This window comes from Saccoglossus kowalevskii, chromosome 13, assembly GCF_978046115.1.
Source record: "Saccoglossus kowalevskii chromosome 13, keSacKowa6.1, whole genome shotgun sequence".
NCBI lineage: Eukaryota > Metazoa > Hemichordata > Enteropneusta > Harrimaniidae > Saccoglossus > Saccoglossus kowalevskii.
In genome coordinates, this window is record NC_140653.1 from 1,464,007 (window position 1) to 1,608,185 (window position 144,179).

Genomic DNA, 144,179 nt, shown 5'->3' on the forward strand with positions numbered 1-144,179 from the left:
TTAATATATCGTGTAAACAATATGGATTGCACAGTGGTCCTCTATTATTAATATTTCATGTAAACAATATGGATTGAAAAGGGGTTCTCTATTATTAATATTTCGTGTGAACAATATGGATTGCAAAAGGGTACTTTATTATTAATATTTCGTGTAAACAATATGGATTGCGAAGGGTCATCTATTATTGATATTTTGTGTAAACAATATGGGTTGCACAGGGAATCTCTATTATTAATATTTCGTGTAAACAATATGGATTGCAAAGGGGTTCTCTATTATTAATATTTCGTGTGAACAATATGGATTGCAAAGGGGTCATCTATTATAAATATTTCATGTAAACAATATGGATACAAAGGGGTGCGCTTTATTATTAATATTTCGTGTAAACAATATGGATTGCACAGGGGTCATCTATTATTAATATTTCTTGTAAACAATATGGATTGCAAAGGGGTACTTTATTATTAATATTTCGTGTAAACAATATGGGTGGCACAGGGGTTCTCTATTATTAATATTTGGTGTAAACAATATGGATTGAAAAAGGGTCATCTATTATTAATATTTCGTGTAAACAATGTGGATTGCAAAGGGGTACTTTATTATTAATATTTCGTGTAAACAATATGGGTTCCACAGGGGTTCTCTATTATTGATATTTCGTGTAAACAATATGAATTGCAAAGGGGTACTTTATTATTAATATTTCGTGCAAACAATATGGGTTCCACAGGGGTTCTCTATTATTGATATTTCGTGTAAACAATATGGATTTCACAGGGGTTCTCTATTATTAATATTTCGTGTAAACAATATGGATTACACAGGGGTTCTCTTCTATTAATATTTCGTCTAAACAATATGGATTGCAAAGGGTCATCTATTATTGATATTTTGTGTAAACAATATGGATTGCAAAGGCGTTCTCTATTATTAATATTTCATGTAAACAATATGGATACAAAGGGGTGCGCTTTATTATTAATATTTCGTGTAAACAATATGGATTGCAAAGGGGTACTTTATTATTAATATTTCGTGTGAACAATATGGATTGCAAAGGGGTACTTTATTATTAATATTTCGTGTAAACAATATGGATTGCAAAGGGGTACTTTATTATTACTATTTTGTGTGAACAATATGGATTGCAAAGGGGTACTTTATTATTAATATTTCGCGTAAACAATATGGACTGCAAAAGGGTACTTTATTATTAATATTTCGTGTAAACAATATGGATTGCAAAGGGGTACTTTATTATTAATATTTCATGTAAACAATATGGATTGCAAAGGGGTCCTCTATTATTAATATTTTGTGTAAACAATATGGATTGCACACGGATCCTCTATTATTAATATTTAGTATAAACAATATGGTTTCCAAAGGGGTCCTCTAATATTAATATTTCGTGTAAATAATATGGATTGCAAAGGGGTACTTTATTATTAATATTTCATGTAAACAATATGGATTGCACACGGATCCTCTATTATTAATATTTCGCGTAAACAATATGGATTGCAAAGGCGTCCCATATTATTACTATCTCGTGTAAACAATGTGGATTGGAAAGGGTCATCTATTATTAATATTCCGAGTAAACAATGTGGATTGCAAAGGGGTCCTTTAATATTAATATTTCGTGTAAATAATATGGATTGCACAGGGGTCTTCTATTATTAATATTTTGCGTAAAGAATATAGATTCCAAAGGGTCATCTATTATTAATATTTCGTGTAAACAATATGGATTGCAAAGGGGTCCTCTATTATTAATATGTCGTGTAAACAATATGGATTGCAAAGTGGTCCTCTATTATTAATATTTCGTGTAAACAATACGGGTTGAACAGGGGTTCTCTATTATTAATATTTCGTGTAAACAATATGGATTCCAAAGTGGTCCTCTAATATTTCGTGTAAACAATATGGATTCCAAAGGGTCATCTATTATTAATATTTCGTGTAAATAATATGGATTGCAAAGGGGTCCTCTATTATTAATATTTCGTGTAAACAATATGGATTGCAAAGTGGTCCTCTATTATTAATATTTCGTGTAAACAATATGGATTGCTAAGGAGTTCTTTATTATTAATATTTCGTGTAAACAATATGGATTCCAAAAGGGCAATCTACTTATTGATATTTCGTGTAAACAATATGGATTGCACAGGGGTTCTCTATAATTAGTAATTCGAGTAAACAATATGGATTGCATAGGGGTCCTCTATTATTAATATTTCGCGTAAACAATATGGATTGCAATGGGGTCCTCTAATATTAATATTTCATGTAAACAGTATGGGTTGCACATGGGTTCTCTATTATCGATATTTCGTGTGAACAATATGGATTGCAAAGTGGTACTCTATTATTAATATTTCGGGTAAACAATATGGATTGAACATGGGTTCTCTATTATTAATATTTCGTGTGAACAATATGGATTGCAAAGGTGTCATCTATTATTAATATTTTATGTAATCAATATGGATTGCAAAGTGGTCCTCTATTATTAATATTTCATTTAAACAATATGAATTGCAAAGGGGTCCTCTATTATTAATATTTCGCATAAACAATATGGATTGCAAAGGGGTCCTCTAATATTAATATTTCATGTAAACAATATGGATTGCAAAGGGGTCCCATATTATTACTATTTCGTGTAAACAATGTGGATTGGAAAGAGTCATCTATTATTAATATTCCGAGTAAACAATATGGATTGCAAAGGGGTACTTTATTATTAATATTTCATGTAAATAATATGGATTGCAAAGGGGTACTTTATAATTAATATTTCATGTAAACAATATGGATTGCAAAGGGGTACTTTATTATTAATATTTCGTGTAAACAATATGGATTGCAAAGGGGTACGTTATTATTAATATTTCGTGTGAACAATATGGGTTGCACAGGGGTCATCTATTTTTAATATTTCATGTAAACAATGTCGTTTAAACAGGGGTCATATATTATTGATATTTTGTGAAAACAATATGGATTGCAAAGGGGTACTTTATAATTAATATTTCATGTAAACAATATGGATTGCAAAGGGGTACTTTATTATTAATATTTCGTGTAAACAATATGGATTGCAAAGGGGTTCTTTATTATTAATATTTGATGTAAACAATATAGATTGCAAAGGTGTACTTTATTATTAAAATTTCATGTAAACAATATGGATTGCAAAGGGGTACGTTATTATTAATATTTCGTGTGAACAATATGGGTTGCACTGGGGTCATCTATTTTTAATATTTCATGTAAACAATGTCGTTTAAACAGGGGTCATCTATTATTGATATTTTGTGAAAACAATATGGATTGCAAAGGAGTTCTTTATTATTAATATTTCGTGTAAACAATATGGATTCCAAAGGGGCAATCTATTTATTGATATTTCGTGTAAACAATATGGATTGCACAGGGGTTCTCTATAATTAATAATTCGAGTAAACAATATGGATTGCAAAGGGGCAATCTATTATTAATATTTCGTGGTAACAATGTGGATTGCAAAAAAGTCCTTTGCTATTAATATTTCGTGTAAACAATATGGATTCCAAAGGGGCAATCTATTATTGATATTTCGTGTAAACAATATGAATTGCAAAGGGGTCCTCTATTATTAATATTTCGCGTAAACAATATGGATTGCAAAGGGGTCCTCTAATATTAATATTTCATGTAAACAATATTGGTTGCACTTGGGTTCTCTATTATTGATATTTCGTGTAAACAATATGGATTGCACAAGGATTCTCTATTATTAATATTTCGTGTAAACAATATGGATTGCAAAGGAGTCCTTTATTATTAATATTTCGTGTGAACAATATGGATTGCACAGGGGTTCTCTATTATTAATATTTCGTGTGAACAATATGAATTGCAGAGAAGTCCTCTATTATTAATATTTCGTGTAAACAATTTGGATTCCAAAGGGGTCATCTATTATTAATATTTAGAGTAAACAATATGGATTGCAAAGGGGTCATCTATTACTAATATTACGTGTAAACAATATGGATTGCAAAGAGGTCCCATATTATTTCTATTTCGTGTATACAATGTGCATTACACAGGGCTCCCATATTATTTATATTTCGTGTAAACAATATGGATTACAATTTAGTACTCTATTATTAATATTTCGAGTAAACAATATGGATTGAACAGGGTTTCTCTATTATTAATATTTCGTGTGAACAATATGGATTGCAAAGGGGTAATCCATTATTAATATTTCATGTAAACAATATGGATTGCAAAGGGGTATTCTATTATTAATACTTCGTGGAAACAATATGGATTGCAAAGTGGTTCTCTATTATTAATATTTCATTTAAACAATATGAATTGCAAAGGGGTCTTTTATTATTAATATTTCGTGTAAACAATATGGATTGCAAAGTGGTCCTCTATTATTAATATTTCGTGTAAACAATATGGGTTGCACAGGGGTTCTCTATTATTGATATTTCGTGTAAACAATATGGATTGCACAGGGGTTATCTATTATTAATATTTCGTGTAAACATTATGGATTGCAAAGGGGTACTTTATTATTAATATTTCGTGTAAAGAATATGGATTGAACACTGGTTCTCTATTATTAGTATTTCGGTGAACAATATGGATTGCAAAGGGGTCATCTATTATTAACATTTCATGTAAACAATATGCATTGCAAAGGGATACTTTATTATTTATATTTCGTGTAAACATTATGGATTGCAAAGAGTACTCTATTATTAATATTTCAAGTAAACAATATGGATTGCACAGGGGTTCTCTATTATTGATATTTCGTGTAAACAATATGGATTGAACAGGGGTTCTCTATTATTAATATTTCGTGTGAACAATATGGATTGCAAAGGGGTACTTTATAATTAATATTTCATGTAAACAATATGGATTGCAAAGGGGTACTTTATTATTAATATTTCGTGTAAACAATATGGATTACACAGGGGTCATCTATTATTGATATTTTGTGTAAACAATATGGATTGCAAATGGGTACTTTATTATTAATATTTCGTGTTAACAATATGGATTGCAAAGGCGTCCTCTATTATTAATATTTCATGTAAACAATATGGATTGCAAAGGGGTCTTCAATTATTAATATTTCGTGTAAACAATATGGATTGCAAAGTGGACCTCTATTATTAATATTTCGTGTAAACAATATGGGTTGCACAAGGGTTCTCTATTATTGATATTTCGTGTAAACAATATGGATTGAACAGGGGTTCTCTGTTATTAATATTTCATGTAAACAATATGGATTGCGAAGGGGTCATCTATTATTAATATTTCGTGTTAACAATATGGATTGCAAAGTGGTCCTCTGTTATTAATATTTCATTTAAACAATATGGATTGCAAAGTGGTCCTCTATTATTAATATTTCGTGTAAACAATATGGGTTGCACAGGGGATCTCTATTATTGATATTTCGTGTAAACAATATGGATTGCACAGGGGTTCTCTATATTAATATTTCGTGTGAACAATATGGATTGCAAAGGGGTCATCTATTATAAATATTTCATGTAAACAATATGGATACAAAGGGGTACTTAATTATTAATATTTCGTGTAAACAATGTGGATTGCACAGGGGTCATCTATTATTAATATTTCGTGTAAACAATATGGATTGCAAAGGGGTACTTTATTATTAATATTTCGTGTAAACAATATGGGTTGCACAGGGGTTCTCTATTATTAATATTTGGTGTAAACAATATGGATTGAAAAAGGGTCATCTATTATTAATATTTCGTGTAAACAATGTGGATTGCAAAGGGGTACTTTATTATTAATATTTCGTGTAAACAATATGGGTTCCACAGGGGTTCTCTAGTATTGATATTTCGTGTAAACAATATGGATTGCACAGGGGTTCTCTATTATTGATATTACGTGTAAACAATATGGATTGCACAGGGGTTCTCTATTATTAATATTTCGTGTAAACAATATGGATTACACAGGGGTTCTCTTCTATTAATATTTCGTCTAAACAATATGGATTGCAAAGGGTCATCTATTATTGATATTTCGTGTAAACAATATGGATTCCAAAGGGGCAATCTATTATTGATATTTCGTGTAAACAATATGAATTGCAAAGGGGTCCTCTATTATTAATATTTCGCGTAAACAATATGGATTGCAAAGGGGTCCTCTAATATTAATATTTCATGTAAACAATATTGGTTGCACTTGGGTTCTCTATTATTGATATTTCGTGTAAACAATATGGATTGCACAAGGATTCTCTATTATTAATATTTCGTGTAAACAATATGGATTGCAAAGGAGTCCTTTATTATTAATATTTCGTGTGAACAATATGGATTGCACAGGGGTTCTCTATTATTAATATTTCGTGTGAACAATATGAATTGCAGTGAAGTCCTCTATTATTAATATTTCGTGTAAACAATTTGGATTCCAAAGGGGTCATCTATTATTAATATTTCGTGTAAACAATATGGATTGCAAAGAAGTCCTCTATTATTAATATTTAGAGTAAACAATATGGATTGCAAAGGGGTCATCTATTACTAATATTACGTGTAAACAATATGGATTGCAAAGAGGTCCCATATTATTTCTATTTCGTGTATACAATGTGCATTACACAGGGCTCCCATATTATTTATATTTCGTGTAAACAATATGGATTACAATTTAGTACTCTATTATTAATATTTCGAGTAAACAATATGGATTGAACAGGGTTTCTCTATTATTAATATTTCGTGTGAACAATATGGATTGCAAAGGGGTAATCCATTATTAATATTTCATGTAAACAATATGGATTGCAAAGGGGTATTCTATTATTAATACTTCGTGGAAACAATATGGATTGCAAAGTGGTTCTCTATTATTAATATTTCATTTAAACAATATGAATTGCAAAGGGGTCTTTTATTATTAATATTTCGTGTAAACAATATGGATTGCAAAGTGGTCCTCTATTATTAATATTTCGTGTAAACAATATGGGTTGCACAGGGGTTCTCTATTATTGATATTTCGTGTAAACAATATGGATTGCACAGGGGTTATCTATTATTAATATTTCGTGTAAACATTATGGATTGCAAAGGGGTACTTTATTATTAATATTTCGTGTAAAGAATATGGATTGAACACTGGTTCTCTATTATTAGTATTTCGGTGAACAATATGGATTGCAAAGGGGTCATCTATTATTAACATTTCATGTAAACAATATGCATTGCAAAGGGATACTTTATTATTTATATTTCGTGTAAACATTATGGATTGCAAAGAGTACTCTATTATTAATATTTCAAGTAAACAATATGGATTGCACAGGGGTTCTCTATTATTGATATTTCGTGTAAACAATATGGATTGAACAGGGGTTCTCTATTATTAATATTTCGTGTGAACAATATGGATTGCAAAGGGGTACTTTATAATTAATATTTCATGTAAACAATATGGATTGCAAAGGGGTACTTTATTATTAATATTTCGTGTAAACAATATGGATTACACAGGGGTCATCTATTATTGATATTTTGTGTAAACAATATGGATTGCAAAGGGGTACTTTATTATTAATATTTCGTGTTAACAATATGGATTGCAAAGGCGTCCTCTATTATTAATATTTCATGTAAACAATATGGATTGCAAAGGGGTCTTCAATTATTAATATTTCGTGTAAACAATATGGATTGCAAAGTGGACCTCTATTATTAATATTTCGTGTAAACAATATGGGTTGCACAAGGGTTCTCTATTATTGATATTTCGTGTAAACAATATGGATTGAACAGGGGTTCTCTGTTATTAATATTTCATGTAAACAATATGGATTGCGAAGGGGTCATCTATTATTAATATTTCGTGTTAACAATATGGATTGCAAAGTGGTCCTCTGTTATTAATATTTCATTTAAACAATATGGATTGCAAAGTGGTCCTCTATTATTAATATTTCGTGTAAACAATATGGGTTGCACAGGGGATCTCTATTATTGATATTTCGTGTAAACAATATGGATTGCACAGGGGTTCTCTATATTAATATTTCGTGTGAACAATATGGATTGCAAAGGGGTCATCTATTATAAATATTTCATGTAAACAATATGGATACAAAGGGGTACTTAATTATTAATATTTCGTGTAAACAATGTGGATTGCACAGGGGTCATCTATTATTAATATTTCGTGTAAACAATATGGATTGCAAAGGGGTACTTTATTATTAATATTTCGTGTAAACAATATGGGTTGCACAGGGGTTCTCTATTATTAATATTTGGTGTAAACAATATGGATTGAAAAAGGGTCATCTATTATTAATATTTCGTGTAAACAATGTGGATTGCAAAGGGGTACTTTATTATTAATATTTCGTGTAAACAATATGGGTTCCACAGGGGTTCTCTAGTATTGATATTTCGTGTAAACAATATGGATTGCACAGGGGTTCTCTATTATTGATATTACGTGTAAACAATATGGATTGCACAGGGGTTCTCTATTATTAATATTTCGTGTAAACAATATGGATTACACAGGGGTTCTCTTCTATTAATATTTCGTCTAAACAATATGGATTGCAAAGGGTCATCTATTATTGATATTTTGTGTAAACAATATGGATTGCAAAGGCGTTCTCTATTATTAATATTTCATGTAAACAATATGGACACAAAGGGGTGCGCTTTATTATTAATATTTCGCGTAAACAATATGGATTGCACAGGGGTCCTCTATTATTAATATTTCATGTAAACAATATGGATACAAAGGGGTGCGCTTTATTATTAATATTTCGTGTAAACAATATGAATTGCAAAGGGGTCCTCTATTATTAGTATTTCGATGAACAATATGGATTGCAAAGGGTTCATCTATTATTAATATTTCATGTAAAAATATGGATTGCAAAGGGTTACTTTATTATTAATATTTCGTTTAAACAATATGGATTGCAAAGAGTACTCTATTATTAATATTTCGAGTAAACAATATGGATTGCACAGGGGTTCTCTATTTTTGATATTTCGTGTAAACAATATGGATTGCACAGGGGTTCCCTATTATTAATATTTCCTGTAAAGAATATGGATTGAACAGTGGTTCTCTATTATTAGTATTTCGTGTAAACGATATGGGTTGCACATGATTTCTCTATTATTAATATTTCGTGTAAAGAATATGGATTGAACAGGGGTTCTCTATTATTAGAATTTCGGTGAACAATATGGATTGCAAAGGGGTCATCTATTATTAACATTTCATGTAAACAATATGCATTGCAAAGGGGTACTTTATTATTAATATTTCGTGTAAACATTATGGATTGCAAAGAGTACACTATTATTAATATTTCGAGTAAACAATATGGATTGCACAGGGGTTCTCTATTATTGATATTTCGAGTAAACATTATGGGTTGAAAAGGGGTTCTCTATTATTAATATTTCGTGTTAACAATATGGATTGCAAAGGGGTACTTTATTATTAATATTTCCTGTAAACAATATGTGTTGCACAGGGGTTCTCTTTTATTGATATTTCGTGTAAACAATATGGATTGCAAAATGTTCCTCTATTATTAATATTTCGTGTAAACAATATGGGTTGCACAGGGGTTCTCCATTATTGATATTTCGTGTAAACAATATGGATTACACAGGGGTCATCTATTATTAATATTTCGTGTAAACAATATGGATTGCAAATGGGTACTTAATTATTAATATTTCGTGTAAACAATATGTATAGCAAAGTGTTCATCTACTATTAATATTTCGTGTAAACAATATGGCTTGAACAGGGGTTCTCTATTATTAATATTTCGTGTGAACAATATGGATTGCAAAGGGGTAATCCATTATTAATATTTCATGTAAACAATATGGATTGCAAAGGGGTATTCTATTATTAATACTTCGTGTAAACAATATGGATTGCAAAGTGGTTCTCTATTATTAATATTTCATTTAAACAATATGAATTGCAAAGGGGGCCTTTTATTATTAATATTTCGTGTAAACAATATGGATTGCAAAATGGTCCTCTATTATTAATATTTCGTGTAATCAATATAGGTTGCACAGGGGTTCTCCATTATTGATATTTCGTGTAAACAATATGGATTACACAGAAGTTCTCTATTATTAATATTTCGTGTAAACAATATGGATTGCAAAGGGGTATTCTATTATTAATATTTCGTGTAAACAATATGGATTGCAAAGTGGTTCTCTATTATTAATATTTCATTTAAACAATATGAATTGCAAAGGGGGTCTTTTATTATTAATATTTCGTGTAAACAATATGGATTGCAAAATGGTCCTCTATTATTAATATTTCGTGTAAACAATATGGGTTGCACAGGGGTTCTCCATTATTGATATTTCGTGTAAACAATATGGATTACACAGGGGTCATCTATTATTAATATTTCGTGTAAACAATATGGATTGCAAAGGGGTACTTAATTATTAATATTTCGTGTAAACAATATGTATAGCAAAGTGTTCATCTACTATTAATATTTCGTGTAAACAATATGGATTGCACAGGGGTCATCTATTATTAATATTTCATGTAAACAATATGGATTGCAAATGGGTACTTAATTATTTATATTTCGTGTAAACAATATGTATAGCAAAGTGTTCATCTGTTATTAATATTTCGTGTAAACAATATGGATTCCAAAGGGGCAATCTATTTATTGATATTTCGTGTAAACAATATGGATTGCACAGGGGTTCTCTATAATTAATAATTCGAGTAAACAATATTGATTGCAAAGGGGCAATCTATTATTAATATTTCGTGGTAACAATGTGGATTGCAAAAAAGTCCTTTGCTATTAATATTTCGTGTAAACAATATGGATTCCAAAGGGGCAATCTATTATTGATATTTCGTGTAAACAATATGAATTGCAAAGGGGTCCTCTATTATTAATATTTCGCGTAAACAATATGGATTGCAAAGGGGTCCTCTAATATTAATATTTCATGTAAACAATATTGGTTGCACTTGGCTTCTCTATTATTGATATTTCGTGTAAACAATATGGATTGCACAAGGGTTCTCTATTATTAATATTTCGTGTAAACAATATGGATTGCAAAGGAGTCCTTTATTATTAATATTTCGTGTGAACAATATGGATTGCACAGGGGTTCTCTATTATTAATATTTCGTGTGAACAATATGAATTGCAGAGAAGTCCTCTATTATTAATATTTCGTGTAAACAATTTGGATTCCAAAGGGGTCATCTATTATTAATATTTCGTGTAAACAATATGGATTGCAAAGAAGTCCTCTATTATTAATATTTAGAGAAAACAATATGGATTGCGAAGGGGTCATCTATTACTAATATTACGTGTAAACAATATGGATTGCAAAGAGGTCCCATATTATTTCTATTTCGTGTATACAATGTGCATTACACAGGGCTCCCATATTATTTATATTTCGTGTAAACAATATGGATTACAATTTAGTACTCTATTATTAATATTTCGTGTAAACAATATGGATTGCAAAGGGGTACTTTATTATTAATATTTCGTGTAAACAATATGGGTTGCACAGGGGTTCTCTATTATTAATATTTGGTGTAAACAATATGGATTGAAAAAGGGTCATCTATTATTAATATTTCGTGTAAACAATGTGGATTGCATAGGGGTACTTTATTATTAATATTTCGTGTAAACAATATGGGTTCCACAGGGGTTCTCTAGTATTGATATTTCGTGTAAACAATATGGATTGCACAGGGGTTCTCTATTATTGATATTACGTGTAAACAATATGGATTGCACAGGGGTTCTCTATTATTAATATTTCGTGTAAACAATATGGATTACACAGGGGTTCTCTTCTATTAATATTTCGTCTAAACAATATGGATTGCAAAGGGTCATCTATTATTGATATTTTGTGTAAACAATATGGATTGCAAAGGCGTTCTCTATTATTAATATTTCATGTAAACAATATGGACACAAAGGGGTGCGCTTTATTATTAATATTTCGCGTAAACAATATGGATTGCACAGGGGTCCTCTATTATTAATATTTCATGTAAACAATTTGGATACAAAGGGGTGCGCTTTATTATTAATATTTCGTGTAAACAATATGAATTGCAAAGGGGTCCTCTATTATTAGTATTTCGATGAACAATATGGATTGCAAAGGGTTCATCTATTATTAATATTTCATGTAAAAATATGGATTGCAAAGGGTTACTTTATTATTAATATTTCGTTTAAACAATATGGATTGCAAAGAGTACTCTATTATTAATATTTCGAGTAAACAATATGGATTGCACAGGGGTTCTCTATTTTTGATATTTCGTGTAAACAATATGGATTGCACAGGGGTTCCCTATTATTAATATTTCCTGTAAAGAATATGGATTGAACAGTGGTTCTCTATTATTAGTATTTCGTGTAAACGATATGGGTTGCACATGATTTCTCTATTATTAATATTTCGTGTAAAGAATATGGATTGAACAGGGGTTCTCTATTATTAGAATTTCGGTGAACAATATGGATTGCAAAGGGGTCATCTATTATTAACATTTCATGTAAACAATATGCATTGCAAAGGGGTACTTTATTATTAATATTTCGTGTAAACATTATGGATTGCAAAGAGTACACTATTATTAATATTTCGAGTAAACAATATGGATTGCACAGGGGTTCTCTATTATTGATATTTCGAGTAAACATTATGGGTTGAAAAGGGGTTCTCTATTATTAATATTTCGTGTTAACAATATGGATTGCAAAGGGGTACTTTATTATTAATATTTCCTGTAAACAATATGTGTTGCACAGGGGTTCTCTTTTATTGATATTTCGTGTAAACAATATGGATTGCAAAATGTTCCTCTATTATTAATATTTCGTGTAAACAATATGGGTTGCACAGGGGTTCTCCATTATTGATATTTCGTGTAAACAATATGGATTACACAGGGGTCATCTATTATTAATATTTCGTGTAAACAATATGGATTGCAAATGGGTACTTAATTATTAATATTTCGTGTAAACAATATGTATAGCAAAGTGTTCATCTACTATTAATATTTCGTGTAAACAATATGGCTTGAACAGGGGTTCTCTATTATTAATATTTCGTGTGAACAATATGGATTGCAAAGGGGTAATCCATTATTAATATTTCATGTAAACAATATGGATTGCAAAGGGGTATTCTATTATTAATACTTCGTGTAAACAATATGGATTGCAAAGTGGTTCTCTATTATTAATATTTCATTTAAACAATATGAATTGCAAAGGGGGTCTTTTATTATTAATATTTCGTGTAAACAATATGGATTGCAAAATGGTCCTCTATTATTAATATTTCGTGTAAACAATATGGCTTGAACAGGGGTTCTCTATTATTAATATTTCGTGTAAACAATATGGATTACACAGAAGTTCTCTATTATTAATATTTCGTGTAAACAATATGGATTGCAAAGGGGTATTCTATTATTAATATTTCGTGTAAACAATATGGATTGCAAAGTGGTTCTCTATTATTAATATTTCATTTAAACAATATGAATTGCAAAGGGGGTCTTTTATTATTAATATTTCGTGTAAACAATATGGATTGCAAAATGGTCCTCTATTATTAATATTTCGTGTAAACAATATGGGTTGCACAGGGGTTCTCCATTATTGATATTTCGTGTAAACAATATGGATTACACAGGGGTCATCTATTATTAATATTTCGTGTAAACAATATGGATTGCAAAGGGGTACTTAATTATTAATATTTCGTGTAAACAATATGTATAGCAAAGTGTTCATCTACTATTAATATTTCGTGTAAACAATATGGATTGCACAGGGGTCATCTATTATTAATATTTCATGTAAACAATATGGATTGCAAATGGGTACTTAATTATTTATATTTCGTGTAAACAATATGTATAGCAAAGTGTTCATCTGTTATTAATATTTCGTGTAAACAATATGGATTCCAAAGGGGCAATCTATTTATTGATATTTCGTGTAAACAATATGGATTGCACAGGGGTTCTCTATAATTAATAATTCGAGTAAACAATATTGATTGCAAAGGGGCAATCTATTATTAATATTTCGTGGTAACAATGTGGATTGCAAAAAAGTCCTTTGCTATTAATATTTCGTGTAAACAATATGGATTCCAAAGGGGCAATCTATTATTGATATTTCGTGTAAACAATATGAATTGCAAAGGGGTCCTCTATTATTAATATTTCGCGTAAACAATATGGATTGCAAAGGGGTCCTCTAATATTAATATTTCATGTAAACAATATTGGTTGCACTTGGCTTCTCTATTATTGATATTTCGTGTAAACAATATGGATTGCACAAGGGTTCTCTATTATTAATATTTCGTGTAAACAATATGGATTGCAAAGGAGTCCTTTATTATTAATATTTCGTGTGAACAATATGGATTGCACAGGGGTTCTCTATTATTAATATTTCGTGTGAACAATATGAATTGCAGAGAAGTCCTCTATTATTAATATTTCGTGTAAACAATTTGGATTCCAAAGGGGTCATCTATTATTAATATTTCGTGTAAACAATATGGATTGCAAAGAAGTCCTCTATTATTAATATTTAGAGAAAACAATATGGATTGCGAAGGGGTCATCTATTACTAATATTACGTGTAAACAATATGGATTGCAAAGAGGTCCCATATTATTTCTATTTCGTGTATACAATGTGCATTACACAGGGCTCCCATATTATTTATATTTCGTGTAAACAATATGGATTACAATTTAGTACTCTATTATTAATATTTCGAGTAAACAATATGGATTGCAAAGGGGTATTCTATTATTAATACTTCGTGGAAACAATATGGATTGCAAAGGGGTCATCTATTATTAACATTTCATGTAAACAATATGCATTGCAAAGGGATACTTTATTATTTATATTTCGTGTAAACATTATGGATTGCAAAGAGTACTCTATTATTAATATTTCGAGTAAACAATATGGATTGCACAGGGGTTCTCTATTATTGATATTTCGTGTAAACAATATGGATTGAACAGGGGTTCTCTATTATTAATATTTCGTGTGAACAATATGGATTGCAAAGGGGTACTTTATAATTAATATTTCATGTAAACAATATGGATTGCAAAGGGGTACTTTATTATTAATATTTCGTGTAAACAATATGGATTACACAGGGGTCATCTATTATTGATATTTTGTGTAAACAATATGGATTGCAAAGGGGTACTTTATTATTAATATTTCGTGTTAACAATATGGATTGCAAAGGCGTCCTCTATTATTAATATTTCATGTAAACAATATGGATTGCAAAGGGGTCTTCAATTATTAATATTTCGTGTAAACAATATGGATTGCAAAGTGGACCTCTATTATTAATATTTCGTGTAAACAATATGGGTTGCACAAGGGTTCTCTATTATTGATATTTCGTGTAAACAATATGGATTGAACAGGGGTTCTCTGTTATTAATATTTCATGTAAACAATATGGATTGCGAAGGGGTCCTCTGTTATTAATATTTCATTTAAACAATATGGATTGCAAAGTGGTCCTCTATTTTTAATATTTCGTGTAAACAATATGGGTTGCACATGTAAAAATATGGATTGCAAAGGGTTACTTTATTATTAATATTTCGTTTAAACAATATGGATTGCAAAGGGGTACTTTATTATTAATATTTCGTGTAAACAATATGGGTTGCACAGGGGTTCTCTATTTTTGATATTTCGTGTAAACAATATGGATTGCACAGGGGTTCCCTATTATTAATATTTCCTGTAAAGAATATGGATTGAACAGTGGTTCTCTATTATTAGTATTTCGTGTAAACGATATGGGTTGCACATGATTTCTCTATTATTAATATTTCGTGTAAAGAATATGGATTGAACAGGGGTTCTCTATTATTAGAATTTCGGTGAACAATATGGATTGCAAAGGGGTCATCTATTATTAACATTTCATGTAAACAATATGCATTGCAAAGGGGTACTTTATTATTAATATTTCGTGTGAACATTATGGATTGCAAAGAGTACACTATTATTAATATTTCGAGTAAACAATATGGATTGCCCAGGGGTTCTCTATTATTGATATTTCGAGTAAACTTTATGGGTTGAAAAGGGGTTCTCTATTATTAATATTTCCTGTTAACAATATGGATTGCAAAGGGGTACTTTATTATTAATATTTCCTGTAAACAATATGTGTTGCACAGGGGTTCTCTTTATTGATATTTCATGTAAACAATATGGATTACACAGGGGTTCTCTACTATTAATATTTCGTGTAAACAATATGGATTGCGAAGGGTCATCTATTATTGATATTTTGTGTAAACAATATGGCTTGAACAGGGGTTCTCTATTATTAATATTTCGTGTGAACAATATGGATTGCAAAGGGGTAATCCATTATTAATATTTCATGTAAACAATATGGATTGCAAAGGGGTATTCTATTATTAATATTTCGTGTAAACAATATGGATTGCAAAGTGGTTCTCTATTATTAATATTTCATTTAAACAATATGAATTGCAAAGGGGTCTTTTATTATTAATATTTCGTGTAAACAATATGGATTGCAAAATGGTCCTCTATTATTAATATTTCGTGTAATCAATATAGGTTGCACAGGGGTTCTCCATTATTGATATTTCGTGTAAACAATATGGATTACACAGAAGTTCTCTATTATTAATATTTCGTGTAAACAATATGGATTGCGAAGGGGTATTCTATTATTAATATTTCGTGTAAACAATATGGATTGCAAAGTGGTTCTCTATTATTAATATTCCATTTAAACAATATGAATTGCAAAGGGGGTCTTTTATTATTAATATTTCGTGTAAACAATATGGATTGCAAAATGTTCCTCTATTATTAATATTTCGTGTAAACAATATGGGTTGCACAGGGGTTCTCCATTATTTATATTTCGTGTAAACAATATGGATTACACAGGGGTCATCTATTATTAATATTTCGTGTAAACAATATGGATTGCAAAGTGTTCATCTACTATTAATATTTCGTGTAAACAATATGGCTTGAACAGGGGTTCTCTATTATTAATATTTCGTGTGAACAATATGTATAGCAAAGTGTTCATCTACTATTAATATTTCGTGTAAACAATATGTATAGCAAAGTGTTCATCTACTATTAATATTTCGTGTAAACAATATGGCTTGAACAGGGGTTCTCTATTATTAATATTTCGTGTGAACAATATGGATTGCAAAGGGGTAATCCATTATTAATATTTCATGTAAACAATATGGATTGCAAAGGGGTATTCTATTATTAATATTTCGTGTAAACAATATGGATTGCAAAGTGGTTCTCTATTATTAATATTTCATTTAAACAATATGAATTGCAAAGGGGGTCTTTTATTATTAATATTTCGTGTAAACAATATGGATTGCAAAATGGTCCTCTATTATTAATATTTCGTGTAATCAATATAGGTTGCACAGGGGTTCTCCATTATTGATATTTCGTGTAAACAATATGGATTACACAGAAGTTCTCTATTATTAATATTTCGTGTAAACAATATGGATTGCAAAGGGGTATTCTATTATTAATATTTCGTGTAAACAATATGGATTGCAAAGTGGTTCTCTATTATTAATATTTCATTTAAACAATATGAATTGCAAAGGGGGTCTTTTATTATTAATATTTCGTGTAAACAATATGGATTGCAAAATGGTCCTCTATTATTAATATTTCGTGTAAACAATATGGGTTGCACAGGGGTTCTCCATTATTGATATTTCGTGTAAACAATATGGATTACACAGGGGTCATCTATTATTAATATTTCGTGTAAACAATATGGATTGCAAAGGGGTACTTAATTATTAATATTTCGTGTAAACAATATGTATAGCAAAGTGTTCATCTACTATTAATATTTCGTGTAAACAATATGGATTGCACAGGGGTCATCTATTATTAATATTTCATGTAAACAATATGGATTGCAAATGGGTACTTAATTATTTATATTTCGTGTAAACAATATGTATAGCAAAGTGTTCATCTGTTATTAATATTTCGTGTAAACAATATGGATTACACAGAAGTTCTCTATTATTAATATTTCGTGTAAACAATATGGATTGCAAAGGGGTATTCTATTATTAATATTTCGTGTAAACAATATGGATTGCAAAGTGGTTCTCTATTATTAATATTTCATTTAAACAATATGAATTGCAAAGGGGGTCTTTTATTATTAGTATTTCGTGTAAACAATATGGATTGCAAAATGGTCCTCTATTATTAATATTTCGTGTAAACAATATGGGTTGCACAGGGGTTCTCCATTATTGATATTTCGTGTAAACAATATGGATTACACAGGGGTCATCTATTATTAATATTTTGTGTAAACAATATGGATTGCAAAGGGGTACTTAATTATTACTATTTCGTGTAAACAATATGTATAGCAAAGTGTTCATCTACTATTAATATTTCGTGTAAACAATGTGGGTTGCACAGGGGTTCTCTATTATTAATATTTGGCGCAAACAATATGGATTGCAAAGTGGTCCTCTATTATTAATATTTCGTGTAAACAATATGAATTCCAAAGGGGTCATCTATTATTAATATTTCGTGTAAACAATATGGATTGCACAGGGGTCATCTATTATTAATATTTCATGTAAACAATATGGATACAAAGGGGTGCGCTTTATTATTAATATTTCGTGTAAACAATATGGATTGCACAGGGGTCCTCTATTATTAATATTTCATGTAAACAATATGGATACAAAGGGGTGAGCTTTATTATTAATATTTCGTGTGAACAATATGGATTGCAAAGGGGTACTTTATTATTAATATTTCGTGTAAACAATATGGATTGCACAGGGGTTCTCTATTATTAATATTTCGTGTGAACAATATGGATTGCAAAGGGGTCATATATTATAAATATTTCATGTAAACAATATGGATACAAAGGGGTGCGCTTTATTATTAATATTTCGTGTAAACAATATGGATTGCTCAGGGGTCATCTATTATTAATATTTCGTGTTAACAATATGGATTGCAAAGGGGTACTTTATTATTAATATTTCGTGTAAACAATATGGGTTGCACAGGGGTTCACTATTATTAATATTTGGTGTAAACAATATGGATTGAAAAAGGGTCATCTATTATTAATATTTCGTGTAAACAATGTGGATTGCAAAGGGGTACTTTATTATTAATGTTTCGTGTAAACAATATGGGTTCCACAGGGGTTCTCTATTATTGATATTTCGTGTAAACAATATGGATTGCACAGGGGTTCTCTATTATTAATATTTCGTGTAAACAATATGGATTACACAGGGGTTCTCTTCTATTAATATTTCGTCTTAACAATATGGATTGCAAAGGGTCATCTATTATTGATATTTTGTGTAAACAATACGGATGGCAAAGGCGTTCTCTATTATTAATATTTCATGTAAACAATATGGATTGCAAATGGGTCTTCAATTATTAATATTTCGTGTAAACAATATGGATTGCAAAGTGGTCCTCTATTATTAATATTTCGTGTAAACAATATGGATTGCAAAGGGGTCATCTATTATTAATATTTCGTGTAAACAATATGGATTGCACAGGGGTCATCTATTATTAATATTTCATGTTAACAATATGGATACAAAGGGGTGCGCTTTATTATTAATATTTCGTGTAAACAATATGGATTACACAGGGGTCCTCTATTATTAATATTTCATGTAAACAATATGGATACAAAGGGGTGCGCTTTATTATTAGTATTTCGATGAACAATATGGATTGCAAAGGGGTCATCTATTATTAATTTTTCATGTAAAAAAATGGATTGCAAAGGGTTACTTTATTATTAATATTTCGTTTAAACAATATGGATTGCAAAGGGGTACTTTATTATTAATATTTCGTGTAAACAATATGGGTTGCACAGGGGTTCTCTATTTTTGATATTTCGTGTAAACAATATGGATTGCACAGGGGTTCTCTATTATTAATATTTCGTGTAAAGAATATGGATTGAACAGTGCTTCTCTATTATTAGTATTTCGTGTAAACGATATGGGTTGCACATGATTTCTCTATTATTAATATTTCGCGTAAAGAATATGGATTGAACAGGGGTTCTCTATTATTAGAATTTCGCGTAAAGAATATGGATTGAACAGGGGTTCTCTATTATTAGAATTTCGGTGAACAATATGGATTGCAAAGGGGTCATCTATTATTAACATTTCATGTAAACAATATGCATTGCAAAGGGGTACTTTATTATTAATATTTCGTGTAAACATTATGGATTGCAAAGAGTACACTATTATTAATATTTCGAGTAAACAATATGGATTGCACAGGGGTTCTCTATTATTGATATTTCGAGTAAACATTATGGATTGAAAAGGTTTTCTCTATTATTAATATTTTGTGTGAACAATATGGATTGCAAAGGGGTACCTTATTATTAATATTTCGTGTAAACAATATATGTTGCACAGGGGTTCTCTTTTATTGATATTTCGTGTAAACAATATGGATTACACAGGGGTTCTCTACTATTAATATTTCGTGTAAACAATATGGATTGCGAAGGGTCATCTATTATTGATAATTTGTGTAAACAATATGGCTTGAACAGGGGTTCTCTATTATTAATATTTCGTGTGAACAATATGGATTGCAAAGGGGTAATCCATTATTAATATTTCATGTAAACAATATGGATTGCAAAGGGGTATTCTATTATTAATATTTTGTGTAAACAATATGGATTGCAAAGTGGTTCTCTATTATTAATATTTCATTTAAACAATATGAATTGCAAAGGGGGTCTTGTATTATTAATATTTCGTGTAAACAATATGGATTGCAAAATGGTCCTCTATTATTAATATTTCGTGTAAACAATATGGGTTGCACAGGGGTTCTCTATTATTGATATTTCGTGTAAACAATATGGATTACACAGAAGTTCTCTATTATTAATATTTCGTGTAAACAATATGGATTGCAAAGGGGTATTCTATTATTAATATTTCGTGTAAACAATATGGATTGCAAAGTGGTTCTCTATTATTAATATTTCGTGTAAACAATATGGATTGCTCAGGGGTCATCTATTATTAATATTTCGTGTAAACAATATGCAAAGGGGTACTTTATTATTAATATTTCGTGTAAAAAATATGGGTTGCACAGGGGTTCTCCATTATTGATATTTTGTGTAAACAATATGGATTGCACAGGGGTCATCTATTATTAATATTTCGTGTAAACAATATGGATTACAAAGGGGTACTTAATTATTAATATTTCGTGTAAACAATATGTATAGCAAAGTGTTCATCTATTATTAATATTTCGTGTAAACAATATGGATTGCACAGGGGTCATCTATTATTAATATTTGGTGTAAACAATATGGATTGAAAAAGGGTCATCTATTATTAATATTTCGTGTAAACAATGTGGATTGCAAAGGGGTACTTTATTATTAATATTTCGTGTAAACAATATGGATACAAAGGGGTGCGCTTTATTATTAATATTTCGTGTAAACACTATGGATTGCACAGGGGTCCTCTATTATTAATATTTCATGTAAACAATATGGATACAAAGGGGTGCGCTTTATTATTAATATTTCGTGTGAACAATATGGATTGCAAAGGGGTACTTTATTATTAATATATCGTGTAAACAATATGGATTGCACAGGGGTTCTCTATTATTAATATTTCGTGTGAACAATATGGATACAAAGGGGTGCGCTTTATTATTAATATTTCGTGTAAACAATATGGATTGCACAGGGGTCATCTATTATAAATATTTCATGTAAACAATATGGATACAAAGGGGTGCGCTTTATTATTAATATTTCGTGTATACAATATGGATTGCTCAGTGGTCATCTATTATTAATATTTCGTGTAAACAATATGGATTGCAAAGGGGTACTTTATTATTAATATTTCGTGTAAACAATATGGGTTGCACAGGGGTTCACTATTATTAATATTTGGTGTAAACAATATGGATTGAAAAAGGGTCATCTATTATTAATATTTCGTGTAAACAATGTGGATTGCAAAGGGGTACTTTATTTTTAATGTTTCGTGTAAACAATATGGGTTGCACAGGGGTTCTCTATTATTGATATTTCGTGTAAACAATATGGATTGCACAGGGGTTCTCTATTATTAATATTTCGTGTAAACAATATGGATTACACAGGGGTTCTCTTCTATTAATATTTCGTCTTAACAATATGGATTGCAAAGGGTCATCTATTATTGATATTTTGTGTAAACAATACGGATGGCAAAGGCGTTCTCTATTATTAATATTTCATGTAAACAATATGGATTGCAAATGGGTCTTCAATTATTAATATTTCGTGTAAACAATATGGATTGCAAAGTGGTCATAGATTATTAATATTTCGTGTAAACAATATGGATTGCACAAGGGTCATATATTATTAATATTTCATGTTAACAATATGGATACAAAGGGGTGCGCTTTATTATTAATATTCCGTGTAAACAATATGGATTGCACAGGGGTCCTCTATTATTAATATTTCATGTAAACAATATGGATACAAAGGGGTGCGCTTTATTATTAATATTTCGTGTAAACAATATGAATTGCAAAGGGGTCCTCTATTATTAGTATTTCGATGAACAATATGGATTGCAAAGGGGTCATCTATTATTAATTTTTCATGTAAAAATATGGATTGCAAAGGGTTACTTTATTATTAATATTTCGTTTAAACAATATGGATTGCAAAGGGGTACTTTATTATTAATATTTCGTGTAAACAATATGGGTTGCACAGGGGTTCTCTATTTTTGATATTTCGTGTAAACAATATGGATTGCACAGGGGTTCTCTATTATTAATATTTCGTGTAAAGAATATTGATTGAACAGTGGTTCTCTATTATTAGTATTTCGTGTAAACGATATGGGTTGCACATGATTTCTCTATTATTAATATTTCGCGTAAAGAATATGGATTGAACAGGGGTCCTCTATTATTAGAATTTCGGTGAACAATATGGATTGCAAAGGGGTCATCTATTATTAACATTTCATGTAAACAATATGCATTGCAAAGGGGTACTTTATTATTAATATTTCGTGTAAACATTATGGATTGCAAAGAGTACACTATTATTAATATTTCGAGTAAACAATATGGATTGCACAGGGGTTCTCTATTATTGATATTTCGAGTAAACATTATGGATTGAAAAGGGGTTCTCTATTATTAATATTTCGTGTGAACAATATGGATTGCAAAAGGGTACCTTATTATTAATATTTCGTGTAAACAATATATGTTGCACAGGGGTTCTCTTTTATTGATATTTCGTGTAAACAATATGGATTACACAGGGGTTCTCTACTATTAATATTTCGTGTAAACAATATGGATTGCGAAGGGTCATCTATTATTGATATTTTGTGTAAACAATATGGCTTGCAAAGGGGTATTCTATTATTAATATTTCATGTAAACAATATGGATTGCAAAGTGGTTCTCTATTATTAATATTTCATTTAAACAATATGAATTGCAAAGGGGGTCTTTTATTATTAATATTTCGTGTAAACAATATGTATTGCAAAATGGTCCTCTATTATTAATATTTCGTGTAAACAATATGGGTTGCACAGGGGTTCTCTATTATTGATATTTCGTGTAAACAATATGGATTACACAGAAGTTCTCTATTATTAATATTTCGTGTAAACAATATGGATTGCAAAGGGGTATTCTATTATTAATATTTTGTGTAAACAATATGGATTGCAAAGTGGTTCTCTATTATTAATATTTCATTTAAACAATATGAATTGCAAAGGGGGTCTTTTATTATTAATATTTCGTGTAAACAATATGGATTGCAAAATGGTCCTCTATTATTAATATTTCGTGTAAACAATATGGGTTGCACAGGGGTTCTCCATTATTGATATTTCGTGTAAACAATATGGATTGCACAGCGGTTCTCTATTATTAATATTTCGTGTGAACAATATGGATTGCAAAGGGGTAATCCATTATTAATATTTCATGTAAACAATATGGATTGCAAAGGGGTACTTTATTATTAATATTTCGTGTAAACAATATGGATACAAAGGGGTGCGCTTTATTATTAATATTTCGTGTAAACAATATGGATTGCACAGGGGTCCTCTATTATTAATATTTCATGTAAACAATATGGATACAAAGGGGTGCGCTTTATTATTAATATTTCGTGTGAACAATATGGATTGCAAAGGGGTACTTTATTATTAATATATCGTGTAAACAATATGGATTGCACAGGGGTTCTCTATTATTAATATTTCGTGTGAACAATATGGATACAAAGGGGTGCGCTTTATTATTAATATTTCGTGTAAACAATATGGATTGCACAGGGGTCATCTATTATAAATATTTCATGTAAACAATATGGATACAAAGGGGTGCGCTTTATTATTAATATTTCGTGTATACAATATGGATTGCTCAGGGGTCATCTATTATTAATATTTCGTGTAAACAATATGGATTGCAAAGGGGTACTTTATTATTAATATTTCGTGTAAACAATATGGGTTGCACAGGGGTTCACTATTATTAATATTTGGTGTAAAGAATATGGATTGAAAAAGGGTCATCTATTATTAATATTTCGTGTAAACAATGTGGTTTGCAAAGGGGTACTTTATTTTTAATGTTTCGTGTAAACAATATGGGTTGCACAGGGGTTCTCTATTATTGATATTTCGTGTAAACAATATGGATTGCACAGGGGTTCTCTATTATTAATATTTCATGTAAACAATATGGATACAAAGGGGTGCGCTTTATTATTAATATTTCGTGTGAACAATATGGATTGCAAAGGGGTACTTTATTATTAATATATCGTGTAAACAATATGGATTGCACAGGGGTTCTCTATTATTAATATTTCGTGTGAACAATATGGATACAAAGGGGTGCGCTTTATTATTAATATTTCGTGTAAACAATATGGATTGCACAGGGGTCATCTATTATAAATATTTCATGTAAACAATATGGATACAAAGGGGTGCGCTTTATTATTAATATTTCGTGTATACAATATGGATTGCTCAGGGGTCATCTATTATTAATATTTCGTGTAAACAATATGGATTGCAAAGGGGTACTTTATTATTAATATTTCGTGTAAACAATATGGGTTGCACAGGGGTTCACTATTATTAATATTTGGTGTAAACAATATGGATTGAAAAAGGGTCATCTATTATTAATATTTCGTGTAAACAATGTGGATTGCAAAGGGGTACTTTATTTTTAATGTTTCGTGTAAACAATATGGGTTGCACAGGGGTTCTCTATTATTGATATTTCGTGTAAACAATATGGATTGCACAGGGGTTCTCTATTATTAATATTTCGTGTAAACAATATGGATTACACAGGGGTTCTCTTCTATTAATATTTCGTCTTAACAATATGGATTGCAAAGGGTCATCTATTATTGATATTTTGTGTAAACAATACGGATGGCAAAGGCGTTCTCTATTATTAATATTTCATGTAAACAATATGGATTGCAAATGGGTCTTCAATTATTAATATTTCGTGTAAACAATATGGATTGCAAAGTGGTCATAGATTATTAATATTTCGTGTAAACAATATGGATTGCACAAGGGTCATCTATTATTAATATTTCATGTTAACAATATGGATACAAAGGGGTGCGCTTTATTATTAATATTCCGTGTAAACAATATGGATTGCACAGGGGTCCTCTATTATTAATATTTCATGTAAACAATATGGATACAAAGGGGTGCGCTTTATTATTAATATTTCGTGTAAACAATATGAATTGCAAAGGGGTCCTCTATTATTAGTATTTCGATGAACAATATGGATTGCAAAGGGGTCATCTATTATTAATTTTTCATGTAAAAATATGGATTGCAAAGGGTTACTTTATTATTAATATTTCGTTTAAACAATATGGATTGCAAAGGGGTACTTTATTATTAATATTTCGTGTAAACAATATGGGTTGCACAGGGGTTCTCTATTTTTGATATTTCGTGTAAACAATATGGATTGCACAGGGGTTCTCTATTATTAATATTTCGTGTAAAGAATATTGATTGAACAGTGGTTCTCTATTATTAGTATTTCGTGTAAACGATATGGGTTGCACATGATTTCTCTATTATTAATATTTCGCGTAAAGAATATGGATTGAACAGGGGTCCTCTATTATTAGAATTTCGGTGAACAATATGGATTGCAAAGGGGTCATCTATTATTAACATTTCATGTAAACAATATGCATTGCAAAGGGGTACTTTATTATTAATATTTCGTGTAAACATTATGGATTGCAAAGAGTACACTATTATTAATATTTCGAGTAAACAATATGGATTGCACAGGGGTTCTCTATTATTGATATTTCGAGTAAACATTATGGATTGAAAAGGGGTTCTCTATTATTAATATTTCGTGTGAACAATATGGATTGCAAAAGGGTACCTTATTATTAAAATTTCGTGTAAACAATATATGTTGCACAGGGGTTCTCTTTTATTGATATTTCGTGTAAACAATATGGATTACACAGGGGTTCTCTACTATTAATATTTCGTGTAAACAATATGGATTGCGAAGGGTCATCTATTATTGATATTTTGTGTAAACAATATGGCTTGCAAAGGGGTATTCTATTATTAATATTTCGTGTAAACAATATGGATTGCAAAGTGGTTCTCTATTATTAATATTTCATTTAAACAATATGAATTGCAAAGGGGGTCTTTTATTATTAATATTTCGTGTAAACAATATGGATTGCAAAATGGTCCTCTATTATTAATATTTCGTGTAAACAATATGGGTTGCACAGGGGTTCTCTATTATTGATATTTCGTGTAAACAATATGGATTACACAGAAGTTCTCTATTATTAATATTTCGTGTAAACAATATGGATTGCAAAGGGGTATTCTATTATTAATATTTTGTGTAAACAATATGGATTGCAAAGTGGTTCTCTATTATTAATATTTCATTTAAACAATATGAATTGCAAAGGGGGTCTTTTATTATTAATATTTCGTGTAAACAATATGGATTGCAAAATGGTCCTCTATTATTAATATTTCGTGTAAACAATATGGGTTGCACAGGGGTTCTCCATTATTGATATTTCGTGTAAACAATATGGATTGCACAGGGGTTCTCTATTATTAATATTTCGTGTGAACAATATGGATTGCAAAGGGGTATTCTATTATTAATATTTCGTGTAAACAATATGGATTGCAAAGTGGTTCTCTATTATTAATATTTCATTTAAACAATATGAATTGCAAAGGGGGTATTTTATTATTAATATTTCGTGTAAACAATATGGATTGCAAAATGGTCCTCTATTATTAATATTTCGTGTAAACAATATGGGTTGCACAGGGGTTCTCCATTATTGATATTTCGTGTAAACAATATGGATTACACAGAAGTTCTCTATTATTAATATTTCGTGTAAACAATATGGATTGCAAAGGGGTATTCTATTATTAATATTTCGTGTAAACAATATGGATTGCAAAGTGGTTCTCTATTTTTAATATTTCATTTAAACAATATGAATTGCAAAGGGGGTCTTTTATTATTAATATTTCGTGTAAACAATATGGATTGCAAAATGGTCCTCTATTATTAATATTTCGTGTAAACAATATGGGTTGCACAGGGGTTCTCTATTATTGATATTTCGTGTAAACAATATGGATTACACAGAAGTTCTCTATTATTAATATTTCGTGTAAACAATATGGATTGCAAAGGGGTATTCTATTATTAATATTTCGTGTAAACAATATGGATTGCAAAGTGGTTCTCTATTATTAATATTTCATTTAAACAATATGAATTGCAAAGGGGGTCTTTTATTATTAATATTTCGTGTAAACAATATGGATTGCAAAATGGTCCTCTATTATTAATATTTCGTGTAAACAATATGGGTTGCACAGGGGTTCTCCATTATTGATATTTCGTGTAAACAATATGGATTGCACAGGGGTTCTCTATTATTAATATTTCGTGTGAACAATATGGATTGCAAACGGGTAATCCATTATTAATATTTCATGTAAACAATATGGATTGCAAAGGGGTAATCTATTATTAATATTTCGTGTAAACAATATGGATTGCAAAGTGGTTCTCTATTATTAATATTTCATTTAAACAATATGAATTGCAAAGGGGGTATTTTATTATTAATATTTCGTGTAAACAATATGGATTGCAAAATGGTCCTCTATTATTAATATTTCGTGTAAACAATATGGGTTGCACAGGGGTTCTCAATTATTGATATTTCGTGTAAACAATATGGATTACACAGACGCTCTCTATTATTAATATTTCGTGTAAACAATATGGATTGCAAAGGGGTATTCTATTATTAATATTTCGTGTAAACAATATGGATTGCAAAGTGGTTCTCTATTATTAATATTTCATTTAAACAATATGAATTGCAAAGGGGGTCTTTTATTATTAATATTTCGTGTAAACAATATGGATTGCAAAATGGTCCTCTATTATTAATATTTCGTGTAAACAATATGGGTTGCACAGGGGTTCTCCATTATTGATATTTCGTGTAAACAATATGGATTGCACAGGGGTCATCTATTATTAATATTTCGTGTAAACAATATGGATTACAAAGGGGTACTTAATTATTAATATTTCGTGTAAACAATATGTATAGCAAAGTGTTCATCTATTATTAATATTTCGTGTAAAAATTATGGATTGCACAGGGGTCATCTATTATTAATATTTCGTGTAAACAATATGGATTGCAAAGGGGTACTTAATTATTAATATTTCGTGTAAACAATATGTATAGCAAAGTGTTCATCTATTATTAATATTTCGTGTAAAAAATGTGGGTTGCACAGGGGTTCTCTATTATTAATATTTGGTGTAAACAATATGGATTGAAAAAGGGTCATCTATTATTAATATTTCGTGTAAACAATGTGGATTGCAAAGGGGTACTTTATTATTAATATTTCGTGTAAACAATATGGATACAAAGGGGTGCGGTTTATTATTAATATTTCGTGTAAACAATATGGATTGCACAGGGGTCCTCTATTATTAATATTTCATGTAAACAATATGGATACAAAGGGGTGCGCTTTATTATTAATATTTCGTGTGAACAATATGGATTGCAAAGGGGTACATTATTATTAATATTTCGTGTAAACAATATGGATTGCACAGGGGTTCTCTATTATTAATATTTCGTGTGAACAATATGGATTGCAAAGGGGTCATCTATTATAAATATTTCATGTAAACAATATGGATACAAAGGGGTGCGCTTTATTATTAATATTTCGTGTAAACAATATGGATTGCTCAGGGGTCATCTATTATTAATATTTCGTGTCAACAATATGGATTGCAAAGGGGTACTTTATTATTAATATTTCGTGTAAACAATATGGGTTGCACAGGGGTTCTCCATTATTGATATTTCGTGTAAACAATATGGATTGCACAGGGGTCAGCTATTATTAATATTTCATGTAAACAATATGGATACAAAGGGGTGCGCTTTATTATTAATATTTCGTGTGAACAATATGGATTGCAAAGGGGTACTTTATTATTAATATTTCGTGTAAACAATATGGATTGCACAGAGGTTCTCTATTATTAATATTTCGTGTGAACAATATGGATTGCAAAGGGGTCATCTATTATAAATATTTCATGTAAACAATATGGATACAAAGGGGTGCGCTTTATTATTAATATTTCGTGTAAACAATATGGATTGCTGAGGGGTCATCTATTATTAATATTTCGTGTAAACAATATGGATTGCAAAGGGGTAATTTATTATTAATATTTCGTGTAAACAATATGGGTTGCACAGGGGTTCACAATTATTAATATTTGGTGTAAACAATATGGATTGAAAAAGGGTCATCTATTATTAATATTTCGTGTAAACAATGTGGATTGCAAAGGGGTACTTTATTATTAATATTTCGTGTAAACAATATGGATTACACAGGGGTTCTCTTCTATTAATATTTCGTCTTAACAATATGGATTGCAAAGGGTCATCTATTATTGATATTTTGTGTAAACAATACGGATGGCAAAGGCGTTCTCTATTATTAATATTTCATGTAAACAATATGGATTGCAAATGGGTCTTCAATTATTAATATTTCGTGTAAACAATATGGATTGCAAAGTGGTCCTCTATTATTAATATTTCGTGTAAACAATATGGATTGCAAAGGGGTCATCTATTATTAATATTTCGTGTAAACAATATGGATTGCACAGGGGTCATCTATTATTAATATTTCATGTTAACAATATGGATACAAAGGGGTGCGCTTTATTATTAATATTTCATGTAAACAATATGGATTGCACAGGGGTCCTCTATTATTAATATTTCATGTAAACAATATGGATACAGAGGGGTGCGCTTTATTATTAATATTTCGTGTAAACAATATGAATTGCAAAGGGGTCCTCTATTATTAGTATTTCGATGAACAATATGGATTGCAAAGGGGTCATCTATTATTAATTTTTCATGTAAAAATATGGATTGCAAAGGGTTACTTTATTATTAATATTTCGTTTAAACAATATGGATTGCAAAGGGGTACTTTATTATTAATATTTCGTGTAAACAATATGGGTTGCACAGGGGTTCTCTATTTTTGATATTTCGTGTAAACAATATGGATTGCACAGGGGTTCTCTATTATTAATATTTCGTGTAAAGAACATGGATTGAACAGTGGTTCTCTATTATTAGTATTTCGTGTAAAGAATATGGATTGAACAGGGGTTCTCTATTATTAGAATTTCGGTGAACAATATGGATTGCAAAGGGGTCATCTATTATAAATATTTCATGTAAACAATATGGATACAAAGGGGTACTTAATTATTAATATTTCGTGTAAACAATGTGGATTGCACAGGGGTCATCTATTATTAATATTTCGTGTAAACAATATGGATTGCAAAGGGGTACTTTATTATTAATATTTCGTGTAAACAATATGGGTTGCACATGGGTTCTCTATTATTAATATTTGGTGTAAACAATATGGATTGAAAAAGGGTCATCTATTATTAATATTTCGTGTAAACAATGTGGATTGCAAAGGGGTACTTTATTATTAATATTTCGTGTAAACAATATGGGTTCCACAGGGGTTCTCTAGTATTGATATTTCGTGTAAACAATATGGATTGCACAGGGGTTCTCTATTATTGATATTACGTGTAAACAATATGGATTGCACAGGGGTTCTCTATTATTAATATTTCGTGTAAACAATATGGATTACACAGGGGTTCTCTTCTATTAATATTTCGTCTAAACAATATGGATTGCAAAGGGTCATCTATTATTGATATTTTGTGTAAACAATATGGATTGCAAAGGCGTTCTCTATTATTAATATTTCATGTAAACAATATGGATACAAAGGGGTGCGCTTTATTATTAATATTTCGCGTAAACAATATGGATTGCACAGGGGTCCTCTATTATTAATATTTCATGTAAACAATATGGATACAAAGGGGTGCGCTTTATTATTAATATTTCGTGTAAACAATATGAATTGCAAAGGGGTCCTCTATTATTAGTATTTCGATGAACAATATGGATTGCAAAGGGTTCATCTATTATTAATATTTCATGTAAAAATATGGATTGCAAAGGGTTACTTTATTATTAATATTTCGTTTAAACAATATGGATTGCAAAGGGGTACTTTATTATTAATATTTCGTGTAAACAATATGGGTTGCACAGGGGTTCTCTATTTTTGATATTTCGTGTAAACAATATGGATTGCACAGGGGTTCCCTATTATTAATATTTCCTGTAAAGAATATGGATTGAACAGTGGTTCTCTATTATTAGTATTTCGTGTAAACGATATGGGTTGCACATGATTTCTCTATTATTAATATTTCGTGTAAAGAATATGGATTGAACAGGGGTTCTCTATTATTAGAATTTCGGTGAACAATATGGATTGCAAAGGGGTCATCTATTATTAACATTTCATGTAAACAATATGCATTGCAAAGGGATACTTTATTATTAATATTTCGTGTAAACATTATGGATTGCAAAGAGTACACTATTATTAATATTTCGAGTAAACAATATGGATTGCACAGGGGTTCTCTATTATTGATATTTCGAGTAAACATTATGGGTTGAAAAGGGGTTCTCTATTATTAATATTTCGTGTTAACAATATGGATTGCAAAGGGGTACTTTATTATTAATATTTCCTGTAAACAATATGTGTTGCACAGGGGTTCTCTTTTATTGATATTTCATGTAAACAATATGGATTACACAGGGGTTCTCTACTATTAATATTTCGTCTAAACAATATGGATTGCGAAGGGTCATCTATTATTGATATTTTGTGTAAACAATAAGGCTTGAACAGGGGTTCTCTATTATTAATATTTCGTGTGAACAATATGGATTGCAAAGGGGTAATCCATTATTAATATTTCATGTAAACAATATGGATTGCAAAGGGGTATTCTATTATTAATATTTCGTGTAAACAATATGGATTGCAAAGTGGTTCTCTATTATTAATATTTCATTTAAACAATATGAATTGCAAAGGGGGTCTTTTATTATTAATATTTCGTGTAAACAATATGGATTGCAAAATGGTCCTCTATTATTAATATTTCGTGTAATCAATATAGGTTGCACAGGGGTTCTCCATTATTGATATTTCGTGTAAACAATATGGATTACACAGAAGTTCTCTATTATTAATATTTCGTGTAAACAATATGGATTGCAAAGGGGTATTCTATTATTAATATTTCGTGTAAACAATATGGATTGCAAAGTGGTTCTCTATTATTAATATTTCATTTAAACAATATGAATTGCAAAGGGGGTCTTTTATTATTAATATTTCGTGTAAACAATATGGATTGCAAAATGTTCCTCTATTATTAATATTTCGTGTAAACAATATCGGTTGCACAGGGGTTCTCCATTATTGATATTTCGTGTAAACAATATGGATTACACAGGGGTCATCTATTATTAATATTTCGTGTAAACAATATGGATTGCAAATGGGTACTTAATTATTAATATTTCGTGTAAACAATATGTATAGCAAAGTATTCATCTACTATTAATATTTCGTGTAAACAATATGGCTTGAACAGGGGTTCTCTATTATTAATATTTCGTGTGAACAATATGGATTGCAAAGGGGTAATCCATTATTAATATTTCATGTAAACAATATGGATTGCAAAGGGGTATTCTATTATTAATATTTCGTGTAAACAATATGGATTGCAAAGTGGTTCTCTATTATTAATATTTCATTTAAACAATATGAATTGCAAAGGGGGTCTTTTATTATTAATATTTCGTGTAAACAATATGGATTGCAAAATGGTCCTCTATTATTAATATTTCGTGTAATCAATATAGGTTGCACAGGGGTTCTCCATTATTGATATTTCGTGTAAACAATATGGATTACACAGAAGTTCTCTATTATTAATATTTCGTGTAAACAATATGGATTGCAAAGGGGTATTCTATTATTAATATTTCGTGTAAACAATATGGATTGCAAAGTGGTTCTCTATTATTAATATTTCATTTAAACAATATGAATTGCAAAGGGGGTCTTTTATTATTAATATTTCGTGTAAACAATATGGATTGCAAAATGGTCCTCTATTATTAATATTTCGTGTAAACAATATGGGTTGCACAGGGGTTCTCCATTATTGATATTTCGTGTAAACAATATGGATTACACAGGGGTCATCTATTATTAATATTTCGTGTAAACAATATGGATTGCAAAGGGGTACTTAATTATTAATATTTCGTGTAAACAATATGTATAGCAAAGTGTTCATCTACTATTAATATTTCGTGTAAACAATATGGATTGCACAGGGGTCATCTATTATTAATATTTCATGTAAACAATATGGATTGCAAATGGGTACTTAATTATTTATATTTCGTGTAAACAATATGTATAGCAAAGTGTTCATCTGTTATTAATATTTCGTGTAAACAATATGGATTACACAGAAGTTCTCTATTATTAATATTTCGTGTAAACAATATGTATTGCAAAGGGGTATTCTATTGTTAATATTTCGTGTAAACAATATGGATTGCAAAGTGGTTCTCTATTATTAATATTTCATTTAAACAATATGAATTGCAAAGGGGGTCTTTTATTATTAGTATTTCGTGTAAACAATATGGATTGCAAAATGGTCCTCTATTATTAATATTTCGTGTAAACAATATGGGTTGCACAGGGGTTCTCCATTATTGATATTTCGTGTAAACAATATGGATTACACAGGGGTCATCTATTATTAATATTTCGTGTAAACAATATGGATTGCAAAGGGGTACTTAATTATTAATATTTCGTGTAAACAATATGTATAGCAAAGTGTTCATCTACTATTAATATTTCGTGTAAACAATGTGGGTTGCACAGGGGTTCTCTATTATTAATATTTGGCGCAAACAATATGGATTGCAAAGTGGTCCTCTATTATTAATATTTCGTGTAAACAATATGAATTCCAAAGGGGTCATCTATTATTAATATTTCGTGTAAACAATATGGATTGCACAGGGGTCATCTATTATTAATATTTCATGTAAACAATATGGATACAAAGGGGTGCGCTTTATTATTAATATTTCGTGTAAACAATATGGATTGCACAGGGGTCCTCTATTATTAATATTTCATGTAAACAATATGGATACAAAGGGGTGAGCTTTATTATTAATATTTCGTGTGAACAATATGGATTGCAAAGGGGTACTTTATTATTAATATTTCGTGTAAACAATATGGATTGCACAGGGGTTCTCTATTATTAATATTTCGTGTGAACAATATGGATTGCAAAGGGGTCATCTATTATAAATATTTCATGTAAACAATATGGATACAAAGGGGTGCGCTATATTATTAATATTTCGTGTAAACAATATGGATTGCTCAGGGGTCATCTATTATTAATATTTCGTGTAAACAATATGGATTGCAAAGGGGTACTTTATTATTAATATTTCGTGTAAACAATATGGGTTGCACAGGGGTTCACTATTATTAATATTTGGTGTAAACAATATGGATTGAAAAAGGGTCATCTATTATTAATATTTCGTGTAAACAATGTGGATTGCAAAGGGGTACTTTATTATTAATGTTTCGTGTAAACAATATGGGTTCCACAGGGGTTCTCTATTATTGATATTTCGTGTAAACAATATGGATTGCACAGGGGTTCTCTATTATTAATATTTCGTGTAAACAATATGGATTACACAGGGGTTCTCTTCTATTAATATTTCGTCTTAACAATATGGATTGCAAAGGGTCATCTATTATTGATATTTTGTGTAAACAATACGGATGGCAAAGGCGTTCTCTATTATTAATATTTCATGTAAACAATATGGATTGCAAATGGGTCTTCAATTATTAATATTTCGTGTAAACAATATGGATTGCAAAGTGGTCCTCTATTATTAATATTTCGTGTAAACAATATGGATTGCAAAGGGGTCATCTATTATTAATATTTCGTGTAAACAATATGGATTGCACAGGGGTCATCTATTATTAATATTTCATGTTAACAATATGGATACAAAGGGGTGCGCTTTATTATTAATATTTCGTGTAAACAATATGGATTACACAGGGGTCCTCTATTATTAATATTTCATGTAAACAATATGGATACAAAGGGGTGCGCTTTATTATTAATATTTCGTGTAAACAATATGAATTGCAAAGGGGTCCTCTATTATTAGTATTTCGATGAACAATATGGATTGCAAAGGGGTCATCTATTATTAATTTTTCATGTAAAAAAATGGATTGCAAAGGGTTACTTTATTATTAATATTTCGTTTAAACAATATGGATTGCAAAGGGGGTCTTTTATTATTAATATTTCGTGTAAACAATATGGATTGCAAAATGGTCCTCTATTATTAATATTTCGTGTAATCAATATAGGTTGCACAGGGGTTCTCCATTATTGATATTTCGTGTAAACAATATGGATTACACAGAAGTTCTCTATTATTAATATTTCGTGTAAACAATGTGGATTGCAAAGGGGTATTCTATTATTAATATTTCGTGTAAACAATATGGATTGCAAAGTGGTTCTCTATTATTAATATTTCATTTAAACAATATGAATTGCAAAGGGGGTCTTTTATTATTAATATTTCGTGTAAACAATATGGATTGCAAAATGGTCCTCTATTATTAATATTTCGTGTAAACAATATGGGTTGCACAGGGGTTCTCCATTATTGATATTTCGTGTAAACAATATGGATTACACAGGGGTCATCTATTATTAATATTTCGTGTAAACAATATGGATTGCAAAGGGGTACTTAATTATTAATATTTCGTGTAAACAATATGTATAGCAAAGTGTTCATCTACTATTAATATTTCGTGTAAACAATATGGATTGCACAGGGGTCATCTATTATTAATATTTCATGTAAACAATATGGATTGCAAATGGGTACTTAATTATTTATATTTCGTGTAAACAATATGTATAGCAAAGTGTTCATCTGTTATTAATATTTCGTGTAAACAATATGGATTACACAGAAGTTCTCTATTATTAATATTTCGTGTAAACAATATGGATTGCAAAGGGGTATTCTATTATTAATATTTCGTGTAAACAATATGGATTGCAAAGTGGTTCTCTATTATTAATATTTCATTTAAACAATATGAATTGCAAAGGGGGTCTTTTATTATTAGTATTTCGTGTAAACAATATGGATTGCAAAATGGTCCTCTATTATTAATATTTCGTGTAAACAATATGGGTTGCACAGAGGTTCTCCATTATTGATATTTCGTGTAAACAATATGGATTACACAGGGGTCATCTATTATTAATATTTCGTGTAAACAATATGGATTGCAAAGGGGTACTTAATTATTAATATTTCGTGTAAACAATATGTATAGCAAAGTGTTCATCTACTATTAATATTTCGTGTAAACAATGTGGGTTGCACAGGGGTTCTCTATTATTAATATTTGGCGCAAACAATATGGATTGCAAAGTGGTCCTCTATTATTAATATTTCGTGTAAACAATATGAATTCCAAAGGGGTCATCTATTATTAATATTTCGTGTAAACAATATGGATTGCACAGGGGTCATCTATTATTAATATTTCATGTAAACAATATGGATACAAAGGGGTGCGCTTTATTATTAATATTTCGTGTAAACAATATGGATTGCACAGGGGTCCTCTATTATTAATATATCATGTAAACAATATGGATACAAAGGGGTGAGCTTTATTATTAATATTTCGTGTGAACAATATGGATTGCAAAGGGTTACTTTATTATTAATATTTCGTGTAAACAATATGGATTGCACAGGGGTTCTCTATTATTAATATTTCGTGTGAACAATATGGATTGCAAAGGGGTCATCTATTATAAATATTTCATGTAAACAATATGGATACAAAGGGGTGCGCTTTATTATTAATATTTCGTGTAAACAATATGGATTGCTCAGGGGTCATCTATTATTAATATTTCGTGTAAACAATATGGATTGCAAAGGGGTACTTTATTATTAATATTTCGTGTAAACAATATGGGTTGCACAGGGGTTCACTATTATTAATATTTGGTGTAAACAATATGGATTGAAAAAGGGTCATCTATTATTAATATTTCGTGTAAACAATGTGGATTGCAAAGGGGTACTTTATTATTAATGTTTCGTGTAAACAATATGGGTTCCACAGGGGTTCTCTATTATTGATATTTCGTGTAAACAATATGGATTGCACAGGGGTTCTCTATTATTAATATTTCGTGTAAACAATATGGATTACACAGGGGTTCTCTTCTATTAATATTTCGTCTTAACAATATGGATTGCAAAGGGTCATCTATTATTGATATTTTGTGTAAACAATACGGATGGCAAAGGCGTTCTCTATTATTAATATTTCATGTAAACAATATGGATTGCAAATGGGTCTTCAATTATTAATATTTCGTGTAAACAATATGGATTGCAAAGTGGTCCTCTATTATTAATATTTCGTGTAAACAATATGGATTGCAAAGGGGTCATCTATTATTAATATTTCGTGTAAACAATATGGATTGCACAGGGGTCATCTATTATTAATATTTCATGTTAACAATATGGATACAAAGGGGTGCGCTTTATTATTAATATTTCGTGTAAACAATATGGATTACACAGGGGTCCTCTATTATTAATATTTCATGTAAACAATATGGATACAAAGGGGTGCGCTTTATTATTAATATTTCGTGTAAACAATATGAATTGCAAAGGGGTCCTCTATTATTAGTATTTCGATGAACAATATGGATTGCAAAGGGGTCATCTATTATTAATTTTTCATGTAAAAAAATGGATTGCAAAGGGTTACTTTATTATTAATATTTCGTTTAAACAATATGGATTGCAAAGGGGTACTTTATTATTAATATTTCGTGTAAACAATATGGGTTGCACAGGGGTTCTCTATTTTTGATATTTCGTGTAAACAATATGGATTGCACAGGGGTTCTCTATTATTAATATTTCGTGTAAAGAATATGGATTGAACAGTGGTTCTCTATTATTAGTATTTCGTGTAAACGATATGGGTTGCACATGATTTCTCTATTATTAATATTTCGCGTAAAGAATATGGATTGAACAGGGGTTCTCTATTATTAGAATTTCGCGTAAAGAATATGGATTGAACAGGGGTTCTCTATTATTAGAATTTCGGTGAACAATATGGATTGCAAAGGGGTCATCTATTATTAACATTTCATGTAAACAATATGCATTGCAAAGGGGTACTTTATTATTAATATTTCGTGTAAACATTATGGATTGCAAAGAGTACACTATTATTAATATTTCGAGTAAACAATATGGATTGCACAGGGGTTCTCTATTATTGATATTTCGAGTAAACATTATGGATTGAAAAGGTTTTCTCTATTATTAATATTTTGTGTGAACAATATGGATTGCAAAGGGGTACCTTATTATTAATATTTCGTGTAAACAATATATGTTGCACAGGGGTTCTCTTTTATTGATATTTCGTGTAAACAATATGGATTACACAGGGGTTCTCTACTATTAATATTTCGTGTAAACAATATGGATTGCGAAGGGTCATCTATTATTGATATTTTGTGTAAACAATATGGCTTGAACAGGGGTTCTCTATTATTAATATTTTGTGTGAACAATATGGATTGCAAAGGGGTAATCCATTATTAATATTTCATGTAAACAATATGGATTGCAAAGGGGGTCTTGTATTATTAATATTTCGTGTAAACAATATGGATTGCAAAATGGTCCTCTATTATTAATATTTCGTGTAAACAATATGGGTTGCACAGGGGTTCTCCATTATTGATATTTCGTGTAAACAATATGGATTACACAGAAGTTCTCTATTATTAATATTTCGTGTAAGCAATATGGATTGCAAAGGGGTATTCTATTATTAATATTTCGTGTAAACAATATGGATTGCAAAGTGGTTCTCTATTATTAATATTTCGTGTAAACAATATGGATTGCTCAGGGGTCATCTATTATTAATATTTCGTGTAAACAATATGCAAAGGGGTACTTTATTATTAATATTTCGTGTAAAAAATATGGGTTGCACAGGGGTTCTCCATTATTGATATTTTGTGTAAACAATATGGATTGCACATGGGTCATCTATTATTAATATTTCGTGTAAACAATATGGATTACAAAGGGGTACTTAATTATTAATATTTCGTGTAAACAATATGTATAGCAAAGTGTTCATCTATTATTAATATTTCGTGTAAACAATATGGATTGCACAGGGGTCATCTATTATTAATATTTCGTGTAAACAATATGGATTGCAAAGGGGTACTTAATTATTAATATTTCGTGTAAACAATATGTATAGCAAAGTGTTCATCTATTATTAATATTTCGTGTAAACAATGTGGGTTGCACAGGGGTTCTCTATTATTAATATTTGGTGTAAACAATATGGATTGAAAAAGGGTCATCTATTATTAATATTTCGTGTAAACAATGTGGATTGCAAAGGGGTACTTTATTATTAATATTTCGTGTAAACAATATGCATACAAAGGGGTGCGCTTTATTATTAATATTTCGTGTAAACAATATGGATTGCACAGGGGTCCTCTATTATTAATATTTCATGTAAACAATATGGATACAAAGGGGTGCGCTTTATTATTAATATTTCGTGTGAACAATATGGATTGCAAAGGGGTACTTTATTATTAATATATCGTGTAAACAATATGGATTGCACAGGGGTTCTCTATTATTAATATTTCGTGTGAACAATATGGATACAAAGGGGTGCGCTTTATTATTAATATTTCGTGTAAACAATATGGATTGCACAGGGGTCATCTATTATAAATATTTCATGTAAACAATATGGATACAAAGGGGTGCGCTTTATTATTAATATTTCGTGTATACAATATGGATTGCTCAGGGGTCATCTATTATTAATATTTCGTGTAAACAATATGGATTGCAAAGGGGTACTTTATTATTAATATTTCGTGTAAACAATATGGGTTGCACAGGGGTTCACTATTATTAATATTTGGTGTAAACAATATGGATTGAAAAAGGGTCATCTATTATTAATATTTCGTGTAAACAATGTGGATTGCAAAGGGGTACTTTATTTTTAATGTTTCGTGTAAACAATATGGGTTGCACAGGGGTTCTCTATTATTGATATTTCGTGTAAACAATATGGATTGCACAGGGGTTCTCTATTATTAATATTTCGTGTAAACAATATGGATTACACAGGGGTTCTCTTCTATTAATATTTCGTCTTAACAATATGGATTGCAAAGGGTCATCTATTATTGATATTTTGTGTAAACAATACGGATGGCAAAGGCGTTCTCTATTATTAATATTTCATGTAAACAATATGGATTGCAAATGGGTCTTCAATTATTAATATTTCGTGTAAACAATATGGATTGCAAAGTGGTCATAGATTATTAATATTTCGTGTAAACAATATGGATTGCACAAGGGTCATCTATTATTAATATGTCATGTTAACAATATGGATACAAAGGGGTGCGCTTTATTATAAATATTCCGTGTAAACAATATGGATTGCACAGGGGTCCTCTATTATTAATATTTCATGTAAACAATATGGATACAAAGGGGTGCGCTTTATTATTAATATTTCGTGTAAACAATATGAATTGCAAAGGGGTCCTCTATTATTAGTATTTCGATGAACAATATGGATTGCAAAGGGGTCATCTATTATTAATTTTTCATGTAAAAATATGGATTGCAAAGGGTTACTTTATTATTAATATTTCGTTTAAACAATATGGATTGCAAAGGGGTACTTTATTATTAATATTTCGTGTAAACAATATGGGTTGCACAGGGGTTCTCTATTTTTGATATTTCGTGTAAACAATATGGATTGCACAGGGGTTCTCTATTATTAATATTTCGTGTAAAGAATATTGATTGAACAGTGGTTCTCTATTATTAGTATTTCGTGTAAACGATATGGGTTGCACATGATTTCTCTATTATTAATATTTCGCGTAAAGAATATGGATTGAACAGGGGTCCTCTATTATTAGAATTTCGGTGAACAATATGGATTGCAAAGGGGTCATCTATTATTAACATTTCATGTAAACAATATGCATTGCAAAGGGGTACTTTATTATTAATATTTCGTGTAAACATTATGGATCGCAAAGAGTACACTATTATTAATATTTCGAGTAAACAATATGGATTGCACAGGGGTTCTCTATTATTGATATTTCGAGTAAACATTATTGATTGAAAAGGGGTTCTCTATTATTAATATTTCGTGTGAACAATATGGATTGCAAAAGGGTACCTTATTATTAATATTTCGTGTAAACAATATATGTTGCACAGGGGTTCTCTTTTATTGATATTTCGTGTAAACAATATGGATTACACAGGGGTTCTCTACCATTAATATTTCGTGTAAACAATATGGATTGCGAAGGGTCATCTATTATTGATATTTTGTGTAAACAATATGGCTTGAACAGGAGTTCTCTATTATTAATATTTCGTGTGAACAATATGGATTGCAAAGGGGTAATCCAATATTAATATTTCATGTAAACAATATGGATTGCAAAGGGGTATTATATTATTAATATTTCGTGTAAACAATATGGATTGCAAAGTGGTTCTCTATTATTAATATTTCATTTAAACAATATGAATTGCAAAGGGGGTCTTTTATTATTAATATTTCGTGTAAACAATATGGATTGCAAAATGGTCCTCTATTATTAATATTTCGTGTAAACAATATGGGTTGCACAGGGGTTCTCTATTATTGATATTTCGTGTAAACAATATGGATTACACAGAAGTTCTCTATTATTAATATTTCGTGAAAACAATATGGATTGCAAAGGGGTATTCTATTATTAATATTTTGTGTAAACAATATGGATTGCAAAGTGGTTCTCTATTATTAATATTTCATTTAAACAATATGAATTGCAAAGGGGGTCTTTTATTATTAATATTTCGTGTAAACAATATGGATTGCAAAATGGTCCTCTATTATTAATATTTCGTGTAAACAATATGGGTTGCACAGGGGTTCTCCATTATTGATATTTCGTGTAAACAATATGGATTGCACAGGGGTTCTCTATTATTAATATTTCGTGTGAACAATATGGATTGCAAAGGGGTAATCCATTATTAATATTTCATGTAAACAATATGGATTGCAAAGGGGTATTTTATTATTAATATTTCGTGTAAACAATATGGATTGCAAAGTGGTTCTCTATTATTAATATTTCATTTAAACAATATGAATTGCAAAGGGGGTATTTTATTATTAATATTTCGTGTAAACAATATGGATTGCAAAATGGTCCTCTATTATTAATATTTCGTGTAAACAATATGGGTTGCACAGGGGTTCTCCATTATTGATATTTCGTGTAAACAATATGGATTACACAGAAGTTCTCTATTATTAATATTTCGTGTAAACAATATGGATTGCAAAGGGGTATTCTATTATTAATATTTCGTGTAAACAATATGGATTGCAAAGTGGTTCTCTATTATTAATATTTCATTTAAACAATATGAATTGCAAAGGGGGTCTTTTATTATTAATATTTCGTGTAAACAATATGGATTGCAAAATGGTCCTCTATTATTAATATTTCGTGTAAACAATATGGGTTGCACAGGGGTTCTCTATTATTGATATTTCGTGTAAACAATATGGATTACACAGAAGTTCTCTATTATTAATATTTCGTGTAAACAATATGGATTGCAAAGGGGTATTCTATTATTAATATTTCGTGTAAACAATATGGATTGCAAAGTGGTTCTTTATTATTAATATTTCATTTAAACAATATGAATTGCAAAGGGGGTCTTTTATTATTAATATTTCGTGTAAACAATATGGATTGCAAAATGGTCCTCTATTATTAATATTTCGTGTAAACAATATGGGTTGCACAGGGGTTCTCCATTATTGATATTTCGTGTAAACAATATGGATTGCACAGGGGTTCTCTATTATTAATATTTCGTGTGAACAATATGGATTGCAAAGGGGTAATCCATTATTAATATTTCATGTAAACAATATGGATTGCAAAGGGGTATTCTATTATTAATATTTCGTGTAAACAATATGGATTGCAAAGTGGTTCTCTATTATTAATATTTCATTTAAACAATATGAATTGCAAAGGGGGTATTTTATTATTAATATTTCGTGTAAACAATATGGATTGCAAAATGGTCCTCTATTATTAATATTTCGTGTAAACAATATGGGTTGCACAGGGGTTCTCAATTATTGATATTTCGTGTAAACAATATGGATTACACAGACGTTCTCTATTATTAATATTTCGTGTAAACAATATGGATTGCAAAGGGGTATTCTATTATTAATATTTCGTGTAAACAATATGGATTGCAAAGTGGTTCTCTATTATTAATATTTCATTTAAACAATATGAATTGCAAAGGGTGTCTTTTATTATTAATATTTCGTGTAAACAATATGGATTGCAAAATGGTCCTCTATTATTAATATTTCGTGTAAACAATATGGGTTGCACAGGGGTTCTCCATTATTGATATTTCGTGTAAACAATATGGATTGCACAAGGGTCATCTATTATTAATATTTCGTGTAAACAATATGGATTACAAAGGGGTACTTAATTATTAATATTTCGTGTAAACAATATGTATAGCAAAGTGTTCATCTATTATTAATATTTCGTGTAAAAATTATGGATTGCACAGGGGTCATCTATTATTAATATTTCGTGTAAACAATATGGATTGCAAAGGGGTACTTAATTATTAATATTTCGTGTAAACAATATGTATAGCAAAGTGTTCATCTATTATTAATATTTCGTGTAAAAAATATGGGTTGCACAGGGGTTCTCTATTATTAATATTTGGTGTAAACAATATGGATTGAAAAAGGGTCATCTATTATTAATATTTCGTGTAAACAATGTGGATTGCAAAGGGGTACTTTATTATTAATATTTCGTGTAAACAATATGGATACAAAGGGGTGCGGTTTATTATTAATATTTCGTGTAAACAATATGGATTGCACAGGGGTCCTCTATTATTAATATTTCATGTAAACAATATGGATACAAAGGGGTGCGCTTTATTATTAATATTTCGTGTGAACAATATGGATTGCAAAGGGGTACATTATTATTAATATTTCGTGTAAACAATATGGATTGCACAGGGGTTCTCTATTATTAATATTTCGTGTGAACAATATGGATTGCAAAGGGGTCATCTATTATAAATATTTCATGTAAACAATATGGATACAAAGGGGTGCGCTTTATTATTAATATTTCGTGTAAACAATATGGATTGCTCAGGGGTCATCTATTATTAATATTTCGTGTCAACAATATGGATTGCAAAGGGGTACTTTATTATTAATATTTCGTGTAAACAATATGGGTTGCACAGGGGTTCTCCATTATTGATATTTCGTGTAAACAATATGGATTGCACAGGGGTCATCTATTATTAATATTTCGTGTAAACAATATGGATTACAAAGGGGTACTTAATTATTAATATTTCGTGTAAACAATATGTATAGCAAAGTGTTCATCTATTATTAATATTTCGTGTAAAAATTATGGATTGCACAGGGGTCATCTATTATTAATATTTCGTGTAAACAATATGGATTGCAAAGGGGTACTTAATTATTAATATTTCGTGTAAACAATATGTATAGCAAAGTGTTCATCTATTATTAATATTTCGTGTAAAAAATATGGGTTGCACAGGGGTTCTCTATTATTAATATTTGGTGTAAACAATATGGATTGAAAAAGGGTCATCTATTATTAATATTTCGTGTAAACAATGTGGATTGCAAAGGGGTACTTTATTATTAATATTTCGTGTAAACAATATGGATACAAAGGGGTGCGGTTTATTATTAATATTTCGTGTAAACAATATGGATTGCACAGGGGTCCTCTATTATTAATATTTCATGTAAACAATATGGATACAAAGGGGTGCGCTTTATTATTAATATTTCGTGTGAACAATATGGATTGCAAAGGGGTACATTATTATTAATATTTCGTGTAAACAATATGGATTGCACAGGGGTTCTCTATTATTAATATTTCGTGTGAACAATATGGATTGCAAAGGGGTCATCTATTATAAATATTTCATGTAAACAATATGGATACAAAGGGGTGCGCTTTATTATTAATATTTCGTGTAAACAATATGGATTGCTCAGGGGTCATCTATTATTAATATTTCGTGTCAACAATATGGATTGCAAAGGGGTACTTTATTATTAATATTTCGTGTAAACAATATGGGTTGCACAGGGGTTCTCCATTATTGATATTTCGTGTAAACAATATGGATTGCACAGGGGTCATCTATTATTAATATTTCATGTAAACAATATGGATACAAAGGGGTGCGCTTTATTATTAATATTTCGTGCGAACAATATGGATTGCAAAGGGGTACTTTATTATTAATATTTCGTGTAAACAATATGGATTGCACAGGGGTTCTCTATTATTAATATTTCGTGTGAACAATATGGATTGCAAAGGGGTCATCTATTATAAATATTTCATGTAAACAATATGGATACAAAGGGGTGCGCTTTATTATTAATATTTCGTGTAAACAATATGGATTGCTCAGGGGTCATCTATTATTAATATTTCGTGTAAACAATATGGATTGCAAAGTGGTACTTTATTATTAATATTTCGTGTAAACAATATGGGTTGCACAGGGGTTCACTATTATTAATATTTGGTGTAAACAATATGGATTGAAAAAGGGTCATCTATTATTGATATTTTGTGTAAACAATATGGATACAAAGGGGTGCGCTTTATTATTAATATTTCGTGCGAACAATATGGATTGCAAAGGGGTACTTTATTATTAATATTTCGTGTAAACAATATGGATTGCACAGGGGTTCTCTATTATTAATATTTCGTGTGAACAATATGGATTGCAAAGGGGTCATCTATTATAAATATTTCATGTAAACAATATGGATACAAAGGGGTGCGCTTTATTATTAATATTTCGTGTAAACAATATGGATTGCTCAGGGGTCATCTATTATTAATATTTCGTGTAAACAATGTGGATTGCAAAGGGGTACTTTATTATTAATATTTCGTGTAAACAATATGGATTACACAGGGGTTCTCTTCTATTAATATTTCGTCTTAACAATATGGATTGCAAAGGGTCATCTATTATTGATATTTTGTGTAAACAATACGGATGGCAAAGGCGTTCTCTATTATTAATATTTCATGTAAACAATATGGATTGCAAATGGGTCTTCAATTATTAATATTTCGTGTAAACAATATGGATTGCAAAGTGGTCCTCTATTATTAATATTTCGTGTAAACAATATGGATTGCAAAGGGCTCATCTATTATTAATATTTCGTGTAAAAAATATGGGTTGCACAGGGGTTCTCTATTATTAATATTTCGTGTAAACAATATGGATTGCAAAGGGGGTCATCTATTATTAATATTTCGTGTGAACAATATGGATTGCAAAGGGGTCATCTATTATAAATATTTCATGTAAACAATATGGATACAAAGGGGTGCGCTTTATTATTAATATTTCGTGTAAACAATATGGATTGCTCAGGGGTCATCTATTATTAATATTTCGTGTCAACAATATGGATTGCAAAGGGGTACTTTATTATTAATATTTCGTGTAAACAATATGGGTTGCACAGGGGTTCTCCATTATTGATATTTCGTGTAAACAATATGGATTGCACAGGGGTCATCTATTATTAATATTTCATGTAAACAATATGGATACAAAGGGGTGCGCTTTATTATTAATATTTCGTGCGAACAATATGGATTGCAAAGGGGTACTTTATTATTAATATTTCGTGTAAACAATATGGATTGCACAGGGGTTCTCTATTATTAATATTTCGTGTGAACAATATGGATTGCAAAGGGGTCATCTATTATAAATATTTCATGTAAACAATATGGATACAAAGGGGTGCGCTTTATTATTAATATTTCGTGTAAACAATATGGATATCTCAGGGGTCATCTATTATTAATATTTCGTGTAAACAATATGGATTGCAAAGTGGTACTTTATTATTAATATTTCGTGTAAACAATATGGGTTGCACAGGGGTTCACTATTATTAATATTTGGTGTAAACAATATGGATTGAAAAAGGGTCATCTATTATTGATATTTTGTGTAAACAATATGGATACAAAGGGGTGCGCTTTATTATTAATATTTCGTGCGAACAATATGGATTGCAAAGGGGTACTTTATTATTAATATTTCGTGTAAACAATATGGATTGCACAGGGGTTCTCTATTATTAATATTTCGTGTGAACAATATGGATTGCAAAGGGGTCATCTATTATAAATATTTCATGTAAACAATATGGATACAAAGGGGTGCGCTTTATTATTAATATTTCGTGTAAACAATATGGATTGCTCAGGGGTCATCTATTATTAATATTTCGTGTAAACAATGTGGATTGCAAAGGGGTACTTTATTATTAATATTTCGTGTAAACAATATGGATTACACAGGGGTTCTCTTCTATTAATATTTCGTCTTAACAATATGGATTGCAAAGGGTCATCTATTATTGATATTTTGTGTAAACAATACGGATGGCAAAGGCGTTCTCTATTATTAATATTTCATGTAAACAATATGGATTGCAAATGGGTCTTCAATTATTAATATTTCGTGTAAACAATATGGATTGCAAAGTGGTCCTCTATTATTAATATTTCGTGTAAACAATATGGATTGCAAAGGGCTCATCTATTATTAATATTTCGTGTAAACAATATGGATTGCACAGGGGTCATCTATTATTAATATTTCATGTAAACAATATGGATACAAAGGGGTGCGCTTTATTATTAATATTTCGTGTAAACAATATGGATTGCACAGGGGTCCTCTATTATTAATATTTCGTGTAAACAATATGGATTGCAAAGGGGGTCATCTATTATTAATATTTCGTGTAAACAATATGGATTGCACAGGGGTCATCTATTATTAATATTTCATGTAAACAATATGGATACAAAGGGGTGCGCTTTATTATTAATATTTCGTGTAAACAATATGGATTGCACAGGGGTCCTCTATTATTAATATTTCATGTAAACAATATGGATACAAAGGGGTGCGCTTTATTATTAATATTTAGTGTGAACAATATGGATTGCAAAGGGGTACTTTATTATTAATATTTCGTGTAAACAATATGGATTGAAAAGGGTTCTCTATTATTAATATTTCGTGTGAACAATATGGATTACAAAGGGGTACTTTATTATTAATATTTCGTGTAAACAATATGTGTTGCACAGGGGTTCTCTTTTATTGATATTTCGTGTAAACAATATGGATTACACAGGGGTTCTCTACTATTAATATTTCGTGTAAACAATATGGATTGCGAAGGGTCATCTATTATTGATATTTTGTGTAAACAATATGGGTTGCACAGGGGATCTCTATTATTGATATTTCGTGTAAACAATATGGATTGCAAAGTGGTCCTCTATTATTAATATTTCGTGTAAACAATATGGATTGCAAAGGGGTCATATATTATTAATATTTCGTGTAAACAATATGGATTGCACAGGGGTCATCTATTATTAATATTTCATGTTAACAATATGGATACAAAGGGGTGCGCTTTATTATTAATATTTCGTGTAAACAATATGGATTGCACAGGGGTCCTCTATTATTAATATTTCATGTAAACAATATGGATACAGAGGGGTGCGCTTTATTATTAATATTTCGTGTAAACAATATGAATTGCAAAGGGGTCCTCTATTATTAGTATTTCGATGAACAATATGGATTGCAAAGGGGTCATCTATTATTAATTTTTCATGTAAAAATATGGATTGCAAAGGGTTACTTTATTATTAATATTTCGTTTAAACAATATGGATTGCAAAGGGGTACTTTATTATTAATATTTCGTGTAAACAATATGGGTTGCACAGGGGTTCTCTATTTTTGATATTTCGTGTAAACAATATGGATTGCACAGGGGTTCTCTATTATAAATATTTCGTGTAAAGAACATGGATTGAACAGTGGTTCTCTATTATTAGTATTTCGTGTAAAGAATATGGATTGAACAGGGGTTCTCTATTATTAGAATTTCGGTGAACAATATGGATTGCAAAGGGGTCATCTATTATTAACATTTCATGTAAACAATATGCATTGCAAAGGGGTACTTTATTATTAATATTTCGTGTGAACATTATGGATTGCAAAGAGTACACTATTATTAATATTTCGAGTAAACAATATGGATTGCACAGGGGTTCTCTATTATTGATATTTCGAGTAAACATTATGGATTGAAAAGGGGTTCTCTATTATTAATATTTCGTGTGAACAATATGGATTGCAAAGGGGTACCTTATTATTAATATTTCGTGTAAACAATATATGTTGCACAGGGGTTCTCTTTTATTGATATTTCGTGTAAACAATATGGATTACACAGGGGTTCTCTACTATTAATATTTCGTGTAAACAATATGGATTGCGAAGGGTCATCTATTATTGATATTTTGTGTAAACAATATGGCTTGAACAGGGGTTCTCCATTATTGATATTTTGTGTAAACAATATGGATTGCACAGGGGTCATCTATTATTAATATTTCGTGTAAACAATATGGATTACAAAGGGGTACTTAATTATTAATATTTCGTGTAAACAATATGTATAGCAAAGTGTTCATCTATTATTAATATTTCGTGTAAACAATATGGATTGCACAGGGGTCATCAATTATTAATATTTCGTGTAAACAATATGGATTGCAAAGGGGTACTTAATTATTAATATTTCGTGTAAACAATATGTATAGCAAAGTGTTCATCTATTATTAATATTTCGTGTAAACAATATGGATACAAAGGGGTGCGCTTTATTATTAATATTTCGTGTAAACAATGTGGATTGCACAGGGGTCATCTATTATTAATATTTCGTGTAAACAATGTGGATTGCAAAGGGGTACTTTATTATTAATATTTCGTGTAAACAATATGGGTTCCACAGGGGTTCTCTATTATTGATATTTCGTGTAAACAATATGGATTGCACAGGGGTTCTCTATTATTAATATTTCGTGTAAACAATATGGATTACACAGGGGTTCTCTTCTATTAATATTTCGTCTAAACAATATGGATTGCAAAGGGTCATCTATTATTGATATTTTGTGTAAACAATATGGATTGCAAAGGCGTTCTCTATTATTAATATTTCATGTAAACATTATGGATTGCAAATGGGTCTTCAATTATTAATATTTCGTGTAAACAATATGGATTGCAAAGTGGTCCTCTATTATTAATATTTCGTGTAAACAATATGGATTGCAAAGGGGGTCATCTATTATTAATATTTCGTGTAAACAATATGGATTGCACAGGGGTCATCTATTATTAATATTTCATGTAAACAATATGGATACAAAGGGGTGCGCTTTATTATTAATATTTCGTGTAAACAATATGGATTGCACAGGGGTCCTCTATTATTAATATTTCATGTAAACAATATGGATACAAAGGGGTGCGCTTTATTATTAATATTTAGTGTGAACAATATGGATTGCAAAGGGGTACTTTATTATTAATATTTCGTGTAAACAATATGGATTGAAAAGGGTTCTCTATTATTAATATTTCGTGTGAACAATATGGATTACAAAGGGGTACTTTATTATTAATATTTCGTGTAAACAATATATGTTGCACAGGGGTTCTCTTTTATTGATATTTCGTGTAAACAATATGGATTACACAGGGGTTCTCTACTATTAATATTTCGTGTAAACAATATGGATTGCGAAGGGTCATCTATTATTGATATTTTGTGTAAACAATATGGGTTGCACAGGGGATCTCTATTATTGATATTTCGTGTAAACAATACGGATTGCATAGGGGTACTCTATTATTAATATTTCGTGTGAACAATATGGATTGCAAAGGGGTCATCTATTATAAATATTTCATGTAAACAATATGGATACAGAGGGGTGCGCTTTATTATTAATATTTCGAGTAAACAATATGAATTGCAAAGGGGTCCTCTATTATTAGTATTTCGATGAACAATATGGATTGCAAAGGGGTCATCTATTATTAATTTTTCATGTAAAAATATGGATTGCAAAGGGTTACTTTATTATTAATATTTCGTTTAAACAATATGGATTGCAAAGGGGTACTTTATTATTAATATTTCGTGTAAACAATATGGGTTGCACAGGGGTTCTCTATTTTTGATATTTCGTGTAAACAATATGGATTGCACAGGGGTTCTCTATTATAAATATTTCGTGTAAAGAACATGGATTGAACAGTGGTTCTCTATTATTAGTATTTCGTGTAAAGAATATGGATTGAACAGGGGTTCTCTATTATTAGAATTTCGGTGAACAATATGGATTGCAAAGGGGTCATCTATTATTAACATTTCATGTAAACAATATGCATTGCAAAGGGGTACTTTATTATTAATATTTCGTGTGAACATTATGGATTGCAAAGAGTACACTATTATTAATATTTCGAGTAAACAATATGGATTGCACAGGGGTTCTCTATTATTGATATTTCGAGTAAACATTATGGATTGAAAAGGGGTTCTCTATTATTAATATTTCGTGTGAACAATATGGATTGCAAAGGGGTACCTTATTATTAATATTTCGTGTAAACAATATATGTTGCACAGGGGTTCTCTTTTATTGATATTTCGTGTAAACAATATGGATTGCACAGGGGTCATCAATTATTAATATTTCGTGTAAACAATATGGATTGCAAAGGGGTACTTAATTATTAATATTTCGTGTAAACAATATGTATAGCAAAGTGTTCATCTATTATTAATATTTCGTGTAAACAATATGGATACAAAGGGGTGCGCTTTATTATTAATATTTCGTGTAAACAATGTGGATTGCACAGGGGTCATCTATTATTAATATTTCGTGTAAACAATGTGGATTGCAAAGGGGTACTTTATTATTAATATTTCGTGTAAACAATATGGGTTCCACAGGGGTTCTCTATTATTGATATTTAGTGTAAACAATATGGATTGCACAGGGGTTCTCTATTATTAATATTTCGTGTAAACAATATGGATTACACAGGGGTTCTCTTCTATTAATATTTCGTCTAAACAATATGGATTGCAAAGGGTCATCTATTATTGATATTTTGTGTAAACAATATGGATTGCAAAGGCGTTCTCTATTATTAATATTTCATGTAAACATTATGGATTGCAAATGGGTCTTCAATTATTAATATTTCGTGTAAACAATATGGATTGCAAAGTGGTCCTCTATTATTAATATTTCGTGTAAACAATATGGATTGCAAAGGGGGTCATCTATTATTAATATTTCGTGTAAACAATATGGATTGCACAGGGGTCATCTATTATTAATATTTCATGTAAACAATATGGATACAAAGGGGTGCGCTTTATTATTAATATTTCGTGTAAACAATATGGATTGCACAGGGGTCCTCTATTATTAATATTTCATGTAAACAATATGGATACAAAGGGGTGCGCTTTATTATTAATATTTAGTGTGAACAATATGGATTGCAAAGGGGTACTTTATTATTAATATTTCGTGTAAACAATATGGATTGAAAAGGGTTCTCTATTATTAATATTTCGTGTGAACAATATGGATTACAAAGGGGTACTTTATTATTAATATTTCGTGTAAACAATATATGTTGCACAGGGGTTCTCTTTTATTGATATTTCGTGTAAACAATATGGATTACACAGGGGTTCTCTACTATTAATATTTCGTGTAAACAATATGGATTGCGAAGGGTCATCTATTATTGATATTTTGTGTAAACAATATGGGTTGCACAGGGGATCTCTATTATTGATATTTCGTGTAAACAATATGGATTGCATAGGGGTACTCTATTATTAATATTTCGTGTGAACAATATGGATTGCAAAGGGGTCATCTATTATAAATATTTCATGTAAACAATATGGATACAAAGGGGTGCGCTTTATTATTAATATTTCGTGTAAACAATATGGATTGCACAGGGGTCATCTATTATTAATATTTCGTGTAAACAATATGGATTGTAAAGGGGTACTTTATTATTAATATTTCGTGTAAACAATATGGGTTGCACAGGGGTTCTCTATTATTAATATTTGGTGTAAACAATATGGATTGAAAAAGGGTCATCTATTATTAATATTTCGTGTAAACAATGTGGATTGCAAAGGGGTACTTTATTATTAATATTTCGTGTAAACAATATGGGTTCCACAGGGGTTCTCTATTATTTATATTTCGTGTAAACAATATGGATTGCACAGGGGTTCTCTATTATTAATATTTCGTGTAAACAATATGGATTACACAGGGGTTCTCTTCTATTAATATTTCGTCTAAACAATATGGATTGCAAAGGGTCATCTATTATTGATATTTTGTGTAAACAATATGGATTGCAAAGGCGTTCTCTATTATTAATATTTCATGTAAACAATATGGATTGCAAATGGGTCTTCAATTATTAATATTTCGTGTAAACAATATGGATTGCAAAGTGATCCTCTATTATTAATAATTCGTGTAAACAATATGGATTGCAAAGGGGTCATCTATTATTAATATTTCGTGTAAACAATATGGATTGCACAGGGGTCATCTATTATTAATATTTCATGTAAACAATATGGATACAAAGGGGTGCGCTTTATTATTAATATTTCGTGTAAACAATATGGATTGCACAGGGGTCCTCTATTATTAATATTTCATGTAAACAATATGGATACAAAGGGGTGCGCTTTATTATTAATATTTAGTGTGAACAATATGGATTGCAAAGGGGTACTTTATTATTAATATTTCGTGTAAACAATATGGATTGAAAAGGGTTCTCTATTATTAATATTTCGTGTGAACAATATGGATTGCAAAGGGGTACTTTATTATTAATATTTCGTGTAAACAATATGGATTGAAAAGGGTTCTCTATTATTAATATTTCGTGTGAACAATATGGATTACAAAGGGGTACTTTATTATTAATATTTCGTGTAAACAATATGGATTGAAAAGGGTTCTCTATTATTAATATTTCGTGTGAACAATATGGATTACAAAGGGGTACTTTATTATTAATATTTCGTGTAAACAATATGGGTTGCACAGGGGTTCTCTTTTATTGATATTTCGTGTAAACAATATGGATTACACAGGGGTTCTCTACTATTAATATTTCGTGTAAACAATATGGATTGCGAAGGGTCATCTATTATTGATATTTTGTGTAAACAATATGGGTTGCACAGGGGATCTCTATTATTGATATTTCGTGTAAACAATATGGATTGCATAGGGGTACTCTATTATTAATATTTCGTGTGAACAATATGGATTGCAAAGGGGTCATCTATTATAAATATTTCATGTAAACAATATGGATACAAAGGGGTGCGCTTTATTATTAATAATTCGTGTAAACAATATGGATTGCACAGGGGTCATCTATTATTAATATTTCGTGTAAACAATATGGATTGCCATGGGGTACTTTATTATTAATATTTCGTGTAAACAATATGGGTTGCACAGGGGTTCTCTATTATTAATATTTGGTGTAAACAATATGGATTGAAAAAGGGTCATCTATTATTAATATTTCGTGTAAACAATGTGGATTGCAAAGGGGTACTTTATTATTAATATTTCGTGTAAACAATATGGGTTCCACAGGGGTTCTCTATTATTTATATTTCGTGTAAACAATATGGATTGCACAGGGGTTCTCTATTATTAATATTTCGTGTAAACAATATGGATTACACAGGGGTTCTCTTCTATTAATATTTCGTCTAAACAATATGGATTGCAAAGGGTCATCTATTATTAATATTTTGTGTAAACAATATGGATTGCAAAGGCGTTCTCTATTATTAATATTTCATGTAAACAATATGGATTGCAAATGGGTCTTCAATTATTAATATTTCGTGTAAACAATATGGATTGCAAAGTGATCCTCTATTATTAATAATTCGTGTAAACAATATGGATACAAAGGGGTGCGCTTTATTATTAATATTTCGTGTAAACAATATGGATTGCACAGGGGTCCTCTATTATTAATATTTCATGTAAACAATATGGATACAAATGGGTGCGCTTTATTATTAATATTTCGTGTAAACAATATGAATTGCAAAGGGGTCCTATATTATTAGTATTTCGATGAACAATATGGATTGCAAAGGGGTCATCTATTATTAATATTTCATGTAAAAATATGGATTGCAAAGGGTTACTTTATTATTAATATTTCGTTTAAACAATATGGATTGCAAAGGGGTACTTTATTATTAATATTTCGTGTAAACAATATGGGTTGCACAGGGGTTCTCTATTTTTGATATTTCGTGTAAACAATATGGATTGCACAGGGGTTCTCTATTTTTAATATTTCGTGTAAAGAATATGGATTGAACAGTGGTTCTCTATTATTAGTATTTCGTGTAAACGATATGGGTTGCACATGATTTCTCTATTATTAATATTTCGTGTAAACAATATGGATTGCACAGGGGTCCTCTATTATTAATATTTCATGTAAACAATATGGATACAAATGGGTGCGCTTTATTATTAATATTTCGCGTAAACAATATGAATTGCAAAGGGGTCCTATATTATTAGTATTTCGATGAACAATATGGATTGCAAAGGGGTCATCTATTATAAATATTTCATGTAAAAATATGGATTGCAAAGGGTTACTTTATTATTAATATTTCGTTTAAACAATATGGATTGCAAAGGGGTACTTTATTATTAATATTTCGTGTAAACAATATGGGTTGCACAGGGGTTCTCTATTTTTGATATTTCGTGTAAACAATATGGATTGCACAGGGGTTCTCTAATATTAATATTTCGTGTAAAGAATATGGATTGAACAGTGGTTCTCTATTATTAGTATTTCGTGTAAACGATATGGGTTGCACATGATTTCTCTATTATTAATATTTCGTGTAAAGAATATGGATTGAACAGGGGTTCTCTATTATTAGAATTTCGGTGAACAATATGGAATGCAAAGGGGTCATCTATTATTAACATTTCATGTAAACAATATGCATTGCAAAGGGGTACTTTATTATTAATATTTCGTGTAAACATTATGGATTGCAAAGAGTACACTATTATTAATATTTCGAGTAAACAATATGGATTGCACAGGGGTTTTCTATTATTGATATTTCGAGTAAACAATATGGATTGAAAAGGGGTTCTCTATTATTAATATTTCGTGTAAAAAATATGTGTTGCACAGGGGTTCTCTTTTATTGATATTTCGTGTGAACAATATGGATTACACAGGGGTTCTCTACTATTAATATTTCGTGTAAACAATATGGATTGCGAAGGGTCATCTATTATTGATATTTTGTGTAAACAATATGGCTTGAACAGGGGTTCTCTATTATTAATATTTCGTGTGAACAATATGGATTGCAAAGGGGTAATCCATTATTAATATTTCATGTAAACAATATGGATTGCAAAGGGGTATTCTATTATTAATATTTCGTGTAAACAATATGGATTGCAAAGTGGTTCTCTAGTATTAATATTTCATTTAAACAATATGAATTGCAAAGGGGGTCCTCTATTATTAATATTTCGTGTAAACAATATGGATTGCAAAGGGGTACTTAATTATTAATATTTCGTGTAAACAATATGTATAGCAAAGTGTTCATTTATTATTAATATTTCGTGTAAACAATATGGATTGCACAGGGGTCAACTATTATTAATATTTCGTGTAAACAATATGGATTGCAAAGGGCTACTTTATTATTAATATTTCGTGTAAACAATATGTGTTGCACAGGGGTTCTCTTTTATTGATATTTCGTGTAAACAATATGGATTACACAGGGGTTGTCTACTATTAATATTTCGTGTAAACAATATGGATTGCGAAGGGTCATCTATTATTGATATTTTGTGTAAACAATATGGATTGCAAAGAGGTACTTTACTATTAATATTTCATGTAAACAATATGGATTGCAAAGGGGTACTTTATTATTAATATTTCGTGTGAACAATATGGATTGCAAAGGGGTACTTTATTATTAATATTTCGTGTAAACAATATGGATTGCAAAGGGGTACTTTATTATTAATATTTCGTGTGAACAATATGGATTGCAAAGGGTACTTTATTATTAATATTTTGTGTGAACAATATGGATTGCAAAGGGGTACTTTATTATTAATATTTCATGTAAACAATATGGATTGCAAAGGGGTACTTTATTATTAATATTTCGTGTGAACAATATGGATTGCAAAGGGGTACTTTATTATTAATATTTCATGTAAACAATATGGATTGCAAAGGGGTACTTTATTATTAATATTTCGTGTAAACAATATGGATTGCAAAGGGGTACTTTATTATTAATATTTCGTGTGAACAATATGGATTGCAAAGGGTACTTTATTATTAATATTTCGTGTAAACAATATGGATTGCAAAGGGTACTTTATTATTAATATTTCGTGTGAACAATATGGATTGCAAAGGGTTCTCTATTATTAATATTTCATGTAAACAATATGGATTGCAAAAGGGTACTTTATTATTAATATTTCGTGTAAACAATATGGATTGCAAATGGGTACTTTATTATTAATATTTCATGTCAACAATATGGATTGCAAATGGGTACTTTATTATTAATATTTCGTGTAAACAATATGGATTGCAAAGGGGTCATCTATTATTAATATTTCGTGTAAACAATATGGATTGCAAAGTCGTCCTCTATTATTAATATTTCATTTAAACAATATGGACTGCAAAGTGGTCCTCGATTATTAATATTTCGTGTAAACAATATGGGTTGCACAGGGGTTCTCTATTGTTGATATTACGTGTAAACAATATGGATTGCACAGGGTTTCTCTATTATTAATATTTCGTGTAAACAATATGGATTACACAGGGGTTCTCTACCATTAATATTTCGTGTAAACAATATGGATTGCAAAGGGTCATCTATTATTGATATTTTGTGTAAACAACATGGATTGCAAAGAGGTACTTTACTATTAATATTTCATGTAAACAATATGGATTACAAAGGGGTACTTTATTATTAATATTTCGTGTGAACATTATGGATTGCAAAGAGGTTCTCTATTATTAATATTTCGTGTAAACAATATGGCTTACACAGGGGTCACCTATTATTGATATTTTGTGTAAACAATATGGATTGCGAAGGGTCATCTATTATTGATATTTTGTGTAAACAATATGGATTGCAAAGAGGTACTTTACTATTAATATTTCATGTAAACAATATGGATTGCAAAGGTGTACTTTATTATTAATATTTCGTGTGAACAATATGGATTGCAAAGGGGTACTTTATTATTAATATTTCGTGTAAACAATATGGATTGCAAAGGGGTACTGTATTATTAATATTTCGTGTGAACAATATGGATTGCAAAGGGTACTTTATTATTAATATTTCGTGTGAACAATATGGATTGCAAAGGGGTACTTTATTATTAATATTTCATGTAAACAATATGGATTGCAAAGGGGTACTTTATTATTAATATTTCGTGTGAACAATATGGATTGCAAAGGGGTACTTTATTATTAATATTTCATGTAAACAATATGGATTGCAAAGGGGTACTTTATTATTAATATTTCGTGTAAACAATATGGATTGCAAAGGGGTACTTTATTATTAATATTTCGTGTGAACAATATGGATTGCAAAGGGTACTTTATTATTAATATTTCGTGTAAACAATTTGGATTGCAAAGGGTACTTTATTGTTAATATTTCGTGTGAACAATATGGATTGCAAAGGGGTTCTCTATTATTAATATTTCATGTAAACAATATGGATTGCAAAAGGGTACTTTATTATTAATATTTCGTGTAAACAATATGGATTGCAAATGGGTACTTTATTATTAATATTTCATGTAAACAATATGGATTACAAATGGGTACTTTATTATTAATATTTCGTGTAAACAATATTGATTGCAAAGGGGTCATCTATTATTAATATTTCGTGTAAACAATATGGATTGCACAGGGGTCAACTATTATTAATATTTCGTGTAAACAATATGGGTTGCACAGGGGTTCTCTATTATTGATATTACGTGTAAACAATATGGATTGCACAGGGTTTCTCTATTATTAATATTTCGTGTAAACAATATGGATTACACAGGGGTTCTCTACCATTAATATTTCGTGTAAACAATATGGATTGCAAAGGGTCATCTATTATTGATATTTTGTGTAAACAATATGGATTGCAAAGAGGTACTTTACTATTAATATTTCATGTAAACAATATGGATTGCAAAGGGGTACTTTATTATTAATATTTCGTGTGAACAATATGGATTGCAAAGGGGTTCTCTATTATTAATATTTCGTGTAAACAATATGGCTTACACAGGGGTCTCCTATTATTGATATTTTGTGTAAACAATATGGATTGCAAAGGGGTACTTTATTATTAATATTTCGTGTAAACAATATGGATTGCAAAGGGGTACTTTATTATTAATATTTCGTGTAAACAATATGGGTTGCACAGGGGTTCTCTATTATTGATATTTCGTGTAAACAATATGGATTGCACAGGTGTACTTTATTATTGATATTTCGTGTAAACAATATGGATTACACAGGGGTTCTCTTCCATTAATATTTCGTGTAAACAATATGGATTGCAAAGGGTCATCTATTATTGATATTTTGTGTAAACAATATGGATTGCAAAGAGGTACTTTACTATTAATATTTCATGTAAACAATATGGATTGCAAAGGGGTACTTTATTATTAATATTTCGTGTGAACAATATGGATTGCAAAGGGGTTCTCTATTATTAATATTTCGTGTAAACAATATGGCTTACACAGGGGTCACCTATTATTGATATTTTGTGTAAACAATATGGATTGCAAAGGGGTAATTTATTATTAATATTTCATGTAAACAATATGGATTGCAAATGGGTACTTTATTATTAATATTTCGTGTAAACAATATTGATTGTAAAGGGGTCATCTATTATTAATATTTCGTGTAAACAATATGGATTGCAAAGTGGTCCTCGATTATTAATATTTCATTTAAACAATATGGATTGCAAAGTGGTCCTCGATTATTAATATTTCGTGTAAACAATATGGGTTGCACAGGGGTTCTCTATTATTGATATTACGTGTAAACAATATGGATTTCACAGGGTTTCTCTATTATTAATATTTCGTGTAAACAATATGGATTACACAGGGGTTCTCTACCATTAATATTTCGTGTAAACAATATGGATTGCAAAGGGTCATCTATTATTGATATTTTGTGTAAACAATATGGATTGCAAAGAGGTACTTTACTATTAATATTTCATGTAAACAATATGGATTGCAAAGGGGTACTTTATTATTAATATTTCGTGTGAACAATATGGATTGCAAAGGGGTTCTCTATTATTAAGATTTCGTGTAAACAATATGGCTTACACAGGGGTCACCTATTATTGATATTTTGTGTAAACAATATGGATTGCAAAGGGGTACTTTATTATTAATATTTCATGTAAACAATATGGATTGCAAATGGGTACTTTATTATTAATATTTCGTGTAAACAATATTGATTGCAAAGGGGTCATCTATTATTAATATTTCGTGTAAACAATATGGATTGCAAAGTCGTCCTCTATTATTAATATTTCATTTAAACAATATGGATTGCAAAGTGGTCCTCGATTATTAATATTTCGTGTAAACAATATGGGTTGCACAGGGGTTCTCTATTATTGATATTACGTGTAAACAATATGGATTGCACAGGGTTTCTCTATTATTAATATTTCGTGTAAACAATATGGATTACACAGGGGTTCTCTACCATTAATATTTCGTGTAAACAATATGGATTGCAAAGGGTCATCTATTATTGATATTTTGTGTAAACAATATGGATTGCAAAGAGGTACTTTACTATTAATATTTCATGTAAACAATATGGATTGCGAAGGGGTACTTTATTATTAATATTTCGTGTGAACAATATGGATTGCAAAGGGGTACTTTATTATTAATATTTCGTGTAAACAATATGGATTGCAAAGGGGTACTTTATTATTAATATTTTGTGTGAACAATATGGAATGCAAAGGGGTTCTCTATTATTAATATTTCGTGTAAACAATATGGATTGCAAAAGGGTACTTTATTATTAATATTTCGTGTAAACAATATGGATTGCAAAGGGGTACTTTATTATTAATATTTCATGTAAACAATATGGATTGCAAAAGGGTACTTTATTATTAATATTTCGTGTAAACAATATGGATTGCAAAGGGGTACTTTATTATTAATATTGTGTGTGAACAATATGGATTGCAAAGGGGTTCTCTATTATTAATATTTCGTGTAAACAATATGGATTGCAAAAGGGTACTTTATTATTAATATTTCGTGTGAACAATATGGATTGCAAAGGGGTTCTCTATTATTAATATTTCGTGTAAACAATATGGCTTACACAGGGGTCACCTATTATTGATATTTTGTGTAAACAATATGCATTGCTAAAGGGTACTTCATTATTAATATTTCATGTAAAGAATATGGATTGCAAAGTCGTCCTCTATTATTAATATTTCATTTAAACAATATGGATTGCAAAGTGGTCCTCTATTATTAATATTTCGTGTAAACAATATGGATTACACAAGGGTTCTCTACCATTAATATTTCGTGTAAACAATATGGATTGCAAAGGGTCATCTATTATTGAATTTTGTGTAAACAATATGGATTGCAAAGAGGTACTATTAATATTTCATGTAAACAATATGGATTGCAAAGGGGTACTTTGTTATTAATATTCCGTGTGAACAATATGGATTGCACAGGGGTACTTTATTATTAATATTTCGTGTAAACAATATGGATTGCAAAGGGTACTTTATTATTAATATTTTGCGTAAACAATATGGATTGCAAAGGGGTACTTTATTATTAATATTTCATGTAAACTATATGGATTGCAAAGGGGTACTTTATTATTAATATTTCGTGTAAACAATATGGATTGCAAAGGGGTCATCTATTATTAATATTTCGTGTAAACAATATGGATTGCAAAGTGGTCCTCTATTATTAATATTTCATTTAAACAATATGGATTGCAAAGTGGTCCTCTATTATTAATATTTCGTGTAAACAATATGGGTTGCACAGGGGTTCTCTATTATTAATATTTCGTGTAAACAATATTGATTGCAAAGTGGTCCTCTATTATTAATATTTCATTTAAACAATATGGATTGCAAAGTGGTTCTCTATTATTAATATTTCGTGTAAACAATATGGATTGCACAGGGGTTTCCTATTATTAATATTTCGTGTGAACAATATGGATTGCAAAGTGGTCCTCTATTATTAATATTTCGTGTAAACAATATGGATTGCACAGGGTTTTCCTATTATTATTATTTCGTGTAAACAATATGGATTGCAAAGGGGTCATCTATTATAAATATTTCGTGTAAACAATATGGGTTGCACAGGGGTTCTCTATGATTGATATTTCGTGTAAACAATATGGATTGCACAGGGGTTCTCTATTATTAATATTTCGTGTGAACAATATGGATTGTAAAGGGGTCATCTATTATTAATATTTCATGTAAACAATATGGATACAAAGGGGTGCGCTTTATTATTAATATTTCGTGTAAACAATATGGATTGCAAAGGGGTACTTTATTATTAATATTTCGTGTAAACAATATGGGTTGCACAGGGGTTCTCTATTATTGATATTTCGTGTAAACAATATGGATTGCACAGGGGTACTTTATTATTGATATTTCGTGTAAACAATATGGATTGCACAGGGGTTCTCTATTATTAATATTTCGTGTAAACAATATGGATTACACAGGGGTTCTCTACTATTAATTTTTCGTGTAAACAATATGGATTGCAAAGGGTCATCTATTATTGATATTTTGTGTAAACAATATGGATTGCAAAGTGGTACTTTACTATTAATATTTCATGTAAACAATGTGGATTGCAAAGGGGTACTTTATTATTAATATTTCGTGTGAACAATATATATTGCACAGGGGTCATCTAATATTAATATTTCATGTAAACAATATGGATTGCAAAGGGGTTCTCTATTATTAATATTTCATGTAAACAATATGGATTGCAAAGGGGTACTTTATTATTAAAATTTCGTGTAAACAATATGGATTGCAAAGGTGTTCTCTATTATTAATATTTCGTGTAAACAATATGGTTTGCAAAGGTGTTCTCTATTATTAATATTTCGTGTGAACAATATGGATTGCAACGGTGTTCTCTATTATTAATATTTCGTGTAAACAATATGGCTTACACTGGGGTCATGTATTATTGATATTTTGTGTAAACTATATGGATTGCAAAGGGGTACTTTATTATTAATTAACTATTATTAATATTTCGTGAAAACATTATGGATTGCAAAGGTGTCCTTTAATATCAATATTTAGTGTAAACAATACGCCGAATGCTGTTTGTGTACGCTGTTGATAATACAGCGACTTTGATGATGACGTGTAGCATAACGTTATGACACAGACTATCCGATGTACGTGATTCTAACATGCATAGAAAGTTCCATGACAGAAGTTGAAAATTTCAATTGTTTTGGGGTGACTATAGATATGTTAACGGATTGAATATAAAAGTAAAATAGGCATTATAAAAAGAATTCGTCACTTTGTTCTCGCTCATCTATTTTAACTATTTTTCTGCAGTTTGTGAAATACAATTTTTAATTGTGTGTAATTTTCAATTTACAATAACTACTATAGTTGTGTATGGTTTGCTGTCGTGTTGTATGTATGGATTTAGTTCTCCTGGTACAAGCTACTCAAGGGGTTGCCGAAATAAAATAAAGTTAATTGAACTGAACTCAAGATATGCAATACAATAATAGGAAACTAGTCGACGATGGTGTTAATGAACGTAACTGTGATAAAAAGAACTGTGATAAAGAGAGAGAGAAGTGCGAATGCGATATGCTCAGTTATTTGCAAACAAACATGCTTGTAATGATTTTTTTGTTTTTCATCTTATTTGTTTCAGACCAGTTTTGAACAAAATCGTTTTTATTATATATTTAGCATATGCTCAAAATATTGGATACTATTCACTGACATTGTACCAGCAACATATCGACAAGTTGTTCTGCATCAATACGTTTATACGAGAATTGCGAGACCACTTTGAGCATCGATATTTTCTAGAGAAATCGTCGATATAAAGTATAACTGCAGTCTAATATAATCAATGATTTTTACCGGTGTGGTGTTCTTCCAATAGACAACGCTGTATTCATCTCAATATTGTGATTTTACCACTTGAAACACATATGTATACTAGAATATAAAGTCCTACCCGAGATAAAATGCCCAAGCCCAAGCTGCACCGGAGATATTTTGTCGTGGTTAACTTCATTCAAAAATGTCAAAGTGCAAGAGCTTTATCTGACTTAACCATTCCATGCCAAATCATATAATATATATTATTTTGGAAAATTTTCATATTTTCGAAGGTATTGTGAGTTCTGCCAACAATAGTACAAGAAATTCATAATGGAACAAACCGATTTTCCAGTCGACGAACTAGAGAACCAATATATTCTCTACAGATACGAACAGTGTGTACGTAATTCTTTACAGATACGAACAGTGTGTACGTAATTCTCTACTGATACAAACAGTGTGTACCCTTTTTTCTACTGATACGGACAGTGTGTACGTGATTCTCTACTGATACAAACAGCGTGTACGTTATTCGCTACTGATACGAACAGTGTGTACGCAATTATCTACTGATACGAACAGTGTGTACGTAATACTCTACAGATACGAACAGTGTGTACGTAATTATCTACAGATACGAACAGTGTGTACGTAATTCTCTACTGATACGAACAGTGTGTACGTAATTCTCTACAGATACGAACAGTGTGTACGTAACTATCTACTGATACGAACAGTGTGTACGTAATTCTCAACAGATACGAACAGTGTGTACGTAATTCTCTACTGTTACGAACAGTGTGTACGTAATTCTCTAGAGATACGAACAGTGTGTACGTAATTCTCTACTGATACAAACAGTGTGTACGTATTTTTCTACTGATACGAACAGCTTGTACGTAATTCTCTACTGATACAAACAGTGTGTACGTAATGTTCTACTGATACAAACAGTGTATACGTAATTCTCTACTGATACGAACAGTGTGTACGTAATTCTCTACTGATACAAACAGTGTGTACGTAATTCTCTACTGATACAAACAGTGTGTACGTAATTCTCTGCTGATACGAACAGTGTGTGCGTAATTATCTACTGATACGAACAGTGTGTACGTAATACTCTACAGATACGAACAGTGTGTACGTAATTCTCAACAGATACGAACAGTGTGTACGTAATTCTCTACTGATACGAACAGTGTGTACGTAATTCTCTACAGATACGAACAGTGTGTACGTAACTATCTACTGATACGAACAGTGTGTACGTAATTCTCAACAGATACGAACAGTGTGTACGTAATTCTCTACTGATACGAACAGTGTGTACGTAATTCTCTACAGATACGAACAGTGTGTACGTAATTCTCTACTGATACGAACAGTATGTACGTAATTCTCTACAGATACGAACAGTGTGTACGTAACTATCTACTGATACGAACAGTGTGTACGTAATTCTCAACAGATATGAACAGTGTGTACGTAATTCTCTACTGATACGAACAGTGTGTACGTAATTCTCTAGAGATACGAACAGTGTGTACGTAATTCTCTACTGATACAAACAGTGTGTACGTAGTTCTCTACTGATACAAACAGTGTGTACGTATTTTTCTACTGATACGAACAGCTTGTACGTAATTCTCTACTGATACAAACAGTGTGTACGTAATGTTCTACTGATACAAACAGTGTATACGTAATTCTCTACTGATACGAACAGTGTGTACGTAATTCTCTACTGATACAAACAGTGTGTACGTAATTCTCTACTGATACAAACAGTGTGTACGTAATTCTCTGCTGATACGAACAGTGTGTGCGTAATTATCTACTGATACGAACAGTGTGTACGTAATACTCTACAGATACGAACAGTGTGTACGTAATTCTCAACAGATACGAACAGTGTGTACGTAATTCTCTACTGATACGAACAGTGTGTACGTAATTCTCTACAGATACGAACAGTGTGTACGTAACTATCTACTGATACGAACAGTGTGTACGTAATTCTCAACAGATACGAACAGTGTGTACGTAATTCTCTACTGATACGAACAGTGTGTACGTAATTCTCTACAGATACGAACAGTGTGTACGTAATTCTCTACTGATACGAACAGTATGTACGTAATTCTCTACAGATACGAACAGTGTGTACGTAACTATCTACTGATACGAACAGTGTGTACGTAATTCTCAACAGATACGAACAGTGTGTACGTAATTCTCTACTGATACGAACAGTGTGTACGTAATTCTCTAGAGATACGAACAGTGTGTACGTAATTCTCTACTGATACAAACAGTGTGTACGTAGTTCTCTACTGATACAAACAGTGTGTACGTATTTTTCTACTGATACGAACAGCTTGTACGTAATTCTCTACTGATACAAACAGTGTGTACGTAATGTTCTACTGATACAAACAGTGTATACGTAATTCTCTACTGATACGAACAGTGTGTACGTAATTCTCTACTGATACAAACAGTGTGTACGTAATTCTCTACTGATACAAACAGTGTGTACGTAATTCTCTGCTGATACGAACAGTGTGTGCGTAATTATCTACTGATACGAACAGTGTGTACGTAATACTCTACAGATACGAACAGTGTGTACGTAATTCTCAACAGATACGAACAGTGTGTACGTAATTCTCTACTGATACGAACAGTGTGTACGTAATTCTCTACAGATACGAACAGTGTGTACGTAACTATCTACTGATACGAACAGTGTGTACGTAATTCTCAACAGATACGAACAGTGTGTACGTAATTCTCTACTGATACGAACAGTGTGTACGTAATTCTCTACAGATACGAACAGTGTGTACGTAATTCTCTACTGATACGAACAGTATGTACGTAATTCTCTACAGATACGAACAGTGTGTACGTAACTATCTACTGATACGAACAGTGTGTACGTAATTCTCAACAGATATGAACAGTGTGTACGTAATTCTCTACTGATACGAACAGTGTGTACGTAATTCTCTACTGATACAAACAGTGTGTACGTAGGTCTCTACTGATACAAACAGTGTGTACGTAATTTTCTACTGATACGAACAGCTTGTACGTAATTCTCTACTGATACAAACAGTGTGTACGTAATGTTCTACTGATACAAACAGTGTATACGTAATTCTCTACTGATACGAACAGTGTGTACGTAATTGTCTACTGATACAGTGTGTACGTAATTCACTACTGATACGAACAGTGTGTGCGTAATTATCTACTGACACGAACAGTGTGTACGTAATTCTCTACTGATACGAACAGTGTGTACGTAAATCTCTACTGGTACAAACAGTGTGTACGTAATTCTCTACTGACACGAACACTGTGTACGTAATTCTCTACTGACACGAACAGTGTGTACGTAATTCTCTACTGATACGAACGGTGTATACGTAATTCTCTACTGATACAAACAGTGTGTACGTAATTCTCTACTGATACAAACAGTGTGTACGTAATACTCTACTGATACAAACAGTGTGTACGTAATTTTCCACTGATACGAATAGTGTGTACGTAATTCTCTACTGATACAGTGTGTACGTAATTCTCCACTGATACAAACAGTGTGTACGTAATTCTCTACTGATACAAACAGTGTGTACGTAATTCTCTACTGATACAAACAGTGTGTACATAATTCTCTACTGATACAAACAGTGTGTACGTAATTCTCTACTGATACAAACAGTGTGTACATAATTCTCCACTGATACGAACAGTGTGTACGTAATTCTCTACTGATACAAACAGTGTGTACATAATTCTCTACTGATACAAACAGTGTGTACGTAATTCTCCACTGATACGAACAGTGTGTACGTAATTCTCTACTGATACAAACAGTGTGTACGTAGTAAGTGAGTAATCTGACCTAGTAATCTGACCTAGAATTGGTGTATTGAATTTCTATTATTAGCAAATGTAGAATGATCCATTTGTCACGTAGTAGAATACCTACAGGCAATATTTGTTACATGGCATAACATTGCAATCATCAAACTGTGAAACCTCTTTAAGTGTAGACTTTAATTGTGGAATGAAGTGGAACGATAATTGTAATATTCTAGGAACTGAAATGTAACAAATTGCTTGGTTTCATACGCCGTATACTGAAACACGTTGAGACAGCTACTACGACATAGTACACTATGGGATCCCTAAAGAATTATTAAATAAGAAAACAATAGAAATTACTGTATTTACAGCTATAAAAAATGGTTAATGTTTCACGATTGTAGGAAAGTAACCCGATTAAACATATTTCACAGAAACATTTTGGTTGTCGAATATATATAATAAAACTAGATCTAGTTACCCATACAAACTGAAACTGTTACCATGTATGACAGATGTAGGACAGTGGTGTGATCTCACCAATCAACTAACAGGTGCTCGTGATAACACTTGGAGCAAATTAAATCTACGTTTTATAGAAGATACCGTTATTTGTCTTGTTTCCTCTATGTTGTTGTAAGTTATTTGTGGGGATTGATATTATACGATGCTCAACCCAGACTTTGATCGAAATTTCAAATAAATAAATAAATAAATAAATAAATAAATAAATAAATAAATAAATAAATAAATAAATAAATAAATAAATAAATAAATAAATAAATAAATAAATAAATAAATAAATAAATAAATAAATAAATAAATAAATAAATAAATAAATAAATAAATAAATAAATAAATAAATAAATAAATAAATAAATAAATAGTGTTTGCTGCTCTGCACCAATACGAATAGTATACCTCTAATTATTTTGCCTAAATAATTCTGTTTTTTAAACCGGCAACATTGAGCAGGGGAGAGACAGAAGGAGAAAATAAATAATTAAATATGAATTTTCCTCCTGCAAGCATACCAAGTTTCTAAGCTAATTTGTCTGGGTTTGAATGTTCATTAACCAAGAATTACGGAAATGAACAGAAAATTGTAGATATTTTTCCTGAAATGAATGTGGTCAATATATGTAAGGTACATGCGGCACATCGCGGCACAAATTTGAAAATGAAATGACATTTATGACCCAACATCATAAAAATGTTTAAAATAGCAAAACTTGGTCAATCCAATACATATAGACACACATGATGTCCAACAAATCTGAATATGGGACAAGAAAAACTAGAAATGTTTACCAAAAACGGTTCCTATTGTCATGATAACGTTTCAGATTATGGTAAGACAGCTAATAATATGTATACAAAAATATTAATATCCGAACAACTAGTAAAACTGATCATCACGGAGTACCAAACACACATACGAGTTCTATAAATACAACTACTTGACTAAAAGCCGATTTCAAATCCGCTGTGAGATGGTTGCTTCAATCTCTAGAATCATCTAGGTGATTGGGAAGTTTTCTACTCTTGTTCAACTCGATGCAGTCATTGAATAATTCTATCTATTGAAAGCAAACAGTTGGATTCTTAATTGTTATTCACGTGCTACCATAACACACTGTAGAAAGCTTTCACAAAAAATATATTTTTAACGTACCATATCCATGCAACTTTACTATTTTCTAACATTGTTCGTTACACGGCGTGATGCTAACTGTAATATTTTAGTATAATGGAAGCTACTCATGGTTTGTAGCACAGCACTCTGTTTTATTATATTTCGGAAAGCGAATAAGTTGTCGATACAATGAAAACACTGTTAAAGGTATCTTTAATAGTCCCATTTACCATGGAAACGCATCAGAGAACGCGCCATTGTATTTGATTTCGTCGGCAGTGAATACGGGTTTATAGTGAGAATTCTGACAAAGTAGAAAGATGAGATGACGGCTGAATAAATGAACCTCAGCTGGGGTACAAGGCATAGAACAAGCTATTGTGAATGTGTGAACCTGGGTATTAACACGTGATCGGTGACACACAGGTATTCACACGTTGAACTGTAGTTTATTTTTTTTTATTTTTTTATTTATTTTTTTTATTATCGTCATATCAGTTTAATACATTATTACATATGTACTGCAGTTTATTTTGATTCGTCCCTGAAATCAAAATCGGTATTTCCACAACCCATATGCAAATGAGGTCTGCGAGCAAACAAAGTAGTCCCTTCAGGAGTACAGTTTTTCGAAATAAACAATATTTAGAAGTATGATATTTTCCCCTTGGCGTACACGAATATACTTGCCGAGTGAAATGAAATTTGAACAACAGTAATGGTACTTTCAGGCAATCACTTATTTTGGCCCAAACTAATTTGCATATCACCCATGCAATAATGTTTTCGGTATTTTCACGGTCGATATGCAAATGAACATGGTATTTTCATTGGCTACCGAACTATTTTTATTTTGTAAACACATTTTCGTCTGCTATTTTTATCCAGTTCAAATCGTTCAACAACATTTTTGGCATGTCAGGTGTACATCACATGGAATACTACGATTGGGAGAACTTAATGTATGTTGACCACCTGGAAACTGAGTTTTATAAACCTTGAAGGGCTTTCAGAAGATCCACCAGCAGTAAAATCATCGATTACTATCCAGCCGCAACCATCAGCATCGATGTAACGTGCAGATAGACACACATAGAGACACGCATGTATGTCATTCACTGCGTTCTTTTATTCCAAGTTCATACTATGGTTAAGATAACATAAAACAAAAACAAAACAAAACAAAAAAAGAAACCTGTGTAGACAAAATATGTAAACACATTAATAAGTACATTTGACTCAATGAAGTATCAATATTATACAATTAGTTATTGCAATAAATTTCGATAGGCTGTCTAGCTCAGGGACTACATGTACATTTTGATATCAGGGAGATATAAATACATATTTGTCAGAAAAACAGAAAGTTTATGCTGCTGGCAAACATGATAAATAAAAATATATTCATCTAAGAAATATAACGGCAATAAATCTCAGAAATACATTATATAGAAATATACAAAATAGCTCACCCTGACTAGAACAACTTTAAATTGAGTGAGATACAGTGCTCTCCTCAGCTTCAGGTTGCCATTCACACAGCTCGAGCTCTATATGTCAAATACATGCAATTGTACACATTTTAGAAGATTATAAAGAAAAATGTGCTTGACTGACAATAAACTCATAAAAATTGGGCACAGAATATATATCAAGAACTTTAGCAATGATATCCGAAGAGGATGTGACATTTTATATAAAGCAGAAGTACAATTCAAAAATGTCATAGACGATATGCATTAAGTTCAACACAAAATATAAAAGTTTCGAAAATATTTTAAATAACAACTTCAGTAACCTCAATTACAAAGATTAAACTTACCAGAAAATCATGAAATGGTTTTCAAACTTCTAGAGACTGATAAAGATTGAAACTGGGTGAAATTGCAGACAGCAAACGAAAAGTGTTTGCAAACAGAAGTTTACAAGATGGAGTCTGTCATGTCACATGACCTCGACAAAAGAAGTGTTTTCTCAAAATTACAAAATACATTGAAATAATACATTACATATCCTCTACAGAAATTAATAATAAAAATAAAGAATTTACAATCCATCTCAAAGGTAGAAATATGAATATTTAAAGAAAATATAAATAACACTCAAGGATGAACAGCGCCCTCACACACTCAAGAAGGGTAAACAGCACTCTCACACACTTCCCTGCTTGAAGGTTGGTGCCCTCAACAACCAAACAATGAATAGAAATTACAGAACAGAAGTTTTGTAATAATCAAAAAGATTCATGATGACATCATGACCAGTTAACAACTAAACCAACATGAACTGGATCCACAAAGACGCGCTAAGAATACGACGCGCATCAAATAGAACAAATACAGTGGCTCCAAATGCAGGTTGCGTTACGCTGTTGTGAAAGGGTCATTATCATATTAACACTTAAACATGTTCATTGAACACAAAGAAGAAATTACAAAGTACAAAGTTCAAATAGCAAATAACCCAATACAAATTACATTTGCGTTACATTACTGTGAAAGTTAAACATGGTTTATCCCAGATAACATCTGCATCATCAGCATATTGGACTGGGCCAAATTAGCATGGCTTTGAACCATATTTGCTAACATTTTAGGATCATATTTTACACACACAGAAGTTTCTTCGATGACTGATTTTGGTAAATTATGTGGGTTGGAATGTTGTCCAGCTGTAACACGAGTTGATCTTCGAGGTTCACTTATTACGTTTTCTGAACTAGTCAACTTTTCCGCTGATCTATCATGAGGAGTTTTATTAGCAATGGTTTCTGTTTTAAGGCAAATACTTGGTTGCTCAACCACTTTATCAGGAGGTATCAGAGGCTTTGTAGGTATGCTTGGATTAGACCTTTCATTGTTATCCACATTAACTTCAGCAGAAGGAGGAATAGTACGCAATTCACACCTGGTCTCACTATCAATACGAAAGTCACACTCTTCATCTTCAGAGTCACTGTCAGATATTTTTTCAGACTTAACATCTTCTTCTGTGGCACTGCCAACTTCCATGTCTTTGACAAGACTTCTGGAATCTAGCAGCTCAGTTCGATGTACAGTCTTGCGCGGTAGCCCACCAGTGACAGGTTCCACTACATAAGTATTTCCACCAGTGTCAAGTCTTTCAATGACCATATATGGTTCAGGATTCCATTTATCTTGGATCTTATTGCGCCCTATCACTCTATTCTTTAAGAACACACGAGCACCAAGCTCCAAATCAGTTTTGTCAGCTTTACTATCATTCCTGACTCTTCTTCTTAGAGCTTCTTTCTCAGTCTTCCGTGAGGCCATTTCAAATGCATTTGTTAATCTTCTGTGATGATCGGCTATCTATCCATCTACCGAGCAATCATCCTTGCACACATCAATGCCAAGTAGATGATCGACAGGAAGTACAGGTTCTCTGCCAAAAAACAAATAGTGAGGAGAGTAGCCAGTAGATGAGTGTGGAGTACAGTTGTATGCATACACTAGCTCGGGTAAGTGCTCAGACCACTTTGACTTCTTCTTCGGAGGGAGTGTGCGCAAACGATCATGGAGAGTGCGATTAAATCGCTCACACTGTCCGTTGCCCTCTGGATGGTATGGAGTTGTGCGACTCTTTGTGATATTGTAGATGTTACAAAGTTCTCGAATAATTTTGCTTTCAAAATTACGGCCTTGATCGCTATGAATTCTACGAGGTACTCCAAATCGAACAAACCAGTCACGAACTAAGACACGAGCTACTGTTGTCGCTTTCTGATCTCTGGTTGGTATTGCTTGAGTGAACTTGGTGAACACATCTGTGAGCACAAGAACATTCTCAACACCATTCAAGCTGGGTTCTAGTACAGTGTAGTCCATAGCAAGTATCTCCAATGGCTTTGAAGCAGTCAGGGATCCCATGGTGGGATGGAGCCTCTTCCCTGCTTTGGCCAAAGTACAACGTTGACATCTATTACAGTACTCAGCAATCTCTCCAACCATTCCTGGCCAGTAACATCTTTCTCTCACCAATGCTGTTGTCTTCTCAGCTGCCTGATGCCCAACCTGATCATGCACTGCATTCAACACTTGGTTCTTGATCTGTTCTGGGAGCACTAGTTGTTTCACTTCTCTACCAGTGTCATGGACAATTCGATACAGCACACCTTCATCTTCCATGATCCGTTTCCAACACCGGAGCAACTTACGTGCTTGTTTGGTTTCCCTCATTAGCTGACGCTTAGTAGGAGGGTGCCTAGTTTTCCAGTAGAACCAAAGTCTGCTGATATTTTCATCTAGCATCTGCATACGTGATAAGTCGGTCTTAGAGATAGACGGCAAAGTAGAAATTGTCTTTGGCTCTGTATTTTGAGTTCTAACGCGAACTTCTCTAAGCAACACTTCAGTAGACATCCTTTCAGAACATGCACGAATGGAGTCTTCAAGAACAGTGGAAACAGGAGTATCAAGAGCGTTTTCAGCAAAATGTTCATTTCTGATTTCCTCCAATGTAACAGATAAACAATCATCCCCATGACTAGTTTTTCTACTAAGAGCATCTGCATTTCCATTGCTCTTGCCGGACCTATATTTTACTGTGAAATTGAACTCTGCAAGGTCAGCTGCCCATCTAGTTTCGGTGGCACCTAGTTTCGCTGTTGTCAGGAAATAGCTTAATGGATTGTTATCAGTATAGACTACAAATTCAGCTCCAATAAGAAGATCTCTGTATTTTTCAGTGATTGCCCACTTTAATGCAAGCAACTCTAATTTCATACTGGAGTAGTTCTGCATATTGCGTTCATTAGGTTTTAAACTTCTACTAGAGTACCCAAGTACAACAGTTTTATCACCTTGTTTCTGTGACAAAACAGCGCCCAACCCTAAAAAACTAGCATCAGTTTCTAAGATAAAGGGCTGTTTGAAATTAGGATAGCCCAAGACTGGAGGGGATGTCAGTGCATTTTTCAGTGCCATAAATGATTCTTCACAAGACTGGTTCCAACATTCATTGACATCACATGACCACCCCTTATTGGTAGTAACTCTTTTCTTCCTCCCTTTCTTTGACTTCCCTATGACATCATCAGGCTTCTTTAGTAAGCTGTGGAGTGGGGCAGCCACTTTAGCATATTCTGGAATAAACCTCCTGTAATACCCAGACAATCCAAGAAACCCACGTAGTTCACGTTCTGATTTTGGCCGAGGCCACTCTTGAACTGCACGCACTTTCTCCGGATCTTGGGAAACACCATTACCAGACACCACATGACCCAGATAGCGTACTTTAGTGTGAAATAAATGACACTTTTCAGGCTTTACCTTGAGATTGAGCTTAGTCAAATGAGAAAGTACTATATCGAGTCTCGATAGAGTTTCTTCAAAAGTAGAACCAAAAACTAAAATGTCATCAAGATACACAAGAAGAGTCTGAAAATTGATATCACCAAATACTTTGTCCATCAACCTCATAAAGGTGGCAGGAGCATTACATAGACCAAATGGCATTTTGGTATACTCAAAAAGACCTCCTGTACCTGTACGGAATGCAGTCTTCTCAATGTCCTCCTCAGCAACCGGAAGTTGATTAAAACCATGTGCCAAATCCAGGCTACAGAAATATTTGGCGCCTCCAAGTACTTCTAAAGCTTCCTCTATCCTAGGTAAAGGATATGCATCTTTGTGAGTCTTCATATTCAAGGAGCGATAATCCACGCATAACCTCAGCTTACCATCCTTCTTTTTTACTAAAACTATTGGTGATGCATAAGGGCTAGACGACTCTCTAATAACACCTCTCTCTAAAGATTTCTGTAAGTACTCCCTCACCTCATCCCAGTGATGTGGTGGGACTCTACGATGTGGTACTTTAACAGGCTTATCATCAGTGGTAATTATTCGATGCTGTACTAAATCACAAAATCCAATATCATCCTCATCCTTACTAAATGTGTTCTGATATTTATCAATCAGCATATTTAACTTGTTCTTCTGGACTTGACTAACATCACCAACATTCATTCTTGAGATAAGGTCTTGTACTTCAGGAGCTGTGACATCACTGCCTGGTGCTTCTGTCACTTGTACTTCATTTACATTCACAGCATGAAACCTAATAGTTGGCTCTAAAGAAACAGACTTAGCCACTCCCACTGGGGTGCGAGGGGTTAAATAAACATCACGATCACTGAAATTTGCAATTTGCATAGGCACCCTACCAGTATCAGTCACAGTCACATATGTTGCACCAATGGCCACTCCACTCTGCAACTCTGCAACATGAACTTCATTTCGCTCCAACAACACATTGTATGTCTGTCCAATGGGGGCAGGTCTGAGAGATCCATCAATTACACGTATAGAACGAGCAGGAATCAATACAGGTTTCTTCCCAGCAATTCTCACAGGTCTGTTCTCCACTGAAACTGCAAACACTTCTTCATTGTTTACAAACGTTGGCTTGTAAGCTTCTAGTATATAAAGAAAGTTAATCTCATTCACACTAAGCCCAGTTTGTATTTTCTCTCTAAAGTTATCACCATACTGCCCTACCAATTCATTTCTTATATCCCTAAAAACATTGGACCCTATAACACCAGGTACTCTTTTCTTTCGTGACTCAACGGGAGTATTGGTTGGGTCACGCACAACTAAGAAACCCAAATTATTAAATGTATGATTACAAATAGTAATAGACAGCTCCACATAACCAAGGTAGGGTATATCAAGGCCCTGAAAACCAGTTAACTTAATAAATGATGCAACATCTATTAACTCTGCTTTAACAAGATATTCTCTAAAAAACTGCTCCGTTACTGTTGAGACCTGGGCACCGGTGTCAAGTACACACACACCATCTGTACCTCCCAACTTTAGAACAGCTTCTGGACAATCTCCCACCACGCTATGTATAAATGAGCCTCCATCAATCCTAGTCTCACCTACCACACGGCTCTCTGCAGCAGGCTGGTTTAGTTTAAATCTTGGGGTTTAGGCTTTGGTTTGGACTTTCTCTTAGGGCAGTCTCGGTTTAGATGATCTGGTGAGTTACATGTCCAACATCGAGGTTTATTGTCAGTTGACACAGGTGAACGATTCTCAGGTTTCACAAATTTCTGTACCATTGATGTGAGGGTATCAACTTGTTTTGAAAGCATAGACACCTGTTGAGCCAGTGCTGCAACTTCTCCATCACTTTTAGATTGGTCGCTTAATACCTCACGAACAGCAGCTTCACGTTTTGCTTTCAAAGATTTGCCCCTTTGACCCATCAATTTGATAACCTGGTCACGAGCATCGAAAAAACTAAGTTCTGGCTGATCTGCATTCAGTCTTCGTAACTCCATTCGCAAACTGTCATCTCGAACAGCTTCAGCTAAACGACTTTTTAACTGACTTTCTCTACCTGGTTTGAATGACGAATCTAGTTGTACGATTCTGTCATACAAACAAACTAACTGCAAGGAACATGCAATGATGTCTTCTCCATCAGACTGTGTATACGCAAAGAACTGTTGCTGTAGCTGGGGTAAACTATCACCGTCACCAAACACTCTTATAAGTATTGCAAATATCTTACTTGGATCACTTTTGACGGCATCTCCACGACCAAGTATCTCACGTCTGGCCTTACCAACAAGATGTTCAATGAGAAATGCAGCCTGTTCACTCACATCTAGTCTTCTGGAGGATATAACTGCTTGGGCATCTTCAATCCAGTCCTCTACTGACAGATCACTGGCTTTTTCAGGCTTGTCATGAAACCTGTCAAGTTTCCTACTCGGAGACATGTACACCACCTTTCCCATACCAGTACTAGAGTCTGCACTGACCTTAGATGTCTCTCGTTCCAAAGCAATCAGACGCTTTACCTCCATACTAGATGCTTCAGCATCTGCCCATGCTGCAGCCACTTCCTCATCTTTTTGTGTAACAGCCAACTCCAATGCTTTAATTCTCTGCAACATCCCTTGGACATCAGCCTCAGTAGCAGCTTGCTCTGTATCAGACATGATAGTAGGATATACAGCAAAAAGAAATTGTAAACCAGCAGTACACAAATAGCATTAAACTAAAATAATCTACACTCAAGTACTAAATACATACAGTGTGACCTTAATAACAGATTATCACACAGTAAGGGATCCTATACTACTACATTCACACAATAACAGCTTCAAGTAAAATTTTACAGTGCACCACGTGTAAAAACATACACTGCAGCGATCTACTAAAAACAAACACTGTGAAAATTCTGTGAAATACACAAGTACAAAATAAACATTCAAACAATTATTGTCAAACAAACTTCAATAAAAGAGTCTATTTGAAAGAGTTCACACAAACTTGTCTTTTCATCCTTGATGATGTGTCATCAGCCCAGGTTGAACATCAGTGTCTTCTATGAGAACACAGTAGCACAGTTCAGGTGAAATGTAGCACACCACCCAGGAAACACACTTTCAACTTGGCCTTAATTCTCTCTTCAAGTCAGGGTTTAAACCATGTAGAAGTCGCACTTGGATCCTGCCGACTACGCCAAAATGTAACGTGCAGATAGACACACATAGAGACACGCATGTATGTCATTCACTGCGTTCTTTTATTCCAAGTTCATACTATAGGTTAAGATAACATAAAACAAAAACAAAACAAAACAAAAAAAGAAACCTGTGTAGACAAAATATGTAAACACATTAATAAGTACATTTGACTCAATGAAGTATCAATATTATACAATTAGTTATTGCAATAAATTTCGATAGGCTGTCTAGCTCAGGGACTACATGTACATTTTGATATCAGGGAGATATAAATACATATTTGTCAGAAAAACAGAAAGTTTATGCTGCTGGCAAACATGATAAATAAAAATATATTCATCTAAGAAATATAACGGCAATAAATCTCAGAAATACATTATATAGAAATATACAAAATAGCTCACCCTGACTAGAACAACTTTAAATTGAGTGAGATACAGTGCTCTCCTCAGCTTCAGGTTGCCATTCACACAGCTCGAGCTCTATATGTCAAATACATGCAATTGTACACATTTTAGAAGATTATCAAGAAAAATGTGCTTGACTGACAATAAACTCATAAAAATTGGGCACAGAATATATATCAAGAACTTTAGCAATGATATCCGAAGGGGATGTGACATTTTATATAAAGCAGAAGTACAATTCAAAAATGTCATAGACGATATGCATTAAGTTCAACACAAAATATAAAAGTTTCGAAAATATTTTAAATAACAACTTCAGTAACCTCAATTACAAAGATTAAACTTACCAGAAAATCATGAAATGGTTTTCAAACTTCTAGAGACTGATAAAGATTGAAACTGGGTGAAATTGCAGACAGCAAACGAAAAGTGTTTGCAAACAGAAGTTTACAAGATGGAGTCTGTCATGTCACATGACCTCGACAAAAGAAGTGTTTTCTCAAAATTACAAAATACATTGAAATAATACATTACATATCCTCTACAGAAATTAATAATAAAAATAAAGAATTTACAATCCATCTCAAAGGTAGAAATATGAATATTTAAAGAAAATATAAATAACACTCAAGGATGAACAGCGCCCTCACACACTCAAGAAGGGTAAACAGCACTCTCACATCGAGATACCAGGTTTCTGCTGGCGACGTTGCGGCGTTACTCAGTTCCAAATAAAAAATACCAACGCCAAAAAAGCAACATTTTAACCGGTAAACAAGACTCAGTCAATCCACGACCAGCAAGCAACATCACACACGAAGTTGTAGCGTGCAGCTCAGCGACAACCGCTGTCGACGAAAGTCATCCCGTCAGTGGAGTACACTCCGCAGTTGCACGGCATGTTTGCCAATGCACAATTATGTGGCAGAACTTTTAACTTCAACATAAACTGCGTATCATAGTCGTCCAGTTCAAGTTCTGGTTCTGCCGTGGTCCCAACTAAACGTCAACGAGTTATTTATTCGGACAGTGACTCAGATTAGATTTATTTTAATTTCAAACAAACAGTGACACGCGTTCTCCGGGCGCGTTCTACACTGACACGCGCTGCTAGGGCGTAACACTTATATTGGAACATATTAATGGGCAATGGGGTTCCCCGACCTAAATTCCATCCCGGTTTGCACGTTCTTTCTTTTATTACGAAATAATCAAGTATGGAACATATGTAATAATAACAGAACCCCACACCCTCCCCGTGGGGAGATGCGGTGTATTCTGCTGTACTTTCACTCGCTTCGCTCGTGAAAGTACGGCCGCAGGATACACCGCATCACTCGTGAAAATAACTTCCATACGCAACGAAAGCCACGGGGAGGGTGTGGGGTTCTGTCATATTACTTAAATAATAATATTTTTATACACTGCAGAAGAACACTTTATACGGGTTCAACCGTATCAATTAATGATGCTGTCCATTTCTTACTTGCCTTTCCATAATTTAGATGTAGTTCATTATTGATGGTTGTTTTGAGCTGGGACATAAAAAAAGCAAAATTCGTTCTTGGGTCGCATTTATTTTGACACCATCTCTTAAAGAGGGAGTTATGGCAATAGTTAGAATTTGGTCGACAATTAATATGTTTGTTCCGGTAATAAGTGTTCTCATGTTTAACATTACGTCAGTGCCAAAGTAGATAAAGATAAAACATCTGATTTTGCCCCAAAAATTCCGTACATCAATACAATTATAGAATATATGGAGACTGTCTTCAACGACGAAACACTTATCACAGAATGGTGTGTTTCGTATTTTCCATTTGTACAGATTATATCCATTCGGCAAGATACAATGAATAAATTTAAATATAAATTTGACAGTTTTCTGTCATAAGTGGTGTACATACATCTTTTTCCCCAAATATGTTTCCAATATTCAGCTGGTATGTCATACTTGTTAGACCACATATGTTCAACATAAGGTTTTTCAATTTGTTGTTGGGTCAAATTTGTGTACACCAACTTTGAAGTTATATTCAAAAGCATACCGTCATCAGTATTAGTGTTAATATCAGATTCCGTGACACACCCAAGCAAACTCATCCATGGTTTCAGGGCATTACAAAGCATGTAATATTCATTTACCCAGTTAGTCTTGTTATATAAATGACGTAGAATCTTGTCCAGGTCTATTTGGTTAGCAGTTATTATGTCTTGCATATAGATAATATTAGACTTGATCCAGTTAGAAAAGAATATGGGCTTTCCTTGGTAAACAATAAATCTATTACCCCAAATAATTTGTTTTAATATAGATTTGGTGCAAAGTTGTTTAGAAGGTATAATATTTGATTGGTGTAATGCGTGAATCATTTCTTTATAAAATGCTGGCAGAGATCCAAGATCAGGACAGTGTTGGGGATTTGAAAAATTACAATGAAAAATTATTTTGTGCATGTTATTTTTCCTGAGATAGAAAAATGGTATTAACTTCCAACTGGGTTCCGTTTCTTTATCTGGATTTTTTGTCAGCAGTCTTTTTACCCATGCTGCCTTTAACGCTTTATTATGAGCAAAAATATCTATCATTTTGATACCACTTTGATCATAATCTGCTATCACAGCCTTTCTTGATATTTTATGTTTTTTACTCCCCCATAAAAATTTGAAAAACATAACATCAATCTCTTTTAGGGAATTATAGCTATAATCCAGAATGGATAAAATATATGTTAATTGTGACAGAGCGAAAGTCTTCAGAATTGTCATTTTACCATACAGGGTAATATTTCGTTTTCTCCAGGGCATAAGATTCTTTTCTATCTGGGCTATCTTAACTTCCCAAATCTTATTTTTGCAAAGTGTTAAGTCTGTATGGAAGTACACCCCCAAAGATTTGATCGGCTCATTAGGCCAGTTGATATTTCCCAGGCACTTTTTTTCTGTTTTTCCATTTCCCGATCCACATACCATCTGTTTAGTGTTATTTAAAGGTGTCCCAGCCACATTGCTGAATCGTTTGACCGTTTCAATGGCTTCATAAAAACTATTATCATTTGCTAAAAACAGGGTGGTGTCATCAGCTACTTGGCTAGTTTTAATTTGACTTGCCACAATGGTATTGATGGTATTAATCCCTTCGATTTTTGGATTATTTCTAATTGTAATAGCTAGGATTTCAACCACTAAAAGAAAAAGTAGGGCTGACAGAGGACAGCCCTGTCTGATACCGCTAGTGGGCTTGAAATTTCTAGATATATGGCCATTGTTAATTATGACGGAGTTTATGTTTGTGTACATAGTTTTAACATAATTAATAAAACTTTGGCCGAAATTGAATTTTTCAAGAGTCTTGAATAGAAAAGGTAGTTCGACAGTATCGAATGCCTTTCTAAAATCTAAGAAAAGAATGATTCCTGGCAAATCTTCGATGTAAGTATGCCATATAATGTCATAAATCAGTCTAATGTTTTGTCCAATGAATCGACCAGGAATATATGCAGTTTGGTCCGGATTAATAATTTTATGGATAAATTTCTTCATTCTGTGTGCTAAAACAAAGGCAAGAATTTTATAGTCTACATTTAAGAGACTAATAGGACGCCAGTTGTCTAAATTAGTTTTTTCATTTTTTTTATGCAAAAGCCTCAATACTGCTATACGCTGAGACTGTGCCAGTTCCCCGTTTTGTAAGCCATTCTTAATTGAACCATGTACCAATACACCAATAGATTCCCAAAAGGTTTGATAAAACTCAACTGGGAGCCCGTCCAAGCAAGGCGATTTGTCTTTTTTTCATTTTAAAAATATCCTGTTTACACTCGTCTAATGAAATTGGTAAATCAAGTTGAGATTTTTTCCCTCGTCTAATAAACTGCTATTTACCTGAATGTCATCAAGGTATTCTCATATAGTTTGTATGTTTGGATTGTTTGAAGTGTACAATTTACCTGAATGTCATCAAGGTATTCTCATATACTTTGTATGTTTTGATTGTTTGAAGTGTACAATTTACCTGAATGTCATGAAGGTATTCTCATATAGTTTGTATGTTTGGATTGTTTGAAGTGTACAATTTACCTGAATGTCATCAAGGTATTCTCATATAGTTTGTATGTTTGGATTGTTTGAAATGTACAATTTACCTGAATGTCATCAAGGTATTCTCATATAGTTTGTATGTTTGGATTGTTTGAAGTGTACAATTTACCTGAATGTCATCAAGGTATTCTCATATAGTTTGTATGTTTGGATTGTTTGAAGTGTACAATTTACCTGAATGTCATCAAGGTATTCTCATATAGTTTGTATGTTTGGATTGTTTGAAGTGTACAATTTACCTGAATGTCATCAAGGTATTCTCATATAGTTTGTATGTTTTGATTGTTTGGAGTGAACAATTTACCTGAATGTCATCAAGGTATTCTCATATAGTCTGTATGTTTTGATTGTTGGAAGTGTACAATTTACCTGAATGTCATCAAGGTATTCTGATATAGTTTGTATGTTTTGATTGTTTGAAGTGTACAATTTACCTGAATGTCATCAAGGTATTCTCATATAGTTTGTATGTTTTGATTGTTTGAAGTGTACAATTTACCTGAATGTCATCAAGGTATTCTCATATAGTTTGTATGTTTTGATTGTTTGAAGTGTACAATTTACCTGAATGTCATCAAGGTATTTTCATATAGTTTGTATGTTTTGATTGTTTGAAGTGTACAATTTACCTGAATGTCATCAAGGTATTCTGATATAGTTTGTATGTTTTGATTGTTTGAAGTGTACAATTTACCTGAATGTCATCAAGGTATTCTCATATAGTTTGTATGTTTTGATTGTTTGAAGTGTACAATTTACCTGAATGTCATCAAGGTATTCTCATATACTTTGTATGTTTTGATTGTTTGAAGTGTACAATTTACCTGAATGTCATCAAGGTATTCTCATATAGTTTGTATGTTTTGATTGTTTGAAGTGTACAATTTACCTGAATGTCATCAAGGTATTCTCATATAGTTTGTATGTTTTGATTGTTTGAAGTGTACAATTTACCTGAATGTCATCAAGGTATTCTGATATAGTTTGTATGTTTTGATTGTTTGAAGTGTACAATTTACCTGAATGTCATCAAGGTATTCTCATATAGTTTGTATGTTTTGATTGTTTGAAGTGTACAATTTACCTGAATGTCATCAAGGTATTCTCATATAGTTTGTATGTTTTGATTGTTTGAAGTGTACAATTTACCTGAATGTCATCAAGGTATTCTGATATAGTTTGTATATTTTGATTTTTTGAAGTGTACAATTTACCTGAATGTCATCAAGGTATTCTCATATAGTTTGTATGTTTTGATTGTTTGAAGTGTACAATTTACCTGAATGTCATCAAGGTATTCTCATATAGTCTGTATGTTTTGATTGTTTGAAGTGTACAATTTACCTGAATGTCATCAAGGTATTCTCATATAGTTTGTATGTTTTGATTGTTTGAAGTGTACAATTTACCTGAATGTCATCAAGGTATTCTCATGTAGTTTGTATGTTTTGATTGTTGGAAGTGTACAATTTACCTGAATGTCATCAAGGTATTCTCATATAGTCTGTATGTTTTGATTGTTTGAAGTGTACAATTTACCTGAATGTCATCAAGGTATTCTCATATAGTTTGTATGTTTTGATTGTTTGAAGTGTACAATTTACCTGAATGTCATCAAGGTATTCTCATATAGTTTGTATGTTTTGATTGTTTGAAGTGTACAATTTACCTGAATGTCATCAAGGTATTCTCATATAGTTTGTATGTTTGGATTGTTTGAAGTGTACAATTTACCTGAATGTCATCAAGGTATTCTCATATAGTTTGTATGTTTTGATTGTTTAGAGTGAACAATTTTGTGTAAAAGTCAACAGAGTGCTGCAAAATTGGACCATTACCCGTGATGTCATTTCCTGATATATTCAGCTTAGTAATGATGTCATTACAACGTCGTTTACGTTCAAGGTTCAGGAAAAACCTATTTGCCTTCTCACCTTCCTTAAAGTACATTGCCCTCGCACGTATTTGAGCTCCCCTAGCTTCGTATTTATAACAATTCTCTAATTGATACTTAATTCTCTCGTAGTCATTCAACAGGTTAACATCTAAACTATCATCAATTAGCTTATCAAGACGAAGTAATTCTCTCTCAAGCATTTCTCTGTCTTTCCTTTTTTTGCTATTGTTTGCGTATAAAAGATAGAAAATTCTTTGATTCTTATTTTACAGATTTCGAGGATCAGCTGTGGTGAAATGCCATCGAATTCAACTTTCACATTTTCAATACTATTTTTAATTTTGTTTTTGTAAGATTGTTCCTGTAAAATGCTAGTATTAAGACGCCAAACACCCCGCCCTCTATTCATTCCCGTGAAATTGAAATTTAAGCATATAGCACGATGATCCGTTAAAATAGCTGGAATGATTGCACACTTGCTGACATAACCGTTCAAATGTTTTGATATAAAAAAGTAGTCAATCCGCGTTAAAATAAGTGGAGTTTTTGTGTGGAAGGTAAATTCACGATCATTTGGGTGTTTTACCCGCCAAATGTCATTAACATCAAATAATCTGCAAAGTGTTTTTAATAGTTTGCTTGAGCTAGAGGATGGGTTTGGGTTACCTCCACGTTTGTCAAGAAGCGGGTTTACTAGACAATTGAAGTCTCCACCAAGTATAAGGTTATATGTGTCAACATCACCTAAGAGGTCGGTGACCTTATTTAGATACATGTTGCGCTCTTTAGTAATATTTGGCGCATAAACATTAATAATTGATAATGGCGTTCCAGCAATTTTACAATTTACAAATACCAATCTCCCCTCAAAACCAAATGATTCGCAGATATCAATATTTAAGCCCTTTTTAAAAAGTATTGCAACGCCACGACTATTAGATGAACCAAAAGCGTGAACACATGTATCATTCCATTGTTTATCAAAAGCATAAGTAATATCAGCTGTAACATGTGTTTCTTGCATAAGTATGATATCGGGTTGTAAGCGGTTTAGCCAATTAAACATTGTCCCACGCTTGGTGGGGTCCCGCAAACCTTTGACATTAATTGTAATAACCAATAGTTTGTCTGCCATAGGTGGTAATTACAAAGAAAAAAAAATCAAAATGAAAGTAAAACTAAAACTAACTATACAATTAATTACAATACCTGTAAACGTTAAAGTATCGTTATTACGATGTTTTGTCCCGTTTCACATTTTCCATGTTTAATTGTTCAGGTGGTGTGTTGTCGTGTCTTTTGTTCATTGTTTTCTTTCCAGTTCCAGTATTTCTGATGTCCGATAATGTGTGTGTACAGTTATCTTGTCCAATTGGCTGAAGAAATGAGTTGATTGTGCGACATTTAATATTGTCCAACGAACGGCTACGTCGACGCTGGCGTTCAACTCTCAAAGATTGACTATCTGCTGATTCTGTAATCGGAACCTCGTGTTCAGATTCCTCGGCTACCATCTTTTCCGTTTTCTTTTCTTTAACGGTTTTTTTCTTCGTTTTTTGTTTTTTTAGTTTGTTACCTGCTTGTCGCTGTTCTGTTTCATCTGACACAGAAGGCTTGGTCGATATTTCGTTAAATTTCTCATCAATGAAGGATTCGAGATGTGCAATCGTCGGACTCGGATAATTCGCTTTGGCATTCGCTTTATTTAACACGGGTCCTTCGTAAACATGTGCTTTGCTGTCAGCATTGTTGGTATGACGTAATTGCCCGGCTCCAGCTGTTTTATCTGTTATTCCATTTGATTCACGATTTTGATTTTGTCCCTTATAAAATATCTTTACTGAGAATTTCCCCATTTTAACACCATAAGTTGGAATGGGTCTTTGTATTTTTTTAACATAAACTAGACGATTCCCTGTGTAACAATTTGTTAATTTTCCTTTAACACGGAGACGTTCGTGTTGTATGTAAGTAATTTCACACCCAAACCGCTCGAGTGTCGCAGGAATCACAGAATTGTCAACAGAAAAGGGTAACCCTTTTACTGTTAGTCTAGTTCCCTCAGGTTGTTTTAGGAATGAGTTTTTTTCTTTTAACTGTATAAGTTTTCCACGGAGTGTTATTCCACTGGCCATAAGCCGTATGCGATTTTCTCTACCTTCAATGTAGATTCGGCATAAACCACCTGTGAATTGAGTACAAATCATTGCCCCAGGTTTAACTACAGTTGTTGTAGCTATGTAGATTTATTCTAATGATAAATATTCATCGCTAGACACTGGCCGAGTGCCGGTGACATCATTTAACAAAAGAAACACGGGTCTTACGTCATCGTTTTCATGATTGAGTACTTCCATGACGAACTGAAAAGTTCTTACTCACGATTACGATCCTGGTAATAATCACAGTTGCTTCAAAAACAAACAGTTCCCGTCAGCGAGTTTACCGTTCACGATGGGGTGGTTATTTGGTGTCCACTTGAAATTCAACTGTGAAAAAAACAATATCCAAAGAGAGACGTGCTGTAGTTTATTTTTCGTTGGACTTCGATGTTAGTTGATGAGTTCAGCTATGGTAGCACATCGCAGTCTCACCGGATTTGGAGTCGCCTTGTGATAATGGACACTCATCGTTAGTCATCTGTCCATGGTGTTTACAACACGTAAACACACGCCTTGTAGAAAATGAGACTATTCGGTGATACTATTCAAAACACATTTATCAAGGTTGTATTCGAGATAAATTTATTATCCTAATCTCTCATTCCATTCCATGAGATAAAATACAAAATTGAATCAGTATTATCATTCATTGTCAACTTTAAAGAATAAACTTCAATTAAATAACAAATACAGAGAAATGTGTGTCCATTAAAACAATACTTAACACAGTACACTTTCCACCATCATTCATAAACACATTTTCCTTGATATATAAAATCATAACCCTTTAATAAAGAAACTTAATATTTTGACAGGTATGAACACATTCAGGTTAGCAAGTCATTATTTCTATGTTAACAACGCCTAGTTAGCATAAATGACAGTAAAACAACGTGTAGTTAGCACAAATGACAGTAAAATAACGTATAGTGAACATAAATGACAGTGAAACAACGTCTAGTTAGCATAAATGATAGTAAAACAACGTCTAGTTAGCATAAATGACAGTAAAACAACATCTAGTTAGCGTAAATGACAGTGAAACAACGTCTAGATAGCATAAATGACAGTGAAACAACGTCTAGTTAGCATAAATGACAGTGAAACAACATCTAGTTAGCATAAATGACAGTAAAATAACGTCTAGTTAGCATAAATGACAGTAAAACAACATCTAGTTAGCTTAAATGACAGTAAAACAACTTCTAGTTAGCGTAAATGACAGTATAATAAGGTCTAGTTAGCATAAATGACAGTAAAAAACGGCTAGTTAGCATAAATGATAGTAAAATAACGTCTAGTTAGCATAAATGAAAGTAAAACAACTTCTAAATAGCATAAATGACAGTAAAATAACGTCTAGTTAGCATAAATGACAGTAAAACAACGTCTAGTTAGCATAAATGACAGTAAAACTATGTCTAGTTAGCATAAATGACTATAAAACAATGTCTAGTTAGCATAAATGGCAGTAAAACAACATCTAGTTAGCATAAATGACAGTAAAACAACGTCTAGTTAGCATGAAAGGCAGTTAAATAACGTCTAGTTAGCATAAATGACAGTAAAATAACGTATAGTTAGCAAAAATGACAGTAAAACAACGTCTAGTTAGCATAAATGACAGTGAAACAACGTCTAGTTAGCATAAATGACAGTGAAATAACTTCTAGTTAGCATAAATAACAGTAAAATAACGTCTAGTTAGCATAAATGACAGTAAAACAACGTCTAGTTAGCGTAAAATAACTTCTAGTTAGCATAAATGACAGCAAAAAAACTTCTAGTTAGCATAAATGACAGTAAAATAACTTCTAGTTAGCATAAATGACAGTGAAACAACGTCTAGGTAGCATAAATGACAGTGAAACAACATCTTGTTAGCATAAATGACAGTAAAATAACGTCTAGTTAGCATAAATGACAGTAAAACAACATCTAGTTAGCGTAAATGACAGTGAAACAACGTCTAGATAGCATAAATGACAGTAAAACAACGTCTAGTTAGCACAAATGACAGTAAAATGACTTCTAGTTAGCATAAATGACAGTAAAATAACGTCTAGTTAGCATAAATGACAGTGAAACAACGTCTATTTAGCATAAATGACAGTAAAATAACTTCTAGTTAGTATAAATGACAGTAAAATAACTTCTAGTTAGCATAAATGAATGTAAAACAATGTCTAGTTAGCATGAATGAGAATAAAATAATATAATTTTATGGACAACTAGAAACAAGAATTTCATGTGAACGTCTTATTCAGCTTGTAGTCATGCAACCATTGGTGGCGCTATTCTATATCGAGTAAAGATTTACAACACATCTTACACTATACATACAATATATATGTGAATTGATGAAACACACTAGGAAACATAGCATAGGAATAAACTTACACATCACTGTTACATGATGTAAATGGTCTTTATTACCCAATAGGTTTTTATTCACTACGAACAGAAAGAGTTTTACAATAAAACACTACATAGCACTTACTCCTGGGGCTGATCTTTTAGCTGCAACCCCTTGTTGATATTTCCTATGTACTCAAAAAATTAAAAACATTAACCAAAGTTGTAGGTGTTCAAAACGTGAAAAAGTCGTATTTTGTCAAAAAACTTGCTTTATCATACTTTTTCAAGCGATCTCTCCGAAAATGCACCAGCCTATACTATGAGAATGGTCTATCTTATTATTTGGAATAAAATAAGCTATATATCACATTTTCTTCACAAAGAATAACAATCGTAGATAATATACACTTCTGTATAGAAACTACATGATATATTCAAATGCTGGTATTTTTATATACTATAAAAATCAACCATACCACACGCCAATAAGAAATTATTATTTCGTGATATTCTTTCATGAATTCTGGTTGGAAGATTTGTTAATTACAAATGCTATAATATATAGTACATGAATTTCTATTGACATTACACCACTGAAATAAATACACAATGTTTGTTGAACATTTTCTTCATTTGAATATCAACGAATATAATTACAGAGTACTGATTGTTATGCACACCAAATAATATGAGTATTTGTTAAATGTCGCACACAACGGAAACTTCTTTCAACTTTATTTCTATCTACCAGCCATAATTCGAAATATAAATTATAAAGATTGATATACGTCAACATTAAAGTGATGCATTGTGGTATACTTGTTTACATGTTAAAATAACAGATAATAAATGAACAACATTTCTATTAAACATACAAATAATGTTATACATGCAGTAAATACGTTTACTGTGCCCAAACATTAGGCAATAAGATTGCAGGAGGTGCTCATTCGAACAACTGTCCCACATCACACTGCCAAGTTACCCAGCATGCACTCACTCACTTTACATTACAAAGTAAACCCATTGGTCACTGCAACACACCCACATACAAGCACACTTGCCCTCCACGACCAGACTGATGATCTGTTTGCAGCACAAAGTAAACCCATTGGACACTGCAACACACCCACATACAAGCACACTTGCCCTCCACGACCAGATTGATGATCTGTTTACATTACAAAGTAAACCCATTGGTCACTGCAACACACTCACATACAAGCACACTTGCCCTCCACGACCAGACTGATGATCTGCTTGCAGCACAAAGTAAACCCATTGGTCACTGCAACACACCCACATACAAGCACACTTGCCCTCCACGACCAGACTGATGATCTGTTTGCAGAACAAAGTAAACCCATTGGTCACTGCAACACACCCACATACAAGCACACTTGCCCTCCACGACCAGACTGATGATCTGTTTGCAGCACAAAGTAAACCCATTGGTCACTGCAAAACACCTACATACAAACACACTTGCCCTCCACGACCAGACTGATGATCTGTGTGCAGCACAAAGTAAACCCATTGGTCACTTAACACACCCAAATACAAGCACACTTGCCCTCCACGACCAGACTGATGATCTGTTTGCAGCACAAAGTATACTCATTAGTCACTGCAACACACCCACATACAAGGACACTTGCCCTCCACGACCAGACTGATGATCTGTTTACATTACAAAGTAAACCCATTGGTCACTGCAACACACCCACATACAAGCACACTTGCCCTCCACGACCAGACTGATGATCTGTTTGTAGCACAAAGTAAACTCGTTGGTCACTGCAACACACCCACATACAAGCACACCTACCCTCCACGACCAGACTGATGATATGTTTACATTACAAAGTAAACCCATTGGTCACTGCAACACACCCACATACAAGCACACTTGCCCTCCACGACCAGACTGATGATCTGTTTACATTACAAAGTAAACCCATTGGTCACTGCAACACACTCACATACAAGCACACTTGCCCTCCACGACCAGACTGATGATCTGCTTGCAGCACAAAGTAAACCCATTGGTCACTGCAACACACCCACATACAAGCACACTTGCCCTCCACGACCAGACTGATGATCTGTTTGCAGCACAAAGTAAACCCATTGGTCACTGCAAAACACCTACATACAAACACACTTGCCCTCCACGACCAGACTGATGATCTGTGTGCAGCACAAAGTAAACCCATTGGTCACTTAACACACCCAAATACAAGCACACTTGCCCTCCACGACCAGACTGATGATCTGTTTGCAGCACAAAGTATACTCATTAGTCACTGCAACACACCCACATACAAGGACACTTGCCCTCCACGACCAGACTGATGATCTGTTTACATTACAAAGTAAACCCATTGGTCACTGCAACACACCCACATACAAGCACACTTGCCCTCCACGACCAGACTGATGATCTGTTTGTAGCACAAAGTAAACTCGTTGGTCACTGCAACACACCCACATACAAGCACACCTACCCTCCACGACCAGACTGATGATATGTTTACATTACAAAGTAAACCCATTGGTCACTGCAACACACCCACATACAAGCACACTTGCCCTCCACGACCAGACTGATGATCTGTTTGCAGCACAAAGTAAACCCATTGGACACTGCAACACACCCACATACAAGCACACTTGCCCTCCACGACCAGATTGATGATCTGTTTACATTACAAAGTAAACCCATTGGTCACTGCAACACACTCACATACAAGCACACTTGCCCTCCACGACCAGACTGATGATCTGCTTGCAGCACAAAGTAAACCCATTGGTCACTGCAACACACCCACATACAAGCACACTTGCCCTCCACGACCAGACTGATGATCTGTTTGCAGAACAAAGTAAACCCATTGGTCACTGCAACACACCCACATACAAGCACACTTGCCCTCCACGACCAGACTGATGATCTGTTTGCAGCACAAAGTAAACCCATTGGTCACTGCAAAACACCTACATACAAACACACTTGCCCTCCACGACCAGACTGATGATCTGTGTGCAGCATAAAGTAAACCCATTGGTCACTTAACACACCCAAATACAAGCACACTTGCCCTCCACGACCAGACTGATGATCTGTTTGCAGCACAAAGTATACTCATTAGTCACTGCAACACACCCACATACAAGGACACTTGCCCTCCACGACCAGACTGATGATCTGTTTACATTACAAAGTAAACCCATTGGTCACTGCAACACACCCACATACAAGCACACTTGCCCTCCACGACCAGACTGATGATCTGTTTGTAGCACAAAGTAAACTCGTTGGTCACTGCAACACACCCACATACAAGCACACCTACCCTCCACGACCAGACTGATGATATGTTTACATTACAAAGTAAACCCATTGGTCACTGCAACACACCCACAAACAAGCACACTTGCCCTCCACGACCAGACTGATGATCTGTTTGCAGCACAAAGTAAACCCATTGGACACTGCAACACACCCACATACAAGCACACTTGCCCTCCACGACCAGATTGATGATCTGTTTACATTACAAAGTAAACCCATTGGTCACTGCAACACACTCACATACAAGCACACTTGCCCTCCACGACCAGACTGATGATCTGCTTGCAGCACAAAGTAAACCCATTGGTCACTGCAACACACCCACATACAAGCACACTTGCCCTCCACGACCAGACTGATGATCTGTTTGCAGCACAAAGTAAACCCATTGGTCACTGCAAAACACCTACATACAAACACACTTGCCCTCCACGACCAGACTGATGATCTGTGTGCAGCACAAAGTAAACCCATTGGTCACTTAACACACCCAAATACAAGCACACTTGCCCTCCACGACCAGACTGATGATCTGTTTGCAGCACAAAGTATACTCATTAGTCACTGCAACACACCCACATACAAGGACACTTGCCCTCCACGACCAGACTGATGATCTGTTTGTAGCACAAAGTAAACTCGTTGGTCACTGCAACACACCCACATACAAGCACACCTACCCTCCACGACCAGACTGATGATATGTTTACATTACAAAGTAAACCCATTGGTCACTGCAACACACCCACATACAAGCACACTTGCCCTCCACGACCAGACTGATGATCTGTTTGCAGCACAAAGTAAACCCATTGGACACTGCAACACACCCACATACAAGCACACTTGCCCTCCACGACCAGATTGATGATCTGTTTACATTACAAAGTAAACCCATTGGTCACTGCAACACACTCACATACAAGCACACTTGCCCTCCACGACCAGACTGATGATCTGCTTGCAGCACAAAGTAAACCCATTGGTCACTGCAACACACCCACATACAAGCACACTTGCCCTCCACGACCAGACTGATGATCTGTTTGCAGAACAAAGTAAACCCATTGGTCACTGCAACACACCCACATACAAGCACACTTGCCCTCCACGACCAGACTGATGATCTGTTTGCAGCACAAAGTAAACCCATTGGTCACTGCAAAACACCTACATACAAACACACTTGCCCTCCACGACCAGACTGATGATCTGTGTGCAGCATAAAGTAAACCCATTGGTCACTTAACACACCCAAATACAAGCACACTTGCCCTCCACGACCAGACTGATGATCTGTTTGCAGCACAAAGTATACTCATTAGTCACTGCAACACACCCACATACAAGGACACTTGCCCTCCACGACCAGACTGATGATCTGTTTACATTACAAAGTAAACCCATTGGTCACTGCAACACACCCACATACAAGCACACTTGCCCTCCACGACCAGACTGATGATCTGTTTGTAGCACAAAGTAAACTCGTTGGTCACTGCAACACACCCACATACAAGCACACCTACCCTCCACGACCAGACTGATGATATGTTTACATTACAAAGTAAACCCATTGGTCACTGCAACACACCCACAAACAAGCACACTTGCCCTCCACGACCAGACTGATGATCTGTTTGCAGCACAAAGTAAACCCATTGGACACTGCAACACACCCACATACAAGCACACTTGCCCTCCACGACCAGATTGATGATCTGTTTACATTACAAAGTAAACCCATTGGTCACTGCAACACACTCACATACAAGCACACTTGCCCTCCACGACCAGACTGATGATCTGCTTGCAGCACAAAGTAAACCCATTGGTCACTGCAACACACCCACATACAAGCACACTTGCCCTCCACGACCAGACTGATGATCTGTTTGCAGAACAAAGTAAACCCATTGGTCACTGCAACACACCCACATACAAGCACACTTGCCCTCCACGACCAGACTGATGATCTGTTTGCAGCACAAAGTAAACCCATTGGTCACTGCAAAACACCTACATACAAACACACTTGCCCTCCACGACCAGACTGATGATCTGTTTACATTACAAAGTAAACCCATTGGTCACTTAACACACCCAAATACAAGCACACTTGCCCTCCACGACCAGACTGATGATCTGTTTGCAGCACAAAGTATACTCATTAGTCACTGCAACACACCCACATACAAGGACACTTGCCCTCCACGACCAGACTGATGATCTGTTTACATTACAAAGTAAACCCATTGGTCACTGCAACACACCCACATACAAGCACACTTGCCCTCCACGACCAGACTGATGATCTGTTTGTAGCACAAAGTAAACTCGTTGGTCACTGCAACACACCCACATACAAGCACACCTACCCTCCACGACCAGACTGATGATATGTTTACATTACAAAGTAAACCCATTGGTCACTGCAACACACCCACATACAAGCACACATGCCCTCGACGACCAAACTGATGATCTGTTTGCAGCACAAAGTAAACCCATTGGTCACTGCAACACACCCACATACAAGCACACTTGCCCTCCACAACCAGACTGATGATCTGTTGACATTACAAAGTAAACCCATTGGTCACTTAACACACCCACATATAAGCACACTTGCCCTCCACGACCAGACTGGTGATCTGTTTGCAGCACAAGGTAAACTCATTGGTCACTGCAACACACCCACATACAAGGAAACTTGCACTCCGCGACCAGACTTATGATCTGTTTACATTACAAAGTAAACCCATTGGTCACTGCAACACACCCAAATACAAGCACACTTGCCCTCCACGACCAGACTGGTGATCTGTTTACATTACAAAGTAAAACAAATTGGTCGCTGCAACACACCCACATACAAGGACACTTGCCCTCCACGACCAGACTGATGATCTGTTTGCAGCACAAAGTAAACCCATTGCTCACTGCAACACACCCACATACAAGACCAATTACCCTCAACGACCAGACTGATGATCTGTTTGCAGCACAAAGCAAACCCATTGGTCACTGCAACACACCCACATACAAGCACACTTGCCCTCCACGACCAGACTGATGATCTGTGTGCAGCACAAAGTAAACCCATTAGACACTGCAACACACCCACATACAAGCACACTTGCCCTCCACGACCAGACTGATGATCTGTTTGTAGCACAAAGTAAACTCGTTGGTCACTGCAACACACCCACATACAAGCACACCTACCCTCCACGACCAGACTGATGATATGTTTACATTACAAAGTAAACCCATTGGTCACTGCAACACACCCACATACAAGCACACTTGCCCTCCACGACCAGATTGATGATCTGTTTACATTACAAAGTAAACCCATTGGTCACTGCAACACACTCACATACAAGCACACTTGTCCTCCACGACCAGACTGATGATCTGCTTGCAGCACAAAGTAAACCCATTGGTCACTGCAACACACCCACATACAAGCACACTTGCCCTCCACGACCAGACTGATGATCTGTTTGCAGAACAAAGTAAACCCATTGGTCACTGCAACACACCCACATACAAGCACACTTGCCCTCCACGACCAGACTGATGATCTGTTTGCAGCACAAAGTAAACCCATTGGTCACTGCAAAACACCTACATACAAACACACTTGCCCTCCACGACCAGACTGATGATCTGTTTACATTACAAAGTAAACCCATTGGTCACTTAACACACCCAAATACAAGCACACTTGCCCTCCACGACCAGACTGATGATCTGTTTGCAGCACAAAGTATACTCATTAGTCACTGCAACACACCCACATACAAGGACACTTGCCCTCCACGACCAGACTGATGATCTGTTTACATTACAAAGTAAACCCATTGGTCACTGCAACACACCCACATACAAGCACACTTGCCCTCCACGACCAGACTGATGATCTGTTTGTAGCACAAAGTAAACTCGTTGGTCACTGCAACACACCCACATACAAGCACACCTACCCTCCACGACCAGACTGATGATATGTTTACATTACAAAGTAAACCCATTGGTCACTGCAACACACCCACATACAAGCACACATGCCCTCGACGACCAAACTGATGATCTGTTTGCAGCACAAAGTAAACCCATTGGTCACTGCAACACACCCACATACAAGCACACTTGCCCTCCACAACCAGACTGATGATCTGTTGACATTACAAAGTAAACCCATTGGTCACTTAACACACCCACATATAAGCACACTTGCCCTCCACGACCAGACTGGTGATCTGTTTGCAGCACAAGGTAAACTCATTGGTCACTGCAACACACCCACATACAAGGAAACTTGCACTCCGCGACCAGACTTATGATCTGTTTACATTACAAAGTAAACCCATTGGTCACTGCAACACACCCAAATACAAGCACACTTGCCCTCCACGACCAGACTGGTGATCTGTTTACATTACAAAGTAAAACAAATTGGTCGCTGCAACACACCCACATACAAGGACACTTGCCCTCCACGACCAGACTGATGATCTGTTTGCAGCACAAAGTAAACCCATTGCTCACTGCAACACACCCACATACAAGACCAATTACCCTCAACGACCAGACTGATGATCTGTTTGCAGCACAAAGCAAACCCATTGGTCACTGCAACACACCCACATACAAGCACACTTGCCCTCCACGACCAGACTGATGATCTGTGTGCAGCACAAAGTAAACCCATTAGACACTGCAACACACCCACATACAAGCACACTTGCCCTCCACGACCAGACTGATGATCTGTTTGTAGCACAAAGTAAACTCGTTGGTCACTGCAACACACCCACATACAAGCACACCTACCCTCCACGACCAGACTGATGATATGTTTACATTACAAAGTAAACCCATTGTCACTGCAACACACCCACATACAAGCACACTTGCCCTCCACGACCAGATTGATGATCTGTTTACATTACAAAGTAAACCCATTGGTCACTGCAACACACTCACATACAAGCACACTTGCCCTCCACGACCAGACTGATGATCTGCTTGCAGCACAAAGTAAACCCATTGGTCACTGCAACACACCCACATACAAGCACACTTGCCCTCCACGACCAGACTGATGATCTGTTTGCAGAACAAAGTAAACCCATTGGTCACTGCAACACACCCACATACAAGCACACTTGCCCTCCACGACCAGACTGATGATCTGTTTGCAGCACAAAGTAAACCCATTGGTCACTGCAAAACACCTACATACAAACACACTTGCCCTCCACGACCAGACTGATGATCTGTTTACATTAAAAAGTAAACCCATTGGTCACTTAACACACCCAAATACAAGCACACTTGCCCTCCACGACCAGACTGATGATCTGTTTGCTGCACAAAGTATACTCATTAGTCACTGCAACACACCCACATACAAGGACACTTGCCCTCCACGACCAGACTGATGATCTGTTTACATTACAAAGTAAACCCATTGGTCACTGCAACACACCCACATACAAGCACACTTGCCCTCCACGACCAGACTGGTGATCTGTTTACATTACAAAGTAAAACAAATTGGTCGCTGCAACACACCCACATACAAGGACACTTGCCCTCCACGACCAGACTGATGATCTGTTTGCAGCACAAAGTAAACCCATTGCTCACTGCAACACACCCACATACAAGACCAATTACCCTCAACGACCAGACTGATGATCTGTTTGCAGCACAAAGCAAAAACATTGGTCACTGCAACACACCCACATACAAGCACACTTGCCCTCCACGACCAGACTGATGATCTGTGTGCAGCACAAAGTAAACCCATTAGACACTGCAACACACCCACATACAAGCACACTTCCCCTCCACGACCAGACTGATGATCTGTTTGTAGCACAAAGTAAACTCGTTGGTCACTGCAACACACCCACATACAAGCACACCTACCCTCCACGACCAGACTGATGATATGTTTACATTACAAAGTAAACCCATTGGTCACTGCAACACACCCACATACAAGCACACTTGCCCTCCACGACCAGATTGATGATCTGTTTACATTACAAAGTAAACCCATTGGTCACTGCAACACACTCACATACAAGCACACTTGCCCTCCACGACCAGACTGATGATCTGCTTGCAGCACAAAGTAAACCCATTGGTCACTGCAACACACCCACATACAAGCACACTTGCCCTCCACGACCAGACTGATGATCTGTTTGCAGAACAAAGTAAACCCATTGGTCACTGCAACACACCCACATACAAGCACACTTGCCCTCCACGACCAGACTGATGATCTGTTTGCAGCACAAAGTAAACCCATTGGTCACTGCAAAACACCTACATACAAACACACTTGCCCTCCACGACCAGACTGATGATCTGTTTACATTACAAAGTAAACCCATTGGTAACTTAACACACCCAAATACAAGCACACTTGCCCTCCACGACCAGACTGATGATCTGTTTGCAGCACAAAGTATACTCATTAGTCACTGCAACACACCCACATACAAGGACACTTGCCCTCCACGACCAGACTGATGATCTGTTTACATTACAAAGTAAACCCATTGGTCACTGCAACACACCCACATACAAGCACACTTGCCCTCCACGACCAGACTGATGATCTGTTTGTAGCACAAAGTAAACTCGTTGGTCACTGCAACACACCCACATACAAGCACACCTACCCTCCACGACCAGACTGATGATATGTTTACATTACAAAGTAAACCCATTGGTCACTGCAACACACCCACATACAAGCACACATGCCCTCGACGACCAAACTGATGATCTGTTTGCAGCACAAAGTAAACCCATTGGTCACTGCAACACACCCACATACAAGCACACTTGCCCTCCACAACCAGACTGATGATCTGTTGACATTACAAAGTAAACCCATTGGTCACTTAACACACGCACATATAAGCACACTTGCCCTCCACGACCAGACTGGTGATCTGTTTGCAGCACAAGGTAAACTCATTGGTCACTGCAACACACCCACATACAAGGAAACTTGCACTCCGCGACCAGACTTATGATCTGTTTACATTACAAAGTAAACCCATTGGTCACTGCAACACACCCAAATACAAGCACACTTGCCCTCCACGACCAGACTGGTGATCTGTTTACATTACAAAGTAAAACAAATTGGTCGCTGCAACACACCCACATACAAGGACACTTGCCCTCCACGACCAGACTGATGATCTGTTTGCAGCACAAAGTAAACCCATTGCTCACTGCAACACACCCACATACAAGACCAATTACCCTCAACGACCAGACTGATGATCTGTTTGCAGCACAAAGCAAACCCATTGGTCACTGCAACACACCCACATACAAGCACACTTGCCCTCCACGACCAGACTGATGATCTGTGTGCAGCACAAAGTAAACCCATTAGACACTGCAACACACCCACATACAAGCACACTTGCCCTCCACGACCAGACTGATGATCTGTTTGTAGCACAAAGTAAACTCGTTGGTCACTGCAACACACCCACATACAAGCACACCTACCCTCCACGACCAGACTGATGATATGTTTACATTACAAAGTAAACCCATTGGTCACTGCAACACACCCACATACAAGCACACTTGCCCTCCACGACCAGATTGATGATCTGTTTACATTACAAAGTAAACCCATTGGTCACTGCAACACACTCACATACAAGCACACTTGCCCTCCACGACCAGACTGATGATCTGCTTGCAGCACAAAGTAAACCCATTGGTCACTGCAACACACCCACATACAAGCACACTTGCCCTCCACGACCAGACTGATGATCTGTTTGCAGAACAAAGTAAACCCATTGGTCACTGCAACACACCCACATACAAGCACACTTGCCCTCCACGACCAGACTGATGATCTGTTTGCAGCACAAAGTAAACCCATTGGTCACTGCAAAACACCTACATACAAACACACTTGCCCTCCACGACCAGACTGATGATCTGTTTACATTAAAAAGTAAACCCATTGGTCACTTAACACACCCAAATACAAGCACACTTGCCCTCCACGACCAGACTGATGATCTGTTTGCTGCACAAAGTATACTCATTAGTCACTGCAACACACCCACATACAAGGACACTTGCCCTCCACGACCAGACTGATGATCTGTTTACATTACAAAGTAAACCCATTGGTCACTGCAACACACCCACATACAAGCACACTTGCCCTCCACGACCAGACTGATGATCTGTTTGTAGCACAAAGTAAACTCGTTGGTCACTGCAACACACCCACATACAAGCACACCTACCCTCCACGACCAGACTGATGATATGTTTACATTACAAAGTAAACCCATTGGTCACTGCAACACACCCACATACAAGCACACATGCCCTCGACGACCAAACTGATGATCTGTTTGCAGCACAAAGTAAACCCATTGGTCACTGCAACACACCCACATACAAGCACACTTGCCCTCCACGACCAGACTGATGATCTGTTTACATTAAAAAGTAAACCCATTGGTCACTTAACACACCCAAATACAAGCACACTTGCCCTCCACGACCAGACTGGTGATCTGTTTGCTGCACAAAGTATACTCATTAGTCACTGCAACACACCCACATACAAGGACACTTGCCCTCCACGACCAGACTGATGATCTGTTTACATTACAAAGTAAACCCATTGGTCACTGCAACACACCCACATACAAGCACACTTGCCCTCCACGACCAGACTGGTGATCTGTTTACATTACAAAGTAAAACAAATTGGTCGCTGCAACACACCCACATACAAGGACACTTGCCCTCCACGACCAGACTGATGATCTGTTTGCAGCACAAAGTAAACCCATTGCTCACTGCAACACACCCACATACAAGACCAATTACCCTCAACGACCAGACTGATGATCTGTTTGCAGCACAAAGCAAAAACATTGGTCACTGCAACACACCCACATACAAGCACACTTGCCCTCCACGACCAGACTGATGATCTGTGTGCAGCACAAAGTAAACCCATTAGACACTGCAACACACCCACATACAAGCACACTTGCCCTCCACGACCAGACTGATGATCTGTTTGTAGCACAAAGTAAACTCGTTGGTCACTGCAACACACCCACATACAAGCACACCTACCCTCCACGACCAGACTGATGATATGTTTACATTACAAAGTAAACCCATTGGTCACTGCAACACACCCACATACAAGCACACTTGCCCTCCACGACCAGATTGATGATCTGTTTACATTACAAAGTAAACCCATTGGTCACTGCAACACACTCACATACAAGCACACTTGCCCTCCACGACCAGACTGATGATCTGCTTGCAGCACAAAGTAAACCCATTGGTCACTGCAACACACCCACATACAAGCACACTTGCCCTCCACGACCAGACTGATGATCTGTTTGCAGAACAAAGTAAACCCATTGGTCACTGCAACACACCCACATACAAGCACACTTGCCCTCCACGACCAGACTGATGATCTGTTTGCAGCACAAAGTAAACCCATTGGTCACTGCAAAACACCTACATACAAACACACTTGCCCTCCACGACCAGACTGATGATCTGTTTACATTACAAAGTAAACCCATTGGTCACTTAACACACCCAAATACAAGCACACTTGCCCTCCACGACCAGACTGATGATCTGTTTGCAGCACAAAGTATACTCATTAGTCACTGCAACACACCCACATACAAGGACACTTGCCCTCCACGACCAGACTGATGATCTGTTTACATTACAAAGTAAACCCATTGGTCACTGCAACACACCCACATACAAGCACACTTGCCCTCCACGACCAGACTGATGATCTGTTTGTAGCACAAAGTAAACTCGTTGGTCACTGCAACACACCCACATACAAGCACACCTACCCTCCACGACCAGACTGATGATATGTTTACATTACAAAGTAAACCCATTGGTCACTGCAACACACCCACATACAAGCACACATGCCCTCGACGACCAAACTGATGATCTGTTTGCAGCACAAAGTAAACCCATTGGTCACTGCAACACACCCACATACAAGCACACTTGCCCTCCACAACCAGACTGATGATCTGTTGACATTACAAAGTAAACCCATTGGTCACTTAACACACCCACATATAAGCACACTTGCCCTCCACGACCAGACTGGTGATCTGTTTGCAGCACAAGGTAAACTCATTGGTCACTGCAACACACCCACATACAAGGAAACTTGCACTCCGCGACCAGACTTATGATCTGTTTACATTACAAAGTAAACCCATTGGTCACTGCAACACACCCAAATACAAGCACACTTGCCCTCCACGACCAGACTGGTGATCTGTTTACATTACAAAGTAAAACAAATTGGTCGCTGCAACACACCCACATACAAGGACACTTGCCCTCCACGACCAGACTGATGATCTGTTTGCAGCACAAAGTAAACCCATTGCTCACTGCAACACACCCACATACAAGACCAATTACCCTCAACGACCAGACTGATGATCTGTTTGCAGCACAAAGCAAACCCATTGGTCACTGCAACACACTCACATACAAGCACACTTGCCCTCCACGACCAGACTGATGATCTGCTTGCAGCACAAAGTAAACCCATTAGACACTGCAACACACCCACATACAAGCACACTTGCCCTCCACGACCAGACTGATGATCTGTTTGTAGCACAAAGTAAACTCGTTGGTCACTGCAACACACCCACATACAAGCACACCTACCCTCCACGACCAGACTGATGATATGTTTACATTACAAAGTAAACCCATTGGTCACTGCAACACACCCACATACAAGCACACTTGCCCTCCACGACCAGATTGATGATCTGTTTACATTACAAAGTAAACCCATTGGTCACTGCAACACACTCACATACAAGCACACTTGCCCTCCACGACCAGACTGATGATCTGCTTGCAGCACAAAGTAAACCCATTGGTCACTGCAACACACCCACATACAAGCACACTTGCCCTCCACGACCAGACTGATGATCTGTTTGCAGAACAAAGTAAACCCATTGGTCACTGCAACACACCCACATACAAGCACACTTGCCCTCCACGACCAGACTGATGATCTGTTTGCAGCACAAAGTAAACCCATTGGTCACTGCAAAACACCTACATACAAACACACTTGCCCTCCACGACCAGACTGATGATCTGTTTACATTACAAAGTAAACCCATTGGTCACTTAACACACCCAAATACAAGCACACTTGCCCTCCACGACCAGACTGATGATCTGTTTGCAGCACAAAGTATACTCATTAGTCACTGCAACACACCCACATACAAGGACACTTGCCCTCCACGACCAGACTGATGATCTGTTTACATTACAAAGTAAACCCATTGGTCACTGCAACACACCCACATACAAGCACACTTGCCCTCCACGACCAGACTGATGATCTGTTTGTAGCACAAAGTAAACTCGTTGGTCACTGCAACACACCCACATACAAGCACACCTACCCTCCACGACCAGACTGATGATATGTTTACATTACAAAGTAAACCCATTGGTCACTGCAACACACCCACATACAAGCACACATGCCCTCGACGACCAAACTGATGATCTGTTTGCAGCACAAAGTAAACCCATTGGTCACTGCAACACACCCACATACAAGCACACTTGCCCTCCACAACCAGACTGATGATCTGTTGACATTACAAAGTAAACCCATTGGTCACTTAACACACCCACATATAAGCACACTTGCCCTCCACGACCAGACTGGTGATCTGTTTGCAGCACAAGGTAAACTCATTGGTCACTGCAACACACCCACATACAAGGAAACTTGCACTCCGCGACCAGACTTATGATCTGTTTACATTACAAAGTAAACCCATTGGTCACTGCAACACACCCAAATACAAGCACACTTGCCCTCCACGACCAGACTGGTGATCTGTTTACATTACAAAGTAAAACAAATTGGTCGCTGCAACACACCCACATACAAGGACACTTGCCCTCCACGACCAGACTGATGATCTGTTTGCAGCACAAAGTAAACCCATTGCTCACTGCAACACACCCACATACAAGACCAATTACCCTCAACGACCAGACTGATGATCTGTTTGCAGCACAAAGCAAACCCATTGGTCACTGCAACACACCCACATACAAGCACACTTGCCCTCCACGACCAGACTGATGATCTGTGTGCAGCACAAAGTAAACCCATTAGACACTGCAACACACCCACATACAAGCACACTTGCCCTCCACGACCAGACTGATGATCTGTTTGTAGCACAAAGTAAACTCGTTGGTCACTGCAACACACCCACATACAAGCACACCTACCCTCCACGACCAGACTGATGATATGTTTACATTACAAAGTAAACCCATTGGTCACTGCAACACACCCACATACAAGCACACTTGCCCTCCACGACCAGATTGATGATCTGTTTACATTACAAAGTAAACCCATTGGTCACTGCAACACACTCACATACAAGCACACTTGCCCTCCACGACCAGACTGATGATCTGCTTGCAGCACAAAGTAAACCCATTGGTCACTGCAACACACCCACATACAAGCACACTTGCCCTCCACGACCAGACTGATGATCTGTTTGCAGAACAAAGTAAACCCATTGGTCACTGCAACACACACACATACAAGCACACTTGCCCTCCACGACCAGACTGATGATCTGTTTGCAGCACAAAGTAAACCCATTGGTCACTGCAAAACACCTACATACAAACACACTTGCCCTCCACGACCAGACTGATGATCTGTTTACATTAAAAAGTAAACCCATTGGTCACTTAACACACCCAAATACAAGCACACTTGCCCTCCACGACCAGACTGATGATCTGTTTGCTGCACAAAGTATACTCATTAGTCACTGCAACACACCCACATACAAGGACACTTGCCCTCCACGACCAGACTGATGATCTGTTTACATTACAAAGTAAACCCATTGGTCACTGCAACACACCCACATACAAGCACACTTGCCCTCCACGACCAGACTGATGATCTGTTTGTAGCACAAAGTAAACTCGTTGGTCACTGCAACACACCCACATACAAGCACACCTACCCTCCACGACCAGACTGATGATATGTTTACATTACAAAGTAAACCCATTGGTCACTGCAACACATCCACATACAAGCACACATGCCCTCGACGACCAAACTGATGATCTGTTTGCAGCACAAAGTAAACCCATTGGTCACTGCAACACACCCACATACAAGCACACTTGCCCTCCACAACCAGACTGATGATCTGTTGACATTACAAAGTAAACCCATTGGTCACTTAACACACCCACATATAAGCACACTTGCCCTCCACGACCAGACTGGTGATCTGTTTGCAGCACAAGGTAAACTCATTGGTCACTGCAACACACCCACATACAAGGAAACTTGCACTCCGCGACCAGACTTATGATCTGTTTACATTACAAAGTAAACCCATTGGTCACTGCAACACACCCAAATACAAGCACACTTGCCCTCCACGACCAGACTGGTGATCTGTTTACATTACAAAGTAAAACAAATTGGTCGCTGCAACACACCCACATACAAGACCAATTACCGTCAACGACCATACTGATGATCTGTTTGCAGCACAAAGCAAACCCATTGGTCACTGCAACACACCCACATACAAGCACACTTGCCCTCCACGACCAGACTGATGATCTGTGTGCAGCACAAAGTAAACCCATTAGACACTGCAACACACCCACATACAAGCACACATGCCCTCCACGACCAGATTGATGATCTGTTTACATTACAAAGTAAACCCATTGGTCACTGCAACACACCCACATACAAGCACACTTGCCCTCCACGACCAAACTGATGATCTGTTTGCAGCACAAAGTAAACCCATTGGTCACTGCAACACACCCACATACAAGCACACTTGCCCTCCACGACCAGACTGATGATCTGTTTACATTACAAAGTAAAACCATTGGTCACTGCAACACACCCACATACAAGCACACTTGCCCTCCACGACCAGACTGATGATCTGTTTGCAGCACAAAGTAAACCCATTGCTCACTGCAATACACCTACATACAAGCAGACTTGCCCTCCTCGACCAGACAGATGATCTGTTTGCAGCACAAAGTAAACTCATTGGTCACGGCAACACACCCACATACAAGCACACTTGCCCTGCACGACCAGACTGATGATCTGTTTACATTACAAAGCAAACCCATTGGTAACTGCAACACACCCACATACAAGCACACTTGCCCTCCACGACCAGACTGATGATCTGTTTACATTACAAAGTAAACCCATTGCTCACTGCAACATACCCACATACAAGCAGACTTGCCCTCCTCGACAAGACAGATGATCTGTTTGCAGCACAAAGTAAACTCATTGGTCACTGCAACACACCCACATACAAGCACACTTGCCCTGCACGACCATACTGATGATCTGTTTACATTACAAAGTAAACCCATTGGTCACTGCAACACACCCACATACAAGCACACTTGCCCTCCACGACCAGACTGATGATCTGTTTGCAGCACAAAGTAAACCCATTGGTCACTGCAAAACACCTACATACAAACACACTTGCCCTCCACGACCAGACTGATGATCTGTTTACATTACAAAGTAAACCCATTGGTCACTTAACACACCCAAATACAAGCACACTTGCCCTCCACGACCAGACTGATGATCTGTTTGCAGCACAAAGTATACTCATTAGTCACTGCAACACACCCACATACATGGACACTTGCCCTCCACGACCAGACTGATGATCTGTTTACATTACAAAGTAAACCCATTGGTCACTGCAACACACCCACATACAAGCACACTTGCCCTCCACGACCAGACTGATGATCTGTTTACATTACAAAGTAAACCCATTGCTCACTGCAACATACCCACATACAAGCAGACTTGCCCTCCTCGACAAGACAGATGATCTGTTTGTAGCACAAAGTAAACTCGTTGGTCACTGCAACACACCCACATACAAGCACACCTACCCTCCACGACCAGACTGATGATATGTTTACATTACAAAGTAAACCCATTGGTCACTGCAACACACCCACATACAAGCACACTTGCCCTCGACGACCAAACTGATGATCTGTTTGCAGCACAAAGTAAACCCATTGGTCACTGCAACACACCCACATACAAGCACACTTGCCCTCCACAACCAGACTGATGATCTGTTGACATTACAAAGTAAACCCATTGGTCACTTAACACACCCACATATAAGCACACTTGCCCTCCACGACCAGACTGGTGATCAGTTTGCAGCACAAAGTAAACTCATTGGTCACTGCAACACACCCACATACAAGGAAACTTGCACTCCGCGACCAGACTTATGATCTGTTTACATTACAAAGTAAACCCATTGGTCACTGCAACACACCCAAATACAAGCACACTTGCCCTCCACGACCAGACTGGTGATCTGTTTACATTACAAAGTAAAACAAATTGGTCACTGCAACACACCCACATACAAGGACACTTGCCCTCCACGACCAGACTGATGATCTGTTTGCAGCACAAAGTAAACCCATTGCTCACTGCAACACACCCACATACAAGACCAATTACCCTCAACGACCAGACTGATAATCTGTTTGCAGCACAAAGTAAACCTATTGGTCACTGCAACACACGCACATACAAGCACACTTGCCCCCAACGACCAGACTGATGATCTGTTTGCAGCACAAAGCAAACACATTGGTCACTGCAACACACCCACATACAAGCACACTTGCCCTCCACGACCAGACTGATGATCTGTGTGCAGCACAAAGTAAACCCATTAGACACTGCAACACACCCACATACAAGCACACTTGCCCTATACGACCAAACTGATGATCTGTTTGCAGCACAAAGTAAACCCATTGGTCACTGCAACACACCCACATACAAGCACACTTGCCCTCCTCGACCAGACTGATGATCTGTTTTCATTACAAAGTAAAACCATTGGTCACTGCAACACACCCACATACAAGCACACTTGCCCTCCACGACCAGACTGATGATCTGTTTGCAGCACAAAGTAAACCCATTGCTCACTGCAATACACCTACATACAAGCAGACTTGCCCTCCTCGACCAGACAGATGATCTGTTTGCAGCACAAAGTAAACTCATTGGTCACGGCAACACACCCACATACAAGCACACTTGCCCTGCACGACCAGACTGATGATCTGTTTACATTACAAAGCAAACCCATTGGTAACTGCAACACACCCACATACAAGCACACTTGCCCTCCACGACCAGACTGATGATCTGTTTACATTACAAAGTAAACCCATTGCTCACTGCAACATACCCACATACAAGCAGACTTGCCCTCCTCGACAAGAGAGATGATCTGTTTGCAGCACAAAGTAAACTCATTGGTCACTGCAACACACCCACATACAAGCACACTTGCCCTGCACGACCAGACTGATGATCTGTTTACATTACAAAGCAAACCCATTGGTAACTGCAATACACCCACATACAAGCAGACTTGCCCTCCTCGACAAGACAGATGATCTGTTTGTAGCACAAAGTAAACTCGTTGGTCACTGCAACACACCCACATACAAGCACACCTACCCTCCACGACCAGACTGATGATATGTTTACATTACAAAGTAAACCCATTGGTCACTGCAACACACCCACATACAAGCACACTTGCCCTCGACGACCAAACTGATGATCTGTTTGCAGCACAAAGTAAACCCATTGGTCACTGCAACACACCCACATACAAGCACACTTGCCCTCCACAACCAGACTGATGATCTGTTGACATTACAAAGTAAACCCATTGGTCACTTAACACACCCACATATAAGCACACTTGCCCTCCACGACCAGACTGGTGATCAGTTTGCAGCACAAAGTAAACTCATTGGTCACTGCAACACACCCACATACAAGGAAACTTGCACTCCGCGACCAGACTTATGATCTGTTTACATTACAAAGTAAACCCATTGGTCACTGCAACACACCCAAATACAAGCACACTTGCCCTCCACGACCAGACTGGTGATCTGTTTACATTACAAAGTAAAACAAATTGGTCACTGCAACACACCCACATACAAGGACACTTGCCCTCCACGACCAGACTGATGATCTGTTTGCAGCACAAAGTAAACCCATTGCTCACTGCAACACACCCACATACAAGACCAATTACCCTCAACGACCAGACTGATAATCTGTTTGCAGCACAAAGTAAACCTATTGGTCACTGCAACACACGCACATACAAGCACACTTGCCCCCAACGACCAGACTGATGATCTGTTTGCAGCACAAAGCAAACACATTGGTCACTGCAACACACCCACATACAAGCACACTTGCCCTCCACGACCAGACTGATGATCTGTGTGCAGCACAAAGTAAACCCATTAGACACTGCAACACACCCACATACAAGCACACTTGCCCTATACGACCAAACTGATGATCTGTTTGCAGCACAAAGTAAACCCATTGGTCACTGCAACACACCCACATACAAGCACACTTGCCCTCCTCGACCAGACTGATGATCTGTTTTCATTACAAAGTAAAACCATTGGTCACTGCAACACACCCACATACAAGCACACTTGCCCTCCACGACCAGACTGATGATCTGTTTGCAGCACAAAGTAAACCCATTGCCCACTGCAATACACCTACATACAAGCAGACTTGCCCTCCTCGACCAGACAGATGATCTGTTTGCAGCACAAAGTAAACTCATTGGTCACGGCAACACACCCACATACAAGCACACTTGCCCTGCACGACCAGACTGATGATCTGTTTACATTACAAAGCAAACCCATTGGTAACTGCAACACACCCACATACAAGCACACTTGCCCTCCACGACCAGACTGATGATCTGTTTACATTACAAAGTAAACCCATTGCTCACTGCAACATACCCACATACAAGCAGACTTGCCCTCCTCGACAAGAGAGATGATCTGTTTGCAGCACAAAGTAAACTCATTGGTCACTGCAACACACCCACATACAAGCACACTTGCCCTACACGACCAGACTGATGATCTGTTTACATTACAAAGCAAACCCATTGGTAACTGCAATACACCCACATACAAGCACACTTGCCCTCCACGACCAGACTGATGATCTGTGTGCAGCACAAAGTAAACCATTTAGACACTGCAACACACCCACATACAAGCACACTTGCCCTCCACGACCAGACTGATGATCTGTTTACATTACAAAGTAAACCCATTGGTCACTGCAACTCACCCACATTCAAGCACACTTGCCCTCCACGACCAGACTGATTATCTGTTTGCAGCACAAAGTAGACCCATTGGTCACTGCAACACACCCACATACAAGCACACTTGCCCTCCACGACCAGACTGATGATCTGTTTACATTACAAAGTAAACCCATTGGTCACTGCAACTCACCCACATTCAAGCACACTTGCCCTCCACGACCAGACTGATTATCTGTTTGCAGCACAAAGTAAACCCATTGGTCACTGCAACACACCCACATACAAGCACACTTGCCCCCCACGACCAGACTGATGATCTGTTTGCAGCACAAAGTAAACCCATTGGTCACAGCAACACACCCACATACAAGCACACTTGCCCTCCACGACCAGACTGATGATCTGTTTGCAGCCCAAAGTAAACCCATTAGTCACTGTAACACATCTACATACAAGCACACTTGCCCTCGACGACCAGACTGATGATCTGTTTACATTACTAAGTAAACCCATTGGTCACTGCAACACACCCACATACAAGCACACTTGCCCTCCACGACCAGACTGATGATCTGTTTACATTACAAAGTAAACCCATTGGTCACTGCAACACACCAACATACAAGCACACTTGCCCTCCACGACCAGACTGATGATCTGTTTACATTACAAAGCAAACCCATTGGTAACTGCAATATACCCACATACAAGAAAAAATTGCCCTCCACGACCAGACTGATGATCTGTGTGCAGCACAAAGTAAACCCATTAGACACTGCAACACACCCACATACAAGCACACTTGCCCTCCACGACCAGATTGATGATCTGTTTACATTACAAAGTAAACCCATTGGTCACTGCAACACACCCACTTACAAGCACACTTACCCTCGACGACCAAACTGATGATCTGTTTACATTACAAAGTAAACCCATTGGTCACTGCAACACACCAAGATACAAGCACACTTGCCCTCCACGACCAGACTGATGATCTGTGTGCAGCACAATGTAAACCCATTGCTCACTGCAACACACCCACATACAAGCAGACTTGCCCTCCTCGACCAGACAGATGATCTGTTTGCAGAACAAAGTAAACTGATTGGTCACTGCAACACACCCACATACAAGCACACTTGCCATGCACGACCAGACTGATGATCTGTTTACATTACAAAGCAAACCCATTGGTAACTGCAATACACCCACATACAAGCACACTTGCCCTCCACGACCAGACTGATGATCTGTTTGCAGCACAAAGTAAACCCATTGGTCACTGCAACACACCCACATACAAGCACACTTGCCCTCCACGACCAGACTGATGATCTGTTTGCAGCACAAAGTAAACCCATTGGTCACTGCAACACACCCACATACAAGCACACTTGCCCCCCGCGTCCAGACTGATGATCTGTTTGCAGCACAAAGTAAACCCATTGGTCACAGCAACACGCCCACAAACAAGACCAATTGCCCTCAACGACCAGACTGATAATCTGTTTGCAGCACAAAATAAACCTATTTGTCACTGCAACACACGCACATACAAGCACACTTGCTCTCGACGACCAGACTGATGATCTGTTTGCAGCACAAAGCAAACCCATTGGTCACTGCAACACACCCACATACAAGCACACTTGCCCTCCACGACCAGACTGATGATCTGTTTGCAGCACAAAGTAAACCCATTGGTCACTGCAACACACCAACATACAAGCACACTTGCCCTCCACGACAAGACTGATGATCTGTTTGCAGCACAAAGTAAACCCATTAGTCACTGCAACACATCCACATACAAGCACACTTGCCCTCAACGACCAGACTGATGATCTGTTTACATTACTAAGTAAACCCATTGGTCACTGCAACACACCCACATACAAGCACACTTGCCCTCCACGACCAGACTGATGATCTGTTTACATTACAAAGTAAACCCATTGGTCACTGCAACACACCAACATACAAGCACACTTGCTCTCCACGACCAGACTGATGATCTGTTTACATTACAAAGCAAACCCATTGGTAACTGCAGTACACCCACATACAAGCACACTTGCCCTCCACGACCAGACTGATGAGCTGTGTGCAGCACAAAGTAAACCCATTAGACACTGCAACACACCCACATACAAGCACACTTGCCCTCCACGACCAGACTGATGATCTGTTTGCAGCACAAAGTAAACCCATTGGTCAATGCAACACACCCACATACAAGCACACTTGCCCTCCACGACCAGACTGATGATCTGTTTGCAGCACAAAGTAAACCCATTGGTCACTGCAACACACCCACATACAAGCACACTTGCCCTCAACGACCAGACTGATGATCTGTTTACATTACTAAGTAAACCCATTGGTCACTGCAACACACCCACATACAAGCACACTTGCCCTCCACGACCAGACTGATGATCTGTTTACATTACAAAGTAAACCCATTGGTCACTGCAACACACCAACATACAAGCACACTTGCCCTCCACGACCAGACTGATGATCTGTTTACATTACAAAGCAAACCTATTGGTAACTGCAGTACACCCACATACAAGCACACTTGCCCTCCACGACCAGACTGATGAGCTGTGTGCAGTACAAAGTAAACCCACTGGTCACTGCAACTCACCCACATTCAAGCACACTTGCCCTCCACGACCAGACTGATGATCTGTTTGCAGCACAAAGTAAACCCATTGGTCAATGCAACACACCCACATACAAGCACACTTGCCCTCCACGACCAGACTGATGATCTGTTTGCAGCACAAAGTAAACCCATTGGTCACTGCAACACACCCACATACAAAGCAGACTTGCCCTCCTCGTCCAGACAGATGATCTGTTTGCAGCACAAAGTAAACTCATTGGTCACTGCAACACAACAACATACAAGCACACTTGCCCTGCACGACCAGACAGATGATCTGTTTACATTGCAAAGCAAACCCATTGGTAACTGCAATACACCCACATACAAGCACACTTGCCCTCCACGACCAGACTGATGATCTGTGTGCAGCACAAAGTAAACCCATTGCTCACTGCAACACACCCACATACAAGCAGACTTGCCCTCCTCGACCAGACAGATGATCTGTTTGCAGAACAAAGTAAACTGATTGGTCACTGCAACACACCCACATACAAGCACACTTGCCCTGCACGACCAGACTGATGATCTGTTTACATTACAAAGCAAACCCATTGGTAACTGCAATACACCCACATACAAGCACACTTGCCCTCCACGACCAGACTGATGATCTGTTTGCAGCACAAAGTAAACCCATTGGTCACTGCAACACACCCACATACAAGCACACTTGCCCTCCACGACCAGACTGATGATCTGTTTGCAGCACAAAGTAAACCCATTGGTCACTGCAACACACCCACATACAAGCACACTTGCCCCCCGCGTCCAGACTGATGATCTGTTTGCAGCACAAAGTAAACCTATTGGTCACAGCAACACGCCCACATACAAGACCAATTGCCCTCAACGACCAGACTGATAATCTGTTTGCAGCACAAAATAAACCTATTGGTCACTGCAACACACGCACATACAAGCACACTTGCTCTCGACGACCAGACTGATGATCTGTTTGCAGCACAAAGCAAACCCATTGGTCACTGCAACACACCCACATACAAGCACACTTGCCCTCCACGACCAGACTGATGATCTGTTTGCAGCACAAAGTAAACCCATTGGTCACTGCAACACACCAACATACAAGCACACTTGCCCTCCACGACCAGACTGATGATTGTTTGCAGCACAAAGTAAACCCATTAGTCACTGCAACACATCCACATACAAGCACACTTGCCCTCAACGACCAGACTGATGATCTGTTTACATTACTAAGTAAACCCATTGGTCACTGCAACACACCCACATACAAGCACACTTGCCCTCCACGACCAGACTGATGATCTGTTTACATTACAAAGTAAACCCATTGGTCACTGCAACACACCAACATACAAGCACACTTGCTCTCCACGACCAGACTGATGATCTGTTTACATTACAAAGCAAACCCATTGGTAACTGCAGTACACCCACATACAAGCACACTTGCCCTCCACGACCAGACTGATGAGCTGTGTGCAGCACAAAGTAAACCCATTAGACACTGCAACACACACACATACAAGCACACTTGCCCTCAACGACCAGACTGATGATCTGTTTACATTACTAAGTAAACCCATTGGTCACTGCAACACACCCACATACAAGCACACTTGCCCTCCACGACCAGACTGATGATCTGTTTACATTACAAAGTAAACCCATTGGTCACTGCAACACACCAACATACAAGCACACTTGCCCTCCACGACCAGACTGATGATCTGTTTACATTACAAAGCAAACCCATTGGTAACTGCAGTACACCCACATACAAGAACACTTGCCCTCCACGACCAGACTGATGAGCTGTGTGCAGCACAAAGTAAACCCATTGGTCACTGCAACTCACCCACATTCAAGCACACTTGCCCTCCACGACCAGACTGATGATCTGTTTGCCGCACAAAGTATACCGATTGGTCAATGCAACACACCCACATACAAGCACACTTGCCCTCCACGACCAGACTGATGATCTGTTTGCAGCACAAAGTAAACCCATTGGTCACTGCAACACACCCACATACAAAGCAGACTTGCCCTCCTCGTCCAGACAGATGATCTGTTTGCAGCACAAAGTAAACTCATTGGTCACTGCACCACACCCACATACAAGCACACTTGCCCTGCACGACCAGACAGATGATCTGTTTACATTGCAAAGCAAACCCATTGGTAACTGCAATACACCCACATACAAGCACACTTGCCCTCCACGACCAGACTGATGATCTGTGTGCAGCACAAAGTAAACCCATTAGACACTGCAACACAGCCACATACAAGCACACTTGCCCTCCACGACCAAACTAATGATCTGTTTACATTACAAAGTAAACCCATAGGTCACTGCAACTCACCCACATTCAAGCACACTTGCCCTCCACGACCAGACTGATGATTAGTTTGCAGCACAAAGTAAACCCATTGGTCAATGCAACACACCCACATACAAGCACACTTGCCCTCCACGACCAGACTGATGATCTGTTTGCAGCACAAAGTAAACCCATTTGTCACTGCAACACACCCACATGCAAGCAGACTTGCCCTTCTCGACCAGACAGATGATCTGTTTGCAGCACAAAGTAAACTCATTGGTCACTGCAACACACCCACATACAAGCACACTTGCCCTGCACGACCAGACTGATGATCTATTTACATTACAAAGCAAACCCATTGGTAACTGCAATACACCAACATACAAGCACACTTGCCCTTCACGACCAGACTGATGATCTGTGTGCAGCACAAAGTAAACCCATTAGACACTGCAACACACCCACATACAAGCACACTTGCCCCCCACGACCAGACTGATGATCTGTTTACATTACAAAGTAAACCCATTGGTCACTGCAACTCACCCACATTCAAGCACACTTGCCCTCCACGACGAGACTGATGATCTGTTTGCAGCACAAAGTAAACCCATTGGTCAATGCAACACACCCACATACAAGCACACTTGCCCTCCACGACCAGACTGATGATCTGTTTGCAGCACAAAGTAAACCCATTGGTCACTGCAACACACCCACATACAAGCACACTTGCCCTCAACGACCAGACTGATGATCTGTTTACATTACTAAGTAAACCCATTGGTCACTGCAACACACCCACATACAAGCACACTTGGCCTCCACGACCAGACTGATGATCTGTTTACATTACAAAGTAAACCCATTGGTCACTGCAACACACCAACATACAAGCACACTTGCCCTCCACGACCAGACTGATGATCTGTTTACATTACAAAGCAAACCCATTGGTAACTGCAGTACACCCACATACAAGCACACTTGCCCTCCACGACCAGACTGATGAGCTGTGTGCAGCACAAAGTAAACCCATTAGACACTGCAACACACCCACATACAAGCACACTTGCCCTCCACGACCAAACTAATGATCTGTTTACATTACAAAGTAAACCCATAGGTCACTGCAACTCACCCACATTCAAGCACACTTGCCCTCCACGACCAGACTGATGATTAGTTTGCATCACAAAGTAAACCCATTGGTCAATGCAACACACCCACATACAAGCACACTTGCCCTCCACGACCAGACTGATGATCTGTTTGCAGCACAAAGTAAACCCATTTGTCACTGCAACACACCCACATACAAGCAGACTTGCCCTTCTCGACCAGACAGATTATCTATTTGCAGCACAAAGTAAACTCATTGGTCACTGCAACACACCCACATACAAGCACACTTGCCCTGCACGACCAGACTGATGATCTGTTTACATTACAAAGCAAACCCATTGGTAACTGCAATACACCAACATACAAGCACACTTGCCCTTCACGACCAGACTGATGATCTGTGTGCAGCACAAAGTAAACCCATTAGACACTGCAACACACCCACATACAAGCACACTTGCCCCCCACGACCAGACTGATGATCTGTTTACATTACAAAGTAAACCCATTGGTCACTGCAACTCACCCACATTCAAGCACACTTGCCCTCCACGACGAGACTGATGATCTGTTTGCAGCACAAAGTAAACCCTTTGGTCACTGCAACACACCCACATACAAGCACACTTGCCCCCCACGACCAGACTGATGATCTGTTTGCAGCACAAAGTAAACCCATTGGTCACAGCAACACACCCACATACAAGACCTATTGCCCTCAACGACCAGACTGATAATCTGTTTGCAGCACAAAGTAAACCTATTGCTCACTGCAACACACGCACATACAAGCACACTTGCCCTCGACGACCAGACTGATGATCTGTTTGCAGCACAAAGCAAACCCATTGGTCACTGCAACACATCCACATACAAGCACACTTGCCCTCCACGACCAGACTGATGATCTGTTTGCAGCACAAAGTAAACCCATTGGTCACTGCAAAACACCCACATACAAGCACACTTGCCCTCCACGACCAGATTGATGATCTGTTTGCAGCACAAAGTAAACCCATTGGTCACTGCAACACACCCACATACAAGCACACTTGCCCCCCACGACCAGACTAATGATCTGTTTGCAGCACAAAGTAAACCCATTGGTCACAGCAACACACCCACATACAAGACCAATTGCCCTCAACGACCAGACTGATGATCTGTTTGCAGCACAAAGCAAACCCATTGGTCACTGCAACACACCCACATACAAGCACACTTGCCCTCCACGACCAGACTGATGATCTGTTTGCAGCACAAAGTAAACCCATTGATCACTGCAACACACCAACATACAAGCCCACTTGCCCTCCACGACCAGACTGATGATCTGTTTGCAGCACAAAGTAAACCCATTTGTCACTGCAACACATCCACATACAAGCGCACTTGCCCTCGACGACCAGACTGATGATCTGTTTACATTACTAAGTAAACCCATTGGTCACTGCAACACACCCACATACAAGCACACTTGCCCTCCACGACCAGACTGATGATCTGTTTACATTACAAAGTAAACCCATTGGTCACTGCAACACACCAACATACAAGCACACTTGCCCTCCACGACCAGACTGATGATCTGTTTACATTACAAAGCAAACCCATTGGTAACTGCAGTACACCCACATACAAGCACACTTGCCCTCCACGACCAGACTGATGATCTGTGTGCAGCACAAAGTAAACCCATTAGACACTGCAACACACCCACATACAAGCACACTTGCCCTCCACGACCAGACTGATGATCTGTTTGCAGCACAAAGTAAACTTATTGGTCACAGCAACACACACCACATACAAGCACACTTGCCCTCCACGACCAGACTGATGATCTGTTTGCAGCACAAAGTAAACCCATTGGTCACAGCAACACACCCACATACAAGACTAAATGCCCTCAACGACCAGACTGATAATCTGTTTGCAGCACAAAGTAAACCTTTTGGTCACTGCAACACACGCACATACAAGCACACTTGCCCTCGACGACCAGACTGATGATCTGTTTGCAGCACAAAGCAAACCAATTGGTCACTGCAACACACACACATACAAGCACACTTGCCCTCCACGACCATACTGATGATTTGTTTGCAGCACAAAGTAAACCCATTGGTCACAGCAACACACCAACATACAAGCACACTTGCCCTCCACGGCCAGACTGATGATCTGTTTGCAGTACAAAGTAAACCCATTAGTCACTGCAACATATCCACATACAAGCACACTTGCCCTCGACGACCAGACTGATGATCTGTTTACATAACTAAGTAAACCCATTGGTCACTGCACCACACCCACATACAAGCACACTTGCCCTCCACGACCAGACTGATGATATGTTTACATTACAAAGTAAACCCATTGGTCACTGCAACACACCAACATACAAGCACACTTGCCCTCCACGACCAGACTGATGATCTGTTTACATTACAAAGCAAACCCATTGGTAACTGCAGTACACCCACATACAAGCACACTTGCCCTCCACGACCAGACTGATGATCTGTGTGCAGCACAAAGTAAACCCATTAGACACAGCAACACACCCACATACAAGCACACTTGCCCTCCACGACCAGACTGATGATCTGTTTGCAGCACAAAGCAAGCCCATTGGTCACTGCAACACACCCACATACAAGCACACTTGCCCTCCACGACCAGACTGATGATCTGATTGCAGCACAAAGTAAACCCATTGGTCACTGCAACACACCAACATACAAGCACACTTGCCCTCCACGACCAGACTGATGATCTGTTTGCAGCACAAAGTAAACCCATTGGTCACTGCAACACACCCACATACAAACACACTTGCCCTCCACGACCAGATTGATGATCTGTTTGCAGCACAAAGTAAACCCATTGGTCACTGCAACACACCCACATACAAGCACACTTGCCCCCACGACCAGACTGATGATCTGTTTGCAGCACAAAGTAAACCCATTGGTCACAGCAACACACCCACATACAAGACCAATTGCCCTCAACGACCAGACTGATAATCTGTTTGCAGCACAAAGTAAACATATTGGTCACTGCAACACACGCACATACAAGCACACTTGCCCTCGACGACCAGACTGATGATCTGTTTGCAGCACAAAGCAAACCCATTGTTCACTGCAACACACCCACATACAAGCACACTTGCCCTCCACGACCAGACTGATGATCTGTTTGCAGCACAAAGTAAACCCATTGGTCACTGCAACACACCAACATACAAGCACACTTGCCCTCCACGACTAGACTGATGATCTGTTTGCAGCACAAAGTAAACCGATTAGTCACTGCAACACATCCACATACAAGCACACTTGCCCTCGACGACCAGACTGATGATCTGTTTACATTACTAAGTAAACCCATTGGTCACTGCAACACACCCACATACAAGCACACTTGCCCTCCACGACCAGACTGATGATCTGTTTACATTACAAAGTAAACCCATTGGTCACTGCAACACACCAACATACAAGCACACTTGCCCTCCACGACCAGACTGATGATCTGTTTACATTACAAAGCAAACCCATTGGTAACTGCAGTACACCCACATACAAGCACACTTGCCCTCCACGACCAGACTGATGATCTGTGTGCAGCACAAAGTAAACCCATTAGACACTGCAACACATCCACATACAAGCACACTTGCCCTCCACGACCAGACTGATGATCTGTTTACATTACAAAGTAAACCCATTGGTCACTGCAACTCACCCACATTCAAGGACACTTGCCCTCCACGACCAGACTGATGGTCTGTTTGCAGCACAAAGTAAACCCATTGGTCAATGCAACACACCCACATACAAGCACACTTGCCCTCCACGACCAGACTGATGATCTGTTTGCAGCACAAAGTAAACCTATTGGTCACAGCAACACACACCACATACAAGCACACTTGCCCTCCACGACCCGACTGATGATCTGTTTGCAGCACAAAGTAAACCCATTAGTCACTGCAACACATCCACATACAAGCACACTTGCCCTCGACGACCAGACTGATGATCTGTTTACATTACTAAGTAAACCTATTGGTCACAGCAACACATACCACATACAAGCACACTTGCCCTCCACGACCAGACTGATGATCTGTTTGCAGCACAAAGTAAACCCATTGGTCACAGCAACACACCCACATACAAGACCAATTGCCCTCAACGACCAGACTGATAATCTGTTTGCAGCACAAAGTAAACATTTTGGTCACTGCAACACATGCACATACAAGCACACTTGCCCTCGACGACCAGATTGATGATCTGTTTACATTACAAAGCAAACCCATTGGTAACTGCAGTACACCCACATACAAGCACACTTGCCCTCCACGACCAGACTGATGATCTGTGTGCAGCACAAAGTAAACCCATTAGACACTGCAACACACCCACATACAAGCACACTTGCCCTCCACGAACAGACTGATGATCTGTTTACATAACAAAGTAAACCCATTGGTCACTGCAACTCACCCACATTCAAGGACCCTTGCCCTCCACGACCAGACTGATGATCTGTTTGCAGCACAAAGTAACCCATTGGTCAATGCAACACACCCACATACAAGCACACTTGCCCTCCACGACCAGACTGATGATCTGTTTGCAGCACAAAGTAAACCTATTGGTCACAGCAACACACACCACATACAAGCACACTTGCCCTCCACGACCCGACTGATGATCTGTTTGCAGCACAAAGTAAACCCATTAGTCACTGCAACACATCCACATACAAGCACACTTGCCCTCGACGACCAGACTGATGATCTCTTTACATTACTAAGTAAACCCATTGGTCACTGCAACACACCCACATACAAGCACACTTGCCCTCCACGACCAGACTGATGATCTGTTTACATTACAAAGTAATCCCATTGATCACTGCAACACACCAACATACAAGCACACTTGCCCTCCACGACCAGACTGATGATCTGTTTACATTACAAAGCAAACCCATTGGTAACTGCAGTACACCCACATACAAGCACACTTGCCCTCCACGACCAGACTGATGATCTGTTTGCAGCACAAAGTAAACCCATTGGTCAATGCAACACACCCACATACAAGCACACTTGCCCTCCACGACCAGACTGATGATCTGTTTGCAGCACAAAGTAAACCTATTGGTCACAGCAACACATACCACATACAAGCACACTTGCCCTCCACGACCAGACTGATGATCTGTTTGCAGCACAAAGTAAACCCATTGGTCACAGCAACACACCCACATACAAGACCAATTGCCCTCAATGACCAGACTGATAATCTGTTTGCAGCACAAAGTAAACCTTTTGGTCACTGCAACACATGCACATACAAGCACACTTGCTCTCGACGACCAGATTGATGATATGTTTACATTACAAAGCAAACCCATTGGTAACTGCAGTACACCCACATACAAGCACACTTGCCCTCCACGACCAGACTGATGATCTGTGTGCAGCACAAAGTAAACCCATTAGACACTGCAACACACCCACATACAAGCACACTTGCCCTCCACGACCAGACTGATGATCTGTTTACATTACAAAGTAAACCCATTGGTCACTGCAACTCACCCACATTCAAGGACACTTGCCCTCCACGACCAGACTGATGATCTGTTTGCAGCACAAAGTAAACCCATTGGTCAATGCAACACACCCACATACAAGCACACTTGCCCTCCACGACCAGACTGATGATCTGTTTGCAGCACAAAGTAAACCTATTGGTCACAGCAACACACACCACATACAAGCACACTCGCCCTCCACGACCCGACTGATGATCTGTTTGCAGCACAAAGTAAACCCATTAGTCACTGCAACACATCCACATACAAGCACACTTGCCCTCCACGTCCAGACTGATGATCTGTTTACATTACAAAGTAATCCCATTGATCACTGCAACACACCAACATACAAGCACACTTGCCCTCCACGACCAGACTGATGATCTGTTTACATTACAAAGCAAACCCATTGGTAACTGCAGTACACCCACATACAAGCACACTTGCCTCCACGACCAGACTGATGATCTGTGTGCAGCACAAAGTAAACCCATTAGACACTGCAACACACCCACATTCAAGCACACTTGCCCTCCACGACCAGACTGATGATCTGTTTACATTACAAAGTAAACCCATTGGTCACTGCAACTAACCCACATACAAGCACACTTGCCCTCCACGACCAGACTGATGATCTGTTTGCAGCACAAAGTAAACCTGTTGGTCACAGCAACACATACCACATACAAGCACACTTGCCCTCCACGACCAGACTGATGATCTGTTTGCAGCACAAAGTAAACCCATTGGTCACAGCAACACACCCACATACAAGACCAATTGCCCTCAACGTCCAGACTGATAATCTGTTTGCAGCACAAAGTAAACATTTTGGTCACTGCAACACACGCACATACAAGCACACTTGCCCTCGACGACCAGATTGATGATCTGTTTGCAGCACAAAGCAAACCCATTGGTCACTGCAACACACCCACATACAAGCACACTTGCCCTCCACGACCAGACTGATGATCTGTTTGCAGCACAAAGTAAACCCTTTGGTCACTGCAACACACCAACATACAAGCACACTTGCCCTCCACGACCAGACTGATGATCTGTTTGCAGCACAAAGTAAACCCATTGGTCACTGCAACACACCAACATACAAGCACACTTGCCCCCACGACCAGACTGATGATCGGTTTGCAGCACAAAGTAAACCCATTGGTCACTACAACACACCCACATACAAGCACACTTGCCCCCCACGACCAGACTGATGATCTGTTTGCAGCACAAAGTAAACCCATTGGTCACAGCAACACACCCACATACAAGACCAATTGCCCTCAACGACCAGACTGATAATCTGTTTGCAGCACAAAGTAAACCTATTGGTCAATGCAACACACCCACATACAAGCACACTTGCCCTCCACGACCAGACTGATGATCTGTTTGCAGCACAAAGTAAACCTATTGGTCACAGCAACACATACCACATACAAGCACACTTGCCCTCCACGACCAGACTGATGATCTGTTTGCAGCACAAAGTAAACCCATTGGTCACAGCAACACACCCACATACAAGACCAATTGCCCTCAATGACCAGACTGATAATCTGTTTGCAGCACAAAGTAAACCTTTTGGTCACTGCAACACATGCACATACAAGCACACTTGCTCTCGACGACCAGATTGATGATATGTTTACATTACAAAGCAAACCCATTGGTAACTGCAGTACACCCACATACAAGCACACTTGCCCTCCACGACCAGACTGATGATCTGTGTGCAGCACAAAGTAAACCCATTAGACACTGCAACACACCCACATACAAGCACACTTGCCCTCCACGACCAGACTGATGATCTGTTTACATTACAAAGTAAACCCATTGGTCACTGCAACTCACCCACATTCAAGGACACTTGCCCTCCACGACCAGACTGATGATCTGTTTGCAGCACAAAGTAAACCCATTGGTCAATGCAACACACCCACATACAAGCACACTTGCCCTCCACGACCAGACTGATGATCTGTTTGCAGCACAAAGTAAACCTATTGGTCACAGCAACACACACCACATACAAGCACACTCGCCCTCCACGACCCGACTGATGATCTGTTTGCAGCACAAAGTAAACCCATTAGTCACTGCAACACATCCACATACAAGCACACTTGCCCTCCACGTCCAGACTGATGATCTGTTTACATTACAAAGTAATCCCATTGATCACTGCAACACACCAACATACAAGCACACTTGCCCTCCACGACCAGACTGATGATCTGTTTACATTACAAAGCAAACCCATTGGTAACTGCAGTACACCCACATACAAGCACACTTGCCTCCACGACCAGACTGATGATCTGTGTGCAGCACAAAGTAAACCCATTAGACACTGCAACACACCCACATTCAAGCACACTTGCCCTCCACGACCAGACTGATGATCTGTTTACATTACAAAGTAAACCCATTGGTCACTGCAACTAACCCACATACAAGCACACTTGCCCTCCACGACCAGACTGATGATCTGTTTGCAGCACAAAGTAAACCTGTTGGTCACAGCAACACATACCACATACAAGCACACTTGCCCTCCACGACCAGACTGATGATCTGTTTGCAGCACAAAGTAAACCCATTGGTCACAGCAACACACCCACATACAAGACCAATTGCCCTCAACGTCCAGACTGATAATCTGTTTGCAGCACAAAGTAAACATTTTGGTCACTGCAACACACGCACATACAAGCACACTTGCCCTCGACGACCAGATTGATGATCTGTTTGCAGCACAAAGCAAACCCATTGGTCACTGCAACACACCCACATACAAGCACACTTGCCCTCCACGACCAGACTGATGATCTGTTTGCAGCACAAAGTAAACCCTTTGGTCACTGCAACACACCAACATACAAGCACACTTGCCCTCCACGACCAGACTGATGATCTGTTTGCAGCACAAAGTAAACCCATTGGTCACTGCAACACACCAACATACAAGCACACTTGCCCCCACGACCAGACTGATGATCGGTTTGCAGCACAAAGTAAACCCATTGGTCACTACAACACACCCACATACAAGCACACTTGCCCCCCACGACCAGACTGATGATCTGTTTGCAGCACAAAGTAAACCCATTGGTCACAGCAACACACCCACATACAAGACCAATTGCCCTCAACGACCAGACTGATAATCTGTTTGCAGCACAAAGTAAACCTATTGGTCACTGCAACACACGCACATACAAGCACACTTGCCCTCGACGACCAGACTGATGATCTGTTTGCAGCACAAAGTAAACCCATTAGTCACTGCAACATATCCACATACAAGCACACTTGCCCTCGACGACCAGACTGATGATCTGTTTACATTACTAAGTAAACCCATTGGTCACTGCAACACACCCACATACAAGCACACTTGCCCTCCACGACCTGACTGATGATCTGTTTACATTACAAAGTAAACCCATTGGTCACTGCAACACACCAACTTACAAGCACACTTGCCCTCCACGACCAGACTGATGATCTGTTTACATTACAAAGCAAACCCATTGGTAACTGCAGTACACCCACATACAAGCACACTTGCCCTCCACGACCAGACTGATGATCTGTGTGCAGCACAAAGTAAACCCATTAGACACAGCAACACACCCACATACAAGCACACTTGCCCTCCACGACCAGACTGATGATCTGTTTACATTACAAAGTAAACCCATTTGTCACGGCAACTCACCCACATTCAAGCACACTTGCCCTCCACGACCAGACTGATGATCTGTTTGCATCACAAAGTAAACCCATTGGTCAATGCAACACACCCACATACAAGCACACTTGTCCTCCACGACCAGACTGATGATCTGTTTACATTACAAAGCAAACCCATTGGTAACTGCAGTACACCCACATACAAGCACACTTGCCCTCCACGACCAGACTGATGATCTGTGTGCTGCACAAAGTAAACCCATTAAACACTGCAACACACCCACATACAAGCACACTTGCCCTCCACGACTAGACTGATGATCTGTTTACATTACAAAGTAAACCCATTGGTCACTGCAACTCACCCACATTCAAGCACACTTGCCCTCCACGACCAGACTGATAATCTGTTTGCAGCACAAAGCAAACCCATTGGTCACTGCAACACACCCACATACAAGCACACTTGCCCTCCACGACCAGACTGATGATCTGTTTGCAGCACAAAGTAAACCCATTGGTCACTGCAACACACAAACATACAAGCACACTTGCCCTCCACGACCAGACTGATGATCTGTTTGCAGCACAAAGTAAACCCATTGGTCACTGCAACACACCCACATACAAACACACTTACCCTCCACGACCAGATTGATGATCTGTTTGCAGCACAAAGTAAACCCATTGGTCACTGCAACACTCACACATACAAGCACACTTGCCCCCCACGACCAGACTGATGATCTGTTTGCAGCACAAAGTAAACCCATTGGTCACAGCAACACACCCACATACAAGACCAATTGCCCTCAACGACCAGACTGATAATATGTTTGCTGCACAAAGTAAACATATTGGTCACTGCAACACACGCACATACAAGCACACTTGCCTTCGACGACCAGACTGATGATCTGTTTGCAGCACAAAGCAAACCCATTGGTCACTGCAACACACCCACATACAAGCACACTTGCCCTCCACGACCAGACTGATGATCTGTTTGCAGCACAAAGTAAACACATTGGTCACTGCAACACACCAACATACAAGCACACTTGCCCTCCACGACCAGACTGATGATCTGTTTGCAGCACAAAGTAAACCCATTAGTCACTGCAACACATCCACATACAAGCACACTTGCCCTCGACGACCAGACTGATGATCTGTTTACATTACTAAGTAAACCCATTGGTCACTGCAACACACCCACATACAAGCACACTTGCCCTCCACGACCAGACTGATGATCTGTTTACATTACAAAGTAAACCCATTGGTCACTGCAACACACCAACATACAAGCACACTTGCCCTCCACGACCAGACTGATGATCTGTTTACATTACAAAGCAAACCCATTGGTAACTGCAGTACACCCACGTACAAGCACACTTGCCCTCCACGACCAGACTGATGATCTGTGTGCAGCACAAAGTAAACCCATTAGACACTGCAACACACTCACATACAAGCACACTTGCCCTCCACGACCAGACTGGTGATCTGTTTACATTACAAAGTAAACCCATTGGTCACTGCAACTCACCCACATTCAAGGACACTTGCCCTCCACGACCAGACTGATGATCTGTTTGCAGCACAAAGTAAACCCATTGGTCAATGCAACACACCCACATACAAGCACACTTGCCCTCCACAACCAGACTGATGATCTGTTTGCAGCACAAAGTAAACCTATTGGTCACAGCAACACACACCACATACAAGCACACTTGCCCTCCACGACCAGACTGATGATCTGTTTGCAGCACAAAGTAAACCCATTAGTCACTGCAACACATCCACATACAAGCACACTTGCCCTCGACGACCAGACTGATGATCTGTTTACATTACTAAGTAAACCCATTGGTCACTGCAACACACCCACATACAAGCACACTTGCCCTCCACGACCAGACTGATGATCTGTTTACATTACAAAGCAAACCCATTGGTAACTGCAGTACACCCACATACAAGCACACTTGCCCTCCACGACCAGACTGATGATCTGTGTGCAGCACAAAGTAAACCCATTAGACACTGCAACACACCCACATACAAGCACACTTGCCCTCCACGACCAGACTGATGATCTGTTTACATTACAAAGTAAACCCATTGGTCACTGCAACTCACCCACATTCAAGCACACTTGCCCTCCACGACCAGACTGATGATCTGTTTGCAGCACAAAGTAAACCCATTGGTCAATGCAACACACCCACATACAAGCACACTTGCCCTCCACGACCAGATTGATGATCTGTTTGCAGCACAAAGTAAACCTATTGGTCACTGCAACTCACCCACATTCAAGGACACTTGCCCTCCACGACCAGACTGATGATCTGTTTGCAGCACAAAGTAAACCCATTGGTCAATGCAACACACCCACATACAAGCACACTTGCCCTCCACAACCAGACTGATGATCTGTTTGCAGCACAAAGTAAACCCATTGGTCAATGCAACACACCCACATACAAGCACACTTGCCCTCCACGACCAGATTGATGATCTGTTTGCAGCACAAAGTAAACCTATTGGTCACAGCAACACATACCACATACAAGCACACTTGCCATCCACGACCAGACTGATGATCTGTTTGCAGCACAAAGTAAACCCATTGGTCACAGCAACACACCCACATACAAGACCAATTGCCCTCAACGACCAGACTGATAATCTGTTTGCAGCACAAAGTAAACCTTTTGGTCACTGCAACACACGCACATACAAGCACACTTGCCCTCTACGACCAGACTGATGATCTGTTTGCAGCACAAAGCAAACCCATTGGTCACTGCAACACACCCACATACAAGCACACTTGCCCTCCACGACCAGACTGATGATCTGTTTGCAGCACAAAGTAAACCCATTGGTCACTGCAACACACCAACATACAAGCACACTTGCCCTCCACGACCAGACTGATGATCTGTTTGCAGCACAAAGTAAACCCATTAGTCACTGCAACACATCCACATACAAGCACACTTGCCCTCGACGATCAGACTGATGATCAGTTTACATTACTAAGTAAACCCATTGGTCACTGCAACACACCCACATACAAGCACACTTGCCCTCCACGACCAGACTGATGATCTGTTTGCAGCACAATGTAAACCCATTGGTCACTGCAACACACCAACATACAAGCACACTTGCCCTCCACGACCAGACTGATGATCTGTTTGCAGCACAAAGTAAACCCATTAGTCACTGCAACACATCCACATACAAGCACACTTGCCCTCGACGACCAGACTGATGATCTGTTTACATTACTAAGTAAACCCATTGGTCACTGCAACACACCCACATACAAGCACACTTGCCCTCCACGACCAGACTGATGATCTGTTTACATTACAAAGTAAACCCATTGGTCACTGCAACACACCAACATACAAGCACACTTGCCCTCCACGACCAGACTGATGATCTGTTTACATTACAAAGCAAACCCATTGGTAACTGCAGTACACCCACATACAAGCACACTTGCCCTCCACGACCAGACTGATGATCTGTGTGCAGCACAAAGTAAACCCATTAGACACTGCAACACACTCACATACAAGCACACTTGCCCTCCACGACCAGACTGGTGATCTGTTTACATTACAAAGTAAACCCATTGGTCACTGCAACTCACCCACATTCAAGGACACTTGCCCTCCACGACCAGACTGATGATCTGTTTGCAGCACAAAGTAAACCCATTGGTCAATGCAACACACCCACATACAAGAACACTTGCCCTCCACAACCAGACTGATGATCTGTTTGCAGCACAAAGTAAACCTATTGGTCACAGCAACACACACCACATACAAGCACACTTGCCCTCCACGACCAGACTGATGATCTGTTTGCAGCACAAAGTAAACCCATTAGTCACTGCAACACATCCACATACAAGCACACTTGCCCTCGACGACCAGACTGATGATCTGTTTACATTACTAAGTAAACCCATTGGTCACTGCAACACACCCACATACAAGCACACTTGCCCTCCACGACCAGACTGATGATCTGTTTACATTACAAAGCAAACCCATCGGTAACTGCAGTACACCCACATACAAGCACACTTGCCCTCCACGACCAGACTGATGATCTGTGTGCAGCACAAAGTAAACCCATTAGACACTGCAACATACCCACATACAAGCACACTTGCCCTCCACGACCAGACTGATGATCTGTTTACATTACAAAGTAAACCCATTGGTCACTGCAACTCACCCACATTCAAGCACACTTGCCCTCCACGACCAGACTGATGATCTGTTTGCAGCACAAAGTAAACCCATTGGTCAATGCAACACACCCACATACAAGCACACTTGCCCTCCACGACCCGACTGATGATCTGTTTGCAGCACAAAGTAAACCTATTGGTCACAGCAACACATACCACATACAAGCACACTTGCCCTCCACGACCAGACTGATGATCTGTTTGCAGCACAAAGTAAACCCATTGGTCACAGCAACACACCCACATACAAGACCAATTGCCCTCAACGACCAGACTGATAATCTGTTTGCAGCACAAAGTAAACCTTTTGGTCACTGCAACACACGCACATACAAGCACACTTGCCCTCGACGACCAGACTGATGATCTGTTTGCAGCACAAAGCAAACCCATTGGTCACTGCAACACACCCACATACAAGCACACTTGCCCTCCACGACCAGACTGATGATCTGTTTGCAGCACAAGGTAAACCCATTGGTCACTGCAACACACCCACATACAAGCACACTTGCCCTCCACGACCCGACTGATGATCTGTTTGCAGCACAAAGTAAACCTATTGGTCACAGCAACACATACCACATACAAGCACACTTGCCCTCCACGACCAGACTGATCATCTGTTTGCAGCACAAAGTAAACCCATTGGTCACAGCAACACACCCACATACAAGCACACTTGCCCTCCACGACCAGACTGATGATCTGTTTACATTACAAAGTAATCCCATTGATCACTGCAACACACCAACATACAAGCACACTTGCCCTCCACGACCAGACTGATGATCTGTTTACATTACAAAGCAAACCCATTGGTAACTGCAGTACACCCACATACAAGCACACTTGCCTCCACGACCAGACTGATGATCTGTGTGCAGCACAAAGTAAACCCATTAGACACTGCAACACACCCACATTCAAGCACACTTGCCCTCCACGACCAGACTGATGATCTGTTTACATTACAAAGTAAACCCATTGGTCACTGCAACTCACCCACATACAAGCACACTTGCCCTCCACGACCAGACTGATGATCTGTTTGCAGCACAAAGTAAACCTGTTGGTCACAGCAACACATACCACATACAAGAACACTTGCCCTCCACGACCAGACTGATGATCTGTTTGCAGCACAAAGTAAACCCATTGGTCACAGCAACACACCCACATACAAGACCAATTGCCCTCAACGACCAGACTGATAATCTGTTTGCAGCACAAAGTAAACCTTTTGGTCACTGCAACACACGCACATACAAGCATACTTGCCCTCGACGACCAGATTGATGATCTGTTTGCAGCACAAAGCAAACCCATTGGTCACTGCAACACACCCACATACAAGCACACTTGCCCTCCACGACCAGACTGATGATCTGTTTGCAGCACAAAGTAAACCCTTTGGTCACTGCAACACACCAACATACAAGCACACTTGCCCTCCACGACCAGACTGATGATCTGTTTGCAGCACAAAGTAAACCCATTGGTCACTGCAACACACCAACATACAAGCACACTTGCCCCCACGACCAGACTGATGATCTGTTTGCAGCACAAAGAAAACCCATTGGTCACTACAACACACCCACATACAAGCACACTTGCCCCCCACGACCAGACTGATGATCTGTTTGCAGCACAAAGTAAACCCATTGGTCACAGCAACACACCCACATACAAGCACACTTGCCCTCCACGACCAGACTGATGATCTGTTTACATTACAAAGTAATCCCATTGATCACTGCAACACACCAACATACAAGCACACTTGCCCTCCACGACCAGACTGATGATCTGTTTACATTACAAAGCAAACCCATTGGTAACTGCAGTACACCCACATACAAGCAAACTTGCCTCCACGACCAGACTGATGATCTGTGTGCAGCACAAAGTAAACCCATTAGACACTGCAACACACCCACATTCAAGCACACTTGCCCTCCACGACCAGACTGATGATCTGTTTACATTACAAAGTAAACCCATTGGTCACTGCAACTCACCCACATACAAGCACACTTGCCCTCCACGACCAGACTGATGATCTGTTTGCAGCACAAAGTAAACCTGTTGGTCACAGCAACACATACCACATACAAGCACACTTGCCCTCCACGACCAGACTGATGATCTGTTTGCAGCACAAAGTAAACCCATTGGTCACAGCAACACACCCACATACAAGACCAATTGCCCTCAACGACCAGACTGATAATCTGTTTGCAGCACAAAGTAAACCTTTTGGTCACTGCAACACACGCACATACAAGCATACTTGCCCTCGACGACCAGATTGATGATCTGTTTGCAGCACAAAGCAAACCCATTGGTCACTGCAACACACCCACATACAAGCACACTTGCCCTCCACGACCAGACTGATGATCTGTTTGCAGCACAAAGTAAACCCTTTGGTCACTGCAACACACCAACATACAAGCACACTTGCCCTCCACGACCAGACTGATGATCTGTTTGCAGCACAAAGTAAACCCATTGGTCACTGCAACACACCAACATACAAGCACACTTGCCCCCACGACCAGACTGATGATCTGTTTGCAGCACAAAGTAAACCCATTGGTCACTACAACACACCCACATACAAGCACACTTGCCCCCACGACCAGACTGATGATCTGTTTGCAGCACAAAGTAAACCCATTGGTCACAGCAACACACCCACATACAAGACCAATTGCCCTCAACGACCAGACTGATAATCTGTTTGCAGCACAAAGTAAACCTATTGGTCACTGCAACACACGCACATACAAGCACACTTGCCCTCGACGACCAGACTGATGATCTGTTTACATTACTAAGTAAACCCATTGGTCACTGCAACACACCCACATACAAGCACACTTGCCCTCCACGACCAGACTGATGATCTGTTTACATTACAAAGTAAACCCATTGGTCACTGCAACACACCAACTTACAAGCACACTTGCCCTCCACGACCAGACTGATGATCTGTTTACATTACAAAGCAAACCCATTGGTAACTGCAGTACACCCACATACAAGCACACTTGCCCTCCACGACCAGACTGATGATCTGTGTGCAGCACAAAGTAAACCCATTAGACACAGCAACACACCCACATACAAGCACACTTGCCCTCCACGACCAGACTGATGATCTGTTTACATTACAAAGTAAACCCATTTGTCACGGCAACTCACCCACATTCAAGCACACTTGCCCTCCACGACCAGACTGATGATCTGTTTGCATCACAAAGTAAACCCATTGGTCAATGCAACACACCCACATACAAGCACACTTGTCCTCCACGACCAGACTGATAATCTGTTTACATTACAAAGCAAACCCATTGGTAACTGCAGTACACCCACATACAAGCACACTTGCCCTCCACGACCAGACTGATGATCTGTGTGCTGCACAAAGTAAACCCATTAAACACTGCAACACACCCACATACAAGCACACTTGCCCTCAACGACCAGACTGATGATCTGTTTACATTACAAAGTAAACTCATTGGTCACTGCAACTCACCCACATTCAAGCACACTTGCCCTCCACGACCAGACTGATAATCTGTTTGCAGCACAAAGTAAACCGTTTGGTCACTGCAACACACCCACATACAAGCACACTTGACCTCGACGACCAGACTGATGATCTGTTTGCAGCACAAAGTAAACCCATTGGTCACTGCAACACACAAACATACAAGCACACTTGCCCTCCACGACCAGACTGATGATCTGTTTGCAGCACAAAGTAAACCCATTGGTCACTGCAACACACCCACATACAAACACACTTACCCTCCACGACCAGATTGATGATCTGTTTGCAGCACAAAGTAAACCCATTGGTCACTGCAACACTCACACATACAAGCACACTTGCCCCCCACGACCAGACTGATGATCTGTTTGCAGCACAAAGTAAACCCATTGGTCACAGCAACACACCCACATACAAGACCAATTGCCCTCAACGACCAGACTGATAATCTGTTTGCTGCACAAAGTAAACATATTGGTCACTGCAACACACGCACATACAAGCACACTTGCCTTCGACGACCAGACTGATGATCTGTTTGCAGCACAAAGCAAACCCATTGGTCACTGCAACACACCCACATACAAGCACACTTGCCCTCCACGACCAGACTGATGATCTGTTTGCAGCACAAAGTAAACCCATTGGTCACTGCAACACACCAACATACAAGCACACTTGCCCTCAACGACCAGACTGATGATCTGTTTGCAGCACAAAGTAAACCCATTAGTCACTGCAACACATCCACATACAAGCACACTTGCCCTCGACGACCAGACTGATGATCTGTTTACATTACTAAGTAAACCCATTGGTCACTGCAACACACCAACATACAAGCACACTTGCCCTCCACGACCAGACTGATGATCTGTTTACATTACAAAGCAAACCCATTGGTAACTGCAGTACACCCACGTACAAGCACACTTGCCCTCCACGACCAGACTGATGATCTGTGTGCAGCACAAAGTAAACCCATTAGACACTGCAACACACTCACATACAAGCACACTTGCCCTCCACGACCAGACTGGTGATCTGTTTACATTACAAAGTAAACCCATTGGTCACTGCAACTCACCCACATTCAAGGACACTTGCCCTCCACGACCAGACTGATGATCTGTTTGCAGCACAAAGTAAACCCATTGGTCAATGCAACACACCCACATACAAGCACACTTGCCCTCCACAACCAGACTGATGATCTGTTTGCAGCACAAAGTAAACCTATTGGTCACAGCAACACACACCACATACAAGCACACTTGCCCTCCACGACCAGACTGATGATCTGTTTGCAGCACAAAGTAAACCCATTAGTCACTGCAACACATCCACATACAAGCACACTTGCCCTCGACGACCAGACTGATGATCTGTTTACATTACTAAGTAAACCCATTGGTCACTGCAACACACCCACATACAAGCACACTTGCCCTCCACGACCAGACTGATGATCTGTTTACATTACAAAGCAAACCCATTGGTAACTGCAGTACACCCACATACAAGCACACTTGCCCTCCACGACCAGACTGATGATCTGTATGCAGCACAAAGTAAACCCATTAGACACTGCAACACACCCACATACAAGCACACTTGCCCTCCACGACCAGACTGATGATCTGTTTACATTACAAAGTAAACCCATTGGTCACTGCAACTCACCCACATTCAAGCACACTTGCCCTCCACGACCAGACTGATGATCTGTTTGCAGCACAAAGTAAACCCATTGGTCAATGCAACACACCCACATACAAGCACACTTGCCCTCCACGACCAGATTGATGATCTGTTTGCAGCACAAAGTAAACCTATTGGTCACAGCAACACATACCACATACAAGCACACTTGCCATCCACGACCAGACTGATGATCTGTTTACATTACAAAGTAAACCCATTGGTCACTGCAACTCACCCACATTCAAGCACACTTGCCCACCACGACCAGACTGATGATCTGTTTGCAGCACAAAGTAAACCCATTGGTCAATGCAACACACCCACATACAAGCACACTTGCCCTCCACGACCAGATTGATGATCTGTTTGCAGCACAAAGTAAACCTATTGGTCACAGCAACACATACCACATACAAGCACACTTGCCATCCACGACCAGACTGATGATCTGTTTGCAGCACAAAGTAAACCCATTGGTCACAGCAACACACCCACATACAAGACCAATTGCCCTCAACGACCAGACTGATAATCTGTTTGCAGCACAAAGTAAACCTTTTGGTCACTGCAACACACGCACATACAAGCACACTTGCCCTCGACGACCAGACTGATGATCTGTTTGCAGCACAAAGCAAACCCATTGGTCACTGCAACACACCCACATACAAGCACACTTGCCCTCCACGACCAGACTGATGATCTGTTTGCAGCACAAAGTAAACCCATTGGTCACTGCAACACACCAACATACAAGCACACTTGCCCTCCACGACCAGACTGATGATCTGTTTGCAGCACAAAGTAAACCCATTAGTCACTGCAACACATCCACATACAAACACACTTGCCCTCGACGATCAGACTGATGATCTGTTTACATTACTAAGTAAACCCATTGGTCACTGCAACACACCCACATACAAGCACACTTGCCCTCCACGACCAGACTGATGATCTGTTTGCAGCACAATGTAAACCCATTGGTCACTGCAACACACCAACATACAAGCACACTTGCCCTCCACGACGAGACTGATGATCTGTTTGCAGCACAAAGTAAACCCATTAGTCACTGCAACACATCCACATACAAGCACACTTGCCCTCGACGACCAGACTGATGATCTGTTTACATTACTAAGTAAACCCATTGGTCACTGCAACACACCCACATACAAGCACACTTGCCCTCCACGACCAGACTGATGATCTGTTTACATTACAAAGTAAACCCATTGGTCACTGCAACACACCAACATACAAGCACACTTGCCCTCCACGACCAGACTGATGATCTGTTTACATTACAAAGCAAACCCATTGGTAACTGCAGTACACCCACATACAAGCACACTTGCCCTCCACGACCAGACTGATGATCTGTGTGCAGCACAAAGTAAACCCATTAGACACTGCAACACACTCACATACAAGCACACTTGCCCTCCACGACCAGACTGGTGATCTGTTTACATTACAAAGTAAACCCATTGGTCACTGCAACTCACCCACATTCAAGGACACTTGCCCTCCACGACCAGACTGATGATCTGTTTGCAGCATAAAGTAAACCCATTGGTCAATGCAACACACCCACATACAAGAACACTTGCCCTCCACAACCAGACTGGTGATCTGTTTGCAGCACAAAGTAAACCTATTGGTCACAGCAACACACACCACATACAAGCACACGTGCCCTCCACGACCAGACTGATGATCTGTTTGCAGCACAAAGTAAACCCATTAGTCACTGCAACACATCCACATACAAGCACACTTGCCCTCGACGACCAGACTGATGATCTGTTTACATTACTAAGTAAACCCATTGGTCACTGCAACACACCCACATACAAGCACACTTGCCCTCCACGACCAGACTGATGATCTGTTTACATTACAAAGCAAACCCATTGGTAACTGCAGTACACCCACATACAAGCACACTTGCCCTCCACGACCAGACTGATGATCTGTGTGCAGCACAAAGTAAACCCATTAGACACTGCAACACACCCACATACAAGCACACTTGCCCTCCACGACCAGACTGATGATCTGTTTACATTACAAAGTAAACCCATTGGTCACTGCAACTCACCCACATTCAAGCACACTTGCCCTCCACGACCAGACTGATGATCTGTTTGCAGCACAAAGTAAACCCATTGGTCAATGCAACACACCCACATACAAGCACACTTGCCCTCCACGACCCGACTGATGATCTGTTTGCAGCACAAAGTAAACCTATTGGTCACAGCAACACATACCACATACAAGCACACTTGCCCTCCACGACCAGACTGATGATCTGTTTGCAGCACAAAGTAAACCCATTGGTCACAGCAACACACCCACATACAAGACCAATTGCCCTCAACGACCAGACTGATAATCTGTTTGCAGCACAAAGTAAACCTTTTGGTCACTGCAACACACGCACATACAAGCACACTTGCCCTCGACGACCAGACTGATGATCTGTTTGCAGCACAAAGCAAACCCATTGGTCACTGCAACACACCCACATACAAGCACACTTGCCCTCCACGACCAGACTGATGATCTGTTTGCAGCACAAGGTAAACCCATTGGTCACTGCAACACACCCACATACAAGCACACTTGCCCTCCACGACCCGACTGATGATCTGTTTGCAGCACAAAGTAAACCTATTGGTCACAGCAACACATACCACATACAAGCACACTTGCCCTCCACGACCAGACTGATGATCTGTTTGCAGCACAAAGTAAACCCATTGGTCACAGCAACACACCCACATACAAGACCAATTGCCCTCAACGACCAGACTGATAATCTGTTTGCAGCACAAAGTAAACATATTGGTCACTGCAACACACGCACATACAAGCACACTTGCCCTCGACGACCAGACTGATGATCTGTTTGCAGCACAAAGCAAACCCATTGGTCACTGCAACACACCCACATACAAGCACCCTTGCCCTCCACGACCAGACTGATGATCTGTTTGCAGCACAAAGTAAACCCATTGGTCACTGCAACACACCAACATACAAGCACACTTGCCCTCCACGACCAGACTGATGATCTGTTTGCAGCACAAAGTAAACCCATTAGTCACTGCAACACATCGACATACAAGCACACTTGCCCTCGACGACCAGACTGATGATCTGTTTACATTACTAAGTAAACCCATTGGTCACTGCAACACACCCACATACAAGCACACTTGCCCTCCACGACCAGAGTGATGATCTGTTTACATTACAAAGTAAACCCATTGGTAACTGCAGTACACCCACATACAAGCACACTTGCCCTCCACGACCAGACTGATGATCTGTGTGCAGCACAAAGTAAACCCATTGGTCACTGCAACTCACGCACATTCAAGCACACTTGCCCTCCACGACCAGACTGATGATCTGTTTGCAGCACAAAGTAAACCCATTGGTCAATGCAACACATCCACATACAAGCACACTTGCCCTCCACGACCAGACTGATGATCTGTTTGCAGCACAAAGTAAACCTATTGGTCACAGCAACACACCCACATACAAGCACACTTGCCCTCCACGACCAGACTGATGATCTGTTTGCAGCAGAAAGTAAACCCATTGGTCACAGCAACACACCCACATACAAGACCAATTGCCCACAACGACCAGACTGATAATCTGTTTGCAGCTCAAAGTAAACCTTTTGGTCACTGCAACACACGCACATACAAGCACACTTGCCCTCGACGACCAGACTGATGATCTGTTTGCAGCACAAAGCAAACCCATTGGTCACTGCAATACACCCACATACAAGCACACTTGCCCCCGACGACCAGACTGATGATCTGTTTGCAGCACAAAGCAAACCCATTGGTCACTGCAACACACACACATACAAGCACACTTGCCCTCCACGACCATACTGATGATCTGTTTGCAGCACAAAGTAAACCCATTGGTCACTGCAACACACCAACATACAAGCACACTTGCCCTCCACGACCAGACTGATGATCTGCTTGCAGCACAAAGTAAACCCATTAGTCACTGCAACATATCCACATACAAGCACACTTGCCCTCGACGACCAGACTGATGATCTGTTTACATTACTAAGTAAACCCATTGGTCACTGCAACCACCCACATACAAGCACACTTGCCCTCCACGACCAGACTGATGATCTGTTTACATTACAAAGTAAACCCATTGGTCACTGCAACACACCAACATACAAGCACACTTGCCCTCCACGACCAGACTGATGATCTGTTTACATTACAAAGCAAACCCATTGGTAACTGCAGTACACCCACATACAAGCACACTTGCCCTCCACGACCAGACTGATGATCTGTGTGCAGCACAAAGTAAACCCATTAGACACAGCAACACACCCACATACAAGCACACTTGCCCTCCACGACCAGACTGATGATCTGTTTACATTACAAAGTAAACCCATTTGTCACGGCAACTCACCCACATTCAAGCACACTTGCCCTCCACGACCAGACTGATGATCTGTTTGCATCACAAAGTAAACCCATTGGTCAATGCAACACACCCACATACAAGCACACTTGCCCTCCACGACCAGACTGATGATCTGTTTGCAGCACAAAGTAAACCCATTGGTCACTGCAACACACCCACATACAAGCACACTTGCCCTCCACGACCAGACTGATGATCTGTTTGCAGCACAAAGTAAACCCATTGGTCACAGCAACACACCCACACACAAGACCAATTGCTCTGAACGACCAGACTGATAATCTGTTTGCAGCACAAAGTAAACCTTTTGGTCACTGCAACACACGCACATACAAGCACACTTGACCTCGACGACCAGACTGATGATCTGTTTGCAGCACAAAGCAAAACCATTGGTCACTGCAACACACCCACATACAAGCACACTTGCCTTCCACGACCAGATAGATGATCTGTTTGCAGCACAAAGTAAACCCATTGGTCACTGCAACACACCAACATACAAGCACACTTGCCCTCCACGACCAGACTGATGATCTGTTTGCAGCACAAAGTAAACCCATTGGTCACTGCAACACACCCACATACAAACACACTTGCCCTCCACGACCAGATTGATGATCTGTTTGCAGCACAAAGTAAACCCATTGGTCACTGCAACACACCCACATACAAGCACACTTGCCCCCACGACCAGACTGATGATCTGTTTGCAGCACAAAGTAAACCCATTGGTCACAGCAACACACCCACATACAAGACCAATTGCCCTCAACGACCAGACTGATAATCTGTTTGCAGCACAAAGTAAACCCATTAGACACAGCTACACACCCACATACAAGCACACTTGCCCTCCACGACAAGACTGATGATCTGTTTGCAGCACAAAGTAAACCCATTAGTCACTGCAACATATCCACATACAAGCACACTTGCCCTCGACGACCAGACTGATGATCTGTTTACATTACTAAGTAAACCCATTGGTCACTGCAACCACCCACATACAAGCACACTTGCCCTCCACGACCAGACTGATGATCTGTTTACATTACAAAGTAAACCCATTGGTCACTGCAACACACCAACATACAAGCACACTTGCCCTCCACGACCAGACTGATGATCTGTTTACATTACAAAGCAAACCCATTGGTAACTGCAGTACACCCACATACAAGCACACTTGCCCTCCACGACCAGACTGATGATCTGTGTGCAGCACAAAGTAAACCCATTAGACACAGCAACACACCCACATACAAGCACACTTGCCCTCCACGACCAGACTGATGATCTGTTTACATTACAAAGTAAACCCATTTGTCACGGCAACTCACCCACATTCAAGCACACTTGCCCTCCACGACCAGACTGATGATCTGTTTGCATCACAAAGTAAACCCATTGGTCAATGCAACACACGCACATACAAGCACACTTGCCCTCGACGACCAGACTGATGATCTGTTTGCAGCACAAAGCAAACCCATTGGTCACTGCAATACACCCACATACAAGCACACTTGCCCCCGACGACCAGACTGATGATCTGTTTGCAGCACAAAGCAAACCCATTGGTCACTGCAACACACACACATACAAGCACACTTGCCCTCCACGACCATACTGATGATCTGTTTGCAGCACAAAGTAAACCCATTGGTCACTGCAACACACCAACATACAAGCACACTTGCCCTCCACGACCAGACTGATGATCTGCTTGCAGCACAAAGTAAACCCATTAGTCACTGCAACATATCCACATACAAGCACACTTGCCCTCGACGACCAGACTGATGATCTGTTTACATTACTAAGTAAACCCATTGGTCACTGCAACCACCCACATACAAGCACACTTGCCCTCCACGACCAGACTGATGATCTGTTTACATTACAAAGTAAACCCATTGGTCACTGCAACACACCAACATACAAGCACACTTGCCCTCCACGACCAGACTGATGATCTGTTTACATTACAAAGCAAACCCATTGGTAACTGCAGTACACCCACATACAAGCACACTTGCCCTCCACGACCAGACTGATGATCTGTGTGCAGCACAAAGTAAACCCATTAGACACAGCAACACACCCACATACAAGCACACTTGCCCTCCACGACCAGACTGATGATCTGTTTACATTACAAAGTAAACCCATTTGTCACGGCAACTCACCCACATTCAAGCACACTTGCCCTCCACGACCAGACTGATGATCTGTTTGCATCACAAAGTAAACCCATTGGTCA

At 37.1% G+C, this 144,179-nt stretch overlaps 1 protein-coding gene across 1 annotated transcript; it reads right to left on the minus strand.

The window, feature by feature from the left end:
* Positions 1–78,054: 78,054 nt before the first annotated feature.
* LOC146734713 (uncharacterized) lies at positions 78,055–79,164 on the minus strand. Its single transcript, XM_085506826.1, has one exon. The coding sequence runs from the start codon at positions 79,162–79,164 to the stop codon at positions 78,124–78,126; it is 1,041 nt and encodes a 346-aa protein (XP_085362952.1). The 3' UTR covers positions 78,055–78,123.
* Between the last annotated feature and the right edge of the window lie 65,015 nt (positions 79,165–144,179).

Bases quoted from the DNA above. Each gene is read 5' to 3' on its own strand.
- LOC146734713 (XM_085506826.1), bottom strand. From the start codon at position 79,164: ATGTCTGATACAGAGCAAGCTGCTACTGAGGCTGATGTCCAAGGGATG.